This window comes from Heterodontus francisci, chromosome 34, assembly GCF_036365525.1.
Source record: "Heterodontus francisci isolate sHetFra1 chromosome 34, sHetFra1.hap1, whole genome shotgun sequence".
In the NCBI taxonomy this organism is placed as follows: Eukaryota; Metazoa; Chordata; class Chondrichthyes; order Heterodontiformes; family Heterodontidae; genus Heterodontus; species Heterodontus francisci.
Window position 1 is genome coordinate 47,275,801 of NC_090404.1, and position 120,023 is coordinate 47,395,823.

At 47.4% G+C, this 120,023-nt stretch overlaps 19 non-coding genes across 19 annotated transcripts; all 19 read left to right on the top strand.

The window, feature by feature from the left end:
• Positions 1-16,583: 16,583 nt before the first annotated feature.
• trnad-guc (transfer RNA aspartic acid (anticodon GUC)) lies at positions 16,584-16,655 on the top strand. The gene has a single exon. It is a non-coding gene; the product is annotated as a tRNA-Asp (tRNA).
• A 1,594-nt stretch (positions 16,656-18,249) lies between these two features.
• trnad-guc (transfer RNA aspartic acid (anticodon GUC)) lies at positions 18,250-18,321 on the top strand. The gene has a single exon. It is a non-coding gene; the product is annotated as a tRNA-Asp (tRNA).
• Positions 18,322-24,902: 6,581 nt separating this feature from the next.
• On the top strand, positions 24,903-24,974 carry trnad-guc (transfer RNA aspartic acid (anticodon GUC)). Its single transcript has one exon. It is a non-coding gene; the product is annotated as a tRNA-Asp (tRNA).
• A 3,257-nt stretch (positions 24,975-28,231) lies between these two features.
• trnad-guc (transfer RNA aspartic acid (anticodon GUC)) lies at positions 28,232-28,303 on the top strand. The gene has a single exon. It is a non-coding gene; the product is annotated as a tRNA-Asp (tRNA).
• Positions 28,304-29,896: 1,593 nt separating this feature from the next.
• On the top strand, positions 29,897-29,968 carry trnad-guc (transfer RNA aspartic acid (anticodon GUC)). The gene has a single exon. It is a non-coding gene; the product is annotated as a tRNA-Asp (tRNA).
• Positions 29,969-38,217: 8,249 nt separating this feature from the next.
• trnad-guc (transfer RNA aspartic acid (anticodon GUC)) lies at positions 38,218-38,289 on the top strand. The gene has a single exon. It is a non-coding gene; the product is annotated as a tRNA-Asp (tRNA).
• Positions 38,290-39,880: 1,591 nt separating this feature from the next.
• Positions 39,881-39,952, top strand: trnad-guc (transfer RNA aspartic acid (anticodon GUC)). Its single transcript has one exon. It is a non-coding gene; the product is annotated as a tRNA-Asp (tRNA).
• A 1,592-nt stretch (positions 39,953-41,544) lies between these two features.
• On the top strand, positions 41,545-41,616 carry trnad-guc (transfer RNA aspartic acid (anticodon GUC)). The gene has a single exon. It is a non-coding gene; the product is annotated as a tRNA-Asp (tRNA).
• A 4,916-nt stretch (positions 41,617-46,532) lies between these two features.
• trnad-guc (transfer RNA aspartic acid (anticodon GUC)) lies at positions 46,533-46,604 on the top strand. Its single transcript has one exon. It is a non-coding gene; the product is annotated as a tRNA-Asp (tRNA).
• Positions 46,605-59,856: 13,252 nt separating this feature from the next.
• trnad-guc (transfer RNA aspartic acid (anticodon GUC)) lies at positions 59,857-59,928 on the top strand. The gene has a single exon. It is a non-coding gene; the product is annotated as a tRNA-Asp (tRNA).
• Positions 59,929-64,847: 4,919 nt separating this feature from the next.
• trnad-guc (transfer RNA aspartic acid (anticodon GUC)) lies at positions 64,848-64,919 on the top strand. The gene has a single exon. It is a non-coding gene; the product is annotated as a tRNA-Asp (tRNA).
• A 3,257-nt stretch (positions 64,920-68,176) lies between these two features.
• Positions 68,177-68,248, top strand: trnad-guc (transfer RNA aspartic acid (anticodon GUC)). The gene has a single exon. It is a non-coding gene; the product is annotated as a tRNA-Asp (tRNA).
• Positions 68,249-71,507: 3,259 nt separating this feature from the next.
• On the top strand, positions 71,508-71,579 carry trnav-gac (transfer RNA valine (anticodon GAC)). Its single transcript has one exon. It is a non-coding gene; the product is annotated as a tRNA-Val (tRNA).
• Positions 71,580-73,171: 1,592 nt separating this feature from the next.
• Positions 73,172-73,243, top strand: trnad-guc (transfer RNA aspartic acid (anticodon GUC)). Its single transcript has one exon. It is a non-coding gene; the product is annotated as a tRNA-Asp (tRNA).
• Positions 73,244-74,835: 1,592 nt separating this feature from the next.
• On the top strand, positions 74,836-74,907 carry trnad-guc (transfer RNA aspartic acid (anticodon GUC)). The gene has a single exon. It is a non-coding gene; the product is annotated as a tRNA-Asp (tRNA).
• Positions 74,908-78,164: 3,257 nt separating this feature from the next.
• On the top strand, positions 78,165-78,236 carry trnad-guc (transfer RNA aspartic acid (anticodon GUC)). Its single transcript has one exon. It is a non-coding gene; the product is annotated as a tRNA-Asp (tRNA).
• A 1,593-nt stretch (positions 78,237-79,829) lies between these two features.
• Positions 79,830-79,901, top strand: trnad-guc (transfer RNA aspartic acid (anticodon GUC)). Its single transcript has one exon. It is a non-coding gene; the product is annotated as a tRNA-Asp (tRNA).
• A 3,255-nt stretch (positions 79,902-83,156) lies between these two features.
• Positions 83,157-83,228, top strand: trnad-auc (transfer RNA aspartic acid (anticodon AUC)). Its single transcript has one exon. It is a non-coding gene; the product is annotated as a tRNA-Asp (tRNA).
• A 21,551-nt stretch (positions 83,229-104,779) lies between these two features.
• trnad-guc (transfer RNA aspartic acid (anticodon GUC)) lies at positions 104,780-104,851 on the top strand. Its single transcript has one exon. It is a non-coding gene; the product is annotated as a tRNA-Asp (tRNA).
• Positions 104,852-120,023: the final 15,172 nt, after the last annotated feature.

The following is a 120,023-nucleotide window of genomic DNA, read 5'->3' on the forward strand; positions in this document are numbered from 1 at the left end:
ATTCTCCCACGGGGAGGCGTGAGCGTTGCTGAGGCCACCCGAGAGCGGGAAGAGAAAACTTTTTGAATTCCAAATCGCTTTGCACTGCCGCATGGAGACTCACATCCACAACACGTACGCGGCCCGCCACCCGTTTTATCAAAACTATCAACAGCAAACATGTTCCACACATCCGTCTATCACAATCACCGCACAACATCCGCTCTTTACTCATCAGACTGGCCACTTTCTCTTCTTTGCATTCACAAAGCGGCTCATTCAAAATGCACTAAACACATTTTCCTTGGCACATTTCATTGCTTCATTAAACCGCGAAGCTTTCTGCAACCAACATGCTTTATAAGCCACGACGCAACACATTTCACTGCATCTTTCACGCGGCAGCAACACCATTGCGTTCATAGTCTGACAGCAAAATGTCCCTCTAGCAGCCACACACCACCACCTGTTCAAGGCAGATAGACAATCTGAGGAGGAAGGTCACACACCTTGTACGCCATCAAACTTCAGCAAGGGCCACCTGGACGGAAAGAAGTGAAAGGTGGCAAAGGTTAATAACCTCGAATGGCTCAGTAACAAGCGCAACGAGACAAGGTGCTCAGAGGCACTGAAGAAAGTGTTGGGAATGCTACATGCCCAATACACATAGCCTGTGCGATCCCTTTGCAAGAGCTACTCAACGTATTCGAGTGATCAGCCCTCGGCCCTGATATTTCTTAAATTCCCTTGCAGCATCCTGCCATTCTCTCTTGAATGTTAACATTCAATCTGAAAGCACACGACTTTCAGTCAGGTCACACAACAACATGCTGCCTAAACTAATCCTTCTTACCTTGTACGTCTGCTTCGAATGCGAATCACCTTATCTTCTTGTCCTCTGGTTAACCCTTCCCTCCTGCCACAAAAAAGCTTTCTCGCTCAAAACAGTCCTTGTTTGGAACACCAAGATCAAAACTTCTGTGAGCATGAGAGAACAACGCCCATCTAGCACTTTTGCACACCGTGTACCTGAAGTCATCCACGGCGAGCCCATGGTGCCAATCCTTCTCGATACCCACACGAAGGATTTCTTTCTAAAGTGTGGTGTCGGGAAAGGGGAAAAGAATAATGCAGCGTGGGCCAAAACATTGAACTCCAAGTATTTTGCATATCGTGCTTGCTTCTGTTGCAAAGCCAGGAAAAGAGAGAAAAACAAACAAGTAAAGAAAGAAACAAACAAACAAACAAACAAGCAAAAAAAAATCATATGCGTTTCCTGCTTGCCTTAGTGGCCGATGATGTGCAATATCAAGCCCGCAAAAGTGCGAATCCGCCGTCCAGATCTCTGCAGCTGTCACAGGACTGAACTGGATGAAAGTGTTGAATGTATGCCATCACAGAGAGGAGGCAAATCACTGTGCGATGTAACATCAATGATGTGGGATGAGGGATAAAATTGAATTGATTGAGTCAAGAGCTTTAGCGGTGGTACTGCGTCGGCTGCCTGGCTCCAAAGTAGAAGCCTAAATGGTGATGGAAATGTGCCCCCTCCAAGCTGACACAACATCTATGAAGCCCAAAGGTGGCTGGCAATCTCTGGCAAACTGTAGAAAGTGTCTCTGTGTGCTTCCTCGTTAGTATAGTGGTGAGTATCCCCGCATGTCACGCGGGAGACAGGGGTTCAATTTCCCGACGGGGAGGCGTGAGCGTTGCTGAGGCCACCCGAGAGCGGGAAGAGAAAACTTTTTGAATTTCAAATCGCTTTGCACTGCCGCATGGAGACTCTCATCCACAACACGTACGCGGCCCGCCACCCGTTTTATCAAAACTATCAACAGCAAACATGTTCCACACATCCGCCTATCACAATCACCGCACAACATCCGCTCTTTACGCATCAGACTGGCCACTTTCTCTTCTTTGCATTCACAAAGCGGCTCATTCAAAATGCACTAAACACATTTTCCTTTTGACATTTCATTGCTTCATTAAACCGCGACGCTTTCCACAACCAACATGCTTTAGAAGCCACGACGCCACACATTTCACTACATCTTTCACGTGGCAGCAACACCATTGCGTTCATAGTCTGACAGCAAAATAACCATCTAGCAGCCACACTCCACCACCTGTTCAAGGCAGATAGACAATCTGAGGAGGAAGGTCACACACCTTGTACGCCATCAAACTTCAGCAAGGGCCACCTGGACGGAAAGAAGTGAAAGGTGGCAAAGGTTAATAACCTCGAATGGCTCAGTAACAAGCGCAACGAGACAAGGTGCTCAGAGGCACTGAAGAAAGTGTTGGGAATGCTACATGCCCAATACACATAGCCTGTGCGATCCCTTTGCAAGAGCTACTCAACGTATTCGAGTGATCAGCCCTCGGCCCTGATTTTTTTTTAATTCCCTTGCAGCATCCTGCCATTCTCTCTTGAATGTTAACATTCAATCTGAAAGCACACGACTTTCAGTCAGCTCACACAACAACATGCTGCCTAAACTAATCCTTCTTTCCTTGTACGTCTGCTTCGAATGCGAATCACCTTATCTTCTTGTCCTCTGGTTAACCCTTCCCTCCTGCCACAAAAAAGCTTTCTCGCTCAAAACAGTCCTTGTTTGGAACACCAAGATCAAAACTCCTGTGAGCACGAGAGAACAACGCCCACCTTGCACTTTTGCACACCGTGTACCTGAAGTCATCCACGGCGAGCCCATGGTGCCAATCCTTCTCGATACCCACACGAAGGATTTCTTTCTAAAGTGTGGTGTCGGGAAAGGGGAAAAGAATAATGCAGCGTGGGCCAAAACATTGAACTCCAAGTATTTTGCATATCGTGCTTGCTTCTGTTGCAAAGCCAGGAAAAGAGAGAAAAAAAAACAAGTAAAGAAAGAAAGAAACAAACAAGCAAACAAGCAAAAAAAAAATCATATGCGTTTCCTGCTTGCCTGTAGTGGCCGATGATGTGCAATATCAAGCCCGCAAAAGTGCGAATCCGCCGTCCAGATCTCTGCAGCTGTCACAGGACTGAACTGGATGAAAGTGTTGAATGTATGCCATCACAGAGAGGAGGCAAATCACTGTGCGATGTAACATCAATGATGTGGGATGAGGGATAAAATTGAATTGATTGAGTCAAGAGCTTTAGCGGTGGTACTGCGTCGGCTGCCTGGCTCCAAAGTAGAAGCCTAAATGGTGATGGAAACGTGCCCCCTCCAAGCTGACACAACATCTATGAAGCCCAAAGGTGGCTGGCAATCTCTGGCAAACTGTAGAAAGCGTCTCTGTGTGCGTCCTCGTTAGTATAGTGGTGAGTGTCCCCGCCTGTCACGCGGGACACCGCGGTTCAATTCTCCGACGGGGAGGCGTGAGCGTTGCTGAGGCCACCCGAGAGCGGGAAGAGAAAACTTTTTGAATTCCAAATCGCTTTGCACTGCCGCATGGAGACTCACATCCACAACACGTACGCGGCCCGCCACCCGTTTTATCAAAACTATCAACAGCAAACATGTTCCACACATCCGTCTATCATAATCACCGCACAACATCCGCTCTTTACTCATCAGACTGGCCACTTTCTCTTCTTTGCATTCACAAAGCGGCTCATTCAAAATGCACTAAACACATTTTCCTTGGCACATTTCATTGCTTCATTAAACCGCGAAGCTTTCTGCAACCAACATGCTTTATAAGCCACGACGCAACACATTTCACTGCATCTTTCACGCGGCAGCAACACCATTGCGTTCATAGTCTGACAGCAAAATGACCCTCTAGCAGCCACACACCACCACCTGTTCAAGGCAGATAGACAATCTGAGGAGGAAGGTCACACACCTTGTACGCCATCAAACTTCAGCAAGGGCCACCTGGACGGAAAGAAGTGAAAGGTGGCAAAGGTTAATAACCTCGAATGGCTCAGTAACAAGCGCAACGAGACAAGGTGCTCAGAGGCACTGAAGAAAGTGTTGGGAATGCTACATGCCCAATACACATAGCCTGTGCGATCCCTTTGCAAGAGCTACTCAACGTATTCGAGTGATCAGCCCTCGGCCCTGATATTTTTTAAATTCCCTTGCAGCATCCTGCCATTCTCTCTTGAATGTTAACATTCAATCTGAAAGCACACGACTTTCAGTCAGGTCACACAACAACATGCTGCCTAAACTAATCCTTCTTACCTTGTACGTCTGCTTCGAATGCGAATCACCTTATCTTCTTGTCCTCTGGTTAACCCTTCCCTCCTGCCACAAAAAAGCTTGCTCGCTCAAAACAGTCCTTGTTTGGAACACCAAGATCAAAACTTCTGTGAGCATGAGAGAACAACGCCCATCTAGCACTTTTGCACACCGTGTACCTGAAGTCATCCACGGCGAGCCCATGGTGCCAATCCTTCTCGATACCCACACGAAGGATTTCTTTCTAAAGTGTGGTGTCGGGAAAGGGGAAAAGAATAATGCAGCGTGGGCCAAAACATTGAACTCCAAGTATTTTGCATATCGTGCTTGCTTCTGTTGCAAAGCCAGGAAAAGAGAGAAAAACAAACAAGTAAAGAAAGAAAGAAACAAACAAACAAACAAGCAAAAAAAAATCATATGCGTTTCCTGCTTGCCTGTAGTGGCCGATGATGTGCAATATCAAGCCCGCAAAAGTGCGAATCCACCGTCCAGATCTCTGCAGCTGTCACAGGACTGAACTGGATGAAAGTGTTGAATGTATGCCATCACAGAGAGGAGGCAAATCACTGTGCGATGTAACATCAATGATGTGGGATGAGGGATAAAATTGAATTGATTGAGTCAAGAGCTTTAGCGGTGGTACTGCGTCGGCTGCCTGGCTCCAAAGTAGAAGCCTAAATGGTGATGGAAATGTGCCCCCTCCAAGCTGACACAACATCTATGAAGCCCAAAGGTGGCTGGCAATCTCTGGCAAACTGTAGAAAGTGTCTCTGTGTGCTTCCTCGTTAGTATAGTGGTGAGTATCCCCGCATGTCACGCGGGAGACAGGGGTTCAATTTCCCGACGGGGAGGCGTGAGCGTTGCTGAGGCCACCCGAGAGCGGGAAGAGAAAACTTTTTGAATTTCAAATCGCTTTGCACTGCCGCATGGAGACTCTCATCCACAACACGTACGCGGCCCGCCACCCGTTTTATCAAAACTATCAACAGCAAACATGTTCCACACATCCGCCTATCACAATCACCGCACAACATCCGCTCTTTACGCATCAGACTGGCCACTTTCTCTTCTTTGCATTCACAAAGCGGCTCATTCAAAATGCACTAAACACATTTTCCTTTTCACATTTCATTGCTTCATTAAACCGCGACGCTTTCCACAACCAACATGCTTTATAAGCCACGACGCCACACATTTCACTACATCTTTCACGCGGCAGCAACACCATTGCGTTCATAGTCTGACAGCAAAATAACCATCTAGCAGCCACACTCCACCACCTGTTCAAGGCAGATAGACAATCTGAGGAGGAAGGTCACACACCTTGTACGCCATCAAACTTCAGCAAGGGCCACCTGGACGGAAAGAAGTGAAAGGTGGCAAAGGTTAATAACCTCGAATGGCTCAGTAACAAGCGCAACGAGACAAGGTGCTCAGAGGCACTGAAGAAAGTGTTGGGAATGCTACATGCCCAATACACATAGCCTGTGCGATCCCTTTGCAAGAGCTACTCAACGTATTCGAGTGATCAGCCCTCGGCCCTGATTTTTTTTTAATTCCCTTGCAGCATCCTGCCATTCTCTCTTGAATGTTAACATTCAATCTGAAAGCACACGACATTCAGTCAGCTCACACAACAACATGCTGCCTAAACTAATCCTTCTTTCCTTGTACGTCTGCTTCGAATGCGAATCACCTTATCTTCTTGTCCTCTGGTTAACCCATCCCTCCTGCCACAAAAAAGCTTTCTCGCTCAAAACAGTCCTTGTTTGGAACACCAAGATCAAAACTCCTGTGAGCACGAGAGAACAACGCCCATCTTGCACTTTTGCACACCGTGTACCTGAAGTCATCCACGGCGAGCCCATGGTGCCAATCCTTCTCGATACCCACACGAAGGATTTCTTTCTAAAGTGTGGTGTCGGGAAAGGGGAAAAGAATAATGCAGCGTGGGCCAAAACATTGAACTCCAAGTATTTTGCATATCGTGCTTGCTTCTGTTGCAAAGCCAGGAAAAGAGAGAAAAAAAAACAAGTAAAGAAAGAAAGAAACAAACAAGCAAACAAGCAAAAAAAAAATCATATGCGTTTCCTGCTTGCCTGTAGTGGCCGATGATGTGCAATATCAAGCCCGCAAAAGTGCGAATCCGCCGTCCAGATCTCTGCAGCTGTCACAGGACTGAACTGGATGAAAGTGTTGAATGTATGCCATCACAGAGAGGAGGCAAATCACTGTGCGATGTAACATCAATGATGTGGGATGAGGGATAAAATTGAATTGATTGAGTCAAGAGCTTTAGCGGTGGTACTGCGTCGGCTGCCTGGCTCCAAAGTAGAAGCCTAAATGGTGATGGAAACGTGCCCCCTCCAAGCTGACACAACATCTATGAAGCCCAAAGGTGGCTGGCAATCTCTGGCAAACTGTAGAAAGCGTCTCTGTGTGCTTCCTCGTTAGTATAGTGGTGAGTATCCCCGCCTGTCACGCGGGACACCGCGGTTCAATTCTCCGACGGGGAGGCGTGAGCGTTGCTGAGGCCACCCGAGAGCGGGAAGAGAAAACTTTATGAATTCCAAATCGCTTTGCACTGCCGCATGGAGACTCTCATCCACAACACGTACGCGGCCCGCCATCCGTTTTATCAAAACTATCAACAGCAAACATGTTCCACACATCCGTCTATCACAATCACCGCACAACATCCGCTCTTTACTCATCAGACTGGCCACTTTCTCTTCTTTGCATTCACAAAGCGGCTCATTCAAAATGCACTAAACACATTTTCCTTGGCACATTTCATTGCTTCATTAAACCGCGACGCTTTCTGCAAACAACATGCTTTATAAGCCACGACGCAACACATTTCACTGCATCTTTCACGCGGCAGCAACACCATTGCGTTCATAGTCTGACAGCAAAATAACCCTCTAGCAGCCACACACCACCACCTGTTCAAGGCAGATAGACAATCTGAGGAGGAAGGTCACACACCTTGTACGCCATCAAACTTCAGCAAGGGCCACCTGGACGGAAAGAAGTGAAAGGTGGCAAAGGTTAATAACCTCGAATGGCTCAGTAACAAGCGCAACGAGACAAGGTGCTCAGAGGCACTGAAGAAAGTGTTGGGAATGCTACATGCCCAATACACATAGCCTGTGCGATCCCTTTGCAAGAGCTACTCAACGTATTCGAGTGATCAGCCCTCGGCCCTGATTTTTTTTTTAATTCCCTTGCAGCATCCTGCCATTCTCTCTTGAATGTTAACATTCAATCTGAAAGCACACGACTTTCAGTCAGGTCACACAACAACATGCTGCCTAAACTAATCCTTCTTACTTTGTACGTCTGCTTCGAATGCGAATCACCTTATCTTCTTGTCCTCTGGTTAACCCTTCCCTCCTGCCACAAAAAAGCTTTCTCGCTCAAAACAGTCCTTGTTTGGAACACCAAGATCAAAACTTCTGTGAGCACGAGAGAACAACGCCCATCTAGCACTTTTGCACACCGTGTACCTGAAGACATCCACGGCGAGCCCATGGTGCCAATCCTTCTCGATACCCACACGAAGGATTTCTTTCTAAAGTGTGGTGTCGGGAAAGGGGAAAAGAATAATGCAGCGTGGGCCAAAACATTGAACTCCAAGTATTTTGCATATCGTGCTTGCTTCTGTTGCAAAGCCAGGAAAAGAGAGAAAAACAAACAAGTAAAGAAAGAAACAAACAAACAAACAAACAAGCAAAAAAAAATCATATGCGTTTCCTGCTTGCCTGTAGTGGCCGATGATGTGCAATATCAAGCCCGCAAAATTGCGAATCCGCCGTCCAGATCTCTGCAGCTGTCACAGGACTGAACTGGATGAAAGTGTTGAATGTATGCCATCACAGAGAGGAGGCAAATCACTGTGCGATGTAACATCAATGATGTGGGATGAGGGATAAAATTGAATTGATTGAGTCAAGAGCTTTAGCGGTGGTACTGCGTCGGCTGCCTGGCTCCAAAGTAGAAGCCTAAATGGTGATGGAAACGTGCCCCCTCCAAGCTGACACAACATCTATGAAGCCCAAAGGTGGCTGGCAATCTCTGGCAAACTGTAGAAAGCGTCTCTGTGTGCTTCTTCATTAGTATAGTGGTGAGTATCCCCGCCTGTCACGCGGGAGTCTGGGGATTCAATTCCCGGACGGGGAGGCGTGAGCGTTGCTAAGGCCACCCGAGAGCTGTTAGGGGAAACTTTTTGAATTCCAAATCGCTTTGCACTGCCGCATGGAGACTCTCATCCACAACACGTACGCGGCCCGCCACCCGTTTTATCAAAACTATCAACAGCAAACATGTTCCACACATCCGCCTATCACAATCACCGCACAACATCCGCTCTTTACTCATCAGACTGGCCACTTTCTCTTCTTTCCATTCTCAAAGCGGCTCATTCAAAATGCACTAAACACATTTTCCTTGGCACATTTCATTGCTTCATTAAACCGCGACGCTTTCTACAACCAACATGCTTTATAAGCCACGACGCAACACATTTCACTACATCTTTCACGCGGCAGCAACACCATTGCGTTCATAGTCTGACAGCAAAATAACCCTCTAGCAGCCACACACCACCACCTGTTCAAGGCAGATAGACAATCTGAGGAGGAAGGTCACACACCTTGTACGCCATCAAACTTCAGCAAGGGCCACCTGGACGGAAAGAAGTGAAAGGTGGCAAAGGTTAATAACCTCGAATGGCTCAGTAACAAGCGCAACGAGACAAGGTGCTCAGAGGCACTGAAGAAAGTGTTGGGAATGCTACATGCCCAATACACATAGCCTGTGCGATCCCTTTGCAAGAGCTACTCAACGTATTCGAGTGATCAGCCCTCGGCCCTGATTTTTTTTAATTCCCTTGCAGCATCCTGCCATTCTCTCTTGAATGTTAACATTCAATCTGAAAGCACACGACTTTCAGTCAGCTCACACAACAACATCCTGCCTAAACTAATCCTTCTTTCCTTGTACGTCTGCTTCGAATGCGAATCACCTTATCTTCTTGTCCTCTGGTTAACCCTTCCCTCCTGCCACAAAAAAGCTTGCTCGCTCAAAGCAGTCCTTGTTTGGAACACCAAGATCAAAACTTCTGTGAGCACGATAGAACAACGCCCATCTTGCACTTTTGCACACCGTGTACCTGAAGTCATCCACGGCGAGCCCATGGTGCCAATCCTTCTCGATACCCACACGAAGGATTTCTTTCTAAAGTGTGGTGTCGGGAAAGGGGAAAAGAATAATGCAGCGTGGGCCAAAACATTGAACTTCGAATATTTTGCATATCGTGCTTGCTTCTGTTGCAAAGCCAGGAAAAGAGAGAAAAACAAACAAGTAAAGAAAGAAAGAAACAAACAAGCAAACAAGCAAAAAAAAATCATATGCGTTTCCTGCTTGCCTGTAGTGGCCGATGATGTGCAATATCAAGCCCGTAAAAGTGCGAATCCTCCGTCCAGATCTCTGCAGCTGTCACAGGACTGAACTGGATGAAAGTGTTGAATGTATGCCATCACAGAGAGGAGGCAAATCACTGTGCGATGTAACATCAATGATGTGGGATGAGGGATAAAATTGAATTGATTGAGTCAAGAGCTTTAGCGGTGGTACGGCGTCGGCTGCCTGGCTCCAAAGTAGAAGCCTAAATGGTGATGGAAACGTGCCCCCTCCAAGCTGACACAACATCTCTGAAGCCCAAAGGTGGCTGGCAATCTCTGGCAAACTGTAGGAAGATTTTCTGTGTGCTTCCTCGTTAGTATAGTGGTGAGTGTCCCCGCCTGTCATTCGGGAGTGCGGGGTTCAATTCACCGACGGTGAGGCGTGAGCCTTGCTGAGGTCACCCGAGAGCTGTTAGGGGAAACTTTTTGAATTCCAAATCGCTTTGCACTGCCGCATGGAGACTCTCATCCACAACACGTACGCGGCCCGCCATCCGTTTTATCAAAACTGTCAACAGCAAACATGTTCCACACATCCGCCTCTCACAATCACCGCACAACATCCGCTCTTTACTCATCAGACTGGCCACTTTCTCTTCTTTGCATTCACAAAGCGGCTCATTCAAAATGCACTAAACACATTTTCCTTGGCACATTTCATTGCTTCATTAAAACGCGACGCTTTCTACAACCAACATGCTTTATAAGCCACGACGCAACACATTTCACTACATCTTTCACGCGGCGGCAACACCATTGCATTCATAGTCTGACAGCAAAATAGCCCTCTAGCAGCCACACACCACCACCTGTTCAAGGCAGATAGACAATCTGAGGAGGAAGGTCACACACCTTGTACGCCATCAAACTTCAGCAAGGGCCACCTGGACGGAAAGAAGTGAAAGGTGGCAAACGTTAATAATCTCGAATGGCTCAGTAACAAGCGCAACGAGACAAGGTGCTCAGATGCACTGAAGAAAGTGTTGGGAATGCTACATGCCCAATACACATAGCCTGTGCGATCCCTTTGCAAGAGCTACTCAACGTATTCGAGTGATCAGCCCTCGGCCCTGATTTTTTTTAAAATTCCCTTGCAGCATCCTGCCATTGTCTCTTGAATGTTAACATTCAATCTGAAAGCACACGACTTTCAGTCAGCTCACACAACAACATGCTGCCTAAACTAATCCTTCTTTCCTTGTACGTCTGCTTCGAATGCGAATCACCTTATCTTCTTGTCCTCTGGTTAACCCTTCCCTCCTGCCACAAAAAAGCTTTCTCGCTCAAAACAGTCCTTGTTTGGAACACCAAGATCAAAACTTCTGTGAGCACGAGAGAACAACGCCCACCTTGCACTTTTGCAAACCGTGTACCTGAAGTCATCCACGGCGAGCCCATTTTGCCAATCCTTCTCGATACCCACACGAAGGATTTCTTTCTAAAGTGTGGTGTCGGGAAAGGGGAAAAGAATAATGCAGCGTGGGCCAAAACATTGAACTCCAAGTATTTTGCATATCGTGCTTGCTTCTGTTGCAAAGCCAGGAAAAGAGAGAAAAACAAACAAGTAAAGAAAGAAAGAAACAAACAAGCAAACAAGCAAAAAAAAAACCATATGCGTTTCCTGCTTGCATGTAGTGGCCGATGATGTGCAATATCAAGCCCGCAAAAGTGCGAATCCGCCGTCCAGATCTCTGCAGCTGTCACAGGACTGAACTGGATGAAAGTGTTGAATGTATGCCATCACAGAGAGGAGGCAAATCACTGTGCGATGTAACATCAATGATGTGGGATGAGGGATAAAATTGAATTGATTGAGTCAAGAGCTTTAGCGGTGGTACTGCGTCGGCTGCCTGGCTCCAAAGTAGAAGCCTAAATGGTGATGGAAACGTGCCCCCTCCAAGCTGACACAACATCTCTGAAGCCCAAAGGTGGCTGGCAATCTCTGGCAAACTGTAGGAAGATTTTCTGTGTGCTTCCTCGTTAGTATAGTGGTGAGTGTACCCGCCTGTCATTCGGGAGAGCGGGGTTCAATTCACCGACGGTGAGGCCTGAGCCTTGCTGAATTCACCCGAGAGCTGTTAGGGGAAACTTTTTGAATTCCAAATCGCTTTGCACTGCCGCATGGAGACTCTCATCCACAACACGTACGCGGCCCGCCACCCGTTTTATCAAAACTATCAACAGCAAACATGTTCCACACATCCGCCTATCACAATCACCGCACAACATCCGCTCTTTACTCATCAGACTGGCCACTTTCTCTTCTGTGCATTCACAAAGCGGCTCATTCAAAATGCACTAAACACATTTTCCTTGGCACATTTCATTGCTTCATTAAACCGCGACGCTTTCTACAACCAACATGCTTTATAAGCCACGACGCAACACATTTCACTACATCTTTCACGCGGCAGCCACACCATTGCGTTCATAGTCTGACAGCAAAATAACCCTCTAGCAGCCACACACCACCACCTGTTCAAGGCAGATAGACAATCTGAGGAGGAAGGTCACACACCTTGTACGCCATCAAACTTCAGCAAGGGCCACCTGGACGGAAAGAAGTGAAAGGTGGCAAAGGTTAATAACCTCGAATGGCTCAGTAACAAGCGCAACGAGACAAGGTGCTCAGAGGCACTGAAGAAAGTGTTGGGAATGCTACATGCCCAATACACATAGCCTGTGCGATCCCTTTGCAAGAGCTACTCAACGTATTCGAGTGATCAGCCCTCGGCCCTGATTTTTTTTTTAATTCCCTTGCAGCATCCTGCCATTCTCTCTTGAATGTTAACATTCAATCTGAAAGCACACGACTTTCAGTCAGCTCACACAACAACATGCTGCCGAAACTAATCCTTCTTTCCTTGTCCGTCTGCTTCGAATGCGAATCACCTTATCTTCTTGTCCTCTGGTTAACCCTTCCCTCCTGCCACAAAAAAGCTTTCTCGCTCAAAACAGTCCTTGTTTGGAACACCAAGATCAAAACTTCCGTGAGCACGAGAGAACAACGCCCACCTTGCACTTTTGCACACCGTGTACCTGAAGTCATCCACGGCGAGCCCATGGTGCCAATCCTTCTCGATACCCACACGAAGGATTTCTTTCTAAAGTGTGGTGTCGGGAAAGGGGAAAAGAATAATGCAGCGTGGGCCAAAACATTGAACTCCAAGTATTTTGCATATCGTGCTTGCTTCTGTTGCAAAGCCAGGAAAAGAGAGAAAAACAAACAAGTAAAGAAAGAAAGAAAGAAACAAGCAAACAAGCAAATAAAAAACCATATGCGTTTCCTGCTTGCCTGTAGTGGCCGATGATGTGCAATATCAAGCCCGCAAAAGTGCGAATCCGCCGTCCAGATCTCTGCAGCTGTCACAGGACTGAACTGGATGAAAGTGTTGAATGTATGCCATCACAGAGAGGAGGCAAATCACTGTGCGATGTAACATCAATGATGTGGGATGAGGGATAAAATTGAATTGATTGAGTCAAGAGCTTTAGCGGTGGTACTGCGTCGGCTGCCTGGCTCCAAAGTAGAAGCCTAAATGGTGATGGAAACCTGCCCCCTCCAAGCTGACACAACATCTCTGAAGCCCAAAGGTGGCTGGCAATCTCTGGCAAACTGTAGGAAGATTTTCTGTGTGCTTCCTCGTTAGTATAGTGGTGAGTGTCCTCGCCTGTCATTCGGGAGAGCGGGATTCAATTCACCGACGGGGAGGCGTGAGCCTTGCTGAGGTCACCCGAGAGCTGTTAGGGGAAACTTTTTGAATTCCAAATCGCTTTGCACTGCCGCATGGAGACTCTCATCCACAACACGTACGCGGCCCGCCACCCGTTTTATCAAAACTATCAACAGCAAACATGTTCCACACATCCGCCTATCACAATCACCGCACAACATCCGCTCTTTACTCATCAGACTGGCCACTTTCTCTTCTTTGCATTCTCAAAGCGGCTCATTCAAAATGCACTAAACACATTTTCCTTGGCACATTTCATTGCTTCATTAAACCGCGACGCTTTCTACAACCAACATGCTTTATAAGCCACGACGCAACACATTTCACTACATCTTTCACGCGGCAGCAACACCATTGCGTTCATAGTCTGACAGCAAAATGACCCTCTAGCAGCCACACACCACCACCTGTTCAAGGCAGATAGACAATATGAGGAGGAAGGTCACACACCTTGTACGCCATCAAACTTCAGCAAGGGCCACCTGGACGGAAAGAAGTGAAAGGTGGCAAAGGTTAATAACCTCGAATGGCTCAGTAACAAGCGCAACGAGACTAGGTGCTCAGAGGCACTGAAGAAAGTGTTGGGAATGCTACATGCCCAATACACATAGCCTGTGCGATCCCTTTGCAAGAGCTACTCAACGTATTCGAGTGATCAGCCCTCGGCCCTGATTTCTTTTTAATTCCCTTGCAGCATCCTGCCATTCTCTCTTGAATGTTAACATTCAATCTGAAAGCACAAGACTTTCAGTCAGCTCACACAACAACATGCTGCCTAAACTAATCCTTCTTTCCTTGTACGTCTGCTTCGAATGCGAATCACCTTATCTTCTTGTCCTCTGGTTAACCCTTCCCTCCTGCCACAAAAAAGCTTTCTCGCTCAAAACAGTCCTTGTTTGGAACACCAAGATCAAAACTTCTGTGAGCACGAGAGAACAACGACCACCTTGCACTTTTGCACACCGTGTACCTGAAGTCATCCACGGCGAGCCCATGGTGCCAATCCTTCTCGATACCCACACGAAGGATTTCTTTCTAAAGTGTGGTGTCGGGAAACGGGAAAAGAATAATGCAGCGTGGGCCAAAACATTGAACTCCAAGTATTTTGCATATCGTGCTTGCTTCTGTTGCAAAGCCAGGAAAAGAGAGAAAAACAAACAAGCAAAGAAAGAAAGAAACAAACAAGCAAACAAGCAAAAAAAAAACCATATGCGTTTCCTGCTTGCCTGTAGCGGCCGATGATGTGCAATATCAAGCCCGCAAAAGTGCGAATCCGCCGTCCAGATCTCTGCAGCTGTTACAGGACTGAACTGAATGAAAGTGTTGAATGTATGCCATCACAGAGAGGAGGCAAATCACTGTGCGATGTAACATCAATGATGTGGGATGAGGGATAAAATTGAATTGATTGAGTCAAGAGCTTTAGCGGTGGTACTGCGTCGGCTGCCTGGCTCCAAAGGAGAAGCCTAAATGGTGATGGAAGCGTGCCCCCTCCAAGCTGACACAACATCTCTGAAGCCCAAAGGTGGCTGGCAATCTCTGGCAAACTGTCGGAAGCCTTTCTGTGTGCTTCCTCGTTAGTATCGTGGTGAGTATCCCCGCCTGTCAAGCGGAAGACGGGGGTTCAATTCCCCGACGGGGAGGCGTGAGCGTTGATGAGGCCTCCCGAGAGCTGTTAGGGGAAACTTTTTGAATTCCAAATCGCTTTGCACTGCCGCATGGAGACTCTCATCCACAACACGTACGCGGCCCGCCACCCGTTTTATCAAAACTATCAACAGCAAACATGTTCCACACATCCGCCTATCACAATCACCGCACAACATCCGCTCTTTACTCATCAGACTGGCTACTTTCTCTTCTTTGCATTCACAAAGCGGCTCATTCAAAATGCACTAAACACATTTTCCTTGGCACATTTCATTGCTTCATTAAACCGCGACGCTTTCTACAACCAACATGCTTTATAAGCCACGACGCAACACATTTCACTACATCTTTCACGCGGCAGCAACACCATTGCGTTCATAGTCTGACAGCAAAATAGCCCTCTAGCAGCCACACACCACCACCTGTTCAAGGCAGATAGACAATCTGAGGAGGAAGGTCACACACCTTGTACGCCATCAAACTTCAGCAAGGGCCACCTGGACGGAAAGAAGTGAAAGGTGGCAAAGGTTAATAACCTCGAATGGCTCAGTAACAAGCGCAATGAGACAAGGTGCTCAGAGGCACTGAAGAAAGTGTTGGGAATGCTACATGCCCAATACACATAACCTGTGCGATCCCTTTGCAAGAGCTACTCAACGTATTCGAGTGATCAGCCCTCGGCCCTGATTTTTTTTTTTATTCCCTTGCAGCATCCTGCCATTCTCTCTTGAATGTTAACATTCAATCTGAAAGCACACGACTTTCAGTCAGCTCACACAACAACATGCTGCCTAAACTAATCCTTCTTTCCTTGTACGTCTGCTTCGAATGCGAATCACCTTATCTTCTTGTCCTCTGGTTAACCCTTCCCTCCTGCCACAAAAAAGCTTTCTCGCTCAAAACAGTCCTTGTTTGGAACACCAAGATCAAAACTTCCGTGAGCACGAGAGAACAACACCCACCTTGCACTTTTGCACACCGTGTACCTGAAGTCATCCACGGCGAGCCCATGGTGCCAATCCTTCTCGATACCCACACGAAGGATTTCTTTCTAAAGTGTGGTGTCGGGAAAGGGGAAAAGCGTTGGCCAAAACATTGAACTCCAAGTATTTTGCATATCGTGCTTGCTTCTGTTGCAAAGCCAGGAAAAGAGAGAAAAACAAACAAGTAAAGAAAGAAAGAAAGAAACAAGCAAACAAGCAAAAAAAAAACCATATGCGTTTCCTGCTTGCCTGTAGTGGCCGATGATGTGCAATATCAAGCCCGCAAAAGTGCGAATCCGCCGTCCAGATCTCTGCAGCTGTCACAGGACTGAACTGGATGAAAGTGTTGAATGTATGCCATCACAGAGAGGAGGCAAATCACTGTGCGATGTAACATCAATGATGTGGGATGAGGGATAAAATTGAATTGATTGAGTCAAGAGCTTTAGCGGTGGTACTGCGTCGGCTGCCTGGCTCCAAAGTAGAAGCCTAAATGGTGATGGAAACGTGCCCCCTCCAAGCTGACACAACATCTCTGAAGCCCAAAGGTGGCTGGCAATCTCTGGCAAACTGTCGGAATCCTTTTTGTGTGCTTCCTCGTTAGTATAGTGGTGAGTATCCCCGCCTGTCACGCGGGAGACCGGGGTTCAATTCCCCGACGGGGAGGCGTGTGCGTTGTTGAGGCCACCCGAGAGCTGTTCGGGTAAACTTCTTGAATTCCAAATCGCTTTGCACTGCCGCATGTAGACTCTCATCCACAACACGTACGCGGCCCGCCACCTGTTTTATCAAAACGATCAACAGCAAACATGTTCCACACATCCGCCTATCACAATCACCGCACAACATCCGCTCTTTACTCATCAGACTGGCCACTTTCTCTTCTTTGCATTCTCAAAGCGGCTCATTCAAAATGCACTAAACACATTTTCCTTGGCACATTTCATTGCTTCATTAAACCGCGACGCTTTCTACAACCAACATGCTTTATAAGCCACGACGCAACACATTTCACTACATCTTTCACGCGGCAGCAACACCATTGCGTTCATAGTCTGACAGCAAAATGACCCTCTAGCCGCCACACACCACCACCTGTTCAAGGCAGATAGATAATCTGAGGAGGAAGGTCACACACCTTGTACGCCATCAAACTTCAGCAAGGGCCACCTGGACGGAAAGAAGTGAAAGGTGGCAAAGGTTAATAACCTCGAATGGCTCAGTAACAAGCGCAACGAGACAAGGTGCTCAGAGGCACTGAAGAAAGTGTTGGGAATGCTAAATGCCCAATACACATAGCCTGTGCGATCCCTTTGCAAGAGCTACTCAACGTATTCGAGTGATCAGCCTTCGGCCCTGATTTTTTTTTAAATTCCCTTGCAGCATCCTGCCATTCTCTCTTGAATGTTAACATTCAGTCTGAAAGCACACGACTTTCAGTCAGCTCACACAACAACATGCTGCCTAAACTAATCCTTCTTGCCTTGTACGTCTGCTTCGAATGCGAATCACCTTATCTTCTTGTCCTCTGGTTAACCCTTCCCTCCTGCCACAAAAAAGCTTTCTCGCTCAAAACAGTCCTTGTTTGGAACACCAAGATCAAACCTTCTGTGAGCACGATAGAACAACGCCCATCTTGCACTTTTGCACACCGTGTACCTGAAGACATCCACGGCGAGCCCATGGTGCCAATACTTCTCGATACCCACACGAAGGATTTCTTTCTAAAGTGTGGTGTCGGGAAAGGGGAAAAGAATAATGCAGCGTAGGCCAAAACATTGAATTCCAAGTATTTTGCATATCGTGCTTGCTTCTGTTGCAAAGCCAGGAAAAGAGAGAAAAACAAACAAGTAAAGAAAGAAAGAAACAAACAAACAAACAAGCAAAAAAAAAATCATATGCGTTTCCTGTTTGCCTGTAGTGGCCGATGATGTGCAATATCAAGCCCTCAAAAGTGCGAATCCGCCGTCCAGATCTCTGCAGCTGTCACAGGACTGAACTGGATGAAAGTGTTGAATGTATGCCATCACAGAGAGGAGGCAAATCACTGTGCGATGTAACATCAGTGATGTGGGATGAGGGATAAAATTGAATTGATTGAGTCAAGAGCTTTAGCGGAGATACTGCGTCGGCTGCCTGGCTCTAAAGTAGAAGCCGAAATGGTGATGGAAACGTGCCCCCTCCAAGCTGACACAACATCTCTGAAGCCCAAAGGTGGCTGGCAATCTCTGGCAAACTGTCGGAAACCATTTTGTGTGCTTCCTCGTTAGTATAGTGGTGAGTATCCCTGCCTGTCACGCGGGAGACCGGGGTTCAATTCCCCGACGGGGAGGCGTGAGCGTTGCTGAGGCCACCCGAGAGCTGTTATGGGAAACTTTCGGAATTCCAAATCGCTTTGCACTGCTGCATGGAGACTTTCATCCACAACACGAACGCGGCCCGCCACCCGTTTTATCAAAACTATCAACAGCAAACATGTTCCACACATCCGCCTATCACAATCACCGCACAACATCCGCTCTTGCACATCAGACTGGCCACTTTCTCTTCTTTGCATTCACAAAGCGGCTCATTCAAAATGCACTAAACACATTTTCCTTGGCACATTTCATTGCTTCATTAAACCGCGACGCTTTCTACAACCAACATGCTTTATAAGCCACGACGCAACACATTTCACTACATCTTTCACGCGGCAGCAACACCATTGCATTCATAGTCTGACAGCAGAATAGCCCTCTAGCAGCCACAAACCACCACCTGTTCAAGGCAGATAGACAATCTGAGGAGGAAGGTCACACACCTTGTACGCCATCAAACTTCAGTAAGGGCCACCTGGACGGAAAGAAGTGTAAGGTGGCAAAGGTTAATAACCTCGAATGGCTCAGTAACAAGCGCAACGAGACAAGGTGCTCAGAGGCACTGAAGAAAGTGTTGGGAATGCTACATGCCCAATACACATAACCTGTGCGATCCCTTTGCAAGAGCTACTCAACGTATTCGAGTGATCAGCCCTCGGCCCTGATTTTTTTTAAATTCCCTTGCAGCATCCTGCCATTCTCTCTTGAATGTTAACATTCAATCTGAAAGCACACGACTTTCAGCCAGCTCACACAACAACATGCTGCCGAAACTAATCCTTCTTTCCTTGTACGTCTGCTTCGAATGCGAATCACCTTATCTTCTTGTCCTCTGGTTAACCCTTCCCTCCTGCCACAAAAAAGCTATCTAGCTCAAAACAGTCCTTGTTTGGAACACCAAGATCAAAACTTCTGTGAGCACGAGAGAACAACGCCCATCTTGCACTTCTGCACACCGTGTACCTGAGTCATCCACGGCGAGCCCATGGTGCCAATCCTTCTCGATACCCACACGAAGGATTTCTTTCTAAAGTGTGGTGTCGGGAAAGGGGAAAAGAATAATGCAGCGTGGGCCAAAACATTGAACTCCAAGTATTTTGCATATCGTGCTTGCTTCTGTTGCAAAGCCAGGAAAAGAGAGAAAAACAAACAAGTAAAGAAAGAAAGAAAGAAACAAGCAAACAAGCAAAAAAATAACCATATGCGTTTCCTGCTTGCCTGTAGTGGCCGATGATGTGCAATATCAAGCCCGCAAAAGTGCGAATCCGCCGTCCAGATCTCTGCAGCTGTCACAGGACTGAACTGGATGAAAGTGTTGAATGTATGCCATCACAGAGAGGAGGCAAATCACTGTGCGATGTAACATCAATGATGTGGGATGAGGGATAAAATTGAATTGATTGAGTCAAGAGCTTTAGCGGTGGTACTGCGTCGGTTGCCTGGCTCCAAAGTAGAAGCCTAAATAGTGATGGAAACGTGCCCCCTCCAAGCTGACACAACATCTCTGAAGCCCAAAGGTGGCTGGCAATCTCTGGCAAACTGTAGGAAGATTTTTTGTGTGCTTTCTTGTTAGTATAGAGGTGAGTGTCCCCGCCTGTCATTCGAGAGAGCGGGGTTCAATTCACCGACGGGGAGGCGTGAGCCTTGCTGAGGTCAACCGAGAGCTGTTAGGGGAATCTTTTTGAATTCCAAATCGCTTTGCACTGCCGCATGGAGACTCTCATCCACAACACGAACGCGGCCCGCCACCCGTTTTATCAAAACTATCAACAGCAAACATGTTCCACACATCCGCCTATCACAATCACCGCACAACATCCGCTCTTTACTCATCAGACTGACCACTTTCTCTTCTTTGCATTCTCAAAGCGGCTCATTCAAAATGCACTAAACACATTTTCCTTGGCACATTTCATTGCTTCATTAAACCGCGACGCTTTCTACAACCAACATGCTTTATAAGCCACGACGCAACACATTTCACTACATCTTTCACGCGGCAGCAACACCATTGTGTTCATAGTCTGACAGCAAAATGACCCTCTAGCAGCCACACACCACCACCTGTTCAAGGCAGATAGACAATCTGAGGAGGAAGGTCACACACCTTGTACGCCATCAAACTTCAGTAAGGGCCACCTGGAAGGAAAGAAGTGAAAGGTGGCAAAGGTTAATAACCTCGAATGGCTCAGTAACAAGCGCAACGAGACAAGGTGCTCAGAGGCACTGAAGAAAGTGTTGGGAATGCTACATGCCCAATACACATAGCCTGTGCGATCCCTTTGCAAGAGCTACTCAACGTATTCGAGTGATCAGCCCTCGGCCCTGATTTTTCTTTAATTCCCTTGTAGCATCCTGCCATTCTCTCTTGAATGTTAACATTCAATCTGAAAGCACACGACTTTCAGTCAGCTCACACAACACCATGCTGCCTAAACTAATCCTTCTTTCCTTGTACGTCTGCTTCGAATGCGAATCACCTTATCTTCTTGTCCTCTGGTTAACCCTTCCCTCCTGCCACAAAAAAGCTTTCTCGCTCAAAACAGTCCTTGTTTGGAACACCAAGATCAAAACTTCTGTGAGCACGAGAGAACAACGCCCATCTTGCACTTTTGCACACCGTGTACCTGAAGTCATCCACGGCGAGCCCATGGTGCCAATCCTTCTCGATACCCACACGAAGGATTTCTTTCTAAAGTGTGGTGTCGGGAAAGGGGAAAAGAATAATGCAGCGTGGGCCAAAACATTGAACTCCAAGTATTTTGCATACCGTGCTTGCTTCTGTTGCAAAGCCAGGAAAAGAGAGAAAAACAAACAAGTAAAGAAAGAAAGAAACAAACAAGCAAACAAGCAAAAAAAAAACATATGCGTTTCCTGCTTGCCTGTAGTGGCCGATGATGTGCAATATCAAGCCCGCAAAAGTGCGAATCCGCCGTCCAGATCTCTGCAGCTGTCACAGGACTGAACTGGATGAAAGTGTTGAATGTATGCCATCACAGAGAGGAGGCAAATCACTGTGCGATGTAACATCAATGATCTGGGATGAGGGATAAAATTGAATTGATTGAGTCAAGAGCTTTAGCGGTGGTACTGCGTCGGCTGCCTGGCTCCAAAGTAGAAGCCTAAATGGTGATGGAAACGTGCCGCTTCCAAGCTGTCACAACATCTCTGAAGCCCAAAGGTGGCTGGCAATCTCTGGCAAACTGTCGGAAGCCTTTCTGTGTGCTTCCTCGCTATAATAGTGGTGAGTATCCCCGCCTGTCACGCGGGAGACCGGGGTTCAATTCCCCGACGGGGAGGCTGAGCATTGCTGAGGCCACCAGAGAGCGGGAAAGGAAAACTTATTTAATTCCAAATCGCTTTGCAATGCCGCATGGAGACTCTCATCCACAACACGTACGCGGCCCGCCACCCGTTTTATCAAAACTATCAACAGCAAACATGTTCCACACATCCTCCTATCACAATCACCGCACAACATCCGCTCTTTACTCATCAGACTGGCCACTTTCTCTTCTTTGCATTCACAAAGCGGCTCATTCAAAATGCACTAAACACATTTTCCTTGGCACATTTCATTGCTTCATTAAACCGCGACGCTTTCTGCAACCAACATGCTTTATAAGCCACTACGCAACACATTTCACGACATCTTTCACGCGGCAGCAACACCATTGCGTTCATAGTCTGACAGCAAAATGACCCTCTAGCAGCCACACACCACCACCTGTTCAAGGCAGATAGACAATCTGAGGAAGAAGGTCACACACCTTGAACGCCATCAAACTTCAGCAAGGGCCACCTGGACGGAAAGAAGTGAAAGGTGGCAAAGGTTAATAACCTCGAATGGCTCAGTAACAAGCGCAACGAGACAAGGGCTCAGAGGCACTGAAGAAAGTGTTGGGAATGCTACATGCCCAATACACATAGCCTGTGCGATCCCTTTGCAAGAGCTACTCAACGTATTCGAGTGATCAGCCCTCGGCCCTGATCTTTTTTTAATTCCCTTGCAGTATCCTGCCATTCTCTCTTGAATGTTAACATTCAATCTGAAAGCACACGACTTTCAGTCAGGTCACACAACAACATGCTGCCTAAACTAATCCTTCTTTCCTTGTACGTCTGCTTCGAATGCGAATCACCTTATCTTCTTGTCCTCTGGTTAACCCTTCCCTCCTGCCACAAAAAAGCTTTCTCGCTCAAAACAGTCCTTGTTTGGAACACCAAGATCAAAACGTCTGTGAGCCCGATAGAACAACGCCCATCTTGCACTTTTGCACTCCGTGTACCTGAAGTCATCCACGGCGAGCCCATGGTGCCAATCCTTCTCGATACCCACACGAAGGATTTCTTTCTAAAATGTGGTGTCGGGAAAGGGGAAAAGAATAATGCAGCGTGGGCCAAAACATTGAACTCCAAGTATTTTGCATATCGTGCTTGCTTCTGTTGCAAAGCCAGGAAAAGAGAGAAAAACAAACAAGTAAAGAAAGAAAGAAACAAACAAACAAACAAGCAAAAAAAATCATATGCGTTTCCTGCTTGCCTGTAGTGGCCGATGATGTGCAATATCAAGCCCGCAAAAGTGCGAATCCGCCGTCCAGATCTCTGCAGCTGTCACAGGACTGAACTGGATGAAAGTGTTGAATGTATGCCATCACAGAGAGGAGGCAAATCACTGTGCGATGTAACATCAATGATGTGGGATGAGGGATAAAATTGAACTGATTGAGACAAGAGCTTTAGTGGTGGTACTGCGTCGGCTGCCTGGCTCCAAAGTAGAAGCCTAAATGGTGATGGAAACGTGCCCCCTCCAAGCTGACACAACATCTATGAAGGCCAAAGGTGGCTGGCAATCTCTGGCAAACTGTCGAAAGCTTTTCTGTGTGCTTCATCGCTAGTATATTGGTGAGTATCCCCGCCTGTCACGCGGGAGACCGGGGTTCAATTCCCCGACGGGGAAGCGTGAGCGTTGCTGAGGCCACCAGAGAGGGGTGAGAGAAAACTTATTGAATTCCAAATCGCTTTGCACTGCCGCATGGAGACTCTCATCCACAACACGTACGCGGCCCGCCACCCGTATTATCAAAACTATCAACAGCAAACATGTTCCACACATCCGCCTATCACAATCACCGCACAACATCCGCTCTTTACTCATCAGACTGGCCACTTTCTCTTCTTTGCATTCACAAAGCGGCTCATTCAAAATGCACTAAACACATTTTCCTTGGCACATTTCATTGCTTCATTAAACCGCAACGCTTTCTACAACCAACATGCTTTATAAGCCACGACGCAACACATTTCACTACATCTTTCACGCGGCAGCAACACCATTGCGTTCATAGTCTGACAGCAAAATAACCCTCTAGCAGCCACACACCACCACCTGTTCAAGGCAGATAGACAATCTGAGGAGGAAGGTCACACACCTTGTACGCCATCAAACTTCAGCAAGGGCCACCTGGACGGAAAGAAGTGAAAGGTGGCAAAGGTTAATAACCTCGAATGGCTCAGTAACAAGCGCAACGAGACAAGGTGCTCAGAGGCACTGAAGAAAGTGTTGGGAATGCTACATGCCCAATACACATAGCCTGTGCGATCCCTTTGCAAGAGCTACTCAACGTATTCGAGTGATCAGCCCTCGGCCCTGATTTCTTTTTAATTCCCTTGCAGCATCCTGCCATTCTCTCTTGAATGTTAACACTCAATCTGAAAGCACACGACTTTCAGTCAGCTCACACAACAACATGCTGCCTAAACTAATCCTTCTTTCCTTGTACGTCTGCTTCGAATGCGAATCACCTTATCTTCTTGTCCTCTGGTTAACCCTTCCCTCCTGCCACAAAAAAGCTTTCTCGCTCAAAACAGTCCTTGTTTGGAACACCAAGATCAAAACTTCTGTGAGCACGAGAGAACAACGCCCATCTTGCACTTTTACACACCGTGCACCTGAAGTCATCCAGGGCGAGCACATGGTGCCAATCCTTCTCGATACCCACACGAAGGATTTCTTTCTAAAGTGTGGTTTCGGGAAAGGGGGAAAGAATAATGCAGCGTGGGCCAAAACATTGAACTCCAAGTATTTTGCATATCGTGCTTGCTTCTGTTGCAAAGCCAGGAAAAGAGAGAAAAACAAACAAGTAAAGAAAGAAAGAAACAAACAAGCAAAAAAGCAAAAAAAACATCATGTGCGTTTCCTGCTTGCCTGTAGTGGCCGATGATGTGCAATATCAAGCCCGCAAAAGTGCGAATCCGCCGTCCAGATCTCTGCAGCTGTCACAGGACTGAACTGGATGAAAGTGTTGAATGTATGCCATCACAGAGAGGAGGCAAATCACTGTGCGATGTAACATCAATGATGTGGGATGAGGGATAAAATTGAATTGATTGAGTCAAGAGCTTTAGCGGTGGTACTGCGTCGGCTGCCTGGCTCCAAAGTAGAAGCTTAAATGGTGATGGAAACGTGCCCCGTCCAAGCTGACACAACATCTATGAAGCCCAAAGGTGGCTGGCAATCTCTGCCAAACTTTAGAAAGCATTTCTGCGTGCTTCCTCGTTAGTATAGTGGTGAGTATCCCCGCCTGTCACGCGGGAGACCGGGGTTCAATTCCCCGACGGGGAGGCGTGAGCGTTGCTGAGGCCACCCGAGATCGGGAAGAAAAAACCTTTTGAATTCCAAATCGCTTTGCACTGCCGCATGGAGACTCGCATCCACAACACGTCCGCGGCCCGCCACCCGTTTTATCAAAACTATCAACAGCAAACATGTTCCACACATCCGCCTATCACAATCACCGCACAACATCCGCTCTTTACTCATCAGACTGGCCACTTTCTCTTCTTTGCATTCACAAAGCGGCTCATTCAAAATGCACTAAACACATTTTCCTTGGCACATTTCATTGCTTCATTAAACCGCGACGCTTTCCACAACCAACATGCTTTATAAGCCACGACGCAACACATTTCACTGCATCTTTCACGCGGCAGCAACACCATTGCGTTCATAGTCTGACAGCAAAATAACCCTCTATGCAGCCACACACCACCACCTGTTCAAGGCAGATAGACAATCTGAGGAGGAAGGTCACACACCTTGTACGCCATCAAACTTCAGCAAGGGCCACCTGGACGGAAAGAAGTGAAAGGTGGCAAAGGTTAATAACCTCGAATGGCTCAGTAACAAGCGCAACGAGACAAGGTGCTCAGAGGCACTGAAGAAAGTGTTGGGAATGCTACATGCCCAATACACACAGCCTGTGCGATCCCTTTGCAAGAGCTACTCAACGTATTCGAGTGATCAGCCCTCGGCCCTGATTTCTTTTTAATTCCCTTGCAGCATCCTGCCATTCTCTCCTGAATGTTAACATTCAATCTGAAAGCAAACGACTTTCAGTCAGCTCACACAACAACATGCTGCCTAAACTAATCCTTCTTTCCTTGTACGTCTGCTTCGAATGCGAATCACCTTATTTTCTTGTCCTCTGGTTAACCCTTCCCTCCTGCCACAAAAAAGCTTTCTCGCTCAAAACAGTCCTTGTTTGGAACACCAAGATCAAAACTTCTGTGAGCACGAGAGAACAACGCCCATCTTGCACTTTTGCACACCGTGTACCTGAAGTCATCCACGGCGAGCCCATGGTGCCAATCCTTCTCGATACCCACACGAAGGATTTCTTTCTAAAGTGTGGTGTCGGGAAAGGGGAAAAGAATAATGCAGCGTGGGCCAAAACATTGAACTCCAAGTATTTTGCATATCGTGCATGCTTCTGTTGCAAAGCCAGGAAAAGAGAGAAAAACAAACAAGTAAAGAAAGAAAGAAACAAACAAGCAAACAAGCAAAAAAAAATCATATGCGTTTCCTGCTTGCCTGTAGTGGCCGATGATGTGCAATATCAAGCCCGCAAAAGTGCGAATCCGCCGTCCAGATCTCTGCAGCTGTCACAGGACTGAACTGGATGAAAGTGTTGAATGTATGCCATCACAGAGAGGAGGCAAATCACTGTGCGATGTAACATCAATGATGTGGGATGAGGGATAAAATTGAATTGATTGAGTCAAGAGCTTTAGCGGTGGTACTGCGTCGGCTGCCTGGCTCCAAAGTAGAAGCCGAAATGGTGATGGAAGCGTGCCCCCTCCAAGCTGACACAACATCTTTGAAGCCCAAAGGTGACTGACAATCTCTGGCAAACTGTAAAAAGCATCTCTGTGTGCTTCCTCGTTTGTATTGTGGTGAGTGTCCCCGCCTGTCACGCGGGAGACCGGGGTTCAATACCCCGACGGGGAGGCGTGAGCGTTGCTAAGGCCACCCGAGAGCTGTTCGGGGTAACTTTTTGAATTCCAAATCGCTTTGCACTGCCGCATGGAGACTCTCATCCACAACACGTACGCGGCCCGCCACCCGTTTTATCAAAACTATCAACAGCAAACATGTTCCACACATCCGCCTATCACAATCACCGCACAACATCCGCTCATTACTCATCAGACTGGCCACTTTCTCTTCTTTGCATTCACAAAGTGGCTCATTCAAAATGCACTAAACACATTTTCCTTGGCACATTTCATTGCTTCATTCAACCGCGAAGCTTTCGACAACCAACATGCTTTATAAGCCGTGACGCAACACATTTCACTACATCTTTCACGTGGCAGCAACACCAATGCGTTCATAGTCTGACAGCAAAATAACCCTCTAGCAGCCACACACCACCACCTGTTCAAGGCAGATAGACAATCTGAGGAGGAAGGTCACACACCTTGTACGCCATCAAACTTCAGCAAGGGCCACCTGGACGGAAAGAAGTGAAAGGTGGCAAAGATTAATAACCTCGAATGGCTCAGTAACAAGCGCAACGAGACAAGGTGCTCAGAGGCACTGAAGAAAGTGTTGGGAATGCTACATGCCCAATACACATAGCCTGTGCGATCCCTTTGCAAGAGCTACTCAACGTATTCGAGTGATCAGCCCTCGGCCCTGATTTTTTTTTAATTCCCTTGCAGCATCCTGCCATTCTCTCTTGAATGTTAACATTCAATCTGAGAGCACACGACTTTCAGTCAGCTCACACAACAACATGCTGCCTAAACTAATCCTTCTTTCCTTGTACGTCTGCTTCGAATGCGAATCACCTTATCTTCTTGTCCTCTGGTTAACCTTTTACTCCTGCCACAAAAAAGCTTTCTCGATCAAAACAGTCCTTGTTTGGAACACCAAGATCAAAACTTCTGTGAGCACGAGAGAACAACGCCCATCTTGCACTTTTGCACACCGTGTACCTGAAGTCATCCACGGCGAGCCCATGGTGCCAATCCTTCTCGATACCCACACGAAGGATTTCTTTCTAAAGTGTGGTGTCGGGAAAGGGGAAAAGAATAATGCAGCGTGGGCCAAAACATTGAACTCCAAGTATTTTGCATATCGTGCTTGCTTCTGTTGCAAAGCCAGGAAAAGAGAGAAAAACAAACAAGTAAAGAAAGAAAGAAAGAAACAAGCAAACAAGCAAAATAAAATCATATGCGTTTCCTGCTTGCCTGTAGTGGCCGATGATGTGCAATATCAAGCCCGCAAAAGTGCGATCCCGCCGTCCAGATCTCTGCAGCTGTCACAGGACTGAACTGGATGAAAGTGTTGAATGTATGCCATCACAGAGAGGAGGCAAATCACTGTGCGATGTAACATCAATGATGTGGGATGAGGGATAAAATTGAATTGATTGAGTCAAGAGCTTTAGCGGTGGTACTGCGTCGGCTGCCTGGCTCCAAAGTCGAAGCCGAAATGGTGATGGAAACGTGCCCCCTCCAAGCTGACACAGCATCTTTGAAGCCCAAAGGTGGCTGGCAATCTCTGGCAAACTGCAAAAAACGTCTCCGTGTGCTTCCTCGTTAGTATAGTGGTGAATATCCCCGCCTGTCACGCGGGAGACCGGGGTTCAATACCCCGACGGGGAGGCGTGAGCGTTGCCAAGGCCACCCGAGAGCTGTTCGGGGAAACTTTCTGAATTCCAAATCGCTTTGCACTGCCGCATGGAGACTCTCATCCAAAACACATACGCGGCCCGCCACCCATTTTATCAAAACTATCAACAGCAAACATGTTCCACACATCCGCCTATCACAATCACCGCACAACATCCGCTCTTTACTCATCAGTCTGGCCACTTTCTCTTCTTTGCATTCACAAAGCGGCTCATTCAAAATGCACTAAACACATTTTCCTTGGCACATTTCATTGCTTCATTAAACCGCGACGCTTTCGACAACCAACATGCTTTAAAAGCCACGACGCAACACATTTCACTACATCTTTCACGCCGCAGCAACACCATTGCGTTCATAGTCTGACAGCAAAATAACCCTCTAGCAGCCACACACCACCACCTGTTCAAGGCAGATAGACAATCTGAGGAGGAAGGTCACACACCTTGTACGCCATCAAACTTCAGCAAGGGCCACCTGGACGGAAAGAAGTGAAAGGTGGCAAAGGTTAATAACCTCGAATGGCTCAGTAACAAGCGCAACGAGACAAGGTGCTAAGAGGCACTGAAGAAAGTGTTGGGAATGCTACATGCCCAATACACATAGCCTGTGCGATCCCTTTGCAAGAGCTACTCAACGTATTCGAGTGATCAGCCCTCGGCCCTGATTTTTTTTTAATTCCCTTGCAGCATCCTGCCATTCTCTCTTGAATGTTAACATTCAATCTGAAAGCACACGACTTTCAGTCAGCTCACACAACAACATGCTGCCTAAACTAATCCTTCTTTCCTTGTACGTCTGCTTCGAATGCGAATCACCTTATCTTCTTGTCCTCTGGTTAACCCTTCCCTCCTGCCACAAAAAAGCTCTCTCGCTCAAAACAGTCCTTGTTTGGAACACCAAGATCAAAACTTCTGTGAGCACGAGAGAACAACGCCCATCTTGCACTTTTGCACACCGTGTACCTGAAGTCATCCACGGCGAGCCCATGGTGCCAATCCTTCTCGATACCCACACGAAGGATTTATTTCTAAAGTGTGGTGTCGGGAAAGGGGAAAAGAATAATGCAGCGTGGGCCAAAACATTGAACTCCAAGTATTTTGCATATCGTGCTTGCTTCTGTTGCAAAGCCAGGAAAAGAGAGAAAAACAAACAAGTAAAGAAAGAAAGAAACAAACAAGCAAACAAGCAAAAAAAAAATCATATGCGTTTCCTGCTTGCCTATAGTGGCCGATGATGTGCAATATCAAGCCCGCAAAAGAGCGAATCCGCCGTCCAGATCTCTGCAGCTGTCACAGGACTGAACTGGATGAAAGTGTTGAATGTATGCCATCACAGAGAGGAGGCAAATCACTGTGCGATGTAACATCAATGATGTGGGATGAGGGATAAAATTGAATTGATTGAGTCAAGAGCTTTAGCGGTGGTACTGCGTCGGCTGCCTGGCTCCAAAGTAGAAGCCTAAATGGTGATGGAAACGTGCCCCCTCCAAGCTGACACAACATCTGTGAAGCCCAAAGGTGGCTGGCAATCTCTGGCAAACTGTAGGAAGCCCATCTGTGTGCTTCCTCGTTAGTATAGTGGTGAGTGTCCCCGCCTGTCACGCGGGAGACCGGGGTTCAATCCCTCGACGGGGAGGCGTGAGCGTTTCTGAGGCCACCCGAGAGCTGTCTGGGGAAACTTCTTGAATTCCAAATCGCTTTGCACTGCCGCATGGAGACTCTCATCCACAACACGTACGCGGCCCGCCACCCATTTTATCAAAACTATCAACAGCAAACATGTTCCACACATCCGCCTATCACAATCACCGCACAACATCCGCTCTTTACTCATCAGTCTGGCCACTTTCTCTTCTTTGCATTCACAAAGCGGCTCATTCAAAATGCACTAAACACATTTTCCTTGGCACATTTCATTGCTTCATTAAACCGCGACGCTTTCGACAACCAACATGCTTTATAAGCCACGACGCAACACATTACACTACATCTTTCACGTGGCAGCAACACCAATGCGTTCATAGTCTGACAGCAAAATAACCCTCTAGCAGCCACACACCACCACCTGTTCAAGGCAGATAGACAATCTGAAGAGGAAGGTCACACACCTTGTACGCCATCAAACTTCAGCAAGGGCCACCTGGACGGAAAGAAGTGAAAGGTGGCAAAGATTAATAACCTCGAATGGCTCAGTAACAAGCGCAACGAGACAAGGTGCTCAGAGGCACTGAAGAAAGTGTTGGGAATGCTACATGCCCAATACACATAGCCTGTGCGATCCCTTTGCAAGAGCTACTCAACGTATTCGAGTGATCAGCCCTCGGCCCTGATTTTTTTTTAATTCCCTTGCAGCATCCTGCCATTCTCTCTTGAATGTTAACATTCAATCTGAAAGCACACGACTTTCAGTCAGCTCACACAACAACATGCTGCCTAAACTAATCCTTCTTTCCTTGTACGTCTGCTTCGAATGCGAATCACCTTATCTTCTTGTCCTCTGGTTAACCTTTTACTCCTGCCACAAAAAAAGCTTTCTCGCTCAAAACAGTCCTTGTTTGGAACACCAAGATCAAAACTTCTGTGAGCACGAGAGAACAACGCCCATCTTGCACTTTTGAACACCGTGTACCTGAAGTCATCCACGGCGAGCCCATGGTGCCAATCCTTCTCGATACCCACACGAAGGATTTCTTTCTAAAGTGTGGTGTCGGGAAAGGGGAAAAGAATAATGCAGCGTGGGCCAAAACATTGAACTCCAAGTATTTTGCATATCGTGCTTGCTTCTGTTGCAAAGCCAGGAAAAGAGAGAAAAACAAACAAGTAAAGAAAGAAAGAAAGAAACAAGCAAACAAGCAAAATAAAATCATATGCGTTTCCTGCTTGCCTGTAGTGGCCGATGATGTGCAATATCAAGCCCGCAAAAGTGCGATCCCGCCGTCCAGATCTCTGCAGCTGTCACAGGACTGAACTGGATGAAAGTGTTGAATGTATGCCATCACAGAGAGGAGGCAAATCACTGTGCGATGTAACATCAATGATGTGGGATGAGGGATAACATTGAATTGATTGAGTCAAGAGCTTTAGCGGTGGTACGGCGTCGGCTGCCTGGCTCCAAAGTCGAAGCCGAAATGGTGATGGAAACGTGCCCCCTCCAAGCTGACACAGCATCTTTGAAGCCCAAAGGTGGCTGGCAATCTCTGGCAAACTGCAAAAAACGTCTCCGTGTGCTTACTCGTTAGTATAGTGGTGAGTATCCCCGCCTGTCACGCGGGAGACCGGGGTTCAATACCCCGACGGGGAGGCGTGAGCGTTGCCAGGGCCACCCGAGAGCTGTTCGGGGAAACTTTTTGAATTCCAAATCGCTTTGCACTGCCGCATGGAGACTCTCATCCAAAACACATACGCGGCCCGCCACCCATTTTATCAAAACTATCAACAGCAAACATGTTCCACACATCCGCCTATCACAATCACCGCACAACATCCGCTCTTTACTCATCAGTCTGGCCACTTTCTCTTCTTTGCATTCACAAAGCGGCTCATTCAAAATGCACTAAACACATTTTCCTTGGCACATTTCATTGCTTCATTAAACCGCGACGCTTTCGACAACCAACATGCTTTATAAGCCACGACGCAACACATTTCACTACATCTTTCACGCCGCAGCAACACCATTGCGTTCATAGTCTGACAGCAAAATAACCCTCTAGCAGCCACACACCACCACCTGTTCAAGGCAGATAGACAATCTGAGGAGGAAGGTCACACACCTTGTACGCCATCAAACTTCAGCAAGGGCCACCTGGACGGAAAGAAGTGAAAGGTGGCAAAGGTTAATAACCTCGAATGGCTCAGTAACAAGCGCAACGAGACAAGGTGCTAAGAGGCACTGAAGAAAGTGTTGGGAATGCTACATGCCCAATACACATAGCCTGTGCGATCCCTTTGCAAGAGCTACTCAACGTATTCGAGTGATCAGCCCTCGGCCCTGATTTTTTTTTAATTCCCTTGCAGCATCCTGCCATTCTCTCTTGAATGTTAACATTCAATCTGAAAGCACACGACTTTCAGTCAGCTCACACAACAACATGCTGCCTAAACTAATCCTTCTTTCCTTGTACGTCTGCTTCGAATGCGAATCACCTTATCTTCTTGTCCTCTGGTTAACCCTTCCCTCCTGCCACAAAAAAGCTTTCTCGCTCAAAACAGTCCTTGTTTGGAACACCAAGATCAAAACTTCTGTGAGCACGAGAGAACAACGCCCATCTTGCACTTTTGCACACCGTGTACCTGAAGTCATCCACGGCGAGCCCATGGTGCCAATCCTTCTCGATACCCACACGAAGGATTTATTTCTAAAGTGTGGTGTCGGGAAAGGGGAAAAGAATAATGCAGCGTGGGCCAAAACATTGAACTCCAAGTATTTTGCATATCGTGCTTGCTTCTGTTGCAAAGCCAGGAAAAGAGAGAAAAACAAACAAGTAAAGAAAGAAAGAAACAAACAAGCAAACAAGCAAAAAAAAATCATATGCGTTTCCTGCTTGCCTGTAGTGGCCGATGATGTGCAATATCAAGCCTGCAAAAGTGCGAATCCGCCATTCAAATCTCTGCAGCTGTCACAGGACTGAACTGGATGAAAGTGTTGAATGTATGCCATCACAGAGAGGAGGCAAATCACTGTGCGATGTAACATCAATGATGTGGGATGAGGGATAAAATTGAATTGATTGAGTCAAGAGCTTTAGCGGTGGTACTGCGTCGGCTGCCTGGCTCCAAAGTAGAAGCCTAAATTGTGATGGAAACGTGCCCCCTCCAAGCTGACACAACATCTGTGAAGCCCAAAGGTGGCTGGCAATCTCTGGCAAACTGTAGGAAGCCCATCTGTGTGCTTCCTCGTTAGTATAGTGGTGAGTGTCCCCGCCAATCACGCGGGAGACCGGGGTTCAATCCCTCGACGGGGAAGCGTGAGCGTTTCTGAGGCCACCCGAGAGCTGTCCGGGGAAACTTCTTGAATTCCAAATCGCTTTGCACTGCCGCATGGAGACTCTCATCCACAACACGTACGCGGCCCGCCACCCACTTTATCAAAACTATCAACAGCAAACATGTTCCACACATCCGCCTATCACAATCACCGCACAACATCCGCTCTTTACTCATCAGTCTGGCCACTTTCTCTTCTTTGCATTCACAAAGCGGCTCATTCAAAATGCACTAAACACATTTTCCTTGGCACATTTCATTGCTTCATTAAACCGCGACGCTTTCGACAACCAACATGCTTTATAAGCCACGACGCAACACATTACACTACATCTTTCACGCCGCAGCAACACCATTGCGTTCATAGTCTGACAGCAAAATAACCCTCTAGCAGCCACACACCACCACCTGTTCAAGGCAGATAGACAATCTGAGGAGGAAGGTCACACACCGTGTACGCCATCAAACTTCAGCAAGGGCCACCTGGACGGAAAGAAGTGAAAGGTGGCAAAGGTTAATAACCTCGAATGGCTCAGTAACAAACGCAACGAGACAAGGTGCTCAGAGGCACTGAAGAAAGTGTTGGGAATGCTACATGCCCAATACACATAGCCTGTGCGATCCCTTTGCAAGAGCTACTCAACGTATTCGAGTGATCAGCCCTCGGCCCTGATTTTTTTTTAATTCCCTTGCAGCATCCTGCCATTCTCTCTTGAATGTTAACATTCAATCTGAAAGCACACGACTTTCAGTCAGCTCACACAACAACATGCTGAATAAACTAATCCTTCTTTCCTTGTACGGCTGCTTCGAATGCGAATCACCTTATCTTCTTGTCCTCTGTTTAACCCTTCCCTCCTGCCACAAAAAAGCTTTCTCGCTCAAAACAGTCCTTGTTTGGAACACCAAGATCAAAACTTCTGTGAGCACGAGAGAACAACGCCCATCTTGCACTTTTGCACACCGTGTACCTGAAGTCATCCACGGCGAGCCCATGGTGCCAATCCTTCTCGATACCCACACGAAGGATTTCTTTCTAAAGTGTGGTGTCGGGAAAGGGGAAAAGAATAATGCAGCGTGGGCCAAAACATTGAACTCCAAGTATTTTGCATATCGTGCTTGCTTCTGTTGCAAAGCCAGGAAAAGAGAGAAAAACAAACAAGTAAAGAAAGAAAGAAAGAAACAAGCAAACAAGCAAAATAAAATCATATGCGTTTCCTGCTTGCCTGTAGTGGCCGATGATGTGCAATATCAAGCCCGCAAAAGTGCGATCCCGCCGTCCAGATCTCTGCAGCTGTCACAGGACTGAACTGGATGAAAGTGTTGAATGTATGCCATCACAGAGAGGAGGCAAATCACTGTGCGATGTAACATCAATGATGTGGGATGAGGGATAAAATTGAATTGATTGAGTCAAGATCTTTAGCGGTGGTACTGCGTCGGCTGCCTGGCTCCAAAGTCGAAGCCTAAATGGTGATGGAAACGTGCCCCCTCCAAGCTGACACAACATCTTTGAAGCCCAAAGGTGGCTGGCAATCTCTGGCAAACTGTAAAATGCGTCTCCGTGTGCTTCTTCGTTAGTATAGTGGTGAGTATCCCTGCCTATCACGCGGGAGACCGGGGTTCAATACCCCGACGAGGAGGCGTGAGCGTTGCTAAGGCCACCCGAGAGCTGTTAGGGGAATCTTTTTGAATTCCAAATCGCTTTGCACTGCCGCATGGAGACTCTCATCCACAACACGTACGCGGCCCGCCACCCGTTTTATCAAAACTATCAACAGCAAACATGTTCCACACATCCGCCTATCACAATCACCGCACAACATCCGCTCTTTACTCATCAGAATGGCCACTTTCTCTTCTTTGCATTCTCAAAGCGGCTCATTCAAAATGCACTAAACACATTTTCCTTGGCACATTTCATTGCTTCATTAAACCGCGACGCTTTCTACAACCAACATGCTTTATAAGCCACGACGCAACACATTTCACTACATCTTTCACGCGGCAGCAACACCATTGCGTTCATAGTCTGACAGCAAAATGACCCTCCAGCAGCCACACACCACCACCTGTTCAAGGCAGATAGATAATCTGAGGAGGAAGGTCACACACCTTGTACGCCATCAAACATCAGCAAGGGCCACCTGGACGGAAAGAAGTGAAAGGTGGCAAAGGTTAATAACCTCGAATGGCTCAGTAACAAGCGCAACGAGACAAGGTGCTCAGAGGCACTGAAGAAAGTGTTGGGAATGCTACATGCCCAATACACATAGCCTGTGCGATCCCTTTGCAAGAGCTACTCAACGTATTCGAGTGATCAGCCCTCGGCCCTGATTTTTTTTTAATTCCCTTGCAGCATCCTGCCATTCTCTCTTGAATGTTAACATTCAATCTGAAAGCACACGACTTTCAGTCAGCTCACACAACAACATGCTGCCTAAACTAATCCTTCTTTCCTTGTACGTCTGCTTCGAATGCGAATCACCTTATCTTCTTGTCCTCTGGTTAACCCTTCCCTCCTGCCACAAAAAAGCTTTCTCGCTCAAAACAGTCCTTGTTTGGAACACCAAGATCAAAACTTCTGTGAGCACGAGAGAACAACGCCCATCTTGCTCTTTTGCACACCGTGTACCTGAAGTCATCCACGGCGAGCCCATGGTGCCAATCCTTCTCGATACCCACACGAAGGACTTCTTTCTAAAGTGTGGTGTCGGGAAAGGGGAAAAGAATAATGCAGCGTGGGCCAAAACATTGAACTCCAAGTATTTTGCATATCGTGCTTGCTTCTGTTGCAAAGCCAGGAAAAGAGAGAAAAACAAACAAGTAAAGAAAGAAAGAAACAAACAAGCAAACAAGCAAAAAAAAACCATATGCGTTTCCTGCTTGCCTGTAGTGGCCGATGATGTGCAATATCAAGCCCGCAAAAGTGCGAATCCGCCGTCCAGATCTCTGCAGCTGTCACAGGACTGAACTGGATGAAAGTGTTGAATGTATGCCATCACAGAGAGGAGGCAAATCACTGTGCGATGTAACATCAATGATGTGGGATGAGGGATAAAATTGAATTGATTGAGTCAAGAGCTTTAGCGGTGGTACTGCGTCGGCTGCCTGGCTCCAAAGTAGAAGCCTAAATGGTGATGGAAACGTGCCCCCTCCAAGCTGACACAACATCTCTGAAGCCCAAAGGTGGCTGCCAATCTCTGGCAAACTGTCGGAAACCTTTCAGTGTGCTTCCTCGTTAGTATAGTGGTGAGTATCCCCGCCTATCACGCGGGCGACCGATGTTCAATTCCCCGACGGGGACGCGTGAGCGTTGCTGAGGCCACCTGAGAGCTGTTAGGGGAAACTTTTTGAATTCCAAATCGCTTTGCACTGCCGCATGGAGACTCTCATCCACAACACGTACGCGGCCCGCCACCCGTTTTATCAAAACTATCAACAGCAAACATGTTCCACACATCCGCCTATCACAATCACCGCACAACATCCGCTCTTTACTCATCAGACTGGCCACTTTCTCTTCTTTGCATTCTCAAAGCGGCTCATTCAAAATGCACTAAACACATTTTCCTTGGCACATTTCATTGCTTCATTAAACCGCGACGCTTTCTACAACCAACATTCTTTATAAGCCACGACGCAACACATTTCACTACATCTTTCACGCGGCAGCAACACCATTGCGTTCATAGTCGGACAGCAAAATGACCCTCCAGCAGCCACACACCACCACCTGTTCAAGGCAGATAGACAATCTGAGGAGGAAGGTCACACACCTTGTACGCCATCAAACTTCAGCAAGGGCCACCTGGACGGAAAGAAGTGAAAGGTGGCAAAGGTTAATAACCTCGAATGGCTCAGTAACAAGCGCAACGAGACAAGGTGCTCAGAGGCAATGAAGAAAGTGTTGGGAATGCTACATGCCCAATACACATAGCCTGTGCGATCCCTTTGCAAGAGCTACTCAACGTATTCGAGTGATCAGCCCTCGGCCCTGATTTCTTTTTAATTCCCTTGCAGCATCCTGCCATTCTCTCTTGAATGTTAACATTCAATCTGAAAGCACACGACTTTCAGTCAGCTCACACAACAACATGCTGCCTAAACTAATCCTTCTTTCCTTGTCCGTCTGCTTCGAATGCGAATCACCTTATCTTCTTGTCCTCTGGTTAACCCTTCCCTCCTGCCACAAAAAAGCTTTCTCGCTCAAAACAGTCCTTGTTTGGAACACCAAGATCAAAACTTCTGTGAGCACGAGAGAACAACGCCCATCTTGCTCTTTTGCACACCGTGTACCTGAAGTCATCCACGGCGAGCCCATGGTGCCAATCCTTCTCGATACCCACACGAAGGATTTCTTTCTAAAGTGTGGTGTCGGGAAAGGGGAAAAGAATAATGCAGTGTGGGCCAAAACATTGAACTCCAAGTATTTTGCATATCGTGCTTGCTTCTGTTGCAAAGCCAGGAAAAGAGAGAAAAACAAACAAGTCAAGAAAGAAGGAAACAAACAAGCAAACAAGCAAAAAAAAACCATATGCGTTTCCGGCTTGCCTGTAGTGGCCGATGATGAGCAATATCAAGCCCGCAAAAGTGCGAATCCGCCGTCCAGATCTCTGCAGCTGTCACAGGACTGAACTGGATGAAAGTGTTGAATGTATGCCATCACAGAGAGGAGGCAAATCACTGTGCGATGTAACATCAATGATGTGGGATGAGGGATAAAATTGAATTGATTGAGTCAAGAGCTTTAGCGGTGGTACTGCGTCGGCTGCCTGGCTCCAAAGTAGAAGCCGAAATGGTGATGGAAACGTGCCCCCTCCAAGCTGACACAACATCTCTGAAGCCCAAAGGTGGCTGGCGATCTTTGGAAAACTGTAGGAAGCCTTTCTGCGTGCTTCCTCGTTAGTACAGTGGTGAGTATCCCCGCCTGTCACGCGGTAGACCGGGGTTCAATTCCCCGACGGGGAGGCGTGAGCGTTGCTGATGCCACCCGAGAGCTGTTAGGGGAAGCTTTTTGATTTCCAAATCGCTTTGCACTGCCGCATGGAGACTCTCATCCACAACACGTACGCGGCCCGCCACCCGTTTTATCAAAACTATCAACAGCAAACATGTTCCACACATCCGCCTATCACAATCACCGCACAACATCCGCTCTTGACTCATCAGACTGGCCACTTTCTCTTCTTTGCTTCTCAAAGCGGCTCATTCAAAATGCACTAAACACATTTTCCTTGGCACATTTCATTGCTTCATTAAACCGCGACGCTTTCTGCAACCAACATGCTTTATAAGCCACGACGCAACACATTTCACTACATCTTTCACGCGGCAGCAACACCATTGCGTTCATAGTCTGACAGCAAAATGACCCTCTAGCAGCCACACACCACCACCTGTTCAAGGCAGATAGACAATCTGAGGAGGAAGGTCACACACCTTGTACGCCATCAAACTTCAGCAAGGGCCACCTGGACGGAAAGAAGTGAAAGGTGGCAAAGGTTAATAACCTCGAATGGCTCAGTAACAAGTGCAACGAGACAAGGTGCTCAGAGGCACTGAAGAAAGTGTTGGGAATGCTACATGCCCAATACACATCGCCTGTGCGATCCCTTTGCAAGAGCTACTCAACGTATTCGAGTGATCAGCCCTCGGCCCTGATTTTTTTTTAATTCCCTTGCAGCATCCTGCCATTCTCTCTTGAATGTTAACATTCAATCTGAAAGCACACGACTTTCAGTCAGCTCACACAACAACATGCTGCCTAAACTAATCCTTCTTTCCTTGTACGTCTGCTTCGAATGCGAATCACCTTATCTTCTTGTCCTCTGGTTAACCCTTCCCTCCTGCCACAAAAAAGCTTTCTCGCTCAAAACAGTCCTTGTTTGGAACACCAAGATCAAAACTTCTGTGAGCACGAGAGAACAACGCCCATCTTGCACTTTTGCACACCGTGTACCTGAAGTCATCCACGGCGAGCCCATGGTGCCAATCCTTCTCGATACCCACACGAAGGATTTCTTTCTAAAGTGTGGTGTCGGGAAAGGGGAAAAGAATAATGCAGCGTGGGCCAAAACATAGAACTCCAAGTATTTTGCATATCGTGCTTGCTTCTGTTGCAAAGCCAGGAAAAGAGAGAAAAACAAACAAGTCAAGAAAGAAAGAAACAAACAAGCAAACAAGCAAAAAAAAACCATATGCGTTTCCTGCTTGCCTGCAGTGGCCGATGATGTGCAATATCAAGCCCGCAAAAGTGCGAATCCGCCGTCCAGATCTCTGCAGCTGTCACAGGACTGAACTGGATGAAAGTGTTGAATGTATGCCATCACAGAGAGGAGGCAAATCACTGTGCGATGTAACATCAATGATGTGGGATGAGGGATAAAATTGAATTGATTCAGTCAAGAGCTTTAGCGGTGGTACTGCGTCGGCTGCCTGGCTCCAAAGTAGAAGCCGAAATGGTGATGGAAACGTGCCCCCTCCAAGCTGACACAACATCTCTGAAGCCCAAAGGTGGCTGGCAATCTCTGGCAAACTGTAGGAAGCGTTTCTGTGTGCTTCCTCGTTAGTATAGTGGTGAGTATCCCCGCCTGTCACGCGGGAGACCGGGGTTCAATTCCCCGACGGGGCGGCGTGAGCGTTGCTGAGGCCACCCGAGAGCTATTAGGGGTAACTTTTTGAATTCCAAATGGCTTTGCACTGCCGCATGGAGACTCTCATCCACAACACGTACGCGGCCCGCCACCCGTTTTATCAAAACTATCAACAGCAAACATGTTCCACACATCCGCCTATCACAATCACCGCACAACATCCGCTCTTGACTCATCAGACTGGCCACTTTCTCTTCTTTCCATTCTCAAAGCGGCTCATTCAAAATGCACTAAACACATTTTCCTTGGCACATTTCATTGCTTCATTAAACCGCGACGCTTTCTGCAACCAACATGCTTTATAAGCCACGACGCAACACATTTCACTACATCTTTCACGCGGCAGCAACACCATTGCGTTCATAGTCTGACAGCAAAATGACCCTCTAGCAGCCACACACCACCACCTGTTCAAGGCAGATAGACAATCTGAGGAGGAAGGTCACACACCTTGTACGCCATCAAACTTCAGCAAGGGCCACCTGGACGGAAAGAAGTGAAAGGTGGCAAAGGTTAATAACCTCGAATGGCTCAGTAACAAGTGCAACGAGACAAGGTGCTCAGAGGCACTGAAGAAAGTGTTGGGAATGCTACATGCCCAATACACATAGCCTGTGCGATCCCTTTGCAAGAGCTACTCAACGTATTCGAGTGATCAGCCCTCGGCCCTGATTTCTTTTTAATTCCCTTGCAGCATCCTGCCATTCTCTCTTGAATGTTAACATTCAATCTGAAAGCACACGACTTTCAGTCAGCTCACACAACAACATGCTGCCTAAACTAATCCTTCTTTCCTTGAACGTCTGCTTCGAATGCGAATCACCTTATCTTCTTTTCCTCTGGTTAACCCTTCCCTCCTGCCACAAAAAAGCTTTCTCGCTCAAAACAGTCCTTGTTTGGAACACCAAGATCAAAACTTCTGTGAGCACGAGAGAACAACGCACATCTTGCTCTTTTGCACACCGTGTACCTGAAGTCATCCACGGCGAGCCCATGGTGCCAATCCTTCTCGATACCCACACGAAGGATTTCTTTCCAAAGTGTGGTGTCAGGAAAGGGGAAAAGAATAATGCAGCGTGGGCCAAAACATTGAAGTCCAAGTATTTTGCATATCGTGCTTGCTTCTGTTGCAAAGCCAGGAAAAGAGAGAAAAACAAACAAGTCAAGAAAGAAAGAAACAAACAAGCAAACAAGCAAAAAAAAACCATTTGCGTTGCCTGCTTGCCTGTAGTGGCCGATGATGTGCAATATCAAGCCCGCAAAAGTGCGAATCCGCCGTCCAGACCTCTGCAGCTGTCACAGGACTGAACTGGATGAAAGTGTTGAATGTATGCCATCACAGATAGGAGGCAAATCACTGTGCGATGTAACATCAATGATGTGGGATGAGGGATAAAATTGAATTGATTGAGTCAAGAGCTTTAGCGGTGGTACTGCGTCGGCTGCCTGGCTCCAAAGTAGAAGCCGAAATGGTGATGGAAACGTGCCCCCTCCAAGCTGACACAACATCTCTGAAGCCCAAAGGTGGCTGGCAATCTCTGGCAAACTGTAGGAAGCCTTTCTGTGTGCTTCCTCGTTAGTATAGTGGTGAATATCCCCGCCTGTCACGCGGGAGACCGGGGTTCAATTCCCCGACGGGGAGGCGTGAGCGTTGCTGAGGCCACCCAAGAGCTGTTAGGGGAAACTTTTTGAATTCCAAATCGCTTTGCACTGCCGCATGGAGACTCTCATCCACAACACGTACGCGGCCCGCCACCCGTTTTATCAAAACTATCAACAGCAAACATGTTCCACACATCCGCCTATCACAATCACCGCACAACATCCGCTCTTGACTCATCAGACTGGCCACTTTCTCTTCTTTGCATTCTCAAAGCGGCTCATTCAAAATGCACTAAACACATTTTCCTTGGCACATTTCATTGCTTCATTAAACCGCGACGCTTTCTGCAACCAACATGCTTTATAAGCCACGACGCAACACATTTCACGACATCTTTCACGCGGCAGCAACACCATTGCGTTCATATTCTGACAGCAAAATGACCCTCTAGCAGCCACACACCACCACCTGTTCAAGGCAGATAGACAATCTGAGGAGGAAGGTCACACACCTTGTACGCCATCAAACTTCAGCAAGGGCCACCTGGACGGAAAGATGTGAAAGGTGGCAAAGGTTAATAACCTCGAATGGCTCAGTAACAAGCGCAACGAGACAAGGTGCTCAGAGGCACTGAAGAAAGTGTTGGGAATGCTACATGCCCAATACACATAGCCTGTGCGATCCCTTTGCAAGAGCTGCTCAACGTATTCGAGTGATCAGCCCTCGGCCCTGATTTTTTTTTAATTCCCTTGCAGCATCCTGCCATTCTCTCTTGAATGTTAACATTCAATCTGAAAGCACACGACTTTCAGTCAGCTCACACAACAACATGCTGCCTAAACTAATCCTTCTTTCCTTGTACGTCTGCTTCGAATGCGAATCACCTTATCTTCTTGTCCTCTGGTTAACCCTTCCCTCCTGCCACAAAAAAGCTTTCTCGCTCAAAACAGTCCTTGTTTGGAACACCAAGATCAAAACTTCTGTGAGCACGAGAGAACAACGCCCATCTTGCACTTTTGCACAACGTGTACCTGAAGTCATCCACGGCGAGCACATGGTGCCAATTCTTCTCGATACCCACACGAAGGATTTCTTTCTAAAGTGTGGTGTCGGGAAAGGGGAAAAGAATAATGCAGCGTGGGCCAAAACATTGAACTCCAAGTATTTAGCATATCGTGCTTGCTTCTGTTGCAAAGTCAGGAAAAGAGAGAAAAACAAAGAAGTAAAGATAGAAAGAAACAAACAAGCAAACAAGCAAAAAAAAACATATGCGTTTCCTGCTTGCCTGTAGTGGCCGATGATGTGCAATATCAAGCCCGCAAAAGTGCGAATCCGCCGTCCAGATCTCTGCAGCTGTCACAGGACTGAACTGGATGAAAGTGTTGAATGTATGCCATCACAGAGAGGAGGCAAATCACTGTGCGATGTAACATCAATGATGTGGGATGAGGGATAAAATTGAATTGATTGAGTCAAGAGCTTTAGCGGTGGTACTGCGTCGGCTGCCTGGCTCCAAAGGAGAAGCCTAAATGGTGATGGAAACGTGCCCCTTCAAGCTGACACAACATCTCTGAAGCCCAAAGGTGGCTGGCAGTCTCTGGCAAACTGTAGGAAGCATATCTGTGTGCTTCCTCGTTAGTATAGTGGTGAGTGTCCCCGCCTGTCACGCGGGAGACTGGGGTTCAATTCCCCGATGGGGAGGCGTGAGCCTTGCTGAGGCCACCCGAGAGCGGTCAGGGGAAACTTTCTGAATTCCAAATCGCTTTGCACTGCCGCATGGAGACTCTCATCCACAACACGTACGCGGCCCGCCACCCATTTTATCAAAACTATCAACAGCAAACATGTTCCACACATCCGCCTATCACAATCACCGCACAACATCCGCTCTTTACTCATCAGACTGGCCACTTTCTCTTCTTTGCATTCTCAAAGCTGCTCATTCAAAATGCACTAAACACATTTTCCTTGGCACATTTCATTGCTTCATTAAACCGCGACGCTTTCTACAACCAACATGCTTTATAAGCCACGACGCAACACATTTCACTACATCTTTCACGCGGCAGCAACACCATTGCGTTCATAGTCTGACAGCAAAATGACCCTCTAGCAGCCACACACCACCACCTGTTCAAGGCAGATAGACAATCTGAGGAGGAAGATCACACACCTTGTACGCCATCAAACTTCAGCAAGGGCCACCTGGACGGAAAGAAGTGAAAGGTGGCAAAGGTTAATAACCTCGAATGGCTCAGTAACAAGCGCAACGAGACAAGGTGCTCAGAGGCACTGAAGAAAGTGTTGGGAATGCTACATGCCCAATACACATCGCCTGTGCGATCCCTTTGCAAGAGCTACTCAACGTATTCGAGTGATCAGCCCTCGGCCCTGATTTTTTTTTTAATTCCCTTGCAGCATCCTGCCATTCTCTCTTGAATGTTAACATTCAGTCTGAAAGCACACGACTTTCAGTCAGCTCACACTACAACATGCTGCCTAAACTAATCCTTCTTGCCTTGTACGTCTGCTTCGAATGCGAATCACCTTATCTTCTTGACCTCTGGTTAACCCTTCCCTCCTGCCACAAAAAAAGCTTGCTTGCTCAAAACAGTCCTTGTTTGGAACACCAAGATCAAACCTTCTGTGAGCATGATAGAACAACGCCCATCTTGCACTTTTGCACACCGTGTGCCTGAAGTCATCCACGGCGAGCCCATGGTGCCAATCCTTCTCGATACCCACACGAAGGATTTCTTTCTAAAGTGTGGTGTCGGGAAAGGGGAAAAGAATAATGCAGCGTGGGCCAAAACATTGAACTCCAAGTATTTTGCATATCGAGCTTGCTTCTGTTGCAAAGCCAGGAAAAGAGAGAAAAACAAACAAGTAAAGAAAGAAAGAAAGAAACAAACAAACAAGCAAAAAAAAAATCATATGCGTTTCCTGTTTGCCTGTAGTGGCCGATGATGTGCAATATCAAGCCCGCAAAAGTGCGAATCCGCCGTCCAGATCTCTGCAGCTGTCACAGGACTGAACTGGATGAAAGTGTTGAATGTATGCCATCACAGAGAGGAGGAAAATCACTGTGCGATGTGACATCAATGATGTGGGATGAGGGATAAAATTGAATTGATTGAGTCAAGAGCTTTAGCGGTGGTACTGCGTCGGCTGCCTGGCTCCAAAGTAGAAGCCCAAATGGTGATGGAAACTTGCCCCCTCCAAGCTGACACAACATCTCTGAAGCCCAATGGTGGCTGGCAATCTCTGGCAAACTGTAAAAAGCTTTTCTGTGTGATTCCTCGTTAGTATAGTGGTGAGTATCCTCGCCTGTCACGCGGGAGACCGGTGTTCAATTCCCCGACGGGGAGGCGTGAGCGTTGCTGAGGCCACCCGAGAGCTGTTAGGGGAAACGTTTTGAATTCCAAATCGCTTTGCACTGCCGCATGGAGACTCTCATCCACAACACGTACGCGGCCCGCCACCCATTTTATCAAAACTATCAACAGCAAACATGTTCCACACATCCGCCTATCACAATCACCGCACAACATCCGCTCTTTACTCATCAGACTGGCCACTTTCTCTTCTTTGCATTCTCAAAGCGGCTCATTCAAAATGCACTAAACACATTTTCCTTGGCACATTTCATTGCTTCATTAAACCGCGACGCTTTCGACAACCAACATGCTTTATAAGCCACGACGCAACACATTTCACTGCATCTTTCACGCGGCAGCAACACCATTGCGTTCATAGTCTGACAGCAAAATGACCCTCTAGCAGCCACACACCACCACCTGTTCAAGGCAGATAGACAATCTGAGGAGGAAGGCCACACACCTTGTACGCCATCAAACTTCAGTAAGGGCCACCTGGACGGAAAGAAGTGAAAGGTGGCAATGGTTAATAACCTCGAATGGCTCAGTAACAAGCGCAACGAGACAAGGTGCTCAGAGGCACTGAAGAAAGTGTTGGGAATGCTACATGCCCAATACACATAGCCTGTGCGATCCCTTTGCAAGAGCTACTCAACGTATTCGAGTGATGAGCCCTCGGCCCTGATTTTTTTTTTAATTCCCTTGCAGCATCCTGCCATTCTCTCTTGAATGTTAACATTCAGTCTGAAAGCACACGACTTTCAGTCAGCTCACACAACAACATGCTGCCTAAACTAATCCTTCTTGCCTTGTACGTCTGCTTCGAATGCGAATCACCTTATCTTCTTGTCCTCTGGTTAACCCTGCCACAAAAAAGCTTGCTCGCTCAAAACAGTCCTTGTTTGGAACACCAAGATCAAACCTTCTGTGAGCATGATAGAACAACGCCCATCTTGCACTTTTGCACACCGTGTACCTGAAGACATCCACGGCGAGCCCATGGTGCCAATCCTTCTCGATACCCACACGAAGGATTTCTTTCTAAAGTGTGGTGTCGGGAAAGGGGAAAAGAATAATGCAGCGTGGGCCAAAACATTGAACTCCAAGTATTTTTCATAACGTGCTTGCTTCTGTTGCAAAGCCAGGAAAAGAGAGAAAAACAAACAAGTAAAGAAAGAAAGAAAGAAACAAACAAACAAGCAAAAAAAAAAATCATATGCATTTCCTGTTTGCCTGTAGTGGCCGATGATGTGCAATATCAAGCCCGCAAAAGTGCGAATCCGCCGTCCAGATCTCTGCAGCTGTCACAGGACTGAACTGGATGAAAGTGTTGAATGTATGCCATCACAGAGAGGAGGAAAATCACTGTGCGATGTAACATCAATGATGTGGGATGAGGGATAAAATTGAATTGATTGAGTCAAGAGCTTTAGCGGTGGTACTGCGTCGGCTGCCTGGCTCCAAAGTAGAAGCCCAAATGGTGATGGAAACTTGCCCCCTCCAAGCTGACACAACATCTCTGAAGCCCAATGGTGGCTGGCAATCTCTGGCAAACTGTAAAAAGCCTTTCTGTGTGATTCCTCGTTAGTATAGTGGTGAGTATCCTCGCCTGTCACGCGGGAGACCGGGGTTCAATTCCCCGACGGGGAGGCGTGAGCGTTGCTGAGGCCACCCGAGAGCTGTTAGGGGAAACTTTTTGAATTCCAAATCGCTTTGCACTGCCGCATGGAGACTCTCATCCACAACACGTACGCGGCCCGCCACCCGTTTTATCAAAACTATCAACAGCAAACATGTTCCACACATCCACCTATCACAATCACCGCACAACATCCGCTCTTTACTCATCAGACTGGCCACTTTCTCTTCTTTGCATTCTCAAAGCGGCTCATTCAAAATGCACTAAACACATTTTCCTTGGCACATTTCATTGCTTCATTAAACCGCGACGCTTTCGACAACCAACATGCTTTATAAGCCACGACGCAACACATTTCACTGCATCTTTCACGCGGCAGCAACACCATTGCGTTCATAGTCTGACAGCAAAATGACCCTCTAGCAGCCACACACCACCACCTGTTCAAGGCAGATAGACAATCTGAGGAGGAAGGCCACACACCTTGTACGCCATCAAACTTCAGTAAGGGCCACCTGGACGGAAAGAAGTGAAAGGTGGCAAAGGTTAATAACCTCGAATGGCTCAGTAACAAGCGCAACGAGACAAGGTGCTCAGAGGCACTGAAGAAAGTGTTGGGAATGCTACATGCCCAATACACATAGCCTGTGCGATCCCTTTGCAAGAGCTACTCAACGTATTCGAGTGATCAGCCCTCGGCCCTGATTTTTTTTTTAATTCCCTTGCAGCATCCTGCCATTCTCTCTTGAATGTTAACATTCAATCTGAAAGCACACGACTTTCAGTCAGCTCACACAACAACATGCTGCCTAAACTAATCCTTCTTGCCTTGTACGTCTGCTTCGAATGCGAATCACCTTATCTTCTTGTCCTCTGGTTAACCCTTCCCTCCTGCCACAAAAAAGCTTGCTCGCTCAAAACAGTCCTTGTTTGGAACACCAAGATCAAACCTTCTGTGAGCATGATAGAACAACGCCCATCTTGCACTTTTGCACACCGTGTACCTGAAGACATCCACGGCGAGCCCATGGTGCCAATCCTTCTCGATACCCACACGAAGGATTTCTTTCTAAAGTGTGGTGTCGGGAAAGGGGAAAAGAATAATGCAGCTTGGGCCAAAACATTGAACTCCAAGTATTTTTCATATCGTGCTTGCTTCTGTTGCAAAGCCAGGAAAAGAGAGAAAAACAAACAAGTAAAGAAAGAAAGAAAGAAACAAACAAACAAGCAAAAAAAAAATCATATGCATTTCCTGTTTGCCTGTAGTGGCCGATGATGTGCAATATCAAGCCCGCAAAAGTGCGAATCCGCCGTCCAGATCTCTGCAGCTGTCACAGGACTGAACTGGATGAAAGTGTTGAATGTATGCCATCACAGAGAGGAGGAAAATCACTGTGCGATGTAACATCAATGATGTGGGATGAGGGATAAAATTGAATTGATTGAGTCAAGAGCTTTAGCGGTGGTACCGCGTCGGCTGCCTGGCTCCAAAGTAGAAGCCTAAATGGTGATGGAAACGTGCCCCCTCCAAGCTGACACAACGTCGCTGAAGCCCAATGGTGGCTGGCAATCTCTGGCAAACTGTCGGAAGCCTTTCAGTGTGCTTCCTTGTTAGTATAGTGGTGAGTATCCCCGCCTGTCACGCGGGAGACCGGGGTTCAATTCCCCGTCGTGGAGGCGTGAGCGTTGCTGAAGCCAACCGAGAGCTGTTAGGGGAAACTTTTTCAATTCCAAATCGCTTTGCACTGCCGCATGGAGACTCTCATCCACAACACGTACGCGGCCCGCCACCCGTTTTATCAAAACTATCAACAGCAAACATGTTCCACACATCCGCCTATCACAATCACCGCACAACATCCGCTCTTTACTGATCAGACTGGCCACATTCTCTTCTTTGCATTCTCAAGGCGGCTCATTCAAAATGCACTAAACACATTTTCCTTGGCACATTTCATTGCTTCATTAAACCGCGACGCTTTCTACAACCAACATGCTTTATAAGCCACGACGCAACACATTTCACTACATCTTTCACGCGGCAGTAACACCATTGCGTTCATAGTCTGACAGCAAAATGACCTTCTAGCAGCCACACACCACCACCTGTTCAAGGCAGATAGACAATCTGAGGAGGAAGGTCACACACCTTGTACGCCATCAAACGTCCGTAAGGGCCACCTGGACGGAAAGAAGTGAAAGGTGGCAAAGGTTAATAACCTCGAATGGCTCAGTAACAAGCGCAACGAGACAAGGTGCTCAGAGGCACTGAAGAAAGTGTTGGGAATGCTACATGCCCAATACACATAGCCTGTGCGATCCCTTTGCAAGAGCTACTCAACGTATTCGAGTGATCAGCCCTCGGCCCTGATTTTTTTTTTAATTCCCTTGCAGCATCCTGCCATTCTCTCTTGAATGTTAACATTCAGTCTGAAAGCACACGACTTTCAGTCAGCTCACACAACAACATGCTGCCTAAACTAATCCTTCTTGCCTTGAACGTCTGCTTCGAATGCGAATCACCTTATCTTCTTGACCTCTGGTTAACCCTTCCCTCCTGCCACAAAAAAGCTTGCTCGCTCAAAACAGTCCTTGTTTGGAACACCAAGATCAAGCCTTCTGTGAGCATGATAGAACAACGCCCATCTTGCACTTTTGCACACCGTGTGCCTGAAGACATCCACGGCGAGCCCATGGTGCCAATCCTTCTCGATACCCACACGAAGGATTTCTTTCTAAAGTGTGGTGTCGGGAAAGGGGAAAAGAATAATGCAGCGTGGTCCAAAACATTGAACTCCAAGTATTTTGCATATCGTGCTTGCTTCTGTTGCAAAGCCAGGAAAAGAGAGAAAAACAAACAAGTAAAGAAAGAAAGAAACAAACAAACAAACAAGCAAAAAAAAAATCATATGCGTTTCCTGTTTGCCTGTAGTGGCCGATGATGTGCAATATCAAGCCCGCAAAGGTGCGAATCCGCCGTCCAGATCTCTGCAGCTGTCACAGGATTAAACTGGATGAAAGTGTTGAATGTATGCCATCACAGAGAGGAGGAAAATCACTGTGCGATGTAACATCAATGATGTGGGATGAGGGATAAAATTGAATTGATTGAGTCAAAAGCTTTAGCGGTGGTACTGCGTCGGCTGCCTGGCTCCAAAGTAGAAGCCTAAATGGTGATGGAAACTTGCCCCCTCCAAGCTGACACAACATCTCTGAAGCCCAATGGTGGCTGGCAATCTCTGGCAAACTGTAAAAAGCCTTTCTGTGTGATTCTTCGTTAGTGTAGTGGTGAGTATCCTCGCCTGTCACGCTGGAGACCGGGGTTCAATTCCCCGACGGTGAGGCGTGAGCATTGCTGAGGCCACCCGAGAGCTGTTAGGGGAAACGTTTTGAATTCCAAATCGCTTTGCACTGCCGCATGGAGACTCTCATCCACAACACGTACGCGGCCCGCCACCCGTTTTATCAAAACTATCAACAGCAAACATGTTCCACACATCCGCCTATCACAATCACCGCACAACATCCGCTCTTTACTCATCAGACTGGCCACTTTCTCTTCTTTGCATTCTCAAAGCGGCTCATTCAAAATGCACTAAACACATTTTCCTTGGCACATTTCATTGCTTCATTAAACCGCGACGCTTTCTACAACCAACATGCTTTATAAGCCACGACGCAACACATTTCACTACATCTTTCACGCGGCAGCAACACCATTGCGTTCATAGTCTGACAGCAAAATGACCCTCTAGCAGTCACACACCACCACCTGTTCAAGGCAGATAGACAATCTGAGGAGGAAGGTCACACACCTTGGACGCCATCAAACTTCAGTAAGGGCCACCTGGACGGAAAGAAGTGAAAGGTGGCAAAGGTTAATAACCTCGAATGGCTCAGTAACAAGCGCAACGAGACAAGGTGCTCAGAGGCACTGAAGAAAGTGTTGGGAATGCTACATGCCCAATACACATAGCCTGTGCGATCCCTTTGCAAGAGCTACTCAACGTATTCGAGTGATCAGCCCTCGGCCCTGATTTTTTTTTTAATTCCCTTGCAGCATCCTGCCATTCTCTCTTGAATGTTAACATTCAGTCTGAAAGCACACGACTTTCAGTCAGCTCACACAACAACATGCTGCCTAAACTAATCCTTCTTGCCTTGTACGTCTGCTTCGAATGCGAATCACCTTATCTTCTTGTCCTCTGGTTAACCCTTCCCTCCTGCCACAAAAAAGCTTGCTCGCTCAAAACAGTCCTTGTTTGGAACACCAAGATCAAACCTTCTGTGAGCATGATAGAACAACGCCCATCTTGCACTTTTGCACACCGTGTACCTGAAGACATCCACGGCGAGCCCATGGTGCCAATCCTTCTCGATACCCACACGAAGGATTTCTTTCTAAAGTGTGGTGTCGGGAAAGGGGAAAAGAATAATGCAGCGTGGGCCAAAACATTGAACTCCAAGTATTTTGCATATCGTGCTTGCTTCTGTTGCAAAGCCAGGAAAAGAGAGAAAAACAAACAAGTAAAGAAAGAAAGAAAGAAACAAACAAACAAGCAAAAAAAAAAATCATATGCATTTCCTGTTTGCCTGTAGTGGCCGATGATGTGCAATATCAAGCCCGCAAAAGTGCGAATCCGCCGTCTAAATCTCTGCAGCTGTCACAGGACTGAACTGGATGAAAGTGTTGAATGTATGCCATCACAGAGAGGAGGAAAATCACTGTGCGATGTAACATCAATGATGTGGGATGAGGGATAAAATTGAATTGATTGAGTCAAGAGCTTTAGCGGTGGTACTGCGTCGGCTGCCTGGCTCCAAAGTAGAAGCCTAAATGGTGATGGAAACGTGCCCCTTCCAAGCTGACACAACATCTCTGAAGCCCAATGGTGGCTGGCAATCTCTGGCAAACTGTCGGAAGCCTTTCTGTGTGCTTCCTCGTTAGTGTAGTGGCGAGTATCCCCGCCTGTCACGCGGGAGACCGGGGTTCAATTCCCCGACGTGCAGGCGTGAGCGTTACTGAGGCCACCCGAGAGCTGTTAGGGTAAACTTTTTGAATTCCAAATCGCTTTGCACTGCCGCATGGAGACTCTCATCCACAACACGTACGCGGCCCGCCACCCGTTTTATCAAAACTATCAACAGCAAACATGTTCCACACATCCGCCTATCACAATCACCGCACAACATCCGCTCTTTACTGATCAGACTGGCCACTTTCTCTTCTTTGCATTCTCAAGGCGGCTCATTCAAAATGCACTAAACACATTTTCCTTGGCACATTTCATTGCTTCATTAAACCGCGACGCTTTCTACAACCAACATGCTTTATAAGCCACGACGCAACACATTTCACTACATCTTTCACGCGGCAGTAACACCATTGCGTTCATAGTCTGACAGCAAAATGACCTTCTAGCAGCCACACACCACCACCTGTTCAAGGCAGATAGACAATCTGAGGAGGAAGGTCACACACCTTGTACGCCATCAAACGTCCGTAAGGGCCACCTGGACGGAAAGAAGTGAAAGGTGGCAAAGGTTAATAACCTCGAATGGCTCAGTAACAAGCGCAACGATACAAGGTGCTCAGAGGCACTGAAGAAAGTGTTGGGAATGCTACATGCCCAATACACATAGCCTGTGCGATCCCTTTGCAAGAGCTACTCAACGTATTCGAGTGATCAGCCCTCGGCCCTGATTTTTTTTTTAATTCCCTTGCAGCATCCTGCCATTCTCTCTTGAATGTTAACATTCAGTCTGAAAGCACACGACTTTCAGTCAGCTCACACAACAACATGCTGCCTAAACTAATCCTTCTTGCCTTGAACGTCTGCTTCGAATGCGAATCACCTTATCTTCTTGACCTCTGGTTAACCCTTCCCTCCTGCCACAAAAAAGCTTGCTCGCTCAAAACAGTCCTTGTTTGGAACACCAAGATCAAGCCTTCTGTGAGCATGATAGAACAACGCCCATCTTGCACTTTTGCACACCGTGTGCCTGAAGACATCCACGGCGAGCCCATGGTGCCAATCCTTCTCGATACCCACACGAAGGATTTCTTTCTAAAGTGTGGTGTCGGGAAAGGGGAAAAGAATAATGCAGCGTGGTCCAAAACATTGAACTCCAAGTATTTTGCATATCGTGCTTGCTTCTGTTGCAAAGCCAGGAAAAGAGAGAAAAACAAACAAGTAAAGAAAGAAAGAAACAAACAAACAAACAAGCAAAAAAAAAATCATATGCGTTTCCTGTTTGCCTGTAGTGGCCGATGATGTGCAATATCAAGCCCGCAAAGGTGCGAATCCGCCGTCCAGATCTCTGCAGCTGTCACAGGATTAAACTGGATGAAAGTGTTGAATGTATGCCATCACAGAGAGGAGGAAAATCACTGTGCGATGTAACATCAATGATGTGGGATGAGGGATAAAATTGAATTGATTGAGTCAAGAGCTTTAGCGGTGGTACTGCGTCGGCTGCCTGGCTCCAAAGTAGAAGCCTAAATGGTGATGGAAACTTGCCCCCTCCAAGCTGACACAACATCTCTGAAGCCCAATGGTGGCTGGCAATCTCTGGCAAACTGTAAAAAGACTTTCTGTGTGATTCTTCGTTAGTGTAGTGGTGAGTATCCTCGCCTGTCACGCTGGAGACCGGGGTTCAATTCCCCGACGGGGAGGCGTGAGCATTGCTGAGGCCACCCGAGAGCTGTTAGGGGAAACGTTTTGAATTCCAAATCGCTTTGCACTGCCGCATGGAGACTCTCATCCACAACACGTACGCGGCCCGCCACCCGTTTTATCAAAACTATCAACAGCAAACATGTTCCACACATCCGCCTATCACAATCACCGCACAACATCCGCTCTTTACTCATCAGACTGGCCACTTTCTCTTCTTTGCATTCTCAAAGCGGCTCATTCAAAATGCACTAAACACATTTTCCTTGGCACATTTCATTGCTTCATTAAACCGCGACGCTTTCTACAACCAACATGCTTTATAAGCCACGACGCAACACATTTCACTACATCTTTCACGCGGCAGCAACACCATTGCGTTCATAGTCTGACAGCAAAATGACCCTCTAGCAGTCACACACCACCACCTGTTCAAGGCAGATAGACAATCTGAGGAGGAAGGTCACACACCTTGGACGCCATCAAACTTCAGTAAGGGCCACCTGGACGGAAAGAAGTGAAAGGTGGCAAAGGTTAATAACCTCGAATGGCTCAGTAACAAGCGCAACGAGACAAGGTGCTCAGAGGCACTGAAGAAAGTGTTGGGAATGCTACATGCCCAATACACATAGCCTGTGCGATCCCTTTGCAAGAGCTACTCAACGTATTCGAGTGATCAGCCCTCGGCCCTGATTTTTTTTTTAATTCCCTTGCAGCATCCTGCCATTCTCTCTTGAATGTTAACATTCAGTCTGAAAGCACACGACTTTCAGTCAGCTCACACAACAACATGCTGCCTAAACTAATCCTTCTTGCCTTGTACGTCTGCTTCGAATGCGAATCACCTTATCTTCTTGTCCTCTGGTTAACCCTTCCCTCCTGCCACAAAAAAGCTTGCTCGCTCAAAACAGTCCTTGTTTGGAACACCAAGATCAAACCTTCTGTGAGCATGATAGAACAACGCCCATCTTGCACTTTTGCACACCGTGTACCTGAAGACATCCACGGCGAGCCCATGGTGCCAATCCTTCTCGATACCCACACGAAGGATTTCTTTCTAAAGTGTGGTGTCGGGAAAGGGGAAAAGAATAATGCAGCGTGGGCCAAAACATTGAACTCCAAGTATTTTGCATATCGTGCTTGCTTCTGTTGCAAAGCCAGGAAAAGAGAGAAAAACAAACAAGTAAAGAAAGAAAGAAAGAAACAAACAAACAAGCAAAAAAAAAATCATATGCATTTCCTGTTTGCCTGTAGTGGCCGATGATGTGCAATATCAAGCCCGCAAAAGTGCGAATCCGCCGTCCAAATCTCTGCAGCTGTCACAGGACTGAACTGGATGAAAGTGTTGAATGTATGCCATCACAGAGAGGAGGAAAATCACTGTGCGATGTAACATCAATGATGTGGGATGAGGGATAAAATTGAATTGATTGAGTCAAGAGCTTTAGCGGTGGTACTGCGTCGGCTGCCTGGCTCCAAAGTAGAAGCCTAAATGGTGATGGAAACGTGCCCCTTCCAAGCTGACACAACATCTCTGAAGCCCAATGGTGGCTGGCAATCTCTGGCAAACTGTCGGAAGCCTTTCTGTGTGCTTCCTCGTTAGTGTAGTGGCGAGTATCCCCGCCTGTCACGCGGGAGACCGGGGTTCAATTCCCCGACGTGGAGGCGTGAGCGTCACTGAGGCCACCCGAGAGCTGTTAGGGGAAACTTTTTGAATTCCAAATCGCTTTGCACTGCCGCATGGAGACTCTCATCCACAACACGTACGCGGCCCGCCACCCGTTTTATCAAAACTATCAACAGCAAACATGTTCCACACATCCGCCTATCACAATCACCGCACAACATCCGCTCTTTACTCATCAGACTGGCCACTTTCTCTTCTTTGCATTCTCAAAGCGGCTCATTCAAAATGCACTAAACACATTTTCCTTGGCACATTTCATTGCTTCATTAAACCGCGACGCTTTCTACAACCAACATGCTTTATAAGCCACGACGCAACACATTTCACTACATCTTTCACGCGGCAGTAACACCATTGCGTTCATAGTCTGACAGCAAAATGACCCTCTAGCAGCCACACACCACCACCTGTTCAAGGCAGATAGACAATCTGAGGAGGAAGGTCACACACCTTGTACGCCATCAAACTTCAGCAAGGGCCACCTGGACGGAAAGAAGTGAAAGGTGGCAAAGGTTAATAACCTCGAATGGCTCAGTAACAAGCGCAACGAGACAAGGTGCTCAGAGGCACTGAAGAAAGTGTTGGGAATGCTACATGCCCAATACACATAGCCTGTGCGATCCCTTTGCAAGAGCTACTCAACGTATTCGAGTGATCAGCCCTCGGCCCTGATTTTTTTTTTAATTCCCTTGCAGCATCCTGCCATTCTTTCTTGAATGTTAACATTCAGTCTGAAAGCATACGACTTTCAGTCAGCTCACACAACAACATGCTGCCTAAACTAATCCTTCTTGCCTTGAACGTCTGCTTCGAATGCGAATCACCTTATCTTCTTGACCTCTGGTTAACCCTTCCCTCCTGCCACAAAAAAGCTTGCTCGCTCAAAACAGTCCTTGTTTGGAACACCAAGATCAAAACTTCTGTGAGCATGATAGAACAACGCCCATCTTGCACTTTTGCACACCGTGTACCTGAAGTCATCCACGGCGAGCCCATGGTGCCAATCCTTCTCGATACCCACACGAAGGATTTCTTTCCAAAGTGTGGTGTCGGGAAAGGGGAAAAGAATAATGCAGCGTGGGCCAAAACATTGAACTCCAAGTATTTTGCATATCGTGCTTGCTTCTGTTGCAAAGCCAGGAAAAGAGAGAAAAACAAACAAGTAAAGAAAGAAAGAAACAAACAAGCAAACAAGCAAAAAAAAATCATATGCGTTTCCTGCTTGCCTGTAGTGGCCGATGATGTGCAATATCAAGCCCGCAAAAGTGCGAATCCGCCGTCCAGATCTCTGCAGCTGTCACAGGACTGAACTGGATGAAAGTGTTGAATGCATGCCATCACAGAGAGGAGGCAAATCACTGTGCGATGTAACATCAATGATGTGGGATGAGGGATAAAATTGAATTGCTTGAGTCAAGAGCTTTAGCGGTGGTACTGCGTCGGCTGCCTGGCTCCAATGTAGAAGCCTAAATGGTGATGGAAACGTGCCCCCTCCAAGCTGACACAACATCTTTGAAGCCCAAAGGTGGCTGACAATCTCTGGCAAACTGTAGAAAGCGTCTCTGTGTGCTTCCTCGCTAGTATAGTGGTGAGTATCCCCGCCTGTCACGCGGGAGACCGGGGTTCAATTCCCCGACTGGGAAGCGTTAGCGTTGCTGAGGCCACCCGAGATATGTTCGGGGAAACTTTCTGAATTCCAAATCGCTTTGCACTGCCGCATGGAGACTCTCATCCACAACACGTACGCGGCCCGCCACCCGTTTTATCAAAACTATCAACAGCAAACATGTTCCACACATCCGCCTATCACAATCACCGCACAACATCCGCTCTTTACTCATCAGACTGGCCACTTTCTCTTCTTTGCATTCACAAAGCGGCTCATTCAAAATGCACTAAACACATTTTCCTTGGCACATTTCATTGCTTCATTCAACCGCGAAGCTTTCGACAACCAACATGCTTTATAAGCCACGACGCAACACATTTCACTACATCTTTCACGCCGCAGCAACACCATTGCGTTCATAGTCTGACAGCAAAATAACCCTCCAGCAGCCACACACCACCACCTGTTCAAGGCAGATAGACAATCTGAAGAGGAAGGTCACACACCTTGTACGCCATCAAACTTCAGCAAGGGCCACCTGGACGGAAAGAAGTGAAAGGTGGCAAAGATTAATAACCTCGAATGGCTCAGTAACAAGCGCAACGAGACAAGGTGCTCAGAGGCACTGAAGAAAGTGTTGGGAATGCTGCATGCCCAATACACATAGCCTGTGCGATCCCTTTGCAAGAGCTACTCAACGGATTCGAGTGATCAGCCCTCGGCCCTGATTTTTTTTAAATTCCCTTGCAGCATCCTGCCATTCTCTCTTGAATGTTAACATCCAATCTGAAAGCACACGACTTTCAGTCAGCTCACACAACAACATGCTGCCTAAACTAATCCTTCTTTCCTTGTACGTCTGCTTCGAATGCGAATCACCTTATCTTCTTGTCCTCTGGTTAACCCTTCCCTCCTGCCACAAAAAGGCTTTCTCGCTCAAAACAGTCCTTGTTTGGAACACCAAGATCAAAACTTCTGTGAGCACGAGAGAACAACGCCCATCTTGCACTTTTGCACACCGTGTACCTGAAGTCATCCACGGCGAGCCCATGGTGCCAATCCTTCTCGATACCCACACGAAGGATTTCTTTCTAAAGTGTGGTGTCGGGAAAGGGGAAAAGAATAATGCAGCGTGGGCCAAAACATTGAACTCCAAGTATTTTGCATATCGTGCTTGCTTCTGTTGCAAAGCCAGGAAAAGAGATAAAAACAAACAAGTAAAGAAAGAAAGAAACAAACAAGCAAACAAGCAAAAAAAAACCATATGCGTTTCCTGTTTGCCTGTAGTGGCCGATGATGTGCAATATCAAGCCCGCAAAAGTGCGAATCCGCCGTCCAGATCTCTGCAGCTGTCACAGGACTGAACTGGATGAAAGTGTTGAATGTATGCCATCACAGAGAGGAGGCAAATCACTGTGCGATGTAACATCAATGATGTGGGATGAGGGATAAAATTGAATTGATTGAGTCAAGAGCTTTAGCGGTGGTACTGCGTCGGCTGCCTGGCTCCAAAGTAGAAGCCGAAATGGTGATGGAAACGTGCCCCCTCCAAGCTGACACAACATCTTTGAAGCCCAAACGTGACTGGCAATCTCTGGCAAACTGTAAAAAGCATCGCTGTGTGTTTCTTCGTTAGTATAGTGGTGAGTATCTTTGCCTGTCACGCGGGAGACCGGGGTTCAAAAACCCGACGGGGAGGCGTGAGCGTTGCTAAGGCCACCCGAGAGCTGTTCGGGGTAACTTTTTGAATTCCAAATCGCTTTGCACTGCCGCATGGAGACTCTCATCCACAACACGTCCGCGGCCCGCCACCCGTTTTATCAAAACTATCAACAGCAAACATGTTCCACACATCCGCCTATCACAATCACCGCACAACATCCGCTCTTTACTCATCAGACTGGCCACTTTCTCTTCTTTGCATTCACAAAGCGGCTCATTCAAAATGCACTAAACACATTTTCCTTGGCACATTTCATTGCTTCATTCAACCGCGAAGCTTTCGACAACCAACATGCTTTTTAAGCCACGACGCAACACATTTCACTACATCTTTCACGTGGCAGCAACACCAATGCGTTCATAGTCTGACAGCAAAATAACCCTCCAGCAGCCACACACCACCACCTGTTCAAGGCAGATAGACAATCTGAGGAGGAAGGTCACACACCTTGTACGCCATCAAACTTCAGCAAGGGCCACCTGGACGGAAAGAAGTGAAAGGTGGCAAAGATTAATAACCTAGAATGGCTCAGTAACAAGCGCAACGAGACAAGGTGCTCAGAGGCACTGAAGAAAGTGTTGGGAATGCTACATGCCCAATACACATAGCCTGTGCGATCCCTTTGCAAGAGCTACTCAACGTATTCGAGTGATCAGCCCTCGGCCCTGATTTTTTTTTAATTCCCTTGCAGCATCCTGCCATTCTCTCTTGAATGTTAACATTCAATCTGAAAGCACACGACTTTCAGTCAGCTCACACAACAACATGCTGCCTACACTAATCCTTCTTTCCTTGTCCGTCTGCTTCGAATGCGAATCACCTTATCTTCTTGTCCTCTGGTTAACCTTTTTCTCCTGCCACAAAAAAGCTTTCTCGCTCAAAACAGTCCTTGTTTGGAACACCAAGATCAAAACTTCTGTGAGCACGAGAGAACAACGCCCATCTTGCACTTTTGCACACCGTGTACCTGAAGTCATCCACGGCGAGCCCATGGTGCCAATCCTTCTCGATACCCACACGAAGGATTTCTTTCTAAAGCGTGGTGTCGGGAAAGGGGAAAAGAATAATGCAGCGTGGGCCAAAACATTGAACTCCAAGTATTTTGCATATCGTGCTTGCTTCTGTTGCAAAGCCAGGAAAAGAGAGAAAAACAAACAAGTAAAGAAAGAAAGAAAGAAACAAGCAAACAAGCAAAATAAAATCATATGCGTTTCCTGCTTGCCTGTAGTGGCCGATGATGTGCAATATCAAGCCCGCAAAAGTGCGATCCCGCCGTCCAGATCTCTGCAGCTGTCACAGGACTGAACTGGATGAAAGTGTTGAATGTATGCCATCACAGAGAGGAGGCAAATCACTGTGCGATGTAACATCAATGATGTGGGATGAGGGATAAAATTGAATTGATTGAGTCAAGAGCTTTAGCGGTGGTACTGCGTCGGCTGCCTGGCTCCAAAGTCGAAGCCGAAATGGTGATGGAAACGTGCCCCCTCCAAGCTGACACAACATCTTTGAAGCCCAAAGGTGGCTGGCAATCTCTGGCAAACTGTAAAAAGCGTCTCCGTGTGCTTCCTCGTTAGTATAGTGGTGAGTATCCCCGCCTGTCACGCGAGAGACCGGGGTTCAATTCCCCGACGGGGAGGCGTGAGCGTTGCTGAGGCCACCGGAGAGCTGGTAGGGGTAACTTTTTGAATTCCAAATCGCTTTGCACTGCCGCATGGAGACTCTCATCCACAAAAAGTACGCGGCCCGCCACCCGTTTTATCAAAACTATCAACAGCAAACATGTTCCACACATCCGCCTATCACAATCACCGCACAACAACCGCTCTTTGCTCATCAGACTGGCCACTTTCTCTTCTTTGCATTCACAAAGCGGCTCATTCAAAATGCACTAAACACATTTTCCTTGGCACATTTCATTGCTTCATTAAACCGCGACGCTTTCTACAACCAACATGCTTTATAAGCCACGACGCAACACATTTCACTACATCTTTCACGCGGCAGCAACACCATTGCGTTCATAGTCTGACAGCAAAATGACCCTCTAGCAGCCACACACCACCACCTGTTCAAGGCAGATAGACAATCTGAGGAGGAAGGTCACACACCTTGGACGCCAGCAAACTTCAGTAAGGGCCACCTGGACGGAAAGAAGTGAAAGGTGGCAAAGGTTAATAACCTCGAATGGCTCAGTAACAAGCGCAACGAGACAAGGTGCTCAGAGGCACTGAAGAAAGTGTTGGGAATGCTACATGCCCAATACACATAGCCTGTGCGATCCCTTTGCAAGAGCAATTCAACGTATTCGAGTGATCAGCCCTCGGCCCTGATTTTTTTTTAATTCCCTTGCAGCATCCTGCCATTCTCTCTTGAATGTTAACATTCAATCTGAAAGCACACGACTTTCAGTCAGCTCACACAACAACATGCTGCCAAAAACTAATCCTTCTTTCCTTGTACGTCTGCTTCGAATGCGAATCACCTTATCTTCTTGTCCTCTGGTTAACCCTTCCCTCCTGCCACAAAAAAGCTTTCTCGCTCAAAACAGTCCTTGTTTGAAACACCAAGGTCAAAACTTCTGTGAGCACGAGGGAACAACGCCCATCTTGCACTTTTGCACACCGTGTACCTGAAGTCATCCACGGCGAGCCCATGGTGCCAATCCTTCTCGATACCCACACGAAGGATTTCTTTCTAAAGTGTGGTGTCGGGAAAGGGGAAAAGAATAATGCAGCGTGGGCCAAAACATTGAACTCCAAGTATTTTGCATATCGTGCTTGCTTCTGTTGCAAAGCCAGGAAAAGAGAGAAAAACAAACAAGTAAAGAAAGAAAGAAACAAACAAGCAAACAAGCAAAAAAAAATCATATGCGTTTCCTGCTTGCCTGTAGTGGCCGATGATGTGCAATATCAAGCCCGCAAAAGTGCGAATCCGCCGTCCAGATCTCTGCAGCTGTCAGAGGACTGAACTGGATGAAAGTTTTGAATGTATGCCATCACAGAGAGGAGGCAAATCACTGTGCGATGTAACATCAATGATGTGGGATGAGGGATAAAATTGAATTGATTGAGTCAAGAGCTTTAGCGGTGGTACTGCGTCGGCTGCCTGGCTCCAAAGTAGAAGCCGAAATGGTGATGGAAACGTGCCCCCTCCAAGCTGACACAACATCTATGAAGCCCAAAGGTGGCTGGCAATCTCTGGCAAACTGTAGGAAGCGTCACCGTGTGCTTCCTCGTTAGTATAGTGGTGAGTATCCCTGCCTATCACGCGGGAGACCGGGGTTCAATTCCCCGACGGGGTAGCGTGAGCGTTGCTGAGGCCATTCGAGAGCTGGTAGGGGAAACTTTTTGAATTCCAAATCGCTTTGCACTGCCGCATGGAGACTCTCATCCACAACAGGTACGCGGCCCGCCACCCGTTTTATAAAAACTATCAACAGCAAACATGTTCCACACATCCGCCTATCACAATCACGCACAACAACCGCTCTTTGCTCATCAGACTGGCCACTTTCTCTTCTTTGCATTCACAAAGCGGCTCATTCAAAATGCACTAAACACATTTTCCTTGGCACATTTCATTGCTTCATTAAACCGCGACGCTTTCTACAACCAACATGCTTTATACGCCACGACGCAACACATTTCAGTACATCTTTCACGCGGCAGCAACACCATTGCGTTCATAGTCTGACAGCAAAATGACCCTCTAGCAGCCACACACCACCACCTGTTCAAGGCAGATAGACAATCTGAGGAGGAAGGTCACACACCTTGGACGCCATCAAACTTCAGCAAGGGCCACCTGGACGGAAAGAAGTGAAAGGTGGCAAAGGTTAATAACCTCGAATGGCTCAGTAACAAGCGCAACGAGACAAGGTGCTCAGAGGCACTGAAGAAAGTGTTGGGAATGCTACATGCCCAATACACATAGCCTGTGCGATCCCTTTGCAAGAGCTACTCAACGTATTCGAGTGATCAGCCCTCGGCCCTGATTTTTTTTTAATTCCCTTGCAGCATCCTGCCATTCTCTCTTGAATGTTCACATTCAATCTGAAAGCACACGACTTTCAGTCAGCTCACACAACAACATGCTGCCTAAACTAATCCTTCTTTCCTTGTACGTCTGCTTCGAATGCGAATCACCTTATCTTCTTGTCCTCTGGTTAACCCTTCCCTCCTGCCACTAAAAAGCTTTCTCGCTCAAAACAGTGCTTGTTTGGAACACCAAGATCAAAACTTCTGTGAGCACGAGAGAACAACGCCCATCTTGCACTTTTGCACACCGTGTACCTGAACTCATCCACGGCGAGCCCATGGTGCCAATCCTTCTCGATACCCACACGAAGGATTTCTTTCTAAAGTGTGGTGTCGGGAAAGGGGAAAAGAATAATGCAGCGTGGGCCAAAACATTGAACTCCAAGTATTTTGCATATCGTGCTTGCTTCTGTTGCAAAGCCAGGAAAAGAGAGAAAAACAAACAAGTAAAGAAAGAAAGAAACAAACAAGCAAACAAGCAAAAAAAAATCATATGCGTTTCCTGCTTGCCTGCAGTGGCCGATGATGTGCAATATCAAGCCCGCAAAAGTGCGAATCCGCCGTCCAGATCTCTGCAGCTGTCAGAGGACTGAACTGGATGAAAGTTTTGAATGTATGCCATCACAGAGAGGAGGCAAATCACTGTGCGATGTAACATCAATGATCTGGGATGAGGGATAAAATTGAATTGATTGAGTCAAGAGCTTTAGCGGTGGTACTGCGTCGGCTGCCTGGCTCCAAAGTAGAAGCCGAAATGGTGATGGAAACGTGCCCCCTCTAAGCTGACACAACATCTATGAAGCCCAAAGGTGGCTGGCAATCTCTGGCAAACTGTAGGAAGCGTCACTGTGTGCTTCCTCGTTAGTATAGTGGTGAGTATCCTTGCCTATCACGCGGGATTTCTGGGTTCAAGTCCCCGACGGGGTAGCGTGAGCGTTGCTGAGGCCATTCGAGAGCTGGCAGGGGAAACTTTTTGAATTCCAAATCGCTTTGCACTGCCGCATGGAGACTCTCATCCACAACAGGTACGCGGCCCGCCACCCGTTTTATCAAAACTATCAACAGCAAACATGTTCCACACATCCGCCTATCACAATCACCGCACAACAACCGCTCTTTGCTCATCAGACTGGCCACTTTCTCTTCTTTGCATTCACAAAGCGGCTCATTCAAAATGCACTAAACACATTTTCCTTGGCACATTTCATTGCTTCATTAAACCGCGATGCTTTCTACAACCAACATGCTTTATACGCCACGACGCAACACATTTCAGTACATCTTTCACGCGGCAGCAACACCATTGCGTTCATAGTCTGACAGCAAAATGACCCTCTAGCAGCCACACACCACCACCTGTTCAAGGCAGATAGACAATCTGAGGAGGAAGGTCACACACCTTGGACGCCATCAAACTTCAGTAAGGGCCACCTGGACGGAAAGAAGTGAAAGGTGGCAAAGGTTAATAACCTCGAATGGCTCAGTAACAAGCGCAACGAGACAAGGTGCTCAGAGGCACTGAAGAAAGTGTTGGGAATGCTACATGCCCAATACACATAGCCTGTGCGATCCCTTTGCAAGAGCTACTCAACGTATTCGAGTGATCAGCCCTCGGCCCTGATTTTTTTTAATTCCCTTGCAGCATCCTACCATTCTCTCTTGAATGTTAACATTCAATCTGAAAGCACACGACTTTCAGTCAGCTCACACAACAACATGCTGCCTAAACTAATCCTTCTTTCCTTGTACGTCTGCTTCGAATGCGAATCACCTTATCTTCTTGTCCTCTGGTTAACCCTTCCCTCCTGCCACAAAAAAGCTTTCTCGCTCAAAACAGTCCTTGTTTGGAACACCAAGATCAAAACTTCTGTGAGCACGAGAGAACAACGCCCATCTTGCACTTTTGCACACCGTGTACCTGAAGTCATCCACGGCGAGCCCATGGTGCCAATCCTTCTCGATACCCACACGAAGGATTTCTTTCTAAAGTGTGGTGTCGGGAAACGGGAAAAGAATAATGCAGCGTGGGCCAAAACATTGAACTCCAAGTATTTTGCATATCGTGCTTGCTTCTGTTGCAAAGCCAGGAAAAGAGAGAAAAACAAACAAGTAAAGAAACAAACAAACAAATAAGCAAACAAGCAACAAAAAATCATATGCGTTTCCTGCTTGCCTGTAGTGGCCGATGATGTGCAATATCAAGCCCGCAAAAGTGCGAATCCGCCGTCCAGATCTCTGCAGCTGTCACAGGACTGAACTGGATGAAAGTGTTGAATGTATGCCATCACAGAGAGGAGGCAAATCACTGTGCGATGTAACATCAATGATGTGGGATGAGGGATAAAATTGAATTGATTGAGTCAAGAGCTTTAGCGGTGGTACTGCGTCGGCTGCCTGGCTCCAAAGTAGAAGCCTAAATGGTGATGGAAACGTGCCCCCTCCAAGCTGAAACAACATCTATGAAGCCCAAAGGTGGCTGGCAAACTCTGGCAAACTGTCGGAAGCGTTTCTGTGTGCTTACTCGTTAGTATAGTGGTGAGTATCCCCGCCTGTCACGCGGGAGACCGGGGTTCAATTCCCCGACGGGGAGGCGTGAGCGTTGCTGAGGCCACCCGAGAGCTGGTAGAGGAAACTTTTTGAATTCCAAATCGCTTTGCACTGCCGCATGGAGACTCTCATCCACAAAAAGTACGCGGCCCGCCACCCGTTTTATCAAAACTATCAACAGCAAACATGTTCCACACATCCGCCTATCACAATCAACGCACAACAACCGCTCTTTGCTCATCAGACTGGCCACTTTCTCTTCTTTGCATTCACAAAGCGGCTCATTCAAAATGCACTAAACACATTTTCCTTGGCACATTTCATTGCTTCATTAAACCGCGACGCTTTCTACAACCAACATGCTTTATACGCCACGACGCAACACATTTCACTACATCTTTCACGCGGCAGCAACACCATTGCGTTCATAGTCTGGCAGCAAAAAGACCCTCTAGCAGCCACACACCACCACCTGTTCAAGGCAGATAGACAATCTGAGGAGGAAGGTCACACACCTTGGACGCCATCAAACTTCAGTAAGGGCCACCTGGACGGAAAGAAGTGAAAGGTGGCAAAGGTTAATAACCTCGAATGGCTCAGTAACAAGCGCAACGAGACAAGGTGCTCAGAGGCACTGAAGAAAGTGTTGGGAATGCTACATGCCCAATACACATAGCCTGTGCGATCCCTTTGCAAGAGCTACTCAACGTATTCGAGTGATCAGCCCTCGGCCCTGATTTTTTTTTAATTCCCTTGCAGCATCCTGCCATTCTCTCTTGAATGTTAACATTCAATCTGAAAGCACACGACTTTCAGTCAGCTCACACAACAACATGCTGCCAAAAACTAATCCTTCTTTCCTTGTACGTCTGCTTCGAATGCGAATCACCTTATCTTCTTGTCCTCTGGTTAACCCTTCCCTCCTGCCACAAAAAAGCTTTCTCGCTCAAAACAGTCCTTGTTTGGAACACCAAGATCAAAACTTCTGTGAGCACGAGGGAACAACGCCCATCTTGCACTTTTGCACACCGTGTACCTGAAGTCATCCACGGCGAGCCCATGGTGCCAATCCTTCTCGATACCCACACGAAGGATTTCTTTCTAAAGTGTGGTGTCGGGAAAGGGGAAAAGAATAATGCAGCGTGGGCCAAAACATTGAACTCCAAGTATTTTGCATATCGTGCTTGCTTCTGTTGCAAAGCCAGGAAAAGAGAGAAAAACAAACAAGTAAAGAAAGAAAGAAACAAACAAGCAAACAAGCAAAAAAAAATCATATGCGTTTCCTGCTTGCCTGTAGTGGCCGATGATGTGCAATATCAAGCCCGCAAAAGTGCGAATCCGCCGTCCAGATCTCTGCAGCTGTCAGAGGACTGAACTGGATGAAAGTTTTGAATGTATGCCATCACAGAGAGGAGGCAAATCACTGTGCGATGTAACATCAATGATGTGGGATGAGGGATAAAATTGAATTGATTGAGTCAAGAGCTTTAGCGGTGGTACTGCGTCGGCTGCCTGGCTCCAAAGTAGAAGCCGAAATGGTGATGGAAACGTGCCCCCTCCAAGCTGACACAACATCTATGAAGCCCAAAGGTGGCTGGCAATCTCTGGCAAACTGTAGGAAGCTTTTCTGTGTGCTTCTGCGTTAGTATAGTGGTGAGTATCCCTGCCTGTCACGCGGGAGACCGGGGTTCAATTCCCCGACGGGGAGGCGTGAGCGTTGCTGAGGCCACCCGAGAGCTGTTCGGGGAAACTTATTGAATTCCAAATCGCTTTGCACTGCCGCATGGAGACTCTCATCCACAACACGGACGCGGCCCGCCACCCGTTTTATCAAAACTATCAACAGCAAACATGTTCCACACATCCGCCTATCACAATCACCGCACAACATCCGCTCTTGACTCATCAGACTGGCCACTTTCTCTTCTTTGCATTCTCAAAGAGGCTCATTCAAAATGCACTAAACACATTTTCCTTGGCACATTTCATTCCTTCATTAAACCGCGACGCTTTCTACAACCAACATGCTTTATAAGCCACGACGCAACACATTTCACTACATCTTTCACGCGGCAGCAACACCATTGCGTTCATAGTCTGACAGCAAAATGACCCTCTAGCAGCCACACACCACCACCTGTTCAAGGCAGATAGACAATCTGAGGAGGAAGGTCACACACCTTGTACGCCATCAAACTTCAGCAAGGGCCACCTGGACGGAAAGAAGTGAAAGGTGGCAAAGGTTAATAACCTCGAATGGCTCAGTAACAAGCGCAACGAGACAAGGTGCTCAGAGGCACTGAAGAAAGTGTTGGGAATGCTACATGCCCAATACACATAGCCTGTGCGATCCCTTTGCAAGAGCTACTCAACGTATTCGAGTGATCAGCCCTCGGCCCTGATTTCTTTTTAATTCCCTTGCAGCATCCTGCCATTCTCTCTTGAATGTTAACATTCAATCTGAAAGCACACGACTTTCAGTCAGCTCACACAACAACATGCTGCCTAAACTAATCCTTCTTTCCTTGTACGTCTGCTTCGAATGCGAATCACCTTATCTTCTTGTCCTCTGGTTAACCCTTCCCTCCTGCCACAAAAAAGCTTTCTCGCTCAAAACAGTCCTTGTTTGGAACACCAAGATCAAAACTTCTGTGAGCACGAGAGAACAACGCCGATCTTGCACTTTTGCACACCGTGTACCTGAAGTCATCCACGGCGAGCCCATGGTGCCAATCCTTCTCGATACCCACACGAAGGATTTCTTTCTAAAGTGTGGTGTCGGGAAAGGGGAAAAGAATAATGCAGCGTGGGCCAAAACATTGAACTCCAAGTATTTTGCATATCGTGCTTGCTTCTGTTGCAAAGTCAGGAAAAGAGAGAAAAACAAACAAGTAAAGAAAGAAAGAAACAAACAAGCAAACAAGCAAAAAAAAACCATATGCGTTTCCTGCTTGCCTGCAGTGGCCGATGATGTGCAATATCAAGCCCGCAAAAGTGCGAATCCGCCGTCCAGATCTCTGCAGCTGTCACAGGACTGAACTGGATGAAAGTGTTGAATGTATGCCATCACAGAGAGGAGGCAAATCACTGTGCGATGTAACATCAATGATGTGGGATGAGGGATACAATTGAATTGATTGAGTCAAGAGCTTTAGCGGTGGTACTGCGTCGGCTGCCTGGCTCCAAAGGAGAAGCCTAAATGGTGATGGAAACGTGCCCCCTCCAAGCTGACACAACATCTCTGAAGCCCAAAGGTGGCTGGCAATCTCTGGCAAACTGTCGGAATTTTTTCTGTGTGCTTCCTCGTTAGTATAGTGGTGAGTATCCCCGCCTGTCACGCGGGAGACCGGGGTTCAATTCCCCGACGGGGAGGCGTGAACGTTGCTGAGGCCTCCCGAGAGCTGTGAGGGGAAACTTTCTGAATTCCAAATCGCTTTGCACTGCCGCATGGAGACTCTCATCCACAACACGTCCGCGGCCCGCCACCCGTTTTATCAAAACTATCAACAGCAAACATGTTCCACACATCCGCCTATCACAATCACCGCACAACATCCGCTCTTGACTCATCAGACTGGCCACTTTCTCTTCTTTGCATTCTCAAAGCGGCTCATTCAAAATGCACTAAACACATTTTCCTTGGCACATTTCATTGCTTCATTAAACCGCGACGCTTTCTACAACCAACATGCTTTATAAGCCACGACGCAACACATTTCATTACATCTTTCACGCGGCAGCAACACCATTGCGTTCATAGTCTGACAGCAAAATGACCCTCCAGCAGCCACACACCACCACCTGTTCAAGGCAGATAGACAATCTGAGGAGGAAAGTCACACACCTTGTACGCCATCAAACTTCAGCAAGGGCCACCTGGACGGAAAGAAGTGAAAGGTGGCAAAGGTTAATAACCTCGAATGGCTCAGTAACAAGCGCAACGAGACAAGGTGCTCAGAGGCACTGAAGAAAGTGTTGGGAATGCTACATGCCCAATACACATAGCCTGTGCGATCCCTTTGCAAGAGCTACTCAACGTATTCGAGTGATCAGCCCTCGGCCCTGATTTCTTTTTAATTCCCTTGCAGCATCCTGCCATTCTCTCTTGAATGTTAACATTCAATCTGAAAGCACACGACTTTCAGTCAGCTCACACAACAACATGCTGCCAAAAACTAATCCTTCTTTCCTTGTACGTCTGCTTCGAATGCGAATCACCTTATCTTCTTGTCCTCTGGTTAACCCTTCCCTCCTGCCACAAAAAAGCTTTCTCGCTCAAAACAGTCCTTGTTTGGAACACCAAGATCAAAACTTCTGTGAACACGAGAGAACAACGCCCATCTTGCACTTTTGCACACCGTGTAACTGAAGTCATCCACGGCGAGCCCATGGTGCCAATCCTTCTCGATACCCACACGAAGGATTTCTTTCTAAAGTGTGGTGTCGGGAAACGGGAAAAGAATAATGCAGCGTGGGCCAAAACATTGAACTCCAAGTATTTTGCATATCGTGCTTGCTTCTGTTGCAAAGCCAGGAAAAGAGAGAAAAACAAACAAGTAAAGAAAGAAAGAAAGAAACAAGCAAACAAGCAAAAAAAAAAACCATATGCGTTTCCTGCTTGCCTGTAGTGGCCGATGATGTGCAATATCAAGCCCGCAAAAGTGCGAATCCGCCGTCCAGATCTCTGCAGCTGTCACAGGACTGAACTGGATGAAAGTGTTGAATGTATGCCATCACAGAGAGGAGGCAAATCACTGTGCGATGTAACATCAATGATGTGGGATGAGGGATAAAATTGAATTGATTGAGTCAAGAGCTTTAGCGGTGGTACTGCGTCGGCTGCCTGGCTCCAAAGTAGAAGCCTAAATGGTGATGGAAACGTGCCCCCTCCAAGCTGACACAACATCTCTGAAGCCCAAAGGTGGCTGGCAATCTCTGGCAAACTGTAGGAAGCTTTTCTGTGTGCTTCCTCGTTAGTATAGTGGTGAGTATCCCCGCCTGTTACGCGGGAGACCGGGGTTCAATTCGCCGAAGGGGAGGCGTGAGCGTTGCTGAGGCCACCCGAGAGCTGTTAGGGGAAACTTTTTGAATTCCAAATCGCTTTGCACTGCCGCATGGAGACTCTCATCCACAACACGGACGCGGCCCGCCACCCGTTTTATCAAAACTATCAACAGCAAACATGTTCCACACATCCGCCTATCACAATCACCGCACAACATCCGCTCTTGACTCATCAGACTGGCCACTTTCTCTTCTTTGCATTCTCAAAGCGGCTCATTCAAAATGCACTAAACACATTTTCCTTGGCACATTTCATTGCTTCATTAAACCGCGACGCTTTCTACAACCAACATGCTTTATAAGCCACGACGCAACACATTTCATTACATCTTTCACGCGTCAGCAACACCATTGCGTTCATAGTCTGACAGCAAAATGACCCTCCATTAGCCACACACCACCACCTGTTCAAGGCAGATAGACAATCTGAGGAGGAAGGTCACACACCTTGTACGCCATCAAACTTCAGCAAGGGCCACCTGGACGGAAAGAAGTGAAAGGTGGCAAAGGTTAATAACCTCGAATGGCTCAGTAACAAGCGCAACGAGACAAGGTGCTCAGAGGCACTGAAGAAAGTGTTGGGAATGCTACATGCCCAATACACATAGCCTGTGCGATCCCTTTGCAAGAGCTACTCAACGTATTCGAGTGATCAGCCCTCGGCCCTGATTTCTTTTTAATTCCCTTGCAGCATCCTGCCATTCTCTCCTGAATGTTAACATTCAATCTGAAAGCACACGACTTTCAGTCAGCTCACACAACAACATGCTGCCTAAACTAATCCTTCTTTCCTTGTACGTCTGCTTCGAATGCGAATCACCTTATCTTCTTGTCCTCTGGTTAACCCTTCCCTCCTGCCACAAAAAAGCTTTCTCGCTCAAAACAGTCCTTGTTTGGAACACCAAGATCAAAACTTCTGTGAGCACGAGAGAACAACGCCCATCTTGCACTTTTGCACACCGTGTACCTGAAGTCATCCACGGCGAGCCCATGGTGCCAATCCTTCTCGATACCCACACGAAGGATTTCTTTCTAAAGTGTGGTGTCGGGAAACGGGAAAAGAATAATGCAGCGTGGGCCAAAACATTGAACTCCAAGTATTTTGCATATCGTGCTTGCTTCTGTTGCAAAGCCAGGAAAAGAGAGAAAAACAAACAAGTAAAGAAAGAAAGAAACAAATAAGCAAACAAGCAAAAAAAAATCATATGCGTTTCCTGCTTGCCTGTAGTGGCCGATGATGTGCAATATCAAGCCCGCAAAAGTGCGAATCCGCCGTCCAGATCTCTGCAGCTGTCACAGGACTGAACTGGATGAAAGTGTTGAATGTATGCCATCACAGAGAGGAGGCAAATCACTGTGCGATGTAACATCAATGATGTGGGATGAGGGATAAAATTGAATTGATTGAGTCAAGAGCTTTAGCGGTGGTACTGCGTCGGCTGCCTGGCTCCAAAGTAGAAGCCTAAATGGTGATGGAAACGTGCCCCCTCCAAGCTGACACAACATCTCTGAAGCCCAAAGGTGGCTGGCAATCTCTGGCAAACTGTAGGAAGCTTTCCTGTGTGCTTCCTCGTTAGTATAGTGGTGAGTATCCCCGCCTGACACGCGGGAGACTGGGGTTCAATTCCCCGACGGGGAGGCGTGAGCGTTGCTGAGGCCACCCGAGAGCTGGTAGGGGAAACTATTTGAATTCCAAATCGCTTTGCACTGCCGTATGGAGACTCTCATCCACAACAGGTACGCGGCCCGCCACCCGTTTTATCAAAACTATCAACAGCAAACATGTTCCACACATCCGCCTATCACAATCACCGCACAACAACCGCTCTTTGCTCATCAGACTGGCCACTTTCTCTTCTTTGCATTCACAAAGCGGCTCATTCAAAATGCACTAAGCACATTTTCCTTGGCACATTTCATTGCTTCATTAAACCGCGACGCTTTCTACAACCAACATGCTTTATAAGCCACGACGCAACACATTTCACTACATCTTTCACGCGGCAGCAACACCATTGCGTTCATAGTCTGACAGCAAAATGACCCTCTAGCAGCCACACACCACCACCTGTTCAAGGCAGATAGACAATCTGAGGAGGAAGGTCACACACCTTGGACGCCATCAAACTTCAGTAAGGGCCACCTGGACGGAAAGAAGTGAAAGGTGGCAAAGGTTAATAACCTCGAATGGCTCAGTAACAAGCGCAACGAGACAAGGTGCTCAGAGGCACTGAAGAAAGTGTTGGGAATGCTACATGCCCAATACACATAGCCTGTGCGATCCCTTTGCAAGAGCTACTCAACGTATTCGAGTGATCAGCCCTCGGCCCTGATTTTTTTTTAATTCCCTTGCAGCATCCTGCCATTCTCTCTTGAATGTTAACATTCAATCTGAAAGCACACGACTTTCAGTCAGCTCACACAACAACATGCTGCCTAAACTAATCCTTCTTTCCTTGTACGTCTGCTTCGAATGCGAATCACCTTATCTTCTTGTCCTCTGGTTAACCCTTCCCTCCTGCCACAAAAAAGCTTTCTCGCTCAAAACTGTCCTTGTTTGGAACACCAAGATCAAAACTTCTGTGAGCACGAGAGAGCAACGCCGATCTTGCACTTTTGCACACCGTGTACCTGAAGTCATCCACGGCGAGCCCATGGTGCCAATCCTTCTCGATACCCACACGAAGGATTTCTTTCTAAAGTGTGGTGTCGGGAAACGGGAAAAGAATAATGCAGCGTGGGCCAAAACATTGAACTCCAAGTATTTTGCATATCGTGCTTGCTTCTGTTGCAAAGCCAGGAAAAGAGAGAAAAACAAACAAGTAAAGAAAGAAAGAAACAAATAAGCAAACAAGCAAAAAAAAATCATATGCGTTTCCTGCTTGCCTGTAGTGGCCGATGATGTGCAATATCAAGCCCGCAAAAGTGCGAATCCGCCGTCCAGATCTCTGCAGCTGTCACAGGACTGAACTGGATGAAAGTGTTGAATGTATGCCATCACAGAGAGGAGGCAAATCACTGTGCGATGTAACATCAATGATGTGGGATGAGGGATAAAATTGAATTGATTGAGTCAAGAGCTTTAGCGGTGGTACTGCGTCGGCTGCCTGGCTCCAAAGTAGAAGCCTAAATGGTGATGGAAACGTGCCCCCTCCAAGCTGACACAACATCTCTGAAGCCCAAAGGTGGCTGGCAATCTCTGGCAAACTGTAGGAAGCTTTTCTGTGTGCTTCCTCGTTAGTATAGTGGTGAGTATCCCCGCCTGTCACGCGGGAGACCGGGGTTCAATTCCCCGACGGGGAGGCGTGAGCGTTGCTGAGGCCACCCGAGAGCTGTTAGTGGAAACTTTTTGAATTCCAAATCGCTTTGCACTGCCGCAGGGAGACTCTCATCCACAACACGGACGCGGCCCGCCACCCGTTTTATCAAAACTATCAACAGCAAACATGTTCCACACATCCGCCTATCACAATCACCGCACAACATCCGCTCTTGACTCATCAGACTGGCCACTTTCTCTTCTTTGCATTCTCAAAGCGGCTCATTCAAAATGCACTAAACACATTTTCCTTGGCACATTTCATTGCTTCATTAAACCGCGACGCTTTCTACAACCAACATGCTTTATAAGCCACGACGCAACACATTTCACTACATCTTTCACGCGGCAGCAACACCATTGCGTTCATAGTCTGACAGCAAAATGACCCTCCAGCAGCCACACACCACCACCTGTTCAAGGCAGATAGACAATCTGAGGAGGAAGGTCACACACCTTGTACGCCATCAAACTTCAGCAAGGGCCACCTGGACGGAAAGAAGTGAAAGGTGGCAAAGGTTAATAACCTCGAATGGCTCAGTAACAAGCGCAACGAGACAAGGTGCTCAGAGGCACTGAAGAAAGTGTTGGGAATGCTACATGCCCAATACACATAGCCTGTGCGATCCCTTTGCAAGAGCTACTCAACGTATTCGAGTGATCAGCCCTCGGCCCTGATTTCTTTTTAATTCCCTTGCAGCATCCTGCCATTCTCTCTTGAATGTTAACATTCAATCTGAAAGCACACGACTTTCAGTCAGCTCACACAACAACATGCTGCCTAAACTAATCCTTCTTTCCTTGTACGTCTGCTTCGAATGCGAATCACCTTATCTTCTTGTCCTCTGGTTAACCCTTCCCTCCTGCCACAAAAAAGCTTTCTCGCTCAAAACAGTCCTTGTTTGGAACACCAAGATCAAAACTTCTGTGAGCACGAGAGAACAACGCCGATCTTGCACTTTTGCACACCGTGTACCTGAAGTCATCCACGGCGAGCCCATGGTGCCAATCCTTCTCGATACCCACACGAAGGATTTCTTTCTAAAGTGTGGTGTCTGGAAAGGGGAAAAGAATAATGCAGCGTGGGCCAAAACATTGAACTCCAAGTATTTTGCATATCGTGCTTGCTTCTGTTGCAAAGTCAGGAAAAGAGAGAAAAACAAACAAGTAAAGAAAGAAAGAAACAAACAAGCAAACAAGCAAAAAAAAACCATATGCGTTTCCTGCTTGCCTGCAGTGGCCGATGATGTGCAATATCAAGCCCGCAAAAGTGCGAATCCGCCGTCCAGATCTCTGCAGCTGTCACAGGACTGAACTGGATGAAAGTGTTGAATGTATGCCATCACAGAGAGGAGGCAAATCACTGTGCGATGTAACATCAATGATGTGGGATGAGGGATACAATTGAATTGATTGAGTCAAGAGCTTTAGCGGTGGTACTGCGTCGGCTGCCTGGCTCCAAAGGAGAAGCCTAAATGGTGATGGAAACGTGCCCCCTCCAAGCTGACACAACATCTCTGAAGCCCAAAGGTGGCTGGCAATCTCTGGCAAACTGTCGGAATTTTTTCTGTGTGCTTCCTCGTTAGTATAGTGGTGAGTATCCCCGCCTGTCACGCGGGAGACCGGGGTTCAATTCCCCGACGGGGAGGCGTGAGCGTTGATGAGGCCCCCCGAGAGCTGTTCAGGAAAACTTTTTGAATTCCAAATCGCTTTGCACTGCCGCATGGAGACTCTCATCCACAACACGTACGCGGCCCGCCACCCGTTTTATCAAAACTATCAACAGCAAACATGTTCCACACATCCGCCTATCACAATCACCGCACAACATCCGCTCTTTACTCATCAGACTGGCCACTTTCTCTTCTTTGCATTCTCAAAGCGGCTCATTCAAAATGCACTAAACACATTTTCCTTGGCACATTTCATTGCTTCATTAAACCGCGACGCTTTCTACAACCAACATGCTTTATAAGCCACGACGCAACACATTTCACTACATCTTTCACGCGGCAGCAACACCATTGCGTTCATAGTCTGATAGCAAAATGACCCTCCAGCAGCCACACACCACCACCTGTTCAAGGCAGATAGATAATCTGAGGAGGAAGGTCACACACCTTGTACGCCATCAAACTTCAGCAAGGGCCACCTGGACGGAAAGAAGTGAAAGGTGGCAAAGGTTAATAACCTCGAATGGCTCAGTAACAAGCGCAACGAGACAAGGTGCTCAGAGGCACTGAAGAAAGTGTTGGGAATGCTACATGCCCAATACACATAGCCTGTGCGATCCCTTTGCAAGAGCTACTCAACGTATTCGAGTGATCAGCCCTCGGCCCTGATTTCTTTTTAATACCCTTGCAGCATCCTGCCATTCTCTCTTGAATGTTAACATTCAATCTGAAAGCACACGACTTTCAGTCAGCTCACACAACAACATGCTGCCTAAACTAATCCTTCTTTCCTTGTACGTCTGCTTCGAATGCGAATCACCTTATCTTCTTTTCCTCTGGTTAACCCTTCCCTCCTGCCACAAAAAAGCTTTCTCGCTCAAAACAGTCCTTGTTTGGAACACCAAGATCAAAACCTCTGTGAGCACGAGAGAACAACGCCCATCTTGCTCTTTTGCACACCGTGTACCTGAAGTCATCCACGGCGAGCCCATGGTGCCAATCCTTCTCGATACCCACACGAAGGATTTCTTTCTAAAGTGTGGTGTCGGGAAAGGGGAAAAGAATAATGCAGCGTGGGCCAAAACATTGAACTCCAAGTATTTTGCACATCGTGCTTGCTTCTGTTGCAAAGCCAGGAAAAGAGAGAAAAACAAACAAGTCAAGAAAGAAAGAAACAAACAAGCAAACAAGCAAAAAAAAAACATATGCGTTTCCTGCTTGCCTGTGGTGGCCGATGATGTGCAATATCAAGCCCGCAAAAGTGCGAATCCGCCGTCCAGATCTCTGCAGCTGTCACAGGACTGAACTGGATGAAAGTGTTGAATGTATGCCATCACAGAGAGGAGGCAAATCACTGTGCGATGTAACATCAATGATGTGGGATGAGGGATAAAATTGAATTGATTGAGTCAAGAGCTTTAGCGGTGGTACTGCGTCGGCTGCCTGGCTCCAAAGTAGAAGCCTAAATGGTGATGGAAACGTGCCCCCTCCAAGCTGACACAACATCTCTGAAGCCCAAAGGTGGCTGGCAATCTCTGGCAAACTGTAGGAAGCTTTTTTGTGTGCTTTCTCGTTAGTATAGTGGTGAGTATCCTCGCCTGTCACGCGGGAGACCGGGGTTCAATTCGCCGAAGGGGAGGCGTGAGCGTTGCTGCGGCCACCCGAGAGCTGTTAGGGGAAACTTTTTGAATTCCAAATCGCTTTGCACTGCCGCATGGAGACTCTCATCCACAACACGGACGCGGCCCGCCACCCGTTTTAGCAAAACTATCAACAGCAAACATGTTCCACACATCCGCCTATCACAATCACCGCACAACATCCGCTCTTGACTCATCAGACTGGCCACTTTCTCTTCTTTGCATTCTCAAAGCGGCTCATTCAAAATGCACTAAACACATTTTCCTTGGCACATTTCATTGCTTCATTAAACCGCGACGCTTTCTACAACCAACATGCTTTATAAGCCACGACGCAACACATTTCATTACATCTTTCACGCGGCAGCAACACCATTGCGTTCATAGTCTGACAGCAAAATGACCCTCCAGCAGCCACACACCACCACCTGTTCAAGGCAGATAGACAATCTGAGGAGGAAGGTCACACACCTTGTACGCCATCAAACTTCAGCAAGGGCCACCTGGACGGAAAGAAGTGAAAGGTGGCAAAGGTTAATAACCTCGAATGGCTCAGTAACAAGCGCAACGAGACAAGGTGCTCAGAGGCACTGAAGAAAGTGTTGGGAATGCTACATGCCCAATACACATAGCCTGTGCGATCCCTTTGCAAGAGCTACTCAACGTATTCGAGTGATCAGCCCTCGGCCCTGATTTCTTTTTAATTCCCTTGCAGCATCCTGCCATTCTCTCTTGAATGTTAACATTCAATCTGAAAGCACACGACTTTCAGTCAGCTCACACAACAACATGCTGCCTAAACTAATCCTTCTTTCCTTGTACGTCTGCTTCGAATGCGAATCACCTTATCTTCTTGTCCTCTGGTTAACCCTTCCCTCCTGCCACAAAAAAGCTTTCTCGCTCAAAACAGTCCTTGTTTGGAACACCAAGATCAAAACTTCTGTGAGCACGAGAGAACAACGCCCATCTTGCTCTTTTGCACACCGTGCACCTGAAGTCATCCACGGCGAGCCCATGGTGCCAATCCTTCTCGATACCCACACGAAGGATTTCTTTCTAAAGTGTGGTGTCGGGAAAGGGGAAAAGAATAATGCAGCGTGGGCCAAAACATTGAACTCCAAGTATTTTGCATATCGTGCTTGCTTCTGTTGCAAAGCCAGGAAAAGAGAGAAAAACAAACAAGTAAAGAGAGAAAGAAACAAACAAGCAAACAAGCAAAAAAAAAACTGTATGCGTTTCCTGCTTGCCTGTAGTGGCCGATGATGTGCAATATCAAGCCCGCAAAAGTGCGAATCCGCCGTCCAGATCTCTGCAGCTGTCACAGGACTGAACTGGATGAAAGTGTTGAATGTATGCCATCACAGAGAGGAGGCAAATCACTGTGCGATGTAACATCAATGATGTGGGATGAGGGATAAAATTGAATTGATTGAGTCAAGAGCTTTAGCGGTGGTACTGCGTCGGCTGCCTGGCTCCAAAGTAGAAGCCGAAATGGTGATGGAAACGTGCCCCCTCCAAGCTGACACAACATCTCTGAAGCCCAAAGGTGGCTGGCAATCTCTGGCAAACTGTAGGAAGCTTTTCAGTGTGCTTCTTCGTTAGTATAGTGGTGAGTATCCCCGCCTGTCACGCGGGAGACCGGGGTTCAATTCCCCGACGGGGAGGCGTGAGCGTTGCTGATGGCACCCGAGAGCTGTTAGGGGAACCTTTTTGAATTCCAAATCGCTTTGCACTGCCGCATGGAGACTCTCATCCACAACACGTACACGGCCCGCCACCCGTTTTATCAAAACTATCAACAGCAAACATGTTCCAAACATCCGCCTATCACAATCACCGCACAACATCCGCTCTTTACTCATCAGACTGGCCACTTTCTCTTCTTTGCATTCTCAAAGCGGCTCATTCAAAATGCACTAAACACATTTTCCTTGGCACATTTCATTGCTTCATTAAACCGTGACGCTTTCTACAACCAACATGCTTTATAAGCCACGACGCAACACATTTCACTACATCTTTCACACGGCAGCAACACCATTGCGTTCATCGTCTGACAGCAAAATGACCCTCCAGCAGCCACACACCACCACCTGTTCAAGGCAGATAGACAATCTGAGGAGGAAGGTCACACACCTTGTACGCCATCAAACTTCAGCAAGGGCCACCTGGACGGAAAGAAGTGAAAGGTGGCAAAGGTTAATAACCTCGAATGGCTCAGTAACAAGCGCAACGAGACAAGGTGCTCAGAGGCACTGAAGAAAGTGTTGGGAATGCTACATGCCCAATGCACATAGCCTGTGCGATCCCTTTGCAAGAGCTACTCAACGTATTCGAGTGATCAACCCTCGGCCCTGATTATTTTTTAAATTCCCTTGCAGCATCCTGCCATTCTCTCTTGAATGTTAACATTCAATCTGAAAGCACACGACTTTCAGTCAGCTCACACAACAACATGCTGCCTAAACTAATCCTTCTTTCCTTGTACGTCTGCTTCGAATGCGAATCACCTTATCTTCTTGTCCTCTGGTTAACCCTTCCCTCCTGCCACAAAAAAGCTTTCTCGCTCAAAACAGTCCTTGTTTGGAACACCAAGATCAAAACTTCTGTGAGCACGAGAGAACAACGCCCATCTTGCTCTTTTGCACACCGTGTACCTGAAGTCATCCACGGCGAGCCCATGGTGCCAATCCTTCTCGATACCCACACGAAGGATTTCTTTCTAAAGTGTGGTGTCGGGAAAGGGGAAAAGAATAATGCAGCGTGGGCCAAAACATTGAACTCCAAGTATTTTGCATATCGTGCTTGCTTCTGTTGCAAAGCCAGGAAAAGAGAGAAAAACAAACAAGTAAAGAGAGAAAGAAACAAACAAGCAAACAAGCAAAAAAAAACCGTATGCGTTTCCTGCTTGCCTGTAGTGGCCGATGATGTGCAATATCAAGCCCGCAAAAGTGCGAATCCGCCGTCCAGATCTCTGCAGCTGTCACAGGACTGAACTGGATGAAAGTGTTGAATGTATGCCATCACAGAGAGGAGGCAAATCACTGTGCGATGTAACATCAATGATGTGGGATGAGGGATAAAATTGAATTGATTGAGTCAAGAGCTTTAGCGGTGGTACTGCGTCGGCTGCCTGGCTCCAAAGTAGAAGCCGAAATGGTGATGGAAACGTGCCCCCTCCAAGCTGACACAACATCTCTGAAGCCCAAAGGTGGCTGGCAATCTCTGGCAAACTGTAGGAAGCTTTTATGTGTGCTTCTTCGTTAGTATAGTGGTGAGTATCCCCGCCTGTCACGCGGGAGACCGGGGTTCAATTCCCCGACGGGGAGGCGTGAGCGTTGCTGAGGCCACCCGAGAGCTGTTAGGGGAAATTTTTTGAATTCCAAATCGCTTTGCACTGCCGCATGGAGACTCTCATCCACAACACGTACGCGGCCCGCCACCCGTTTTATCAAAACTATCAACAGCAAACATGTTCCACACATCCGCCTATCACAATCACCGCACAACATCCGCTCTTTACTCATCAGACTGGCCACTTTCTCTTCTTTGCATTCTCAAAGCGGCTCATTCAAAATGCACTAAACACATTTTCCTTGGCACATTTCATTGCTTCATTAAACCGCGACGCTTTCTACAACCAACATGCTTTATAAGCCACGACGCAACACATTTCACTACATCTTTCACACGGCAGCAACACCATTGCGTTCATCGTCTGACAGCAAAATGACCCTCCAGCAGCCACACACCACCACCTGTTCAAGGCAGATAGACAATCTGAGGAGGAAGGTCACACACCTTGTACGCCATCAAACTTCAGCAAGGGCCACCTGGACGGAAAGAAGTGAAAGGTGGCAAAGGTTAATAACCTCGAATGGCTCAGTAACAAGCGCAACGAGACAAGGTGCTCAGAGGCACTGAAGAAAGTGTTGGGAATGCTACATGCCCAATGCACATAGCCTGTGCGATCCCTTTGCAAGAGCTACTCAACGTATTCGAGTGATCAGCCCTCGGCCCTGATTTTTTTTTAAATTCCCTTGCAGCATCCTGCCATTCTCTCTTGAATGTTAACATTCAATCTGAAAGCACACGACTTTCAGTCAGCTCACACAACAACATGCTGCCTAAACTAATCCTTCTTTCCTTGTCCGTCTGCTTCGAATGCGAATCACCTTATCTTCTTGTCCTCTGGTTAACCCTTCCCTCCTGCCACAAAAAAGCTTTCTCGCTCAAAACAGTCCTTGTTTGGAACACCAAGATCAAAACTTCTGTGAGCACGATAGAACAACGCCCATCTTGCACTTTTGCAGACCGTGTACCTGAAGACATCCACGGCGAGCCCATGGTGCCAATCCTTCTCGATACCCACACGAAGGATTTCTTTCTAAAGTGTGGTGTCGGGAAAGGGGAAAAGAATAATGCAGCGTGGGCCAAAACATTGAACTCCAAGTATTTTGCATATCGTGCTTGCTTCTGTTGCAAAGCCAGGAAAAGAGAGAAAAACAAACAAGTAAAGAAAGAAACAAACAAACAAGCAAATAAAAATCATATGCGTTTCCTGCTTGCCTGTAGTGGCCGATGATGTGCAATATCAAGCCCGCAAAAGTGCGAATCCGCCGTCCAGATCTCTGCAGCTGTCACAGGACTGAACTGGATGAAAGTGTTGAATGTATGCCATCACAGAGAGGAGGGAAATCACTGTGCGATTTAACATCAATGATGTGGGATGAGGGATAAAATTGAATTGATTGAGTCAAGACCTTTAGCGGTGGTAATGCGTCGGCTGCCTGGCTCCAAAGTAGAAGCCTAAATGGTGATGGAAACGTGCCCCCCTCCAAGCTGACACAACATCTATGAAGCCCAAAGGTGGCTGGCAATCTCTGGCAAACTGCTGGAAGCGTTTCTGTGTGCTTCCTCGCTAGTATAGTGGTGCGTATCCCCGCCTGTCACGCGGGAGACCGGGGTTCAATTCCCCGACGGGGAGGCGTGAGCGTTGCGGAGGACACCTGAGAGCTGTTCGGGGCAACGTTTTGAATTCCAAATCGCTTTGCACTGCCGCATGGAGACTCTCATCCACAACACGTACGCGGCCCGCCACCCATTTTATCAAAACTATCAACAGCAAACATGTTCCACACATCCGCCTAGCACAATCACCGCACAACATCCGCTCTTTACTCATCAGACTGGCCACTTTCTCTTCTTTGCATTCTCAAAGCGGCTCGTTCAAAATGCACTAAACACATTTTCCTTGGCACATTTCATTGCTTCATTAAACCGTGACGCTTTCTACAACCAACATGCTTTATAAGCCACGACGCAACACATTTCACTACATCTTTCACGCGGCAGCAACACCATTGCGTTCATAGTCTGACAGCAAAATGACCCTCTAGCAGCCACACACCACCACCTGTTCAAGGCAGATAGACAATCTGAGGAAGAAGGTCACATACCTTGTACGCCATCAAACTTCAGCAAGGGCCACCTGGACGGAAAGAAGTGAAAGGTGGCAAAGGTTAATAACCTCGAATGGCTCAGTAACAAGCGCAACGAGACAAGGTGCTCAGAGGCACTGAAGAAAGTGTTGGGAATGCTACATGCCCAAGACACGTAGCCTGTGCGATCCCTTTGCAAGAGCTACTCAACGTATTCGAGTGATCAGCCCTCGACACTGATTTTTTTTTTTAAAATTCCCTTGCAGCATCCTGCCATTCTCTCTTGAATGTTAACATTCAATCTGAAAGCACACGACTTTCAGTCAGCTCACACAACAACATGCTGCCTAAACTAATCCTTCTTTCCTTGTACGTCTGCTTCGAATGCGAATCACCTTATCTTCTTGTCCTCTGGTTAACCCTTCCCTCCTGCCACAAAAAAGCTTTCTCGCTCAAAACAGTCCTTGTTTGGAACACCAAGATCAAAACTTCTGTGAGCACGAGAGAACAACGCCCATCTTGCACTTTTGCACACCGTGTACCTGAAGTCATCCACGGCGAGCCCATGGTGCCAATCCTTCTCGATACCCACACGAAGGATTTCTTTCTAAAGTGTGGTGTCGGGAAAGGGGAAAAGAATAATGCAGCGTGGGCCAAAACATTGAACTCCAAGTATTTTGCATATCGTGCTTGCTTCTGTTGCAAAGCCAGGAAAAGAGAGAAAAACAAACAAGTAAAGATAGAAAGAAACAAACAAGCAAACAAGCAAAAAAAAAACCATATGCGTTTCCTGCTTGCCTGTAGTGGCCGATGATGTGCAATATCAAGCCCGCAAAAGTGCGAATCCACCGTCCAGATCTCTGCAGCTGTCACAGGACTGAACTGGATGAAAGTGTTGAATGTATGCCATCACAGAGAGGAGGCAAATCACTGTGCGATGTAACATCAATGATGTGGGATGAGGGATAAAATTGAATTGATTGAGTCAAGAGCTTTAGCGGAGATACTGCGTCGGCTGCCTGGCTCCAAAGTAGAAGCCGAAATGGTGATGGAAACGTGCCCCCTCCAAGCTGACACAACATCTCTGAAGCCCAAAGGTGGCTGGCAATCTCTGGCAAACTGTAGGAACCCTTTCTGTGTGCTTCCTCGTTAGTATAGTGGTGAGTATCCCCGCCTATCACGCGGGAGACCGGGGTTCAATTCCCCGACGGAGAGGCGTGAGCGTTGCTGAGGCCACCCGAGAGCTGTTAGGGGAAACTTTTTGAATTTCAAATCGCTTTGCACTGCCGCATGGAGACTCTCATCCACAACACGTACGCGGCCCGCCACCCGTTTTATCAAAACTATCAACAGCAAACATGTTCCACACATCCGCCTATCACAATCACCGCACAACATCTGCTCTTTACTCATCAGACTGGCCACTTTCCCTTCTTTGCATTCACAAAGCGGCTCATTCAAAATGCACTAAACACATTTTCCTTGGCACATTTCATTTCTTCATTAAACCGCGACGCTTTCTACAACCAACATGCTTTCTAAGCCACGACGCAACACATTTCACTACATCTTTCACGCGGCAGCAACACCATTGCGTTCATAGTCTGACAGCAACATAGCCCTCTAGCAGCCACACACCACCACCTGTTCAAGGCAGATAGACAATCTGAGGAGGAAGGTCACACACCTTGTACGCCATCAAACTTCAGCAAGGGCCACCTGGACGGAAAGAAGTGAAAGGTGGCAAAGGTTAATAACCTCGAATGGCTCAGTAACAAGCGCAACGAGACAAGGTGCTCAGAGGCACTGAAGAAAGTGTTGGGAATGCTACATGCCCAATGCACATAGCCTGTGCGATCCCTTTGCAAGAGCTGCTCAACGTATTCGAGTGATCAGCCCTCAGCCCTGATTTTTTTTTTAAATTCCCTTGCAGCATCCTGCCATTCTCTCTTGAATGTTAACATTCAATCTGAAAGCACACGACTTTCAGTCAGCTCACACAACAACATGCTGCCTAAACTCATCCTTCTTTCCTTGTACGTCTGCTTCGAATGCGAATCACCTTATCTTCTTGTCCTCTGGTTAACCCTTCCCTCCTGCCACAAAAAAGCTTTCTCACTCAAAACAGTCCTTGTCTGGAACACCAAGATCAAAGCTTCTGTGAGCACGAGAGAACAACGCCGATCTTGCACTTTTGCACACCGTGTACCTGAAGTCATCCACGGCGAGCCCATGGTGCCAATCCTTCTCGATACCCACACGAAGGATTTCTTTCTAAAGTGTGGTGTCGGGAAAGGGGAAAATAATAATGCAGCGTGGGCCAAAACATTGAACTCCAAGTATTTTGCATATCATGCTTGCTTCTGTTGCAAAGCCAGGAAAAGAGAGAAAAACAAACAAGTAAAGAAAGAAAGAAACAAACAAGCAAACAAGCAAAAAAAAACCATATGCGTTTCCTGCTTGCCTGTAGTGGCCGATGATGTGCAATATCAAGCCCGCAAAAGTGCGAATCCGCCGTCCAGATCTCTGCAGCTGTCACAGGACTGAACTGGATGAAAGTGTTGAATGTATGCCATCACAGAGAGGAGGCAAATCACTGTGCGATGTAACATCAATGATGTGGGATGAGGGAAAAATTGAATTGATTGAGTCAAGAGCTTTAGCGGTGGTACTGCGTCGGCTGCCTGGCTCCAAAGTAGAAGCCTAAATGGTGATGGAAACGTGCCCCCTCCAAGCTGACACAACATCTATGAAGCCCAAAGGAGGCTGGCAATCTCTAGAAAACTGTCGGAAGTCTTACTGTGTGCTTCCTCGTTAATATAGTGGTGAGTATCCCCGCCTGTCACGCGGGAGACCGCTGTTCAATTCCCCGACGGGGAGGCGTGAGCGTTGCTGAGGCCACCCGAGAGCTGTTAGGGGAAACTTTTTGAATTCCAAATCGCTTAGCAGTGCCGCATGGAGACTCTCATCCACAACACGTACGCGGCCCGCCACCCGTTTTATCAAAACTATCAACAGCAAACATGTTCCACACATCCGCCTATCACAATCACCGCACAACATCCGCTCTTTAATCATCAGACTGGCCACTTTCTCTTCTTTGCATTCACAAAGCGGCTCATTCAAAATGCACTAAACACATTTTCCTTGGCACATTCATTGCTTCATTAAACCGCGACGCTTTCTACAACCAACATGCTTTCTAAGCTACGATGCAACACATTTCACTACATCTTTCACGTGGCAGCAACACCATTGCGTTCATAGTCTGACAGCAAAATAGCCCTCTAGCAGCCACACACCACCACCTGTTCAAGGCAGATAGACAATCTGAGGAGGAAGGTCACACACCTTGGACGCCATCAAACTTCAGCAAAGGCACCTGGACGGAAAGAAGTGAAAGGTGGCAAAGGTTAATAACCTCGAATGGCTCAGTAACAAGCGCAACGAGACAAGGTGCTCAGAGGCACTGAAGAAAGTGTTGGGAATGCTACATGCCCAATACACATAGCCTGTGCGATCCCTTTGCAAGAGCTACTCAACGTATTCGAGTGATCAGCCCTCGGCCCTGATTTTTTTTAAATTCCCTTGCAGCATCCTGCCATTCTCTCTTGAATGTTAACATTCAATCTGAAAGCACACGACTTTCAGTCAGCTCACACAACAACATGCTGCCTAAACTAATCCTTCTTTCCTTGTACGTCTGCTTCGAATGCGAATCACCTTATCTTCTTGTCCTCTGGTTAACCCTTCCCTCCTGCCACAAAAAAGCTTTCTCGCTCAAAACAGTCCTTGTTTGGAACACCAAGATCAAAACTTCTGTGAGCACGAGAGAACAACGCCCATCTTGCACTTTTGCACACCGTGTACCTGAAGTCATCCACGGCGAGCCCATGGTGCCAATACTTCTCGATACCCACACGAAGGATTTCTTTCTAAAGTGTGGTGTCGGGAAAGGGGAAAAGAATAATGCAGCGTGGGCCAAAACATTGAACTCCAAGTATTTTGCATATCGTGCTTGCTTCTGTTGCAAAGCCAGGAAAAGAGAGAAAAACAAACAAGTAAAGAAAGAAAGAAACAAACAAGCAAACAAGCAAAAAAAAAACATATGCGTTTCCTGCTTGCCTGTAGTGGCCGATGATGTGCAATATCAAGCCCGCAATAGTGCGAGTCCGCCGTCCAGATCTCTGCAGCTGTCACAGGACTGAACTGGATGAAAGTGTTGAATGGATGTCATCACAGAGAGGAGGCAAATCACTGTGCGATGTAACATCAATGATGTGGGATGAGGGATAAAATTGAATTGATTGAGTCCAGAGCTTTAGCGGTGGTACTGCGTCGGCTGCATGGCTCCAAAGTAGAAGCCTAAATGGTGATGGAAACGTGCCCCCTCCAAGCTGACACAACATCTCTGAAGCCCAAAGGTGGCTGGCAATCTCTGGAAAACTGTCGGAAGTATTTCTGTGTGCTTCCTCGTTAATATAGTGGTGAGTATCCCCGTCTGTCACGCGGGGGACCGCTGTTCAATTCCCCGACGGGGAGGCGTGAGCGTTGCTGAGGCCACCCGAGAGCTGTCAGGGGAAACTTTTTGAATTCCAAATCGCTTTGCACTGCCGCATGCAGACTCTCATCCACAACACGTACGCGGCCCGCCACCCGTTTTATCAAAACGATCAACAGCAAACATGTTCCACACATCCGCCTATCACAATCACCGCACAACATCCGCTCTTTAATCATCAGACTGGCCACTTTCTCTTCTTTGCATTCACAAAGCGGCTCATTCAAAATGAACTAAACATATTTTCCTTGGCACATTTCATTGCTTCATTAAACCGCGACGCTTTCTACAACCAACATGCTTTATAAGCCACGACGCAACACATTTCACTACATCTTTCACGCGGCAGTAACACCATTGCGTTCATAGTCTGACAGCAAAATGACCCTCTAGCAGCCACACACCACCACCTGTTCAAGGCAGATAGACAATCTGAGGAGGAAGGTCACACACCTTGTACGCCATCAAACTTCAGTAAGTGCCACCTGGACGGAAAGAAGTGAAAGGTGGCAAAGGTTAATAACCTCGAATGGCTCAGTAACAAGCGCAACGAGACAAGGTGCTCAGAGGCACTGAAGAAAGTGTTGGGAATGCTACATGCCCAATACACATAGCCTGTGCGATCCCTTTGCAAGAGCTACTCAACGTATTCGAGTGATCAGCCCTCGGCCCTGATTTTTTTTTAAATTCCCTTGCAGCATCCTGCCATTCTCTCTTGAATGTTAACATTCAGTCTGAAAGCACACGACTTTCAGTCAGCTCACACAACAACATGCTGCCTAAACTAATCCTTCTTGCCTTGTACGTCTGCTTCGAATGCGAATCACCTTATCTTCTTGTCCTCTGGTTAACCCTTCCCTCCTGCCACAAAAAAGCTTGCTCGCTCAAAACAGTCCTTGTTTGGAACACCAAGATCAAACCTTCTGTGAGCATGAGAGAACAACGCCCATCTTGCACTTTTGCACACCGTGTACCTGAAGACATCCACGGCGAGCCCATGGTGCCAATCCTTCTCGATACCCACACGAAGGATTTCTCTCTAAAGTGTGGTGTCGGGAAAGGGGAAAAGAATAATGCAGCGTGGGCCAAAACATTGAACTCCAAGTATTTTGCATATCGTGCTTGCTTCTGTTGCAAAGCCAGGAAAAGAGAGAAAAACAAACAAGTAAAGAAAGAAAGAAAGAAACAAGCAAACAAGCAAAAAAAAAAACCATATGCGTTTCCTGCTTGCCTGTAGTGGCCGATGATGTGCAATATCAAGCCCGCAAAAGTGCGAATCCGCCGTCCAGATCTCTGCAGCTGTCACAGGACTGAACTGGATGAAAGTGTTGAATGTATGCCATCACAGAGAGGAGGCAAATCACTGTGCGATGTAACATCAATGATGTGGGATGAGGGATAAAATTGAATTGATTGAGTCAAGAGCTTTAGCGGTGGTACTGCGTCGGCTGCCTGGCTCCAAAGTAGAAGCCTAAATGGTGATGGAAACGTGCCCCCTCCAAGCTGACACAACATCTCTGAAGCCCAAAGGTGGCTGGCAATCTCTGGCAAACTGTAGGAAGCCTTTCTGTGTGCTTCCTCGTTAGTATAGTGGTGAGTATCCCCGCCTGTCTCGCGGGAGACCGGGGTCCAATTCCCCGACGGGGAGGCGTGTGCGTTGCTGAGGCCACCCGAGATCTGTTGCGGGAAACTTCTTGAATTCCAAATCGCTTTGCACTGCCGCATGGAGACTCTCATCCACTACGCGGCCCGACACCCGTTTTATCAAAACTATCAACAGCAAACATGTTCCACACATCCGCTTATCACAATCACCGCACAACATCCGCTCTTTACTCATCAGACTGGCCACTTTCTCTTCTTTGCATTCTCAAAGCGGCTCATTCAAAATGCACTAAACGCATTTTCCTTGGCACATTTCATTGCTTCACTAAACCGCGACGCTTTCTACAACCAACATGCTTTATAAGCCACGACGCAACGCATTTCACTACATCTTTCACGCGGCAGCAACACCATTGCGTTCATAGTCTGACAGCAAAATGACCCTCTAGCAGCCACACACCACCACCTGTTCAAGGCAGATAGACAATCTGAGAAGGAAGGTCACACACCTTGTACGCCATCAAACTTCAGCAAGGGCCACCTGGACGGAAAGAAGTGAAAGGTGGCAAAGGTTAATAACCTCGAATGGCTCAGTAACAAGCGCAACGAGACAAGGTGCTCAGAGGCACTGAAGAAAGTGTTGGGAATGCTACATGCCCAATACACATTGCCTGTGCGATCCCTTTGCAAGAGCTACTCAACGTATTCGAGTGATCAGCCCTCGGCCCTGATTTTTTTTTTAATTCCCTTGCAGCATCCTGCCATTCTCTCTTGAATGTTAACATTCAGTCTGAAAGCACACGACTTTCAGTCAGCTCACACAACAACATGCTGCCTGAACTAATCATTCTTGCCTTGTACGTCTGCTTCGAATGCGAATCACCTTATCTTCTTGTCCCCTGGTTAACCCTTCCCTCCTGCCACAAAAAAGCTTTCTCGCTCAAAACAGTCCTTGTTTGGAACACCAAGATCAAAACTTCTGTGAGCACGAGAGAACAACGCCCATCTTGCACTTTTGCACACCGTGTACCTGAAGTCATCCACGGCGAGCCCATGGTGCCAATCCTTCTCGATACCCACACGAAGGATTTCTTTCTAAAGTGTGGTGTCGGGAAAGGGGAAAAGAATAATGCAGCGTGGGCCAAAACATTGAACTCCAAGTATTTTGCATATCGTGCTTGCTTCTGTTGCAAAGTCAGGAAAAGAGAGAAAAACAAACAAGTAAAGAAAGAAAGAAAGAAACAAACAAGCAAACAAGCAAAAAAAAAACATATGCGTTTCCTGCTTGCCTGTAGTGGCCGATGATGTGCAATATCAAGCCCGCAAAAGTGCGAATCCGCCGTCCAGATCTCTGCAGCTGTCACAGGACTGAACTGGATGAAAGTGTTGAATGTATGCCATCACAGAGAGGAGGCAAATCACTGTGCGATGTAACATCAATGATGTGGGATGAGGGATAAAATTGAATTGATTGAGTCAAGAGCTTTAGCGGTGGTACTGCGTCGGCTGCCTGGCTCCAAAGTAGAAGCCTAAATGGTGATGGAAACGTGCCCCCTCCAAGCTGACACAACATCTATGAAGCCCAAAGGTGGCTGGCAATCTCTGGCAAACTGTAGGAAGCGTCTCTGTGTGCTTCCTCGTTAGTATAGTGGTGAGTGTCCCCGCCTGTCACGCGGGAGACCGGGGTTCAATTCCCGGACGGGGAGGCGTGAGCGTTGCTGAGGCCACCCGAGAGCTGTTCGGGGAAATTTTTTGAATTCCAAATCGCTTTGCACTGCCGCATGGAGACTCTCATCCACAACACGTACGCGGCCCGCCACCCGTTTTATCAAAACTATCAACAGCAAACATGTTCCACACATCCGCCTATCACAATCACCGCACAACATCCGCTCTTTACTCATCAGACTGGCCACTTTCTCTTCTTTGCATTCACAAAGCGGCTCATTCAAAATGCACTAAACACATTTTCCTTGGCACATTTCATTGCTTCATTAAACCGCGACGCTTTCTACAACCAACATGCTTTATAAGCCACGACGCAACACATTTCACTACATCTTTCACGCGGTGGCAACACCATTGCGTTCATAGTCTGACAGCAAAATAGCCCTCTAGCAGCCACACACCACCACCTGTTCAAGGCAGATAGACAATCTGAGGAGGAAGGTCACACACCTTGTACGCCATCAAACTTCAGCAAGGGCCACCTGGACGGAAAGAAGTGAAAGGTGGCAAAGGTTAATAACCTCGAATGGCTCAGTAACAAGCGCAACGAGACAAGGTGCTCAGAGGCACTGAAGAAAGTGTTGGGAATGCTACATGCCCAATACACATAGCCTGTGCGATCCCTTTGCAAGAGCTACTCAACGTATTCGAGTGATCAGCCCTCGGCCCTGATTTTTGTTTTAATTCCCTTGCAGCATCCTGCCATTCTCTCTTGAATGTTAACATTCAATCTGAAAGCACACGACTTTCAGTCAGCTCACACAACAACATGCTGCCTAAACTAATCCTTCTTTCCTTGTACGTCTGCTTCTAATGCGAATCACCTTATCTTCTTGTCCTCTGGTTAACCCTTCCCTCCTGCCACAAAAAAGCTTGCTCGCTCAAAACAGTCCTTGTTTGGAACACCAAGATCAAAACTTCTGTGAGCACGAGAGAACAACGCCCACCTTGCATTTTGCACACCGTGTACCTGAAGTCATCCATGGCGAGCCCATGGTGCCAATCCTTCTCGATACCCACACGAAGGATTTCTTTCTAAAGTGTGGTGTCGGGAAAGGGGAAAAGAATAATGCAGCGTGGGCCAAAACATTGAACTCCAAGTATTTTGCATATCGTGCTTGCTTCTGTTGCAAAGCCAGGAAAAGAGAGAAAAACAAACAAGTAAGGAAAGAAAGAAAGAAACAAGCAAACAAGCAAAAAAAAAACCATATGCGTTTCCTGCTTGCCTGTAGTGGCCGATGATGTGCAATATCAAGCCCGCAAAAGTGCGAATCCGCCGTCCAGATCTCTGCAGCTGTCACAGGACTGAACTGGATGAAAGTGTTGAATGTATGCCATCACAGAGAGGAGGCAAATCACTGTGCGATGTAACATCAATGATGTGGGATGAGGGATAAAATTGAATTGATTGAGTCAAGAGCTTTAGCGGTGGTACCGCGTCGGCTGCCTGGCTCCAAAGTAGAAGCCTAAATGGTGATGGAAACGTGCCCCCTCCAAGCTGACACAACATCTCTGAAGCCCAAAGGTGGCTGGCAATCTCTGGCAAACTGTAGGAAGATTTTCTGTGTGCTTCCTCGTTAGTATAGTGGTGAGTGTCCCCGCCTGTCATTCGGGAGAGCGGGGTTCAATTCACCGACGGTGAGACGTGAGCGTTGCTGAGGTCACCCGAGAGCTGTTAGGGGAAGCTTTTTGAATTCCAAATCGCTTTGCACTGCCGCATGGAGACTCTCATCCACAACACGTACGCGGCCCGCCACCCGTTTTATCAAAACTATCAACAGCAAACATGTTCCACACATCCGCCTATCACAATCACCGCACAACATCCGCTCTTTACTCATCAGACTGGCCACTTTCTCTTCTTTGCATTCACAAAGCGGCTCATTCAAAATGCACTAAACACATTTTCCTTGGCACATTTCATTGCTTCATTAAACCGCGACGCTTTCTACAACCAACATGCTTTATAAGCCGCGACGCAACACATTTCACTACATCTTTCACGCGGCAGCAACACCATTGCGTTCATGGTCTGACAGCAAAATGACCCTCTAGCAGCCACACACCACCACCTGTTCAAGGCAGATAGACAATCTGAGGAGGAAGGTCACACACCTTGTACGCCATCAAACTTCAGCAAGGGCCACCTGGACGGAAAGAAGTGAAAGGTGGCAAAGGTTAATAACCTCGAATGGCTCAGTAACAAGCGCAAGGAGACAAGGTGCTCAGAGGCACTGAAGAAAGTGTTGGGAATGCTACATGCCCAATACACATAGCCTGTGCGATCCCTTTGCAAGAGCTACTCAACGTATTCGAGTGATCAGCACACGGCCCTGATTTTTTTTTTAATTCCCTTGCAGCATCCTGCCATTCTCTCTTGAATGTTAACATTCAATCTGAAAGCACACGACTTTCAGTCAGCTCACACAACAACATGCTGCCTAAACTAATCCTTCTTTCCTTGTACGTCTGCTTCGAATGCGAATCACCTTATCTTCTTGTCCTCTGGTTAACCCTTCCCTCCTGCCACAAAAAAGCTTGCTCGCTCAAAACAGTCCTTGTTTGGAACACCAAGATCAAAACTTCCGTGAGCACGAGAGAACAACGCCCACCTTGCACTTTTGCACACCGTGTACCTGAAGTCATCCACGGCGAGCCCATGGTGCCAATCCTTCTCGATACCCACACGAAGGATTTCTTTCTAAAGTGTGGTGTCGGGAAAGGGGAAAAGAATAATGCAGCGTGGGCCAAAACATTGAACTCCAAGTATTTTGCATATCGTGCTTGCTTCTGTTGCAAAGCCAGGAAAAGAGAGAAAAACAAACAAGTAAAGAAAGAAAGAAAGAAACAAGCAAACAAGCAAATAAAAAACCATATGCGTTTCCTGCTTGCCTGTAGTGGCCGATGATGTGCAATATCAAGCCCGCAAAAGTGCGAATCCGCCGTCCAGATCTCTGCAGCTGTCACAGGACTGAACTGGATGAAAGTGTTGAATGTATGCCATCACAGAGAGGAGGCAAATCACTGTGCGATGTAACATCAATGATGTGGGATGAGGGATAAAATTGAATTGATTGAGTCAAGAGCTTTAGCGGTGGTACTGCGTCGGCTGCCTGGCTCCAAAGTAGAAGCCTAAATGGTGATGGAAACGTGCCCCCTCCAAGCTGACACAACATCTCTGAAGCCCAAAGGTGGCTGGCAATCTCTGGCAAACTGTAGGCAGATTTTCTGTGTGCTTCCTTGTTAGTATAGTGGTGAGTGTCCTCGCCTGTCATTCGGGAGAGCGGGGTTCAATTCACCGACGGCGAGGCGTGAGCCTTGTTGAGGTCACCCGGGAGCTGTTAAGGGAAACTTTTGGAATTCCAAATCGCTTTGCACTGCCGCATGGAGACTCTCATCCACAACACGTACGCGGCCCGCCACCCGTTTTATCAAAACTATCAACAGCAAACATGTTCCACACATCCGCCTATCACAATCACCGCACAACATCCGCTCTTTACTCATCAGACTGGCCACTTTCTCTTCTTTGCATTCTCAAAGCGGCTCATTCAAAATGCACTAAACACATTTTCCTTGGCACATTTCATTGCTTCATTAAACCGCGACGCTTTCTACAACCAACATGCTTTATAAGCCACGACGCAACACATTTCACTCCATCTTTCACGCGGCAGCAACACCATTGCGTTCATGGTCTGACAGAAAAATGACCCTCTAGCAGCCACACACCACCACCTGTTCAAGGCAGATAGACAATCTGAGGAGGAAGGTCACACACCTTGTACGCCATCAAACTTCAGCAAGGGCCACCTGGACGGAAAGAAGTGAAAGGTGGCAAAGGTTAATAACCTCGAATGGCTCAGTAACAAGCGCAAGGAGACAAGGTGCTCAGAGGCACTGAAGAAAGTGTTGGGAATGCTACATGCCCAATACACATAGCCTGTGCGATCCCTTTGCAAGAGCTACTCAACGTATTCGAGTGATCAGCACACGGCCCTGATTTTTTTTTTAATTCCCTTGCAGCATCCTGCCATTCTCTCTTGAATGTTAACATTCAATCTGAAAGCACACGACTTTCAGTCAGCTCACACAACAACATGCTGCCTAAACTAATCCTTCTTTCCTTGTACGTCTGCTTCGAATGCGAATCACCTTATCTTCTTGTCCTCTGGTTAACCCTTCCCTCCTGCCACAAAAAAGCTTGCTCGCTCAAAACAGTCCTTGTTTGGAACACCAAGATCAAAACTTCCGTGAGCACGAGAGAACAACGCCCACCTTGCACTTTTGCACACCGTGTACCTGAAGTCATCCACGGCGAGCCCATGGTGCCAATCCTTCTCGATACCCACACGAAGGATTTCTTTCTAAAGTGTGGTGTCGGGAAAGGGGAAAAGAATAATGCAGCGTGGGCCAAAACATTGAACTCCAAGTATTTTGCATATCGTGCTTGCTTCTGTTGCAAAGCCAGGAAAAGAGAGAAAAACAAACAAGTAAAGAAAGAAAGAAAGAAACAAGCAAACAAGCAAATAAAAAACCATATGCGTTTCCTGCTTGCCTGTAGTGGCCGATGATGTGCAATATCAAGCCCGCAAAAGTGCGAATCCGCCGTCCAGATCTCTGCAGCTGTCACAGGACTGAACTGGATGAAAGTGTTGAATGTATGCCATCACAGAGAGGAGGCAAATCACTGTGCGATGTAACATCAATGATGTGGGATGAGGGATAAAATTGAATTGATTGAGTCAAGAGCTTTAGCGGTGGTACTGTGTCGGCTGCCTGGCTCCAAAGTAGAAGCCTAAATGGTGATGGAAACGTGCCCCCTCCAAGCTGACACAACATCTCTGAAGCCCAAAGGTGGCTGGCAATCTCTGGCAAACTGTAGGCAGATTTTCTGTGTGCTTCCTTGTTAGTATAGTGGTGAGTGTCCTCGCCTGTCATTCGGGAGAGCGGGGTTCAATTCACCGACGGGGAGGCGTGAGCCTTGTTGAGGTCACCCGGGAGCTGTTAAGGGATACTTTTGGAATTCCAAATCGCTTTGCACTGCCGCATGGAGACTCTCATCCACAACACGTACGCGGCCCGCCACCCGTTTTATCAAAACTATCAACAGCAAACATGTTCCACACATCCGCCTATCACAATCACCGCACAACATCCGCTCTTTACTCATCAGACTGGCCACTTTCTCTTCTTTGCATTCTCAAAGCGGCTCATTCAAAATGCACTAAACACATTTTCCTTGGCACATTTCATTGCTTCATTAAACCGCGACGCTTTCTACAACCAACATGCTTTATAAGCCACGACGCAACACATTTCACTCCATCTTTCACGCGGCAGCAACACCATTGCGTTCATAGTCTGACAGAAAAATGACCCTCTAGCAGCCACACACCACCACCTGTTCAAGGCAGATAGACAATCTGAGGAGGAAGGTCACACACCTTGTACGCCATCAAACTTCAGCAAGGGCCACCTGGACGGAAAGAAGTGAAAGGTGGCAAATGTTAATAACCTCGAATGGCTCAGTAACAAGCGCAACGAGACTAGGTGCTCAGAGGCACTGAAGAAAGTGTTGGGAATGCTACATGCCCAATACACATAGCCTGTGCGATCCCTTTGCAAGAGCTACTCAACGTATTCGAGTGATCAGCCCACGGCCCTGATTTTTTTTTTAATTCCCTTGCAGCATCCTGCCATTCTCTCTTGAATGTTAACATTCAATCTGAAAGCACACGACTTTCAGTCAGCTCACACAACAACATGCTGCCTAAACTAATCCTTCTTTCCTTGTACGTCTGCTTCGAATGCGAATCACCTTATCTTCTTGTCCTCTGGTTAACCCTTCCCTCCTGCCACAAAAAAGCTTTCTCGCTCAAAACAGCCCTTGTTTGGAACACCAAGATCAAAACTTCTGTGAGCACGAGAGAACAACGCCCACCTTGCACTTTTGCACACCGTGTACCTGAAGTCATCCACGGCGAGCCCATGGTGCCAATCCTTCTCGATACCCACACGAAGGATTTCTTTCTAAAGTGTGGTGTCGGGAAACGGGAAAAGCGTTGGCCAAAACATTGAACTCCAAGTATTTTGCATATCGTGCTTGCTTCTGTTGCAAAGCCAGGAAAAGAGAGAAAAACAAACAAGTAAAGAAAGAATGAAAGAAACAAGCAAACAAGCAAAAAAAAACCATATGCGTTTCCTGCTTGCCTGTAGTGGCCGATGATGTGCAATATCAAGCCCGCAAAAGTGCGAATCCGCCGTCCAGATCTCTGCAGCTGTCACAGGACTGAACTGGATGAAAGTGTTGAATGTATGCCATCACAGAGAGGAGGCAAATCACTGTGCGATGTAACATCAATGATGTGGGATGAGGGATAAAATTGAATTGATTGAGTCAAGGGCTTTAGCGGTGGTACTGCGTCGGCTGCCTGGCTCCAAAGTAGAAGCCTAAATGGTGATGGAAACGTGCCCCCTCCAAGCTGACACAACATCTCTGAAGCCCAAAGGTGGCTGGCAATCTCTGGCAAACTGTAGGAAGATTTTCTGTGTGCTTCCTCGTTAGTATAGTGGTGAGTGTCCTCGCCTGTCGTTCGGGAGAGCGGGGTTCAATTCACCGACGGGGAGGCGTGAGCCTTGCTGAGGCCACCCGAGAGCTGTTAGGGGAAACTTTTTGAATTCCAAATCGCTTTGCACTGCCGCATGGAGACTCTCATCCACAACACGTCCGCGGCCCGCCACCCGTTTTATCAAAACTATCAACAGCAAACATGTTCCACACATCCGCCTATCACAATCACCGCACAACATCCGCTCTTTACTCATCAGACTGGCCACTTTCTCTTCTTTGCATTCTCAAAGCGGCTCATTCAAAATGCACTAAACACATTTTCCTTGGCACATTTCATTGCTTCATTAAACCGCGACGCTTTCTACAACCAACATGCTTTATAAGCCACGACGCAACACATTTCACTACATCTTTCACGCGGCAGCAACACCATTGCGTTCATAGTCTGACAGCAAAATGACCCTCTAGCAGCCACACACCACCACTTGTTCAAGGCAGATAGACAATCTGAGGAGGAAGGTCACATACCTTGTACGCCATCAAACTTCAGCAAGGGCCACCTGGACGGAAAGAAGTGAAAGGTGGCAAAGGTTAATAACCTCGAATGGCTCAGTAACAAGCGCAACGAGACAAGGTGCTCAGAGGCACTGAAGAAAGTGTTGGGAATGCGACATGCCCAATACACATAGCCTGTGCGATCCCTTTGCAAGAGCTACTCAACGTATTCGAGTGATCAGCCCTCGGCCCTGATTTTTTTTTTAATTCCCTTGCAGCATCCTGCCATTCTCGCTTGAATGTTAACATTCAATCTGAAAGCACACGACTTTCAGTCAGCTCACACAACAACATGCTGCCTAAACTAATCCTTCTTTCCTTGTACGTCTGCTTCGAATGCGAATCACCTTATCTTCTTGTCCTCTGGTTAACCCTTCCCTCCTGCCACAAAAAAGCTTTCTCGGTCAAAACAGTCCTTGTTTGGAACACCAAGATCAAAACTTCTGTGAGCACGAGAGAACAACGCCCACCTTGCACTTTTGCACACCGTGTACCTGAAGTCATCCACGGCGAGCCCATGGTGCCAATCCTTCTCGATACCCACACGAAGGATTTCTTTCTAAAGTGTGGTGTCGGGAAAGGGGAAAAGAATAATGCAGCGTGGGCCAAAACATTGAACTCCAAGTATTTTGCATATCGTGCTTGCTTCTGTTGCAAAGCCAGGAAAAGAGAGAAAAACAAACAAGTAAAGAAAGAAAGAAAGAAACAAGCAAACAAGCAAAAAAAAAACCATATGCGTTTCCTGCTTGCCTGTAGTGGCCGATGATGTGCAATATCAAGCCCGCAAAAGTGCGAATCCGCCGTCCAGATCTCTGCAGCTGTCACAGGACTGAACTGGATGAAAGTGTTGAATGTATGCCATCACAGAGAGGAGGCAAATCACTGTGCGATGTAACATCAATGATGTGGGATGAGGGATAAAATTGAATTGATTGAGTCAAGAGCTTTAGCGGTGGTACTGCGTCGGCTGCCTGGCTCCAAAGTAGAAGCCTAAATGGTGATGGAAACGTGCCCCCTCCAAGCTGACACAACATCTCTGAAGCCCAAAGGTGGCTGGCAATCTCTGGCAAACAGTAGTAAGATTTTCTGTGTGCTTCCTTGTTAGTATAGTGGTGAGTGTCCCCGCCTGTCATTCGGGAGAGCGGGGTTCAATTCACCGACGGGGAGGCGTGAGCCTTGCTGAGGTCACCCGAGAGCTGTTAGGGGAAACTTTTTGAATTCCAAATCGCTTTGCACTGCCGCATGGAGACTCTCATCCACAACACGACGTGGCCCGCCACCCGTTTTATCAAAACTATCAACAGCAAACATGTTCCACACATCCGCCTATCACAATCACCGCACAACATCCGCTCTTTACTCATCAGACTGGCCACTTTCTCTTCTTTGCATTCACAAAGCGGCTCATTCAAAATGCACTAAACACATTTTCCTTGGCACATTTCATTGCTTCATTGAACCGCGACGCTTTCTACAACCAACATGCTTTATAAGCCACGACGCAACACATTTCACTACATCTTTCACGCGGCAGCAACACCATTGCGTTCATAGTCTGCCAGCAAAATGACCCTCTAGCAGCCACACACCACCACCTGTTCAAGGCAGATAGACAATCTGAGGAGGAAGGTCACACACCTTGGACGCCATCAAACTTCAGCAAGGGCCACCTGGACGGAAAGAAGTGAAAGGTGGCAAAGGTTAATAACCTCGAATGGCTCAGTAACAAGCGCAACGAGACAAGGTGCTCAGAGGCACTGAAGAAAGTGTTGGGAATGCTACATGCCCAATACACATAGCCTGTGCGATCCCTTTGCAAGAGCTACTCAACGTATTCGAGTGATCAGCCCTCGGCCCTGATTTTTTTTTAAATTCCCTTGCAGCATCCTGCCATTCTCTCTTGAATGTTAACATTCAATCTGAAAGCACACGACTTTCAGTCAGCTCACACAACAACATGCTGCCTAAACTAATCCTTCTTTCCTTGTACGTCTGCTTCGAATGCGAATCACCTTATCTTCTTGTCCTCTGGTTAACCCTTCCCTCCTGCCACAAAAAAGCTTTCTCGCTCAAAACAGTCCTTGTTTGGAACACCAAGATCAAAACTTCTGTGAGCACGAGAGAACAACGCCCATCTTGCACTTTTGCACACCGTGTCCCTGAAGTCATCCACGGCGAGCCCATGGTGCCAATCCTTCTCGATACCCACACGAAGGATTTCTTTCTAAAGTGTGGTGTCGGGAAAGGGGAAAAGAATAATGCAGCGTGGGCCAAAACATTGAACTCCAAGTATTTTGCATATCGTGCTTGCTTCTGTTGCAAAGCCAGGAAAAGAGAGAAAAACAAACAAGTAAAGAAAGAAAGAAACAAACAAGCAAACAAGCAAAAAAAAATCATATGCGTTTCCTGCTTGCCTGTAGTGGCCGATGATGTGCAATATCAAGCCCGCAAAAGTGTGACTCCGCCGTCCAGATCTCTGCAGCTGTCACAGGACTGAACTGGATGAAAGTGTTGAATGTATGCCATCACAGAGAGGAGGCAAATCACTGTGCGATGTAACATCAATGATGTGGGATGAGGGATAAAATTGAATTGATTGAGTCAAGAGCTTTAGCGGTGGTACTGCGTCGACTGCCTGGCTCCAAAGTACAAGCCTAAATGGTGATGGAAACGTGCCCCCGCCAAGCTGACACAACATCCATGAAGCCCAAAGGTGGCTCGCAATCTCTGGCAAACTGCTGGAAGCGTTTCTGTGTGCTTCCTCGCTAGTATAGTGGTGAGTATCCCCGCCTGTCACGCGGGAGACCGTGATTCAATTCCTCGACGGGGAGGCGTGAGCGTTGCTGAGGCCACCCGAGAGGGGGAAGAGAAAACTTTTTGAATTCCAAATCGCTTTGCACTGCCGCATGGAGACTCTCATCCACAACACGTACGTGGCCCGCCACCCGTTTTATCAAAACTATCAACAGCAAACATGTTCCACACATCCGCCTATCACAATCACCGCACAACATCCGCTCTTTACTCATCAGACTGGCCACTTTCTCTTCTTTGCATTCACAAAGCGGCTCATTCAAAATGCACTAAACATATTTTCCTTGGCACATTTCATTGCTTCATTAAACCGCGACGCTTTCTGCAACCAACATGCTTTATAAGCCACGACGCAACACATTTCACTGCATCTTTCACGCGGCAGCAACACCGTTGCGTTCATAGTCTGACAGCAAAATAACCCTCTAGCAGCCACACACCACCACCTGTTCAAGGCAGATAGACAATCTGAGGAGGAAGGTCACACACCTTGTACGCCATCAAACTTCAGCAAGGGCCACCTGGACGGAAAGAAGTGAAAGGTGGCAAAGGTTAATAACCTCGAATGGCTCAGTAACAAGTGCAACGAGACAAGGTGCTCAGAGGCACTGAAGAAAGTGTTGGGAATGCTACATGCCCAATACACATAGCCTGTGCGATCCCTTTGCAAGAGCTACTCAACGTATTCGAGTGATCAGCCCTCGGACCTGATTTTTTTTTAATTCCCTTGCAGCATCCTGCCATTCTCTCTTGAATGTTAACATTCAATCTGAAAGCACACGACTTTCAGTCAGCTCACACAACAACATGCTGCCTAAACTAATCCTTCTTACCTTGTACGTCTACTTCGAATGCTAATCACCTTATCTTCTTGTCCTCTGGTTAACCCTTCCCTCCTGCCACAAAAAAGCTTTCTCGCTCAAAACAGTCCTTGTTTGGAACACCAAGATCAAAACTTCTGTGAGCACGAGAGAACAACGCCCATCTAGCACTTTTGCACACCGTGTACCTGAAGACATCCACGGCGAGCCCATGGTGCCAATCCTTCTCGCTACCCACACGAAGGATTTCTTTCTAAAGTGTGGTGTCGGGAAAGGGGAAAAGAATAATGCAGCGTGGGCCAAAACATTGAACTCCAAGTATTTTGCATATCGTGCTTGCTTCTGTTGCAAAGCCAGGAAAAGAGAGAAAAACAAACAAGTAAAGAAAGAAAGAAACAAACAAACAAACAAGCAAAAAAAAATCATATGCGTTTCCTGCTTGCCTGTAGTGGCCGATGATGTGCAATATCAAGCCCGCAAAAGTGCGGATCCGCCGTCCAGATCTCTGCAGCTGTCACAGGACTGAACTGGATGAAAGTGTTGAATGTATGCCATCACAGAGAGGAGGCAAATCACTGTGCGATGTAACATCAATGATGTGGGATGAGGGATAAAATTGAATTGATTGAGTCAAGAGCTTTAGCGGTGGTACTGCGTCGGCTGCCTGGCTCCAAAGTCTAACTGGTGATGGAAACGTGCCCCCTCCAAGCTGACACAACATCTGTGAAGCCCAAAGGTGGCTGGAAATCTCTGGCAAACTGTAGAAAGCGTCTTTGTGTGCTTCCTCGTTAGTATAGTGGTGAGTATACACGCCTGTCACGCGGGACACTGGGGTTCAATTCTCCGATGGGGAAGCGTGAGCGTTGCTGAGGCCACCCGAGAGCGGGAAGAGAAAACTTTTTGAATTCCAAATCGCTTTGCACTGCCGCATGGAGACTCTCATCCACAACACGTACGCGGCCCGCCACCCGTTTTATCAAAACTATCAACAGCAAACATGTTCCACACATCCGCCTATCACAATCACCGCACAACATCCGCTCTTTACTCATCAGACTGGCCACTTTCTCTTCTTTGCATTCACAAAGCGGCTCATTCAAAATGCACTAAACACATTTTCCTTGGCACATTTCATTGCTACATTAAACCGCGACGCTTTCCACAACCAACATGCTTTATAAGCCACGACGCAACACATTTCACTACATCTTTCACGCGGCAGCAACACCATTGCGTTCATAGTCTGACAGCAAAATAACCCTCTAGCAGCCACACACCACCACCTGTTCAAGGCAGATAGACAATCTGAGGAGGAAGGTCACACACCTTGTACGCCATCAAACTTCAGCAAGGGCCACCTGGACGGAAAGAAGTGAAAGGTGGCAAAGGTTAATAACCTCGAATGGCTCAGTAACAAGCGCAACGAGACAAGGAGCTCAGAGGCACTGAAGAAAGTGTTGGGAATGCTACATGCCCAATACACATAGCCTGTGCGATCCCTTTGCAAGAGCTACTCAACGTATTCGAGTGATCAGCCCTCGGCCCTTATTTTTTTTAATTCCCTTGCAGCATCCTGCCATTCTCTCTTGAATGTTAACATTCAATCTGAAAGCACACGACTTTCAGTCAGCTCACACAACAACATGCTGCCTAAACTAATCCTTCTTTCCTTGTCCGTCTGCTTCGAATGCGAATCACCTTATCTTCTTGTCCTCTGGTTAACCCTTCCCTCCTGCCACAAAAAGGCTTTATCGCTCAAAACAGTCCTTGTTTGGAACACCAAGATCAAACCTTCTGTGAGCACGAGAGAACAACGCCCATCTTGCACTTTTGCACACCGTGTACCTGAAGACATCCACGGCGAGCCCATGGTGCCAATCCTTCTCGATACCCACACGAAGGATTTCTTTCTAAAGTGTGGTGTCGGGAAAGGGGAAAAGAATAATGCAGCGTGGGCCAAAACATTGAACTCCAAGTATTTTGCATATCGTGCTTGCTTCTGTTGCAAAACCAGGAAAAGAGAGAAAAACAAACAAGCAAAGAAAGAAATAAACAAACAAACAAACAAGCAAAAAAAAATCATATGCGTTTCCTGCTTGCCTGCAGTGGCCGATGATGTGCAATATCAAGCCCACAAAAGTGCGAATCCGCCGTCCAGATCTCAGCAGCTGTCACAGGACTGAACTGGATGAAAGTGTTGAATGTATGCCATCACAGAGAGGAGGCAAATCACTGTGCGATGTAACATCAATGATGTGGGATGAGGGATAAAATTGAATTGATTGAGTCAAGAGCTTTAGCGGTGGTACTGCGTCGGCTGCCTGGCTCCAAAGTAGAAGCCTAAATGGTGATGGAAACGTGCCCCCTCCAAGCTGACACAACATCTATGAAGCCCAAAGGTGGCTGGCAATCTCTGGCAAACTGTAGAAAGCCTTTCTGTGTGCTTCCTTGTTAGTATAGTGGTGTGTATCACCGCCTGTCACGCGGGAGACCGGGGTTCAATTCCCCGACGGGGAGGCGTGAGTGTTGCTGAGGCCACCCCAAAGCGGGAATAGAAAACTTTTTGAATTCCAAATCGCTTTGCACTGCCGCATGGAGACTCTCATCCACAACACGTACGCGGCCCGCCACCCGTTTTATCAAAACTATCAACAGCAAACATGTTCCACACATCCGCCTATCACAATCACCGCACAACATCCGCTCTTTACTCATCAGACTGGCCACTTTCTCTTCTTTGCATTCACAAAGCGGCTCATTCAAAATGCACTAAACACATTTTCCTTGGCACATTTCATTGCTTCATTAAACCGCGACGCTTTCCACAACCAACATGCTTTGTAAGCCACGACGCAACACATTTCACTACATCTTTCACGCGGCAGCAACACCATTGCGTTCATAGTCTGACAGCAAAATAAACCTCTAGCAGCCACACACCACCAACTGTTCAAGGCAGATAGACAATCTGAGGAGGAAGGTCACACACCTTGTACGCCATCAAACTTCAGCAAGGGCCACCTGGACGGAAAGAAGTGAAAGGTGGCAAAGGTTAATAACCTCGAATGGCTCAGTAACAAGCGCAACGAGACAAGGTGCTCAGAGGCACTGAAGAAAGTGTTGGGAATGCTACATGCCCAATACACATAGCCTGTGCGATCCCTTTGCAAGAGCTACTCAACGTATTCGAGTGATCAGCCCTCGGCCCTGATTTTTTTTTAATTCCCTTGCAGCATCCTGCCATTCTCTCTTGAATGTTAACATTCAATCTGAAAGCACACGACTTTCAGTCAGCTCACACAACAACATGCTGCCTAAACTAATCCTTCTTTCCTTGTTCGTCTGCTTCGAATGCGAATCACCTTATCTTCTTGTCCTCTGGTTAACCCTTCCCTCCTGCCACAAAAAAGCTTTCTCGCTCAAAACAGTCCTTGTTTGGAACACCAAGATCAAAACTTCTGTGAGCACGAGAGAACAACGCCCATCTTGCACTTTTGCACACCGTGTACCTGAAGTCATCCACGGCGAGCCCATGGTGCCAATCCTTCTCGATACCCACACGAAGGATTTCTTTCTAAAGTGTGGTGTCGGGAAAGGGGAAAAGAATAATGCAGCGTGGGCCAAAACATTGAACTCCAAGTATTTTGCATATCGTGCTTGCTTCTGTTGCAAATCCAGGAAAAGAGAGAAAAACAAACAAGTAAAGAAAGAAAGAAACAAACAAGCAAACAAGCAAAAAAAATCATATGCGTTTCCTGCTTGCCTGCAGTGGCCGATGATGTGCAATATCAAGCCCGCAAAAGTGCGAATCCGCCGTCCAGATCTCTGCAGCTGTCACAGGACTGAACTGGATGAAAGTGTTGAATGTATGCCATCACAGAGAGGAGGCAAATCACTGTGCGATGTAACATCAATGATGTAGGATGAGGGATAAAATTGAATTGATTGAGTCAAGAGCTTTAGCGGTGGTACTGCGTCGCCTGCCTGGCTCCAAAGTAGAAGCCTAAATGGTGATGGAAACGTGCCCCCTCCAAGCTGACTCAACATCTCTGAAGCCCAAAGGAGGCTGGCAATCTCTGGCAAACTGTCGGAAGCATTTCTGTGTGCTTCCTCGTTAGTATAGTGGTGAATATCACCGCCTGTCACGCGGGAGACCGGGGTTCAATTCCCCGACGGGGAAGCGTGAGCGTTGCTGAGGCCACCCGAGAGCTGGTCGGAGAAACTTCCTGAATTCCGAATCGCTTTGCACTGCTGCATGGAGACTCTCATCCACGACGCGGCCCGCCACCCGTTTTATCAAAACTATCAACAGCAAACATGTTCCACACATCCGCCGATCACAATCACCGCACAACATCCGCTCTTTACTCATCAGACTGGCCACTTTCTCTTCTTTGCATTCACAAAGCGGCTCATTCAAAATGCACTAAACACATTTTCCTTGGCACATTTCATTGCTTCATTAAACCGCGACTTTCTACAACCAACATGCTTTGTAAGCCACGACGCAACACATTTCACTACATCTTTCACGCGGCAGCAACACCATTGCATTCATAGTCTGACAGCAAAATGACCCTCTAGCAGCCACACACCACCACCTGTTCAAGGCAGATAGACAATCTGAGGAGGAAGGTCACACACCTTGTACGCCATCAAACTTCAGCAAGGGCCACCTGGACGGAAAGAAGTGAAAGGTGGCAAAGTTTAATAACCTCGAATGGCTCAGTAACAAGTGCAATGAGATAAGGTGCTCAGAGGCACTGAAGAAAGTGTTGGGAATGCTACATGCCCAATACACATAGCCTGTGCGATCCCTTTGCAAGAGCTACTCAACGTATTCGAGTGATCAGCCCTCGGCCCTGATTTTTTTTAAATTCCCTTGCAGCATCCTGCCAATATCTCTTGAATGTTAACATTCAGTCTGAAAGCACACGACTTTCAGTCAGCTCACACAACAACATGCTGCCTAAACTAATCCTTCTTTCCTTGTACGTCTGCTTCGAATGCGAATCACCTTATCTTCTTGTCCTCTGGTTAACCCTTCCCTCCTGCCACAAAAAAGCTTTCTCGCTCAAAACAGTCCTTGTTTGGAACACCAAGATCAAACATTCTGTGAGCGCGATAGAACAACGCCCATCTTGCACTTTTCCACACCGTGTACCTGAAGACATCCACGGCGAGCCCATGGTGCCAATCCTTCTCGATACCCACACGAAGGATTTCTTTCTAAAGTGTGGTGTCGGGAAAGGGGAAAAGAATAATGCAGCGTGGGCCAAAACATTGAACTCCAAGTATTTTGCATATCGTGCTTGCTTCTGTTGCAAAGCCAGGAAAAGAGAGAAAAACAAACAAGTAAAGAAAGAAACAAACAAGCAAGCAAAAAAAAAATCATATGCGTTTCCTGTTTGCCTGTAGTGGCCGATGATGTGCAATATCAAGCCCGCAAAAGTGCGAATCCGCCGTCCAGATCTCTGCAGCTGTCACAGGACTGAACTGGATGAAAGTGTTGACTGTATGCCATCACAGAGAGGAGGCAAATCACTGTGCGATGTAACATCAATGATGTGGGATGAGGGATAAAATTGAATTGATTGAGTCAAGAGCTTTAGCGGTGGTACTGCGTCGGCTGCCTGGCTCCAAAGTAGAAGCCTAAATGGTGATGGAAACGTGCCCCCTCCAAGCTGACACAACTTCTACGAAGCCCAAATGTGGCTGGCAATCTCTGGCAAACTGTAGGAAGTTGCTCTATGTGCTTCCTCGTTAGTATAGTGGTGAGTATCCCCGCCTGTCACGCGGGCGACCGGGATTCAATTCCCCGACGGGGAGGCGTGAGCGCTGCTGAAGCCACCTGAGAGCTATTAGGGGAAACTTTTTGAATTCCAAATCGCTTTGCACTGCCGCATGGAGACTCTCATCCACAACACGTACGCGGCCCGCCACCCGTTTTATCAAAACTATCAACAGCAAACATGTTCCACACATCCGCCTATCACAATCACCGCACAACATCCGCTCTTTCCTCATCAGACTGGCCACTTTCTCTTCTTTGCATTCACAAAGCGGCTCATTCAAAATGCACTAAACACATTTTCCTTGGCACATTTCATTGCTTCATTAAACCGCAACGCTTTCTACAACCAACATGCTTTATAAGCCACGACGCAACACATTTCACTACATCTTTCACGCGGCAGCAACACCATTGCGTTCATAGTCTGACAGCAAAATGACCCTCTAGCAGCCACACACCACCACCTGTTCAAGGCAGATAGACAATCTGAGGAGGAAGGTCACACACCTTGTACGCCATCAAACTTCAGCAAGGGCCACCTGGACGGAAAGAAGTGAAAGGTGGCAAAGGTTAATAACCTCGAATGGCTCAGTAACAAGCGCAAGGAGACAAGGTGCTCAGAGGCACTGAAGAAAGTGCTGGGAATGCTACATGCCCAATACACATAGCCTGTGCGATCCCTTTGCAAGAGCTACTCAACGTATTCGAGTGATCAGCCCTCGGCCCTGATTTCTTTTTAATTCCCTTGCAGCATCCTGCCATTCTCTCTTGAATGTTAACATTCAGTCTGAAAGCACACGACTTTCAGTCATCTCACACAACAACATGCTGCCTAAACTAATCCTTCTTTCCTTGTACGTCTGCTTCGAATGCGAATCACCTTATCTTCTTGTCCTCTGGTTAACCCTTCCCTCCTGCCACAAAAAAGCTTTCTCGCTCAAAACAGTCCTTGTTTGGAACACCAAGATCAAAACTTCTGTGAGCACGAGAGAACAACGCCCATCTTGCACTTTTGCACACCGTGTACCTGAAGTCATCCACGGCGAGCCCATGGTGCCAATCCTTCTCGATACCCACACGAAGGATTTCTTTCTAAAGTGTGGTGTCGGGAAAGGGGAAAAGAATAATGCAGCGTGGGCCAAAACATTGAACTCCAAGTATTTTGCATATCGTGCTTGCTTCTGTTGCAAAGCCAGGAAAAGAGAGAAAAACAAACAAGTCAAGAAAGAAAGAAACAAACAAGCAGACAAGCAAAAAAAAACCATATGCGTTTCCTGCTTGCCTGTAGTGGCCGATGATGTGCAATATCAAGCCCGCAAAAGTGCGAATCCGCCGTCCAGATCTCTGCAGCTGTCACAGGACTGAACTGGATGAAAGTGTTGAATGTATGCCATCACAGAGAGGAGGCAAATCACTGTGCGATGTAACATCAATGATGTGGGATGAGGGATAAAATTGAACTGATTGAGTCAAGAGCTTTAGCGGTGGTACTGCGTCGGCTGCCTGGCTCCAAAGTCTAAATGGTGATGGAAACGTGCCCCCTCCAAGCTGACACAACATCTCTGAAGCCCAAAGGTGGCTGGCAATCTCTGGCAAACTGTCGGAAGCCTTTCTGTGTGCTTCCTCGTTAGTATAGTGGTGAGTATCCCCGCCTGTCACGCGGGAGACTGGGGATTCAATTCCCGGACGGGGAGGCGAGAGCGTTGCTGAGGCCACCCGAGAGCTGTTAGGGGAAACTTTTTGAATTCCAAATCGCTTTGCACTGCCGCATGGAGACTCTCATCCACAACACGTACGCGGCCCGCCACCCGTTTTATCAACACTATCAACAGCAAACATGTTCCACACATCCGCCTATCACAATCACCGCACAACATCCGCTCTTTACTCATCAGACTGGCCACTTTCTCTTCTTTGCATTCTCAAAGCGGCTCATTCAAAATGCACTAAACTCATTTTCCTTGGCACATTTCATTGCTTCATTAAACCGCGACGCTTTCTGCAACCAACATGCTTTATAAGCCACGACGCAACACATTTCACTACATCTTTCACGCCGCAGCAACACCATTGCGTTCATAGTCTGACAGCAAAATGACCCTCTAGCAGCCACATACCACCACCTGTTCAAGGCAGATAGACAATCTGAGGAGGAAGGTCACACACCTGGTACGCCATCAAACTTCAGCAAGGGCCACCTGGACGGAAAGAAGTGAAAGGTGGCAAAGGTTAATAACCTCGAATGGCTCAGTAACAAGCGCAACGAGACAAGGTGCTCAGAGGCACTGAAGAAAGTGTTGGGAATGCTACATGCCCAATACACATAGCCTGTGCGATCCCTTTGCAAGAGCTACTCAACGTATTCGAGTGATCAGCCCTCGGCCCTGATTTTTTTTTAATTCCCTTGCAGCATCCTGCCATTCTCTCTTGAATGTTAACATTCAATCTGAAAGCACACGACTTTCAGTCAGCTCACACAACAACATGCTGCCTAAACTAATCCTTCTTTCCTTGTACGTCTGCTTCGAATGCGAATCACCTTATCTTCTTGTCCTCTGGTTAACCCTTCCCTCCTGCCACAAAAAAGCTTTCTCGCTCAAAACAGTCCTTGTTTGGAACACCAAGATCAAAACTTCTGTGAGCACGAGAGAACAACGCCGATCTTGCACTTTTGCACACCGTGTACCTGAAGTCATCCACGGCGAGCCCATGGTGCCAATCCTTCTCGATACCCACACGAAGGATTTCTTTCTAAAGTGTGGTGTCGGGAAAGGGGAAAAGAATAATGCAGCGTGGGCCAAAACATTGAACTCCAAGTATTTTGCATATCGTGCTTGCTTCTGTTGCAAAGCCAGGAAAAGAGAGAAAAACAAACAAGTAAAGAAAGAAAGAAAGAAACAAGCAAACAAGCAAAAAAAAAACCATATGCGTTTCCTGCTTGCCTGCAGTGGCCGATGATGTGCAATATCAAGCCCGCAAAAGTGCGAATCCGCCGTCCAGATCTCTGCAGCTGTCACAGGACTGAACTGGATGAAAGTGTTGAATGTATGCCATCACAGAGAGGAGGCAAATCACTGTGCGATGTAACATCAATGATGTGGGATGAGGGATAAAATTGAATTGATTCAGTCAAGAGCTTTAGCGGTGGTACTGCGTCGGCTGCCTGGCTCCAAAGTAGAAGCCTAAATGGTGATGGAAACGTGCCCCCTCCAAGCTGACACAACATCTCTGAAGCCCAAAGGTGGCTGGCAATCTCTGGCAAACTGTCGGAAGCATTTCTGTGTGCTTCCTCGTTAGTATAGTGGTGAGTATCCCCGCCTGTCACGCGGGAGACTGGGGATTCAATTCCCGGACGGGGAGGCGAGAGCGTTGCTGAGGCCACCCGAGAGCTGTTAGGGGAAACTTTTTGAATTCCAAATCGCTTTGCACTGCCGCATGGAGACTCTCATCCACAACACGTACGCGGCCCGCCACCCGTTTTATCAAAACTATCAACAGCAAACATGTTCCACACATCCGCCTATCACAATCACCGCACAACATCCGCTCTTTACTCATCAGACTGGCCACTTTCTCTTCTTTGCATTCTCAAAGCGGCTCATTCAAAATGCACTAAACTCATTTTCCTTGGCACATTTCATTGCTTCATTAAACCGCGACGCTTTCTGCAACCAACATGCTTTATAAGCCACGACGCAACACATTTCACTACATCTTTCACGCCGCAGCAACACCATTGCGTTCATAGTCTGACAGCAAAATGACCCTCTAGCAGCCACATACCACCACCTGTTCAAGGCAGATAGACAATCTGAGGAGGAAGGTCACACACCTGGTACGCCATCAAACTTCAGCAAGGGCCACCTGGACGGAAAGAAGTGAAAGGTGGCAAAGGTTAATAACCTCGAATGGCTCAGTAACAAGCGCAACGAGACAAGGTGCTCAGAGGCACTGAAGAAAGTGTTGGGAATGCTACATGCCCAATACACATAGCCTGTGCGATCCCTTTGCAAGAGCTACTCAACGTATTCGAGTGATCAGCCCTCGGCCCTGATTTTTTTTTAATTCCCTTGCAGCATCCTGCCATTCTCTCTTGAATGTTAACATTCAATCTGAAAGCACACGACTTTCAGTCAGCTCACACAACAACATGCTGCCTAAACTAATCCTTCTTTCCTTGTACGTCTGCTTCGAATGCGAATCACCTTATCTTCTTGTCCTCTGGTTAACCCTTCCCTCCTGCCACAAAAAAGCTTTCTCGCTCAAAACAGTCCTTGTTTGGAACACCAAGATCAAAACTTCTGTGAGCACGAGAGAACAACGCCGATCTTGCACTTTTGCACACCGTGTACCTGAAGTCATCCACGGCGAGCCCATGGTGCCAATCCTTCTCGATACCCACACGAAGGATTTCTTTCTAAAGTGTGGTGTCGGGAAAGGGGAAAAGAATAATGCAGCGTGGGCCAAAACATTGAACTCCAAGTATTTTGCATATCGTGCTTGCTTCTGTTGCAAAGCCAGGAAAAGAGAGAAAAACAAACAAGTAAAGAAAGAAAGAAAGAAACAAGCAAACAAGCAAAAAAAAACCATATGCGTTTCCTGCTTGCCTGCAGTGGCCGATGATGTGCAATATCAAGCCCGCAAAAGTGCGAATCCGCCGTCCAGATCTCTGCAGCTGTCACAGGACTGAACTGGATGAAAGTGTTGAATGTATGCCATCACAGAGAGGAGGCAAATCACTGTGCGATGTAACATCAATGATGTGGGATGAGGGATAAAATTGAATTGATTCAGTCAAGAGCTTTAGCGGTGGTACTGCGTCGGCTGCCTGGCTCCAAAGTAGAAGCCTAAATGGTGATGGAAACGTGCCCCCTCCAAGCTGACACAACATCTCTGAAGCCCAAAGGTGGCTGGCAATCTCTGGCAAACTGTCGGAAGCCTTTCTGTGTGCTTCCTCGTTAGTATAGTGGTGAGTATCCCCGCCTGTCACGCGGGAGACTGGGGATTCAATTCCCGGACGGGGAGGCGAGAGCGTTGCTGAGGCCACCCGAGAGCTGTTAGGGGAAACTTTTTGAATTCCAAATCGCTTTGCACTGCCGCATGGAGACTCTCATCCACAACACGTACGCGGCCCGCCACCCGTTTTATCAAAACTATCAACAGCAAACATGTTCCACACATCCGCCTATCACAATCACCGCACAACATCCGCTCTTTACTCATCAGACTGGCCACTTTCTCTTCTTTGCATTCTCAAAGCGGCTCATTCAAAATGCACTAAACTCATTTTCCTTGGCACATTTCATTGCTTCATTAAACCGCGACGCTTTCTGCAACCAACATGCTTTATAAGCCACGACGCAACACATTTCACTACATCTTTCACGCCGCAGCAACACCATTGCGTTCATAGTCTGACAGCAAAATGACCCTCTAGCAGCCACATACCACCACCTGTTCAAGGCAGATAGACAATCTGAGGAGGAAGGTCACACACCTGGTACGCCATCAAACTTCAGCAAGGGCCACCTGGACGGAAAGAAGTGAAAGGTGGCAAAGGTTAATAACCTCGAATGGCTCAGTAACAAGCGCAACGAGACAAGGTGCTCAGAGGCAGTGAAGAAAGTGTTGGGAATGCTACATGCCCAATACACATAGCCTGTGCGATCCCTTTGCAAGAGCTGCTCAACTTATTCGAGTGATCAGCCCTCGGCCCTGATTTTTTTTTAATTCCCTTGCAGCATCCTGCCATTCTCTCTTGAATGTTAACATTCAATCTGAAAGCACACGACTTTCAGTCAGCTCACACAACAACTTGCTGCCTAAACTAATCCTTCTTTCCTTGTACGTCTGCTTCGAATGCGAATCACCTTATCTTCTTGTCCTCTGGTTAACCCTTCCCTCCTGCCACAAAAAAGCTTTCTCTCTCAAAACAGTCCTTGTTTGGAACACCAAGATCAAAACTTCTGTGAGCACGAGAGAACAACGCCCATCTTGCACTTTTGCACAACGTGTACCTGAAGTCATCCACGGCGAGCCCATGGTGCCAATCCTTCTCGATACCCACACGAAGGATTTCTTTCTAAAGTGTGGTGTCGGGAAAGGGGAAAAGAATAATGCAGCGTGGGCCAAAACATTGAACTCCAAGTATTTAGCATATCGTGCTTGCTTCTGTTGCAAAGTCAGGAAAAGAGAGAAAAACAAACAAGTAAAGAAAGAAAGAAAGAAACAAACAAGCAAACAAGCAAAAAAAAAACATATGCGTTTCCTGCTTGCCTGTAGTGGCCGATGATGTGCAATATCAAGCCCGCAAAAGTGCGAATCCGCCGTCCAGATCTCTGCAGCTGTCACAGGACTGAACTGGATGAAAGTGTTGAATGTATGCCATCACAGAGAGGAGGCAAATCACTGTGCGATGTAACATCAATGATGTGGGATGAGGGATAAAATTGAATTGATTGAGTCAAGAGCTTTAGCGGTGGTACTGCGTCGGCTGCCTGGCTCCAAAGTAGAAGCCTAAATGGTGATGGAAACGTGCCCCCTCCAAGCTGACACAACATCTCTGAAGCCCAAAGGTGGCTGGCAATCTCTGGCAAACTGTAGGAAGCCTTTCTGTGTGCTTCCTCGTTAGTATCGTGGTGAGTATCCCCGCCTGTCACGCGGGAGACGGGGGATTCAATTCCCGGACGGGGAGGCGTGAGCGTTGCTGAGGCCACCCGAGAGCTGTTCGGGGAAACTTTTTGAATTCCAAATCGCTTTGCACTGCCGCATGGAGACTCTCATCCACAACACGTACGCGGCCCGCCACCCGTTTTATCAAAACTATCAACAGCAAACATGTTCCACACATCCGCCTATCACAATCACCGCACAACATCCGCTCTTTACTCATCAGACTGGCCACTTTCACTTCTTTGCATTCTCAAAGCGGCTCATTCAAAATGCACTAAACACATTTTCCTTGGCACATTTCATTGCTTCATTAAACCGCGACGCTTTCTACAACCAACATGCTTTATAAGCCACGACGCAACACATTTCACTACATCTTTCACGCGGCAGCAACACCATTGCGTTCATAGTCTGACAGCAAAATGACCCTCCAGCAGCCACACACCACCACCTGTTCAAGGCAGATAGATAATCTGAGGAGGAAGGTCACACACCTTGTACGCCATCAAACTTCAGCAAGGGCCACCTGGACGGAAAGAAGTGAAAGGTGGCAAAGGTTAATAACCTCGAATGGCTCAGTAACAAGCGCAACGAGACAAGGTGCTCAGAGGCACTGAAGAAAGTGTTGGGAATGCTACATGCCCAATACACATAGCCTGTGCGATCCCTTTGCAAGAGCTACTCAACGTATTCGAGTGATCAGCCCTCGGCCCTAATTTCTTTTTAATTCCCTTGCAGCATCCTGCCATTCTCTCTTGAATGTTAACATTCAATCTGAAAGCACACGACTTTCAGTCAGCTCACACAACAACATGCTGCCTAAACTAATCCTTCTTTCCTTGTACGTCTGCTTCGAATGCGAATCACCTTATCTTCTTTTCCTCTGGTTAACCCTTCCCTCCTGCCACAAAAAAGCTTTCTTGCTCAAAACAGTCCTTGTTTGGAACACCAAGATCAAAACTTCTGTGAGCACGAGAGAACAACGCACATCTTGCTCTTTTGCACACCGTGTACCTGAAGTCATCCACGGCGAGCCCATGGTACCAATCCTTCTCGATACCCACACGAAGGATTTCTTTCTAAAGTGTGGTGTCGGGAAAGGGGAAAAGAATAATGCAGCGTGGGCCAAAACATTGAACTCCAAGTATTTTGCATATCGTGCTTGCTTCTGTTGCAAAGCCAGGAAAAGAGAGAAAAACAAACAAGTAAAGAAAGAAAGAAACAAACAAGCAAACAAGCAAAAAAAAAACCATATGCGTTTCCTGCTTGCCTGTAGTGGCCGATGATGTGCAATATCAAGCCCGCAAAAGTGCGAATCCGCCGTCCAGATCTCTGCAGCTGTCACAGGACTGAACTGGATGAAAGTGTTGAATGTATGCCATCACAGAGAGGAGGCAAATCACTGTGCGATGTAACATCAATGATGTGGGATGAGGGATAAAATTGAATTGATTGAGTCAAGAGCTTTAGCGGTGGTACTGCGTCGGCTGCCTGGCTCCAAAGTAGAAGCCTAAATGGTGATGGAAACGTGCCCCTTCCAAGCTGACACAACATCTCTGAAGCCCAAAGGTGGCTGTCAATCTCTGGCAAACTGTCGGAAACTTTTCTGTGTGCTTTCTCGTTAGCATAGTGGTGAGTATTCTCGCCTGTCACGCGGGAGACCGGGGTTCTATTCCCCGACGGGGAAGCGTGAGCGTTGCTGAGGCCACCCGAGAGCGATGCGGGAAAACTTTTTGAATTCCAAATCGCTTTGCACTGCCGCATGGAGACTCTCATCCACAACACGGACGCGGCCCGCCACCCGTTTTATCAAAACTATCAACAGCAAACATGTTCCACACATCCGCCTATCACAATCACCGCACAACATCCGCTCTTTACTCATCAGACTGGCCACTTTCTCTTCTTTGCATTCTCAAAGCGGCTCATTCAAAATGCACTAAACACATTTTCCTTGGCACATTTCATTGCTTCATTAAACCGCGACGCTTTCTACAACCAACATGCTTTATAAGCCACGACGCAACACATTTCACTACATCTTTCACGCGGCAGCAACACCATTGCGTTCATAGTCTGACAGCAAAATGACCCTCTGGCAGCCACACACCACCACCTGTTCAAGGCAGATAGACAATCTGAGGAGGAAGGTCACACACCTTGTACGCCATCAAACTTCAGCAAGGGCCACCTGGACGGAAAGAAGTGAAAGGTGGCAAAGGTTAATAACCTCGAATGGCTCAGTAACAAGCGCAACGAGACAAGGTGCTCAGAGGCACTGAAGAAAGTGTTGGGAATGCTACATGCCCAATACACATAGCCTGTGCGATCCCTTTGCAAGAGCTACTCAACGTATTCGAGTGATCAGCCCTCGGCCCTGATTTTTTTTTTAATTCCCTTGCAGCATCCTGCCATTCTCTCTTGAATGTTAACATTCAATCTGAAAGCACACGACTTTCAGTCAGCTCACACAAAAACATGCTGCCTGAACTAATCCTTCTTTCCTTTTACGTCTGCTTCGAATGCGAATCACCTTATCTTCTTGTCCTCTGGTTAACCCCTCCCTCCTGCCACAAAAAAGCTTTCTCGCTCAAAACAGTCCTTGTTTGTAACACCAAGATCAAAACTTCTGTGAGCACGAGAGAACAACGCCCATCTTGCACTTTTGCACACCGTGTACCTGAAGTCATCCACGGCGAGCCCATGGTGCCAATCCTTCTCGATACCCACACGAAGGATTTCTTTCTAAAGTGTGGTATCGGGAAAGGGGAAAAGAATAATGCAGCGTGGGCCAAAACATTGAACTTCAAGTATTTTGCATATCGTGCTTGCTTCTGTTGCAAAGCCAGGAAAAGAGAGAAAAACAAACAAGTAAAGAAAGAAAGAAACAAACAAGCAAACAAGCAAAAAAAAACCATATGCGTTTCCTGCTTGCCTGCAGTGGCCGATGATGTGCAATATCAAGCCCGCAAAAGTGCGAATCAGCCGTCCAGATCTCTGCAGCTGTCACAGGACTGAACTGGATGAAAGTGTTGAATGTATGCCATCACAGAGAGGACGCAAATCACTGTGCGATGTAACATCAATGATGTGGGATGAGGGATAAAATTGAATTGATTCAGTCAAGAGCTTTAGCGGTGGTACTGCGTCGGCTGCCTGGCTCCAAAGTAGAAGCCTAAATGGTGATGGAAACGTGCCCCTTCCAAGCTGACACAACATCTCTGAAGCCCAAAGGTGGCTGACAATCTCTGGCAAACTGTCGGAAACGTTTCTGTGTGCTTCCTTGTTAGTATAGTGGTGAGTATCCTCGCCTGTCACGCGGGAGACCGGGGTTCAATTTCCCGATGGGGAGGCGTGAGCGTTGCTGAGGCCACCCGAGAGCGATGCGCGAAAACTTTTTGAAAACCAAATCTGTTTGCACTGCCGCATGGAGACTCTCATCCACAACACGTACGCGGCCCGCCACCCGTTTTATCAAAACTATCAACAGCAAACATGTTCCACACATCCGCCTATCACAATCACCGCACAACATCCGCTCTTTACTCATCAGACTGGCCACTTTCTCTTCTTTGCATTCTCAAAGCGGCTCATTCAAAATGCACTAAACACATTTTCCTTGGCACATTTCATTGCTTCATTAAACCGCGACGCTTTCTACAACCAACATGCTTTATAAGCCACGACGCAACACATTTCACTACATCTTTCACGCGGCAGCAACACCATTGCGTTCATAGTCTGACAGCAAAATGACCCTCTAGCAGCCACACACCACCACCTGTTCAAGGCAGATAGACAATCTGAGGAGGAAGGTCACACACCTTGTACGCCATCAAACTTCAGCAAGGGCCACCTGGACGGAAAGAAGTGAAAGGCGGCAAAGGTTAATAACCTCGAATGGCTCAGTAACAAGCGCAAGGAGACAAGGTGCTCAGAGGCACTGAAGAAAGTGTTGGGAATGCTACATGCCCAATACACATAGCCTGTGCGATCCCTTTGCAAGAGCTACTCAACGTATTCGAGTCATCAGCCCTCGGCCCTGATTTTTTTAAAATTCCCTTGCAGCATCCTGCCATTCTCTCTTGAATGTTAACATTCAATCTGAAAGCACACGACTGAAAGTACAACTATAGTTGTACTTAACTAAGGGGTAATTGAATAAAAGAAATGGCAGCCAGTGTAGTGTATTGCTCCTCCTGCAGAATGTTCGAGGTGAGGGAAACCTCCGGTGGCCCTGCCGACTTCACCTGCTGGAAGTGCATCCGTCTCCAGCTCCTATCAGACCGTGTTAGGGAATTGGAGCTGGAGCTGGATGAACTGAGGATCATTCGGGAAGCTGAGGGGTTGATAGATAGAAGCTACACGGAGGTCGTTACTCCACAAATCAAAGGCAGCTGGGTAACAGTTAGAGGTGGGAAGAGGTCAGTGCAGGGATCTCCTGTGGTCGTTCCCCTCAACAACAAGTATACAGTTTTAGATACTGTTGGGGGGGACGGCCTATCGGGGGCAGGCTGCAGTGAACGGGCCTCTGGCACGGGGTCCTGCACTGTGGCTCAGAAGGGAAGGAGGGAGAATGGGAGAGCACTAGTCATCGGGGACTCGATGGTGAGGAGTACCGACAGGCGGTTCTGTGGGCGCAGGCGAGACGCACGGATGGTTTGTTGCCTCCCTGGTGCCAGGGTCCGTGATGTTTGTGATCGCGTCTTCAGGATCCTTAAAGGGGAGGGGGAGCAGCCAGAGGTCGTGGTGCACATTGGCACCAACGACGTAGGAAGGAAGGGTGGCACAGATGTTAGAAGTGAGTTTAGGGAGTTAGGCTGGAAGCTGAAAGCTCGGACGGACAGAGTTGTTATCTCTGGTTTGTTGCCGGCGCCACGTGATAGTGAGGCTAGGAATAGGGAGAGAGCACAGCTGAACACGTGGCTGCAGGAATGGTGTAGGAGGGAGGGCTTCCAGTTCTTGGATAATTGGACTGCATTCTGGGGAAGATGGGACCTGTTCAAACAGGACGGGCTGCATCTGAACCAGAGGGGCACCAATATCCTGGGAGGGAGGTTTGCTAGTACTGTTCGGGAGGGTTTAAACTAGTTTGGGAGGGGGATGGGAACCGGACTTGTAATCCAGGGACCAGTGGGTCCACTCAGAAAGACAAAGAGTGTAGTGAGGTATTGGGGAAGGTAGCACTGTCACAGAGGACAGATGGGCACGGAGAAGGGTTAAAGTATACTTCAACGCAAGAAGCATCAGGAATAAGGTGAGTGAATTGAAGGCGTGGATGGGCACTTGGGACTACGATGTTGTGGCCATCACTGAAACGTGGATAGGTGAGGGGGAGGAATGGTTTTTGGAGGTACCTGGTTATAGATGTTTTCATAAGATTAGGAATGGTGGTAAAAGAGGTGGGGGGGTGGCATTGTTAGTTAGAAATAGTGTAACAACTGCTGAAAGAATTTTCGAGGAGGATCTGCCGACTGAGGCACTGTGGGTTGAGGTCAGGAACAGGAAAGGAGCAGTCACCTTGATGGGAGTTTTCTATAGGCCCCCCAATAGCAGCAGGGAGGTGGAAGAGCAGATTGGGAAACAGATTTTGGAAAGGAGCAGAAGTCACAGGGTAGTAATTATGGGGGATTTCAACTTCCCAAATATTGATTGGCAACTCTTTAGATCGAATAGTTTGGATGGGGTAGTGTTTGTGCAGTATGTCCAGGAAGCTTTTCTGACTCAGTATGTAGACTGCCCGACCAGAGGGGAGGCAATATTGGATTTGGTACTAGGTAATGAACCAGGGCAAGTGATAGAGCTGTTGGTGGGCGAGCACTTTGGAGATAGTGATCACAATTCTGTAGCATTCACTGTGGTAATGGAGAGGGATAGGTATGTGCAACAGGGCAAGGTTTACAATTGGGGGAAGGGTAGATATGATGCTGTCAGGCAGGAACTGAGGAGCATAAGTTGGGAGCATATGCTGGCAGGGAAGGGCACGGTCGAAATGTGGAACTTTTTCAAGGAGCAGATAGTAGGGGCCATTGATAAGCATGTCCCTGTCAGACAGGGAAGGGATGGTCATGTGAGGGAACCGTGGTTGACAAGAGAGGTTGAGAGTCTTGTTAGGAAGAAGAAGGATGCGTATATAAAGTTGAGGAAAAAGGGCACAGGCATAGCTCTGGAGGGATACAAGATGGCCAGGAAGGATCTGAAGAAAGGGATTAGGAGAGCTAAGAGAGGGCATGAAAAATGCTTGGCGGGTAGGATAAAAGAAAACCCCAAGGCCTTTTACGCGTATGTCAGAAATATGAGGATGACTAGGGGGACCATAGGTCCGGTCAAGGACAATAGCGGGAGACTGTGTGTTGAGCCGGAAGAGATAAGTGAGGTTTTGAATGAGTACTTCTCTTCGGTATTTACGAATGAGAAGGGGTGTATTACTGAAGAGGACGGTGGGAAGCAGACTGGTAAGCTCGAGGAAGTGCTCGTTAGGAGGGAAGATGTGTTGGGGTTTTTGAATAACTTGAAGATAGACAAGTCTCCCGGGCCTGACGGGGTATATCCAAGGATGTTATGGGAAGCAAGGGATGAAATTGCAGAGCCGCTGGCAATGATCTTTTCATCTTCTCTGCTGACGGGGGTGGTACCAGGTGATTGGAGGGTGGCAAATGTTGTGCCCCTGTTCAAGAAAGGGAATAGGAACAACCCTGGGAATTACAGGCCAGTTAGTCTTACTTCGGTGGTAGGCAAGTTGATGGAAAAGGTGCTGAGGGATAGGATTTCTGAGCATCTGGAAAGACACTGCTTGATTCGGGACAGTCAGCACGGTTTTGTGAGGGGTAGGTCTTGCCTCACAAGCCTGATTGAATTCTTTGAGCAGGTGACCAAGCAAGTGGAT